The 144,179-nt window shown below is 45.0% G+C and overlaps 2 long non-coding RNA genes across 3 annotated transcripts; one reads left to right on the forward strand and one right to left on the reverse strand.

Moving 5' to 3' along the window:
* Positions 1-22,852: 22,852 nt before the first annotated feature.
* LOC310663936 lies at positions 22,853-26,625 on the reverse strand. The gene is made up of 2 exons (XR_014504694.1): positions 26,508-26,625; positions 22,853-23,215 (listed from the first exon to the last, which is right to left on the reverse strand). It is a non-coding gene; the product is annotated as an uncharacterized lncRNA (long non-coding RNA).
* LOC310663935 lies at positions 24,381-78,275 on the forward strand. Of its 2 annotated transcripts, none has more exons than XR_014504692.1 (3): positions 24,381-24,516; positions 63,563-63,679; positions 77,922-78,275. It is a non-coding gene; the product is annotated as an uncharacterized lncRNA (long non-coding RNA). The 2 variants fall into 2 exon arrangements; XR_014504693.1 differs by lacking the exon at positions 77,922-78,275 and adding an exon at positions 75,170-75,251.
* The last annotated feature ends 65,904 nt before the right edge of the window (positions 78,276-144,179 follow it).

The raw sequence follows: 144,179 nt of genomic DNA on the forward strand, positions 1-144,179 counted from the left end.
ATCTCCTGAGCTGCAGAGACTGAGGTCTGAGAGAGGGAGAGACCTGAGTACTTGCAGGAGGAGTGCTCGTCTTCGGGCGAGACAGGGAGGTGAGTCGCCAGGGGAATCAGGACCGGCCGTTACCCCAACAGAGATAAAAAGCTGCTGGACCCCGCCGCAGGTTGCGGGAGCAACGTTGCTGTTTGCCAGAACCTGCCTGTGATCCGGTGACTGACCTTGCCTGGTTTCCTGCCTAGGCCCTGTTGGACTGACTCCTCGCAGAACCCTTGGATTTGGGACCAGACCTGGACCATGTTACTCGGGTTACCCCCGGGCCCAGCACAAGAACAGAGGGTAGGATTTGGATCCTGTTCCCTGGTGGTGGGAAATTGGCCACACCCCAGAGGAGGGGAAGAACTGGGAAGTACTGGAGGCTGGGAGCTTGAGGGATAGTGGAGAGGAGGAAACAGGCAGGTGCCCCATCACAGAGCAGGGACAGGCACCAGGCTTGGCAGTTCTACCATTAAAGGTAAAGGTAAAGGGACCCCTGACCATTAGGTCCAGTCGTGGCCGACTCTGGGGTTGCGGTGCTCATCTCGCTTTATTGGCTGAGGGACCCGGCGTACAGCTTCCAGGTCATGTGGCCAGCATGACTGAGCTGCTTCTGGCGAACCAGAGCAGCGCACGGAAACGCCGTTTACCTTCCCGCCGGAGTGGTACCTATTTATCTACTTGCACTTTGGCGTGCTTTCGAACTGCTAGGTTGGCAGGGACCATTACAAAGAATTAAAATCCGAACATCCATAATTTAAATACAAGATAAAACAATACTGTTGAAATATAAACACCCATAATTTCAATATGCAAATAAAACAACCTCATTAAAACAACACAGCAGGGGAGTCAGGTCGAGAGAGCAAGAGAACGCCTGTGTAAACAGGTGAATCTTCAAACGTTGCGAATATTCAGCACCCTTTGGGGGGATGGAGGAATCTGTCCGTTCCATTTTCTCTCAGCTTTCATTTTTTTCAGTCTTGTTCAATTCGCCCCATTTCCCCACCAGTTTGTGAAGATAAAAAAAATCAAGCGCACATGAATATATATATATATTTACTAATTTCCATGTGTGTTGCTCCTAATGTTTTTGTACACAATTTTGCAACATATACTTTTTGGGAAGCACTTTTCCCTAATACAATGCATTTTTGGTACATTATTCTCACCAATGTATGCATTTTTATCAACTATTTCCTGTGATATATGCATTTTTGCACACATTTTGAGGTTGAAGAACCATATCACAAAATTCAGAAAAGTGCAAAATTCAAAAGGTAGCTGTTTTTCAGTTTGTGTATTGGTTTAGTCACTGGAAATTAGGTAGGTTCCCATAAAAAGGCAAACATAATGAATTCTGTTCCCTGGCCATTCCCAGCACCTTTACTGAACTCTAATTTTCATAACTAAGGACATAAGAACAGGACAGAAGATCTACAGAGGACTAAGTAGGTAGGGGGAGGTTTGCAGCCTCCTTGTGTTGCTTGGTCTGCTCTTCTGGTTAGCAAGAGTGTGTCTGTGTTTTGCTGCATCATTCTGTTTGACCTTTATGATATCTGCCTGCAGTTAAAAGAGTCTCTGCTGATAGCAGTGTGTGGGGTACTGCTTGACTGCTGGCTGAGTGAATTCATTCTAAGTTCTAAATCTTATATTAATAATCCAAAAATTGAGAGAGCTATGTACAAGATCTACTACAGAAGACACAAACATAAAACTCATTCAAATTGTGTCCAAAAGGAAGATACAGTCTTTAAATGTTCCTTTAGTCAGGCTCCTGTAGATATCAGCAAAGGTACGTTGGATCAAACAGTGTTGGTGATGTTACACTCAAGGGTTAAATATCAACGAGGACAAGTTTGTCGGTGATGTTGCGCACTTAGACAGGGTGCCAGCGTTTGTCACCTGTTTCGCCCATGAAGAGTCTCGGGCTTCTTCAGTAAATTCTCTTTCACAGTTTGGATTATTAATATAAGATTTAGAACGTAGAATGGTTTTTTAGTATGTTGTGTGCCCAGTGGCGTAGCGTGGGTTGTCAGCACCCGGGGCAAGGCAAGTAATTTGCGCCCCCCCCCGCTGCACTGTCCCTCCCCCAGATAGTCCCTCGCTCTCCATATCTTCGATATCCATACAGAGGCTGCTGTCAGGCCAGATTGAGACTTCATGGCCTCCATGACAACTAAGGGTCTCTCTCAAATGGTCATTGATCCAATACATCATGCAGGGCAGATCCTTGATGTAGTCTTTGTCCCAAGTGATATGAGGGATGGACCAAGAATGGCGAGGGAAATAGAATGCATTCTTTTGTCATGGTTGGACCATTATCAGGCTAAGTTTGGACTGATGGTGACAATTCCCCACTGTAAGGGTACTGGGCGTGTTTGGATGGCCTTCCCATGGAGACTAATGGAAACTGATGTGTTCCTGAATGCTCTGGAGTGGAGCTCTTTCTCCAGTGGAGAAAGCTGGCAATCCTGTTGAAGCCTCACTGTGGAACAGCAAGCAATAGTCAGTTGACACAATCGCTTCTGAGCATCCTCTCTGATGCTGTGGGGCCCAAGCAGCACCTTGATATTCTGGGCACCTCTGGGCTGTGAAGCAAGCTGGATGTCAGGGAGGTGGCTGAATCAAATGCCTGGGAAGAGTCTGACTCTGGCAATGAAGGAATGCCAGTACAGAGGGAGCCAGAGTCTGACTCTGGAGACGAGGGAATGCAATCACAGACAGAGCAGGAGTGGGTCAGTTCGGCCCCCCTTCATCAAGAGTTCCCAGATTCAGAGCAGCAAACTCGGAAAGCCTACAAGCAGAGGGAGAGGAGGAGATAGACAGCATTGAGGGAGTTGCTATGCAACCAGGAGGGAGGCAGCATTTAGAGGGCTCTTCTTTTGAGAGAGGGGTGGGGGGAGTCCACCCACCTTCTCCCTGAACCAGAAGAACTGAAAGGGTTAAAATGCAAGGGAAGTACAAGAGAGGAAGGACCGGACTTTGGCACCCTTCGTGCTGTGAAAGGGGCAGAGACTCAGAGTGACCAACTCATAGCTAAGAGCGTCAGGCTTGGAGCCGCTCTCTGGATGTTAATGGTAAATAAACGTACCATAAAACTGCCAGAGACTCATTAATTCTTATTGGAGCTTGCTTGCCTGCCTGAGATCATTACACTGGATGGAAACTAGAGTGCAAGTGGTAAAACTCTCTCTTTGAAGCCAACCAAATGTTGGTTAGAACACATAGTAGTAGTAGTAGTAGTAGTAGTAATAATAATAATAATATTTATACCCCGCTCATCTGGCTGGGCTTCCTCAGCCACTCTGGGTGGCTTCCAACCAAATATAAAATACAGTAATACATCAAACATTAAAAGCTTCCCTAAACAGGGCTGCCTTCAGATGTCTTCTAAAAGTCTGGTAGTTGTTGTTCTCTTTGGCATCTGGTGGGAGGGTGTTCCACAGGGCAGGCGCCACCACTGAGAAGGCCCTCTGCCTGGTTCCCTGTAACTTGGCTTCTTGCAGTGAGGGAACCGCCAGAAGGCCCTCAAAGCTGGACCGCAGTGTCTGGGGGTGAATGATGGGGGTGGAGATGCTCCTTCAGGTATACTGGACCAAGGCCATTTAGGGCTTTAAAGGTCAGCGGAAACGTACTGGGAGCCAATGCAGGTCTTTCAAGACTGGTGTTATGTGGTCTTGGCAGCCGCTGCCAGTGGAAGTATGTGCTGAAAAGGAGGCTTATTTTGCAGCTTGGATTGAATCCTCTAGTATCCACCTGGCAGAGTTATTTAAGAGATTCTGGTGCTTACTGGCTTCCATGGGGGGATGGGACGATGGACTCTGGAGCATCCGAAAACCCACTATAATCAACTGGCTACACACTTTGAGGATAAATTCACTCAATTTCAAAGTGATCTTGACACTGCACTTGCTGCAGCTCTGGTTAGATAAATATATTTTGGATGAATGGTCCTCTGTAAGAAAAATAAAACCATTGATTAGAACAATTATTGTGTAAATGCTTTGTAATTTATGCGATAAACACAGTGATTGTGTGGATGTTTTAAGGAGGCAAAGCTACATTTCTCATGCGAGGGGGCGGCAATGATAGATCTGTACTGGCAGTACTGAGATGTTTTCCAGAATGAGGTCTGTGTGCAGCTAACACAGGAATTTGTTCAGGCTTAGTTGGATGTTCTGGTTGGAAATGTCAACACCAACAAAGAGTAATGGTTGGATGTGGGGAGGGGGGCGGAGAAATGAACACATCAGCTACCATATGGCCAACCGGTTGCTCCGAGTTGTGAGTTGGGATTAATTCTTCCTGATCTACAATGCAAACACAGACAAGAGATGCTCTCAGAAGAAGAAGAAAAAGAGACAGAAGGAAAAAAAGGGCTTGATTACAGAGCCACAAATAGACAGGCTCAAAAGCTCAGCCAGCATTTTGGCTCTCGTAAGTGTGGCCTGGTGGCTTTCTCTGAGCTTGTGCTGCTGTCTTGTTTAATATTCTCATGCCAGCAATGCCAGATGCAATTAACCTGATATGTATCATTTAGGTGCCTTGCCAAGCTTTCCTCCATTAGCAAGTGTCAGACGTGGAAAGGTCACTACAGAATGCTATTCAAAAAAGAAAACAAGCAATGCTGAGGCAAATAGCGGGGAGCTGGAGGTGTAATAGGTGGAAGCAGGTAGGCAAAAGCTAGGTGGGAAGGACTATATCTCATCTATCTATCATCTATGTAATCTATCATCTATCTATATCTATCATATATCTATCATATATCTATCTATCTATCTATCTATCTATCTATCTATCTATCTATCTATCTATATCTATCTATCTATCTATCTATCTATCATCTATCTATCTATCTATCATCTATCTATCTATCATCTATCTGGAGCTGGAGGTGTAATAGGTGGAAGCAGGTAGGCAAAAGCTAGGTTGGAAGGACTCTATCTATCTATCTATCTATCTATCTATCTATCGATCTATCTATCTATCATCTATCTATCTATCATCTATCATCTATCTATCTATCATCTATCTATCTATCTATCTATCTATCTATCTATCTATCTATATCTATCTATCTATCGATATATCATCATCATCTATCTATCATCATCTATCTCTATCTATCTATCTATCTATCTATCTATCTATCTATCTATCTATCATCATCTATCTATCTATCTATCTATCATCTATCTATCTATCTATCTATCTATCTATCTATCTATCTATCTATCATCTATCTATCTATCTATCTATCTATCATCTATCTATATCTATCTATCCATCCAGTCTGATGCAGTGGTTAGAGTGGTGGACCAGCACTGGAGAGACCCAAGTTCAGATCCCTACCCATTCATGTAGCTTGGACCCATCACTATGGGCTCATCCACACTTCCCTTTTCCCTATGATTTCTAGTCATGGGTGAGGAGCGGGCAGTGCTGTGATCTAAACCATTGAGCCTCTTGGGCTTGCAGATCGGAAGGTCGGTGGTTCGAATCCCATGGCGGGGTGAGCTCTCGTTGCTCTGTCCCAGCTCCTGCCAACCTTGCAGTTCGAAAGCACACCAGTGCAAGTGGACAAATAGGTACCGCTGCGGTGGGAAGGTAAACAGCATTCTGTGCCCTCTGCTTTCCATCATGGTGTTCCATTGTGCCAGAAGCGGTTTAGTCATGCTGGCCACATGACCTGGAAAGCTGTCTGTGGACAAACACCAGCTCCCTCAGCCTGAAAGCAAGATGAGCGTTACAACCCCATAGTTGCTTTTGGGGTCCTTTACCTTTTACCTTTTCTAGTCATGGCTCTGAGAGGTTCTTTTGTCCCGCTGCTTCACCTGGGAAAACCTACTGTTTCTACCTGAATTGGAACAAATGTCCATCAGGCATATTGCAGATGGATGTTTGTTTTGATTCAGCAGTAAACTGCAGGTTTTCCTGGGGGACAGGACAGGACAAAATGAAAACCTCTTGGCCCCATGACTAGACATCATGGGCAAACAATAAATCATGGAACAAACAAAGAAATTGTGGGACAAACAGAAGTGTGGATGAGCACTATGCCTCAGTTTAATTTACCTCACAGTTTTGTTTGAAGGTAAAAATGGGGGAGAACCATCACTTAATGCTTAGGTGCTTGGAGGAACCGTGGGAGATGAAATAAATTCATATCTTTGCATTTCTATTCTGATTCTTAAGGTTTATTTGAAGCTTCACATGTCTGAGCCTTGAATGAACTATATTTCTCAGTGTTTAGAAAAAGTGTATTTGTGCTGACTTGTTTGCAGAAAGCTTGTGCGGAGGTTAGACTATATTCTGGTTTAACTGAGCATTCATCATGATTGGTTTATGGGGTAGTCATATGACAATGAACCTCCATCGTAATTTGCTTGCAGGGTGAATAGACATCTTCCTATTTCATCTCACACTTTTCAGCACATTTCCCAGTTACTTTCCTAACCACAAAAACTTACTTTAAAAAAATCAAAGAAGTTGATTTGTTGAGGGTAGGGTGACAGAGTGCTTTAACCCACTTTAGGTGTGCAAACCAAATTTCTTATATGAATGCCCCTCTTACAAAACAGTGACAGCCTGGAGACCCACTTCCTTCAAAATATGGCACACCAGACTTAGTCCTTTGAGAGGCGCTGTTGCTTATTCTGCTGCATGGGGCATTGGACACCAGTCCTAAGGTCCTTTCCTGATGGCTCCAGGGCTCTGCCTTTGAGAATCTATGACTCCTCCCCAGTGAATTAGCTTTGGTGGGATTATCAGGCCCCTTTGAACCCAAGAATTGCACATCTCCAGGCTGTTTTCCCGCTGGCAATTGGATCGACTTCAAACAGTTCTGCCACGCTGAGCTCCAAAAGCAGGACAAATCCTTCTGTTCACTCTCGTCTTCGTTTCTCCCCCTTTTATGCTTTGTACCTCATCTCAGAAGATTTCACAGCCACCAGGTTTTTGGCTTTCATGCCTGTGTGAAGGTGAGGGAACAGGCACGCTCGTCTCCAAGATGAATAAAGACTCGGAATGGAAATGGCGGCGGAGGGAGGAGAAAGGGAGAAAATGAGCAAAACAGGCGAGGAAAGAGGAGCAATGGGGGGAGACGTGATTGCTTAATTACACTCTGAACTTTTATCTGCAGAGCCTTGGATCACACCCTAATGAAAGCAAATGGCATGCAGAGAGGCATGGTGCAGATGGAGACCCAGTACAAACAGTTCTGGGCAAGCGATTGCTGGCAAGGATGTGTGTGTGTGTGTGTGCGGAAACTTTTCTAGGGTGTGCATGGGAAAAGGTAAGGATTTCCAGAGCTTCAGAAAGAACGTGTGAAATTCTGGTAGTAACAGCTTACAATAGTCATTGGAACGTGGGCTGCATTCCCATGACAGGGTCAGTGTGGCATCAGGATAAGAGTGTTAGGCAAGATGTGGCAGACCAGGGTTCAAATCCCCCACTCAGCCATGAAGCTTACTGGGTGACGTATGACCCGTCACTCACTTTCTGTCTAACACTGAGGGTTGTTTTGAGGATAAAATAGGAATGCAGAGAATTCTGTATGTCATCTTGAGCTCCTTGGGAGTAAAGGTGGGCTAGAGATGTAATAAGCGAATGAATATAAATAATAAACAATATATTCCATTTTCACAATGTTAATTCTCACATTATCTTTGGGGTTTCCATGCAATGGAAAAGCCATTTCCAGGACTTTAGTGACCATCTACATCGATTCTGAGAATTTGCTGTGTGAAAGGTATGATCTGAAAGATGCGGGAGGCTGAGGTTCAATAATGAAGGAATTGAGGGGATGCCTATCACATTTGCAGATGACACCAAAGGGTAACTAATGCCACAGAAGACAGAATCGGTAGTCAAGATGAATTTAACAGATTGAAGAATCGGGTCCAAACTAAGGAAATGAAGTTCAGTAGAGGCAAATGCAAGCTTCTACATTTGGACAGTAATAAACGGCTGCACAGATTTATGATGTCTTGCCAGTAGTACATGGGAAAAGGATTTAGGGGTCTTGGTGGACCACAAGCTTAACATGAGTCAACAGTGTGATGCAGCAGCAAAAACAGCTAATGCTATTCTGGACTGAATCAACAGAAGTTTAGTGTCCTGATCAAGGGAAGCAATAGCAACACTCTGTTCTGCCTTGGTTAGGCCACACCTGGAGGACTGTGTCCTTCTAAGATATTGACAAGAAAGATATTGACAAGCTGGAACATAATAATAATAATAATAATAATAATAATAATAATAATAATATTTTTTATTTATATCCCGCCCTCCCCAGCTGAAGCTGGGCTCAGGGCGGCTAACAACAATCAAAATAATCCAGCATTCTAAAAACATTCATTATAAAATTAATTAAAATCAATTTGATGGCAACCATTAAGCAAAATTCTGTGCAGATTGCCAGAAGAGGGGGTCAGGCTGTGCCCTGACCAAAGGCTTGGTGGAACAGCTCTGTCTTGCAGGCCCTGCGGAAAGATGTCAGGTCCCGCAGGGCCCTAGTCTCTTGTGACAGAGCATTCCACCAGATTGGAGCCGCGGCCGAGAAAGCCCTGGCTCTAGTTGAGGCCAGCCTAACCTCTCTGTGGCCTGGGATCTTCAGTATGTTTTTATTTGCAGACCGTAAATTTCTCTGTGGGACATACCAGGAGAGGCGGTCCCGTAGGTACGAGGGTCCTAGGCCGTATAGGGCTTTAAAGGTTAAAACCAGCACCTTAAACCTGATCCTGTACTCCACCGGGAGCCAGTGCAGCTGGTATAGCACCGGGTGAATATGATCTCGCAGCAAAGACCCCATAAGGAGTCTCGCCACAGCATTCTGCACCTGCTGGAGTATCTGGGTCAGTCTCAAGGGCAGCCCCACGTAGAGCGAGTTACAATAATCCAGTCTGGAGGTGACTGTCGCGTGGATCACAGTGGCTAGGTCAGCACGAGAGAGATAAGGAGCCAACTGCTTAGCTTGGAGGAGATGAAAAAATGCCGCCTTTGTTATAGCTGTAATCTGCGCCTCCATAGAGAGGGAGGTATCGAAGATTACACCCAAACTCTTAACGGACGGTGCTGGCACTAATTGCACCCCCGCAAGAGATGGGAGTTGCCCCCTCAATCCCATATCGAAGGATTTAACTTCAACCGGCTCCCACGTAACCATCCAGCCACAGCTTCCAGACATCTGGTCAGTGTGTCTGGGGCCGAGTCAGGATGGCCATCCATCAACAGATAGAGTTGGGTGTCATCGGCATACTGATGGCAACCCAGTCCAAAACTCCGGACAAGCTGGGCGAGGGGGCGCATAAAGATGTTAAAAAGCATCGGGGAGAGAATCGCACCCTGAGGCACTCCACACACCAAGGAGTGGCGCAATGACAATTCCCCCCCAAGCCCCACCCTCTGTCCCCGACCAGAGAGAAGCGAGCACTATTGAAGGGCTGTGCCCTGGATCCCCACATCGGCAAGGCGGTGGTCCAGGAGTTTGTGATCGACCATGTCGAAGGCTGCTGACAGGTCTAGAAGAATCAGCAGCCCCGACCCACCTTGATCCAGCTGCCTGCGGAGGTTAGGGCAACCAGAGCCGTCTCGGTCCCATGACCAGCGAGGAAGCCAGACTGGAATGGATCAAGAGCCGATGTTTCATTCAGAAACCTACCAAGCTGTTCAGCAACTGCTCTCTCAATCACCTTACCCAGGAATGGAAGATTCGAAACCGGGCGGTAACTGGATAGATCTAAGGGATCTAATGATGTTTTCTTTAAGAGTGGACGCACCACTGCCTCCTTCAGTTCCCCTGGGAATATCCTGGTGCCAAGGGACAAATTGATGATATCACCCAGGGGGGCCCGCACCTCGTCTGGACACGCTCAAATCAGCCAAGATGGGCATGGGTCAAGAGGACAGGTGGTGGGCTTTCCATCTCGGAGGAGTCTGTCCACATCGGCTGGGGATATCTGGTCAAAGTGGTCCAATACTGGACCCAAGGACAGTCGAGGGGCCTCCAGTTCCTTTATTGTATCCAAATTGGCAGGGAGGTCATGGCGGAGCCAACAGGACCTTCTAAGCAAAAAAGCTCGCAAATGCCTCACAGCTGTGTGTCAAATTGTTATTTAAATTTGGCTGTCCTTCAAGGGACGTTAAAGACCTAATTATACTAAATAATTGCGCCAGGCGAGAGCTAGTGGAGGCAATGGAGGCCGAGAAGTAGAGGAGGGTGACCAAGATGATCAAGGGTTTGGAAACCAAGCCTTGTGAGGAACAGTTGGAGGACCTGGGTATGTTTAGCCTAGAAAAGAGGAGACTGAGAGGAGATATGATAGCCATATTCAAATATCTGAAGGGCTGTCCCATGGAAGATGGAGCAAGCTTGTTTTCTTCTGCTCTAGGGGGCAGGACCCGAACCAATGGATTTGAGTTGCAAGAAAGGAGATTCTGATTAAACATCAGGAAGAACTTTCTGGCAGTAAGAGCTACTTATGCAACATCCCCCAAAAGAGCCCTGTTTGTATATAGTGAGCATGTGCTGACCTATAGTGGATATATGCAGATTTAGAAAGAACAATGATCTTTGAAGTCGAAATATGGGGGGTGGGAGACTTTGTCTGGATGACCTTTGTGCCCAGGTGTTAACTGTGGATGGGCTGCTTCCGTTAGAATTCCTGCTCCATGATTGCAGTCATGGGATTTTTGTCTATCATATGACAGTATATGTTTTGACTGCACAGAGTGGGTAGTGATGGAGACAGGATGTTTGTGTTACTGTGCTCCGTGAAGTGGGACTATTGTCCTTTATTTTCTCTCTCTTTGGTGTCTGATGCTAGAGAGAGAGGGAACCATGTTGCAGTGCTCCATGTGTGTTTATATGTAAATAAAGTAGATTAGCCAAAATGCTGAGTTGCTGAGGTCTGTTACACATGATGCACAAACTCTGCGGATCCCTAAGTTTGCCGATGTCTGTTGGCATCAGTCACTGTGATGTTCGGGCAGAAGAAAGCTTTTGAAGTCCTAATAGTCCTAATAGACCAGGAGGAAGGGAACATGCCAGTCTGGTATGTGTCTCTACCAGGGTCCTACTCGAGTGTAGGACGAGCTCCTGACAGCTTCACGGCCCCTACTGTGGGGCTGTTTAGAAGTGTCTTTGAGAAAGAAACGAGATGCTACACCAGTGCTTTGTCTCTAGAAAAAAAGGTGCTGGTACTCTGGGTGGTTGCCCTGGGCACAAAATTTCCTCGGGGCCAAGAAAAGAATTACATGTAAAACAATTACATGTTTTACTGGAACTTCATTAAGATCTTGGTTTACAGTTATTACACGATGCATGATAATTAAATGACTTGCTGCAACAGCAGACCTTTTTCTGTACTCTTAGTACCTGACTGTGCATGCTTATTTTCACCACAGGGTTACACCATCCAGCAATCTGCCGGGACACAGGCTCTTGCCTCCAGTGCTTTTCCTTTTTAAAGAAAAAAAAGTGCAGGTACTCATCATGAAGTTGTTACAGTAACTGCCACATTTTAAACTTTTTTTTTGGGGGGGGGGAGCTGCTGGTTCTGTGTACCCTTGCATACCCCCAGAAAAAAAACCGCTGTGCTACACCAGTTGGAATTTGATTGCTGGGGCCAACACAAGGAACTTTGGGGTCCATGTGGGGCTGCCCCAGATGCTGCCTATTGGGGATTGCAACTTGAAGCATCTCAGTATTCTTGCTCTGGACTGGGCTTGATGTTTACCTTCCCGCCAGACTGGTACCTATTTATCTACTTGCACTTTGATGTGCTTTCGAACTGCTAGGTTAGCAGGAGCTGGGACCGAGCAACGCGAGCTCACCCCATCACGGGGATTCGAACAGCCAACCTTCTGATCGGCAAGCCCTGGGCTCTGTGGTTTAACCCACAGCACCACCCGCATCCCTCCTGGACAGGTAGTGCTGCGTAAAAGCTTCCTGTTGAGGCTGGGGCTTGGCCTGAACAACGAAGCTGCATTGGCTCTTATGTGTTTCTGTTTGCTCCTTGGTGTGGACTCCCAGTGTCCTTGCCCCTGGCTCACCTCTGACAGCTGCTGAGGGCAGTTCTCTGTTTTTTCTCCATTGCCTTATATGATCTTTATGTGCAGCTGACAGATCTGATATTCAACTTGCCAGGAAAAAGGGGTCTAAGTTTTTAAAATGACAGCCAGCTAGCAAGGGAATAAATCAAGCGAACTAGTAACATGCAGGACCCTCTTCTGCATTCATCTCCACCTGCTGTAGAAATGTTTCTCCTCTTACTTAGCCAGATACAAATTAAAAGCAACAACAATCCAGCCTCCCTGTATCAGTTCACTCGGCTGAATTCTGCAGACTGTTGCGAGAGAATTACATTTTGTAGCCGTTGCGAGCGTGGCGTCTTCTAATTGAGATGTCTAAATCGCTTCGAGCATCCTCAGTTGAAAACCAATTAATACATATCGCACTCAAAACAGCCCTTTTTGTTAAGGCTCAATTAAGGGAGATATAATGAGGCCATCCCAGGTGAAACTCCTGGCACATGTTGCGTGTGCTCCATTTTGAATGATAGCTGTGACGTGCAGGCTGGCTTTGAACTAGTTTTTTGTCTGTCACTCACGCCCGCAAAAAACCCTATAGGCGCAGGCATAAATGAGAACTTGATTGACTTTTTAAAAGCTGCCTTAAATAAGAGATGAAGTTTAGTTAACTTCCTTATGGGCATGGGAAAGCGATGATTTACCTTTGCAATGCTCCTCGTGTCCGTAGTCCTAGCAGACTTTGCCGAGATATTAGCAGTCACTGCTTGGGAATCATTCTGACCCCTACACAGTGGTTTCCGGCAACCACAGATGTATTTAATTTTTAATTACTGGTGTGGCAATTTTTGTTTCTGGCTTAGGAGTGTACTGAGCTGAATTGAGGATCTTCTTCTTCTGATTTCTTTGGCGATCACTCGTAGCTGAGTAAGATTGTCTTCCATAAACACAGTTTTAACAATGAGTCCATAAGTGACACTGGAGGCCAATACTGGATCCACACGTCCTTCCACAGTGGGGACATAGGTTTCCGGGCAGGAGTTGATCATGGTCTGGATTTGCCAAGCATGCCTTCCTCCTAGCACGCTTCTCCCTTTCGTCCTGAGTTCGAGTGTCTTCAAAACCCATGACACCTTTGGCCAAGGCTGTTCTCCAACTGGAGCGCTTGCAGGCCAGTGGTTCCCAGTTGTCAGTGTTTATACTACATCTTTTTAGATTTGCCTTGAGACAGTCTTTAAAACTCTTTTGTTGACCACCTGCATTACGCTTTCCATTTTTAAGTTAGGAATAGGGTAGTTGCTTTGGAAGACGATAATCAGCATCCACACAACATGACCAGTCCAACGAAGTTGATGTTGAAGAATAATTGCTTCAACACTGGTGATCTTTGCTTCTTCCAGTACACTGGCATTAGTTTGCTTGTCTTCTCAAGTGATGTGTAAAATTTTTTGGAGTGTATTGAGCTGAATTGAGGATTATTCACGTGATCTGTCACTTAGTTCATTTAGGAAATCATTTCTGGCTTCGCATTTCCAGCTCATTTCTTCACAATATGTTATAGCAAAATACCTGTGGCAGAGGCACACAGTGCAAAGTGGTGCAGTGACACTGGGTGCGTAGCCAAGGAGGGCACCTTCTGAGTGCTTGCCTAGCTTCTGGAAGGATGTGTGAGGGCTCTGGCAGGGTCCTAGGTCCTCCTGCCTCCTTCCCAAAGCTGGCCAAGTGCTTACCAGACTTTGGGGACGAGTGAGGCTGAAAAAGGTTCCCTACCTATGAGCTAAAATCATGAAGCTGTCTTCAGCCTGACCAGCAAAAAAGCAACCACCCCGTGGTGAAATGCCACTTCAACTGCTATTTACTAGGCAATCACCTCCATCTCTCTGGTGATGTGCACAATAGACAGGACCAATTAAGTGATACTTCGCTGAAATGCTCCACAGACACTGGCTGCAGCTGCTGATAGCTCGTATGCAAAAGAATGGCGTTTTGAGCCACTTTCGAGAATGGTATTGCTTTACATCTTGCATTATGTATCATATTTGCGGCGCATAATTCTGTGGCAATAATGCCAGGCGCGCAGAGCCTTGAATTGAATGGCACTTTGCTTTTTTGGGGCGGGTGGGGAGAGGCATAGTCAAGATGGGAAGAATGCTCCATGCAGAAGATAATGGTCCTGATGATACCCTATCTTTCAACAAGCAGCTGCATCATCATGATGTTATTTAATGTCATATATATATATATATATATATATATATATATATGTAATGAGCAGTGTAGCATCTGGGACTCTCCTGACTGTAAAAATGTGACTTTTTTCCCTCTTCTGTGCTTGCTGAATTTCACAACTGTTGGGAGACATGCTTCTCTTTTGTGGCAAAGTCCTTGGGGTTGAATACAGCCCCCCAACCAAGCCTCTCTACCTGCCCTCCAGGACTCACCCCAGTGCATAGCCCCTCCTCAGCCAGTGTTAGGCTTCGGGGAATTCTATCCCTTCCTCCGGTGGCAGCAAGAAGCAAAAAACAAAAAGGAAGAAGAGTTCTTACTAATGAGTTTATTCAATCATCACAGCGAGAGACAAGGAATGCAGTCTGCCTTCTGTTAATGGTGTTGTTCCAGCTGAGCTCCTTGCCCCTCCCTGCCTAGCAACAGCACTTCCCCTCACGGTAGCCGCCAGGGGTTAATTGTCTCTGAGTCCTATGCTCTTGCTCTCTCAATGGACGCTGAGTTCTGGGAGAAGGGGGCTCAGAAATACTCTCCAGTGATAATGTGTCAGCTGGCTGCTCTGTCTCTGTCTCCCCCCTCCCAACACCTCCCAACTTTTCTTCGAGAGCCAGTGTGGTGTAGTGGTTAAGAGTGGTAGACTCGTAATCTGGGGAACTGGGTTCGCTTCCCCCCTTCTCCACCTGCAGCTGCTGGGTGACCTTGGGCTAGTCACACTTCTGTGAAGTCTCTCAGCCCCACTCACCTCAGAGGGTGTTTGTTGTGGGGGAGGAAGGGGAAGGAGAATGTTAGCCGCTTTGAGACTCCTTCGGGTAGTGATAAAGCGGGATATCAAATCCAACCTCATCTTCTTCTTCTTCTGTTCGCCTCTCTCTGAGCTGTGACCTTCCTCAGACCATTGCTGTAATTCAATATTGCCTTCCTCTTCTCTGGAAGCAACAGAAGAAGGGCGGGTGATCTCCCTCATTCCTCCTCAATCTCATCACCTTCAGACCAGTCCCTGACAACCAGTGATAAAGCCAGGGCAGTGTAGCAGTTAGTGCTGGTAGAGGGTTCAAGTCCCCACTCAGCCATGAAGCTCACTGGGTGACCAAGGGCCAGTCACTTACTCTCAGCCTTGTGAGGATAAAATGGGCAGGAGAACTATACATGCTACATTGAGTTCCTAGGGGGAAAGCTGGGATTTAGATATAGTGAATGAGCAAACAAATAAGCTACACATCCTCCTGGCTCTGCTTCATGTCCTACTTGAATGCTTTTGCCTGGCTAGAATGCAGCCTTGAATTCTGATCATGCTTCTTGCTTCCAGGGATGGAGGATAGAGAAAGGTTTCTGTGTCTGTGTCTGTGTGTGTGTGTGTGTGTGTGTGTATGTGTAGAAACCAGCCTATAGTATCAATGTAACATTTGCATTAATTGCTGCACCCACTATTGTCTCTAGCCCCACCCACCACTTGTGCAAGGTCACCCAGAGGAGTATACAACCTTCAGCCTGAAAAAAAAGAAGAAAAAGAAGAAAAGACCCGGTACCTACAATTCACAAGAAAAGGGATGCTGTAATTCAGAAAGGTCTGAGTCTGAAATCCTCTACCCTGATAGGCTCACTGCACACAATGGGCATGTCAGTAGCTAAGCAGTAGTCAAATCATGGGTGTGGCTCTTGCTGGATGACACCACTTTGCACCATGAAGAAAGAATCATCTGAGACATTATCCTATGTATTACTGTTATTAAATTTATATGCCCCCTAATATTTATCACATTTATATCCCACTTCACTTTTAGAGTTGCTACAGTGGAATCCCTGTTGTGGACATTGTGCAGAGTAAAAATGAATTTGCTCTTCACCTCAATAATGAGTTTCAAAGCTTTGCTGGAAACAGAATTTAAATAGTAACAAAATAAACACTGGCAAAAAATAAGAAGTAACACATTGCTCTTAAACAAACAAGCAATGTGTTCTTGTCATAGTTAAGTCCATAAAACAGTTGAATAAATTTCCTCTCTCTGGTCCCAGAAAGAGATCCTAAGCAACTTGCTTCTTTATCATCTCAGAGCTTAGCTTCTGCTTCTGGCTTCATTGCTGACAAAGACTTAGGTCTCAGGTTTCATCTTCTTGCTGTGAGAGATCTGTAGCTCAGGTAATGACTCATCATTTAAGCTAAAGATTGAAAGAGAAACATCCAACCTTTTCTGCCGCATTTGCCAGAATGAAACCTCCTGTGCCTAATGCAAACTTCTCTTTGCAAAATGTTTTCAAACACTATGTGTACAAACATTACATCTTTTGTGTATTAAACTTTTATCTTTAACACTTTCAAGGGGGTGTACATTTCCCCCTCCTCATTTTATCTTTACAAAAAACTTATAGGGTGTTAGGCAGAAAGACTTCAACTTTTCCAAGGTCAACCTGTGAGCTTCATGGCTGAATGGGGATTCAAACTCCCGATCTCCCATATCCTAGTTCAACAGGCTAATCACTACCCCCACACTGCCAAAGCAGGCTTCTAAGAAGTTCAGAAGCATAAAAGTCCATTGCATACACATTAAAATACACATAATTAAAATACACAGTAGAACAATCTCATCAAAACAAGAGTAGGGAACTTGATCTGTCAATCACATTGATGCCATAGTCATAGTTGTTTTGCCAGCATGCTCTCCTGTATAACTTATTCTTTGGGGCACAATATGAAGTAGCCTGCAGATTTTGAGTCATTATCCTTCAGATGTTTTGCTTCTTCGCATAAGGGGAAGGAGGTCTAGATTTTTGTAAACATGCCACAGTATTTAACTAGTGGTTGGTAGAGGTAAGGACACCTGCAAAATTTGAATTCTGGGAATTCCAATGGGAACTTACCTGAGCTACACCTGCTGGACCAAATTGCAGATTGGAATGCAATTTTCCTTTGGTTTTTACACGTCCCCAAATATTGCGATACAGTTATTAGCTTAAAAAACACTGTATAAAATGATAAAATATGTTTAGAAATGCATTGAGATTAAATATTATTTAAAGACATAATTGTGATGAAATATAGATTTGAAAATAAATTCTTCTGCAGATTTTTTTTTAACCAAAAAAAAATAATGCAGAATAATATAGAACCAGTCGCTGGAATGAAAAAGTGTAAAACAAACATAATCTGGAAACAAACTGCTCTGTGTATCCCTAAAACAGAAGTATTTTGAGGTGGTTTAGTTTCTCAACACATTTTTTGTTTCAAATATTTCGCTTTCCATTCCTTTGAATTGCACTATTATTTTCCAACTTGTTTTCTTCCTCACAATTGCTTTCAAACGTAGATCCAGGCGGCCGTCTGTTCTTGGCGCCGTCTGTGTTTTCCATCCAAATGTCATGACATTTTCAGGCGCTCTGCTACCTGCCCTACTCCTTGAGGGCATCAGATCTGAGAAATTTCAGATCAATAGAAGAAAGGGCCCTAGTTTTGGAGGTCCTGTTTTATACATGTCAATTTCACTGCACACACACACTCCCCTGCCTTTCTGTGACCTGTACAGGCTGTTCCAGAACTGCTTCAAATTTTCATCCCTATAAAAAAAAAGAAATAAAAAGAAATTGAGAAGCAGTGTGGTGCCATGAATAGGGTATTAGACCAGGACTGGGAAGAACCTTCTTCAAATCCATAATTGAACTCACTGGGTGACTTTGGAGCATCATTGTTCTTTCAGCCTAGCCTACCTACCTCATAAGGTTGTTGTGTGGACAAAAGGTGGAGGCTATGTGTGGAAAATTCTGTGCCCCACCTTGAGCTTCTTGGAGGAAAGATGGCCTACAAATGTAATCAATCAATCAATCAATCAATCAAAATGTGTTGGCATTCCCCAAAAGTGACACTGCATTTTCAGGACATGGGTCCACAATGGCCTTTGTGATTTTTGAAACTGTGGGATTTTCCAAATGGTCAGCTTGCAGACCAGCACAGAGGTGGGCAACCTTCAGCCCTAGGAAGATAGGTGACCCTTGGCTTGAATCCACAGATCATGAGATAAAATATAAGAGAATTGAAAGATGCTCCTCAGCAAAACTCCAGAAGCTGCCTTAAACTGAATCAGACCATTGGTTATCTAGCTTGGTATCATCTACACCAGGGTTTCCCAATGTTGGGTCGCCAGCTGTTTTTGGACTACAATTCCCATCATCTCTGACCACTTGTCCTGCTAGCGAGGGATGATGGGAGTTGCAGTCCAACAACAGCTAGAAACCCAACTTTGGGAAACCCTCATCTACACTGATTGGCAGTGGCTCCCCAGGATTTAAGAGAGGAGACTATCACAGCCCTACCTGGAGATCTGGAGAACCTGGGACCTTCTACATGCAAAGGAGATGCTCCATGCTTGGACATCTGCTTTGCCCAACCTCTTGCCCAACCAGCTGTTGGCTGAGTGATGATGCTGGACTCTTGCTCATATAATAATGGCATTTCTTTTTCTCTCTCCAGTCGGTGCAGTTCATATAATTCTGAAGACATCCTGCACACAACAAGTTGCCCCTCCTTTTCTTTCATTCCCTTCCCCACTCAGATCTGCGATCGCTGTTCAAAACAACCCTTGTTCCTTTATGTGGGACACTTATCTGTAGCTCCAAATATGTGATTTTTTAAACTTCAGAAACAGGAAACCACAGATATTCATTTCATCTCTCCGTCTCGGGGCCTTTAGAGACTTGCACAACCGGGAGCTGCATATCCAAATACATGTTAGTATTCTGCTCATGCCAGCATCTTCCCCAAGGATAAAACCACAAAAAATGAAATGTTGCAAATGGCCCATATTCTTGCTGAAGGAGCAATGGTATAAATCCTGTGTTTGTTGATTAGATCTCTCTCTCTCTCTCTCTCTCTCTCTCTCTCTCTCTCACACACACACACACACACACACAGTTTTTGAGACACAACCCAGTGGCCTTTTATTTAACTGGTTGATTCTACCTCTCGTAAGAAGAGTTATTTGTCAAATGCATGCAGCTTCTTTCCAAAGACCTTTCACTTAAAGCACATGAGAAAGCTTGACAGTATTATTCTCTTCTTCTTTAAATTCCATCTGCTACCTTCTTCATTTAAATATGGCGGCTGTTAATGTGATTTGCCATGTATATTGTAATTGGAACGTCCAAAGTGCATCATTAAAACCATAATTTTTATAACTTTTTAATGTAGCACTTAAAGACATAAGAAGCTTTTCACAAAATGATAAAATGAGCAAGTTCACTTCCCCGTATTACCGATGGGTTACTGAGATCCAATTTAAGCACTGCCCTTGCAGATTCCCTTTTCTCCTGTGACAGCACAGGGGTGGGGTTGTAGCTGACCTCACTTTAGAAGGAGGCAGGATAATGCACAATATCTGCAGGCACCCATCATGTCTATATCCAGGCCAGCAGTGGGCAAAGTCATGAGTGCATAAAGACAGAGTCTCAAACCTGCTTAGTTTGCACTCCCTGAAACAATACATGAAGAAGAAGAAGAAGAAGAAGAAGAAGAAGAAGAAGAAGAAGAGAAGAAGAGTTTGGATTTGATATCCCGCTTTATCACTCCCTTTAAGGAGTCTCAAAGCAGCTAAATTTCTCCTTTCCCTTTCTCCCCCACAACAAAAACTTTGTGAGGTGAGTGGGGCTGAGAGGCTTCAGAGAAGTGTGACTAGCCCAAGGTCACCCAGCAGCTGCATGTGGAGGAGCGGGGACGCGAACCCGGTTCACCAGATTACGAGTCCACCGCTCTTAACCACTACACCACAAGGCTCAGTTACACCTCAAAATTCACACTACTCCAAATGTTGCAACACAGTCTTCCAACCCTGCTGAGATATATCACGGGAAAGTGTGCATAAAAATGAAGAGATTAGTGAAAATGAAATACGAAAATGCATCATACCAGTGGAAACTGCTTGCATGGTCACCCTGGACTTGCCATGACCAAAGGGTACACCAGCTATCAGAAGGCTGGATGATACTAGCTCAGAGGCATTCAGAACACCAAACTGCCATGGAAATTCTGGAAACTGGTCAGCCGTATATGCTTTGCTGCTGGATGCCAAATGGGGGATTAGATGCGGGCAGGGAGTGAATAGCTGAGGAAATTCTATCCGCTGGGCTGTAAATAAGAAGAAATGACTGTGGAGTATTCCAGCAGCCACCTCCTGAGCTCTTTCCTCCATTCAGACTGCTGAGAGGCTTTTAAAAGCCCACCACCACCCTGAGAAGGCACTTGGTATTTCCCTTTTTGTCTGGCACGGGGAGCAGGCGGGGAAAAGCTTTTGAAACTTCTCAGCAGCCGGAAATATTTAAGTGGGCATCCTGGTGGCGAGAGTAATTTTAGCTCCCCTGATTATAATTGGCAGAAGGATGAAAAATGCTCTTTAAAAAACGAGGTTCAATGGCCCAAGCCTATTTGACTGATATTTAATGAGATGTCCACTGGATCTTACAATAAGTGACTAATTGTTAATTATAGACTTGCCAAAGGTGATCTTTTACTGCAGCTCTGCAAAACTGAGCTTGGAGAGTCCGGTTTAGCAGCCTTTCTAATGCCGCTGGGAAAAGAAAAGGCTGCGAGGAGGAAAGAAGCACAGAGGTTCTTATTTATTCTCAAAAATCCTCATGCCTCGGCACAAATGCAAAGGACCTTCCCCCCTCCTGGACTAGCTGGGTCCATTGAGTGACTCTGCAGTTCTGAAGCCACAAAGTGTTCAATTCCTAAAGCTGGTGGAAGGCTGGTTGAAGAGTCGAGGGAAGCAGGGTGTCACTTAGCTGTCACTCAGGTTAGGGACCTCCTGGTCTCTTATATCTCTGCCTAGCAGAGGGGGACGCAGGTGGTGCTGTGGTCTAAACCACAGAGCCTAGGGTTTGCCAATCGGAAGGTCGACGGTTCGAATCCCCACGATGGGGTGAGCGCCCGTTGCTCGGTCCCTGCTCCTGCCAGCCTAGCAGTTCGAAAGCACATCAAAGTGCAAGTAGATAAATAGGTACCGCTCCGGCAGGAAGGTAAACAGTGTTTCTGTGTGCTGCTCTGGTTCGCCAGAAGTGGCTTAGTCATCCTGGCCACATGACCTGGAAGCTGTCTGTGGACAAACGCTGTCTCCCTTGGCCTATAGAGCGAGATGAGCGCGCAACCCCAGAGTCGTCCACGACTGGACCTAATGGTCAGGGGTCCCTTTACCTTTTAGCAGGAATTTTAATGCTTTTATGATGGCTTTTTATTGTTTTCATTCTCTGTATGGTATATTTTTCTGCACACCGCTTAGAAATCATTGTTATTGATTAGATTGATTAGATTTATATACCGCCCTTCATCAAGAGATCTCAGGGCAGTTCACAAAATCAATCCAGACTAAATAATCTGGAGTCCCAGATCAGATTCCCAAGCACTGTTGTAAAACTGCGCCGCACTGCTGTACGAAAAGGCAACCCATTAAGGCTCCCCTTTTACAGATGACAGGCACTCCGAGGGGGGAGTTCTGAGGAGGGGGAGGAGGTCCGCCCCAGGTACCATTCCAAAGGGGTGTGTGTGTGACAAAATGCCGACCCCCGATCAGCTGCACCCCCGGGACATGCGCCATGCCCCGTTATGTACACCCTGCACCACACCCCCTGGGATGCATGCCATGCCCCCTGGGATGAACGCCGCTCCGGGTACCAGAGCAGGTTGCTTCACCTCTGCTGAGATCAATAGACCTAAGTAGTAAGGGACAACAAAACTGTTGCCTGAGCGATCACCTCAATTTATTGAGAGAGCACAGCAGCCGCATCAGAGCCCAGGAGGTCTCTGGCTGGAAGAGACAAACCATTGCCCTGACTCAAGGCAATGCAGACAAACAGATATATTGTGCTTGTCCATATAATCCTATTTTGTAACAGTTGCTGCTTACAACAGGTACAGTGGTACCTCGCAAGACGAATGCCTCCCAAGACAAAAAACTCGCAAGACGAAATAGTTTTTTTGTTTTTTGAGTTGCTTCGCAAGACAAATTTCCCTATGGGCTTGCTTCGCAAGACGAAAACGTCTTGCGCCTTTTTCTTAAAACCGTCAATGCATTCCTATGGGAAACCGTCAATGCATTTCCTATGGGAAACCGTGCTTCGCAAGACGAAAAATTCACAAGACGAAAAAACTCGCAGAACGAATTAATTTCGTCTTGCGAGGCACCACTGTACTACTATGCCATAAGATCCATTGTCTTGTAATATCACATATGGTATGTACAGTTATTTATTGTTTGATATTATTTTTTGCTGTAAAATGTGTGAGATCATGATATTGTATTTATTTGCATTACTTAGTGCTTTAACTACCAATGAAGCCCAGGACGGCGAAACAAGGCCAATATTCTGGAAATCCTTGTCTAGACTCTGTGAAAGGATTTTGTGGAACTGTAACAGCCTTTCATGTGGATTGTTTGGACTTTATGAACAGACAGGTGGAATAGACACCATTACACGGATGGACCTTATGCATGAAATTGACTAGAGAATGATCTGATCCACTGGGTCTTCTGCTTTGTTCATTTGTTGAACTTTATGAGTTACTTCTGTTGAAATTTACAATCAATGAATAGTATACCTTATTTATTTAAGAACACAGCCAGTTACATCTTGTGTGTTTATTGATGACGCTTTATGTGGCCATAGGTTGGTTTGCTGTTGTTCTCTTTCCCTGCAAGCGCAGAGTGAAATGGCACCAGCCTACACCCACCCCAGGCAGCACTCACTGTGAGAGCCAGAGAGCGTGAGAGGTTCAGCTGCATGGTCCAGTCCAGGGCCCCACATCGCATGAAACCAGCGAGCTGTGGGCACGTGCGCAATTTCAGTGAAAGAAACACATTGGCAACCTGGCACTGCTGTTTCCTTCTTGTGTATCATCAGGCGTTGGCCGTTCATCATTCATGCTAACGATTAAGCAGTATATAAATGCCTGAAATAAAGAAAATAAATAGCAATAAATTTGCAGAGGAGGCCAGCTGGCAAGGAAAGTACTCAGCACCACTGCAGCTGCCCCCCTGCCCCTTGGTATCCCAGACAAAAGCACCCCAGGGGCAGAAATCCACTAGTGCTGTTGTATCGGGGCATGGTAGGAATGGGAACCTGTTGTGCCGGGGGCAGCTGGAGAGCTGCACATATATATTGAATTTTGCAACGTAGGAACGCGGGTGGCGCTGTGGGATAAACCACAGAGCCTAGGATTTGCCAATCAGAAGGTTGGCGGTTCAAATCCCCTTGATGGAGGTAAGCTCCTATTGCTTGGTCCCTGCTCCTGCCCACCTAGCAGTTCAAAAGCACGTCAAAGTGCAAGTAGATAAATAGGTACTGCTCCAGTGGGGAGGTAAACGGCGTTTCTGTGCGCTGCTCTGGTTCGCCAGAAGTGGCTTAGTCATGCTGGCCACATGACCCAGAAGCTGTACGCCGGCTCCCTCGGCCAATAAAGAGAGATGAGCGCCACAACCCCAGAGTCGGCCACGCCTGGACCTAATGGTCCTTTACCTTTACCTTAACCTTATGCAATTAGTTTGTGTAGGGTCCCACTTTTTTTAATTATACAACTCTTTGGCTGGCAAGGGCCATTGGGTAAGCAATAAAGATTTTTTTATTCAGCCTTCATGGGATTTCAAACTGTTGCATTCTGCTAACACAGCCCTCCCCCAAGAGAATCCTCCACTATGCAATCCCTGGGGACAGAGCTATAATCTCCAGGGTTTAACATTCAATCCCTCTTTCCCAGGGAACTCTGGGAATTGTAGTCCTATCAGGGGAATAGGGTGTCTCCTAACTGTCAGCACCCTTAATGAACTAAAATCTCCAGTATTTTGGGCGGAAGCCACTGCTGATTATAGTGACAGGATACTGCTTGAAAAGTATAGTGCAGAAGGAGATCACAACTCTTCTCAGTATCTGAATACAGAGAGAGGAAATCTTTGTAGAGGACTCAAGTGTGCTTCAGTCTCTTTGGTTTAACCTTCCCTCTAATACTCAGCTTTCTTTTGTCTCCTGTAGCTTTATTTAATTCTCTTTCTCCCTCTTCCCAATTCCTCGCTTCCTTTATCACTGTTCCTGTTCCCTTCCTCTAGGCCTTCGCCCCTTCAGCTCCAAAGAAAACGATGAAAGAACGAACGAGACACCAGCAAGGCAGGCGTCAAACATTGGCGTGCGGTTTTCCCATCCAGAAGAGGACACAAAGAAGATGAACTTGACTTCTTGGGCTCCCGTCACTGTGGGCTTGTATGTATTTAGAATTTAATTTCTCATTACAGAAGCAAATGCTCAGTTAATTATTCATAGGGCCACCTGCCTCCCTCCCCTCTACATTTTGCATTTGAATGTCCTTTCGAAGGATTAAAGATGCATGGCTTCCTTTAGCATCTTAATCCAGTTAAATACAATAGTCAGCAATAATTCTTTTCCAGGATATTGTTCTTGGTTTGTTCATTGGCTGGTGGCACAGGCTTTCATGGAGGCTATATATATATATATATTTCCCCTGAAGTTTGAGAGCTTCTATTTAGGAATATAGGAAGCTCCAACTGGAGCGCTCTCAGGCCAGTGTTTCCCAGTTGTCGGTGTTTATACCACATATTTTTAGATTTGCCTTGAGAGAGTCTTTATATGCTTTCCATTTTTAAGTTCGGATTAGAGCAGTTGCTTTGGAAGATGATAATCAGGCATCCGCACAACATGACCAGTCCAACTAAGTTGAAGGTGCCATTGGCTTTGAAGACGCTCAAACTCAGGACGAAAGGGAGAAATGAGCTAAGAGGAAGGCATTCTTGGCAAACCCTCACCATGATCAACTCCCGTCTGGAAACCTATGTCCCCACTGTGGAAGGACGTGTGGATCCAGAACTGGCCTCCAGAGTCACTTACAGACTCACTGTAAAAACCGTGTTTATGGAAGACAATCTTACTTCGCTAGTAGTGATTGCCAAAGAAGAAGAATAGGAAGCTGCCTTATACTGAGAGTCAAACCACTGACCCATCTAACTCAGTACTGTCTACACAAGACTGGCAGTGGCTTTCCAGGGTTTAAGACCAAAGTCTCTCCCAGCCCTACCTAGAGATTGAACCTGAGACCTTCGGCATCCACCTCCATTCCTACCTAATGTGATATACTATTGGACTTACTCCTAGAGGGATGCTTCATTTAATTAAGGCTGCAACCTTATAGGGGGTGTGTGGGATGTTAGGGGAGGGGTAGTACCTCTGGTGAGGTACATGTCATTCTCTTTCTGGGGTTGTTTGTCCACCCTGCCCTCATCTCCTACCAGTGGCTCCTAGAAGCTGTCAGCATGTAACAACGGCCACCCCCCGCCCCCGCAAGAATTGGCTAAACCAGGTGAGGGTAACCGACAGGTTTGGTAAGTTTAAAATGGGTTTACTCACAAACTCTCCAAAGGTCAGATTTATGTGCTTTTCCATACAGCATTCAGAAGAAGTGCACAGGCAGTAAAACTTTACAGTGGTGAAAGTTACTGAATTGTTGGTATAGGAGCCCTAGAGGGCTTGTAAGAGCCATGTGGTCCTTCCCAAAGTGAGCTAAGCCTGGCAGGACTCTATGGTGTTAACCCCTTTAGACTTAAGTATGTTGCTTGTATGTGGCTGGTTATCCCACAATAACTACTCCATTATTACATAACAACAGTAAGCAGTCCATACAGTAGAACATTGGAAGCTGGCTTATACTAAGTCAGGCCCAAAGGCCCACCTAGATCAGTTTCCAACATTTGGCAGTGGTACTCCCGGGTTTCAGGTGGAAGATCATAGAATCATAGAATAGAATCATAGAATCATAGAGTTGGAAGAGACCACAAGGGCCATCGAGTCCAACCCCCTGCCAAGCAGGAAACACCATCAGAGCACTCCTGACATATGGTTGTCAAGCCTCTGCTTAAAGACCTCCAAAGAAGGAGACTCCACCACACTCCTTGGCAGCAAATTCCACTGTCGAACAGCTCTTACTGTCAGGAAGTTCTTCCTAATGTTTAGGTGGAATCTTCTTTCTTGTAGTTTGGAGAGATCGTCTCTGTCCAACCTGGAGATACCAGGGATTGGACCTGGGACCTTCTGCACACTTGCGGTATGGATGCTTGTCTGAAAACAATGCATCTTGCATAGTTGCAGATGAGACGCACAGTTGGTCAAACAGCTGCACCTCTTACAGGAGGTCATTCCAGAGACCTATATAAAAAAAGCAGCTCTTCCTGTGACTTCACTACCTTCACTGAAACAGTAAGAAGCAGGACTCTTGAAGATGATCCCGAGAGGAAGACGCGCCGCCTTGTAAGCATTTCACACACCAAGGAACCCCAGCAAACGAGCCATGTGTCTCTTCTGAAACAAAGAACATTCCCTTAAAAAAATAAGGGACATCTGGCAATTTCTACTTGGCAGTAAAAGTTACCACATTGTGACAGCAGAGCATCAATCAGCGGCGACTGACTAATGATGTGATTATTCACATTCAGTTATTGATAGGCGTGCTTAGTGCACAGAAGGAACGAGGCTCGAGGAGAATGATAAGCAGTGGCAGAGGGACATGGCACAGGAAAAGGTGCGCAGGATGAAAACTATGGAAGCTGTGGAAGATAAGGGGTGTGGAACATCAGACCACAAAGAGCAGGAGGAAGTACAAGAGTATGCCTTCCATCAGGAGTTGTGAACAGATGGCTAGGTCTAACCTGCCCTCTCCACCTCAAGCATTTTGAGGTGCTCTGCTAAGGGTTGCAAGGGAAGTGGAGAAAGCAAATAGGCCACACCAGGTGAGGCAAGCAGGTAAAATCCAGGCGAAGTCAATGCAGGCCTATTTAAGCCAAGGAGGGTGGAATCACATTCATTCATTTTTAAGCAATCTTCCAGGGACCACATACCAGTGGTGAGGAGGGAGGGGGGCAGAGGGAAACGTGGACAGAGCAACAAATGCAAATCTTACCTTTGTCTCTACATATAACCCTTACCCAGACAAGCAAGAGTTCAAGGACACATTCCATCCAGGCAAAACACTGAAGCAAGGCTGGTGAGGGGAGGATAAGGAAGCCTGGAGGGCCACATTTGGGTGCTAGGCCTGAGATTTCCCATCAATAATCCAGGCAGATCAGGTGTGGGCACTACTGGCTAGGGCTTGGAAGATGTAGTCTCAGTCGGGGCTAGGCATGTCTGAGGTCTTATGTAGGCAGGCAATTCCCTTCTGCAGTATGCCCATCTCCCCGAGGAGCTGGCTGTGTTCCCTTCACAGAGTTACAATTCCCAGAGTTCCCTGAGAAGAGGAATTTGTTGCTGAAGCACTCTGGAAAATGTAGCTCTGTGAGGGGAACAGGGGTCTCCTAAGAACTCTTGGTACTAGGGGTAGTGCATTCTGGTTTGAGGCCTGAGTGTTAGGATCGTCCTACTCACGTGTAGGCCCCTGGCAGAGACACATGCCCGGCTGGCATGTTCTCTCCCTCCTGCTCGATCATCCGGGAGCTTCAAAAGCTTTCTCCAGCCCAAACATCTCAGCGACTGATACCAAGAGGCATTAGCACACTTAGGATCCTGCAGAGTATTTGCAGTTTGCGTAACAGAACTCAGTAGCACAGCATTTTGGCTAATCTACTTTATTTTCATATAATACACTCAGAGCATTCTGCCTTAGCTCTTTCTTCTTTCTCACCAGACAGCAAAGAGAAATAAATAAATGACAAAAGTTCTACATTCCAGAACACAGTAACATAAACATCCTGTCTCCGTCACTTCCCACTATGTGGAATGAAAGCATACACCGTCATGTGATAGACAACAATCCCATGACTGCAAACACGGAGCAGGAATCCTAACACTGGGATGCTGTCCAACACTGCCACTACCACCCTTACCTGGGTTGTGCGGTAGCACCTGCAAAGCACAAAATTTGAATATGCTCATTTATGTCTCAATGCAAATTGACTTCAGCTGCATCAAAGGTGCTAATTCCAATAGATAATTAAAGGTAAAGGTAAAGGTACCCCTGCCCATACGGGGCAGTCTTGACAGACTCTAGGGTTGTGCACCCATCTCACTCAAAGAGGCCGGGGGCCAGCACTGTCTGGAGACACTTCCGGGTCACGTGGCCAGCGTGACATCGCTGCTCTGGCGAGCCAGAGCCGCACACGGAAACGCCGTTTACCTTCCCGCTAGTAAGCGGTCCCTATTTATCTACTTGCACCTGGGAGTGCTTTCAAACTGCTAGGTTGGCAGGCACTGGGACCGAACGACAGGAGCGCACCCCGCTGCGGGGATTCGAACCGCCGACCATACGATCGGCAAGCCCTAGGCACTGAGGCTTTTACCCACAGCGCCACCCGCGTCCCACTACAACTTGCCATCAGCCTCACAGGCCCAACTGGCTTGGGAGGCACTTGCTGCCAGATGGGAATACCGTGAACATCATCAGCTACCCATGGCACCATCAACGGCAAGGCTCTCTCTCTTCCTGTGAGACTGGTGTTCTTGGAGGTGCATTCTTCTCCAAATTGGGGTGTGGGACTTCTCCCAAAGATGGAGGTGGCACCCAGTGTCAGTTTGCATTTCTTAGTACAGAAAATATTGACCTGATGTGTAGAGATCTTTCCTGTTCTGCTTAGTTCAAGAGGGTTCTGGAAGGTTTCTTTCTATGTGAAAGAAACAGGCAGAAGGTTTCTGATGCTTGGGTTATTCCTTCTGGGAAGCTGGTTTAAACCGGTTCTGTTATCTTTCTGTCAAGGTCATGCTGACTGTAATAGTCAGACCAGGAGGAGCCTGGGTTTCACTGACTTTCTCTTTTTATCTCTTTCTTCTGGTGTGGTCTGTTCTGTATGCTTAATATTAAGGTTTAGTCCTATTATAAATATTATAAGTTAAGCTTAAGTCTGCTGCAACTGGATCTTTTATGGACTGTGCCAATCTTGAATGTATTTGATTTGTGGCCATTATGCTTATTTGCCTTCAGTAGCAGTAAAGCTCTGCTGGATGAAGAACAATTGCCTCTGGTCTATTTTTGGGAACTCTGCAACATATTTAAGTTTTTTTCCTCCTCTGGACAACACCTAGTTTTCAGGGATAAGACAGAGGACCCCTCCTTCTGCATTTCAGCCTCCCTTCCTGGTGTGGCGCTGACTCCCATTGCTAAGGAATCTGTTCTCTGTGTGGATGGGGAATGACAAAGACCTGGGAGGACCATCTCACACTTCCTGGCCTCTTTGCGCTATGGGGCAGGGTCCCCATCCTGCCTCTCAGGTCACCCCACCAACTGCATTCTCTGCATCCTCCTCCTTTTCATCACCTGCCAGCAACTACAATCTTAGCCCCGAGCCTGTGAGGCAGATTAGTGAGAATCCGGAAGCAGCTGCAGGAAAGAGTGCTTTGCTTTGACAGACCTAATTTATTTGTTGAAAATCTGAAAGTGGGAACCTGCTTTGCCAGGAAATTCCTCCAGGTGATATTTTTTAAATGCAGAACCTGCCTCTAAATGGTGCGATGACTGAATTGGTGTTAGAAACCCGAAGAACACGAACATGGTTCTCCCAGGACAACTGAAGCAAGCAAGCAAACAAATTAATTGTTTAAGTGCTTTACAAATCTCTCCATGCAAACTGTTGAGACAATGTAAACATCTACCTCCCTCTCCTTGAAGTTTTACAGGCAATTAATTTAATTGGTTATGGCTGGTCTCATAGCTTCTGTTATGAACAAGAGCTATTCATTGCAAAGGTCAAGGGTAGTCTTGCAGTATATTAGCTGTAATTCTCTGAGGCATAATTTAGTTATTTATGTTGTAAGTTGATGTGCTTTGAGGTTCCTTCGCTATTGCTCTTTGCTACTCTCACGCAGCATTATAGATATGTTACAACATTGCACACTGCAATGCATTGCTTATCTAAGGTTGGTTATTCTCATATTAACCAGACCTGCTATTGAAATCTTCATTAAGAAGATCTGCTCAGAGCTCACATCACCACCTTATGGACTAAGGTGGGTGGCAATGAGAGACAAGCATCTTCTTGAAGGAATGGGTTTCTGTGTAGTAAGTTTAAAAACTGACTCAACCCCCCCCTTTTGTTCTTTCAAAAGAGAGCACTTTTAAATGCGTAAAACTTGAACTGTTGAGCAAAACCATAATAAGGACACAACTGCATAAACAGTTCTGTCCTTTATCAGGACAGGCAAGGGATGGCCTTGGCTCTCCAGGGGAACAAAGAAAACATGTCAGAACTTTATCTTATGTGCTGACCACAAAATACGCGCAATACCAATGTCCGGGAAAAACGCCAAAAGCGTGTTCCCGGAGATTGTGACGTCTTCCCAGATAAGAGTAGGAAGAGGAAGATCCTTTTATGGTCAGAAGTACAGGAAGGAAGATCCTTTTATGGTTGAGAGTACCAGAGAGTACATATGTGATGTCAACCTGCGTACGTAGGCCGACGTGGTTGGGCTCCTAGGGGAGGAGTGAGAGGGTGCCTGGAGGATATATAAACTGCATGAAACCTGTCATTTCTTTGTACTTGCTGTGGACTCACCACGCAGGTGCCTTCTGCTATCCGGAGAGCAGAATAAACTCTTTCTTTGAACCAACCTCGGTGTCATTTTGACTTCCTTCCTCCTGTCCCGGAGCAACGCAGACGCAGGTGAACTCCAATAAGGCTACATTCTCAGTCGTGATTCATTGTTTGTGATAATTCTAATGTCCCTCTTGTTCACTTTTTGATGGCTTCCAGACACCACTTGAAAATAGGGATGAGTGGATCAGTCACTTTCTGGGCCTGGTAAAATCCACATTTATTTATACATAAATCAGTTCCATCCCATTCTCACTTTAAAGTGCTTTTAGGTGGGGTTTTTCCCCCCAGCCAAGAACTGTATTGCAAAATTCAGGGAAAGTGTGAAATCTGAAGGATAGTTATGTTTGGATCTGTGTATTTGTCCAGGAGGTGGCAAATCAGGCTGCTTTGCTTAAAACCATTGTTTTTGAATTTATTGTAAAAAATGATCCCTCCCCCAGGCCCCTAGAGTGGTTTAACCATCAATCTAACTTCCAGGGGGACCTTGGAAATTTTAGCATTTAGAGGGGAATGGGGTGTCTGAAAAACTCCATACTTTTGTTTCTTTATTATATTTTTGTTACATTTATATATCACCCTTTCTTCCAAATATGTGTATGTTATGCCACACTGGCTCTTAACAGATTAGAATTCCCAGGATCCTTTGGGAGAAACCATGACTGTTTAAAGTGGTATGGTGCTGTGCAGCAACCCCCTGCCCACCTATGACCCCTATAAATGTATTTTTAACCACCACCAAGGGACTAGGGCACTATGAACTGGCAGGATGAGGGGTATAGCCAGGACTGGGACACACTAGGGCTAGAGACACTAGGGCTTGAGACCGAGTGCCCAAACTGCAACCCAAAACCCACTTATTTATCGCAAAGTGCCAACACGGCAATTTAACCTGAATACTGAGGTTTTAGTTTAGAAAAAACAACCCATACATTAACATCTTTTGTCTTAAAAGAAAAACACAATAACAGAGCTTTCAATGATACAAACAATTTTTTTTTTGAAGGGTAAAAGTTTGCATTTGGCATGCTTTTGAAAAATTAGTGTGATTTTTGCTTTTGTACACATGCTGATAATTTGTCTAACCTTGCTGAACTCAAGGCAGCTTACTCCTGAGTAGGAACAACAAACTAGCGGGAGGCCCTGGCACATCAAAAGTTGAGGCCTGGACAGAGCGGCAGTTTCCCAGCACAAGCCCTCTTCTCCTTCTCCCCCCAGTGCGGCCTCGAGGGTGAAAATGGTGCCCTAGCAGTGCTGGGACCATGCTGGAAGCTGCCAGGAGCCTCCTGCAGTGCTGGAGTACCAGTTTCACCACCTAGCTATGGCCCTGCTGGGGCAATGGTGCGCATGCCCACAGAGAGGGCTCTGAGTGCCCCCTCTGGTAAGTGTGCCATAGGTTCGCCACCACTGTCCTGGCCTGATCCTTTTATTCTCCCTCCCAAAGTGCTGACTCCACCCCTCTCTGACTTGCTGTCATTTTAGCCAATCAGAGAGAGGCTCCAGCCCACTGGTGGAATTCTGAGGCACTGCATCACCAGACTCCAGTATCACATGCCACTGTAAACATATGGTATAGATGGGACAGGATGGTGCTGTGGTCTAAACCACTGAGCGTCTTAGGCTTGCCAATCAGAAGGTCGGCAGTTTGAATCTGCACAATGGGGTAAGCTTCTGCCAACCTAGCAGTTTGAAAGCACGCCAGTGTAAGTAGATAAATTGATACTGCTGCAATGGGAAGGCAAATGGCATTTCCATGATGTGGCGTTTGCCCATTCCTTTGGAAATGTCTGTACAGGGAGAGAGAAAGGGTTAATAGGTAGACCAATAGAAAAGCCCAGAGGTGGAGCCTACCTGTTTTTCAAAGGCTTAGCCAGAGGTTTAGACAGTTGGGAAAAAGCAGTTGGAAGACAGATGGAAATAGAGAGACAGTTTGTGCAGTTGGTTCTTGTGTGAGGGGAGGTAGAAGAGTGGGCGTGAGTTAGAGACAGGATAAAATAAGACTAAGAGGGTAAAGGGTAACAGTGTTTCGAATGCATTTAAAGTTTATTTGTGTTTGCAATAAACTACAATCTTCATTGTTAACTTGAGAACCCGACTGATTCTAAGTGTTTTACTGGCGAGAACCTGGTTGGTGGCAGCGGATTAGTGGTGTACGGGTCAATAGTCCGTGAAATGACCGGGGGCTCCTTACAAAAGCACACATGCGCTCCAGCTTCCATCATGGTGTCCTGTTCTGCCAGAAGCAGTTTAGTCCTGCTGGTCCCATGACCCGTAAAGCTGTCTGTGGACAAACGCCGGCTCCCTTGGCCTGAAAGCAAGATGAGCGCCACAACACCATAATCACCTTTGACTGGACTTAACCATCCAGGGGTCCTTTGCCTTTTTACCTTTTGTGGTATAGATGAGGCCTTAGTCCTCAAGCACCCCTAAAACATTAACATTGAACAAAGTGGGACTTATTTTTGAGTAGACATGAATAGGATTGCACTGAAAGGCTGGAATGCTAAACACAGTGGAGTGTAAACCCTATTGGATATAGTGAGGCTGCTGAGTAAATAAGCATAATATTGTAAGAGTTATATCCGGCCGTGAAGAAGCTGTTGGTGGCTAGTAGCTATGCTGGCTATCTTCTACCTGCACTGTCTGAGGCAATATGACTCTGGATACCACTTGGGTTCAAGAAGGACACTGACAAACTGGAACGTGTCCAGAGGAGGGCAACCAAAATGGTCAAAGGCCTGGAAACGATGCCTTATGAGGAACGGCTAAGGGAGCTGGGCATGTTTAGCCTGGAGAAGAGGAGGTTAAGGGGTGATATGATAGCCATGTTCAAATATATTAAAGGATGTCACATAGAGGAGGGAGAAAGGTTGTTTTCTGCTGCTCCAGAGAAGCGGACACGGAGCAATGGATCCAAACTACAAGAAAGAAGATTCCACCTCAACATTAGGAAGAACTTCCTGACAGTAAGAGCTGTTTGACAGTGGAATTTGCTGCCAAGGAGTGTGGTGGAGTCTCCTTCTTTGGAGGTCTTTAAGCAGAGGCTTGACAACCATATGTCAGGAGTGCTCTGATGGTGTTTCCTGCTTGGCAGGGGGTTGGACTTGATGGCCCTTGTGGTCTCTTCCAACTCTATGATTCTATGGGTAGGGTTCTGTTGCATTAAGGACCTGCTTTGGGGCTTCTCATAGGTCTCACCGCTGTGAGAAGAGGATGTTAGACTGCATGGGCCATTGTTTTGCCCAAGCAAGCTCTTCTTATGATCAGTACCCTGATTAATGCTCTCTGCAATGCACTTCCATTGAAACACTGGGTACAGGCTGCTATTAAGCTGTTCTGTTCAATGTCAGGTGCAGTTCTTTAATACTGCTTGATACTTCATTGAATAATATTAACAGCGTACAACTGTGAGGTTTTCAGAGTCTGCCAATATACTTCTCTTGTGCTGCAACCAGCTGTTGAGGCAGGATTTGAACAATTTAGATTTTTCCTTGTTGTTCACAGACTAAGGAAGTGCATAAACCATTTTAGCAGGAGTTCTGCTAACAAGCAACAGCTGCCAAGGTAATGAGTGTGTTTAAATAACCAGATTGATGTAGGAGGGGCTCTCTGTCGACAGAGAAAGGAAATGGGGAGGGGGAAGGTAAAAAACAACAACGCCACAGAGCTTGACAGAGTTGCTGGTATGTGGTATAATGCATAGGAAAGACCACCTTATCAGCATGAGGGCTAATTTAAGAAATGTTCAGTTTGGTGGAAAACAACTTGCTTCGTTTGCCTGTTTTTGGTGCGTGCTTTTAATTGAAATGGATATAATTTGGGGTTGTACCAGGAGTTATTGTGTGAAAGAACTGGATACTTATGAAAGGTATAAGGGGCTGAAAAGCTAAGGCTCTGCCTACCTAGGTTGAAGTTAAGAGTGGGGAAAATCTGCCAATTTCAGTTACTTGTTTTTCCAGGGCTCTACAATGATGCAGAGTGAGGCAGCTGCCTCAGCCAGCAGCTGCTGAAATATGGACAGAGCTGGGGGGGTCCCACGTGGCCCGCCCTGTACCCCCTGTGCTGCTCTGCTGCCCTCACATATAGTAGAAGATCCCTATTTGCCTCTTTCCATCGGAGAAATGTTGGACGGCATTGTGGTAATCACACAGGGCCTCCAGATGTTTCACTGTCTATTGATCCCTGTGCCACCACTTTATTTCTCGCTGCCACCACCCAGGCCCTACCTGGTACAATACTGAGTCCAGTCAGGGTTAAATTGGAACAGAAACTTCTGTTTATTTATTGCAGTTTAACAAGCATGTGGTTTCATTATCAATCAATTATAATCATGGGGTGCCTATCCAGACCTATAACTTCTGCTACCTGCTCTCACTCACTAAACCACCTCACAGATATTTACTTGTCTTTCTAGCTCCTAACTGTTCCTGACTCAGCTTATTTCTCTACACTAACTCAACCTCCCCACAGACTCTATCCCAATTCACTCCCACTCCAACCAACCTCCCAACAAACTCCTCCCTTTGCCCCTCCCAGAGCTGGTTTTATAGTCCCTCTGACTCCACCCCCTGGGTTCTGATTGGGTAACCTGTTTAACTATTTCACCTCCATCACTCTCATATGTTAACGTCACAGGCATGGAGTTATGCGACCCCCGAACCAAGGAGATAAGTAACTATACATCTTTTAAAAGATTTTCTTTTGGTAATTATAGGGACAGAACTATCCCAAACTGTACAGAAATTTATTCATGTATGCCACTACAGCAGCAGGAATGTTATTGGCCCCAAAATGGAAAGAAGCAGAAGAAGTCCCAGCAAAAGATGAATGGATACAAAAACTTGAGGAATATGCAGAAATGGCAAAACTTACCGGAAAAATAAGAAACCAAGAGAACAAACTTCTGATAAAAGAATGAAAATGGTTCATTGAATATTTGCAAATAAGCTGTAAACAGATAAGAAAATTGGCAGGATTATTGTAATGACCTGCAGTTTTATAAAAGTATATATTTAAAGTAGATGAATAAATGAGCAAATTAAGGTAATTTGGATATGCAGAAAATATTACAATAAATTTAAGGAACCATAGAAACAGGGGGAAGGAAGTCAAGTTTTGAAATGCTAAAGTGATTGTAAAATTATTGAAATGTATAAAATTGAAAAACATAAATAAAAAATAAATAAAAATAAAAGATTTCTGAAGGCAGCTCAGCCCTGTATAGGGAAGTTTTTTTTAATGTTTAATGTTTCATTATGTTTATATATATGTTGGAAGCTGCCCAGAGTGGCTGGGACAACCCACTCAAATGGGCAGGGTATAAATACCATTATTATTACTGAATAGGGTGTCAGAGAAATGTTGGAGGTTATGGAAAAGCTTCCCCCTGCTTTTAGTGGGGGTTATAGCTAACAATTTGTCACATAGAGGAGGGAGAAAGGTTGTTTTCTGCTGCTCCAGAGAAGCGGACACGGAGCAATGGATCCAAACTACAAGAAAGAAGACTCCACCTAAACATTAGGAAGAACTTCCTGACAGTAAGAGCTGTTTGACAGTGGAATTTGCTGCCAAGGAGTGTGGTGGAGTCTCCTTCTTTGGAGGTCTTTAAGCAGAGGCTTGACAACCATATGTCAGGAGTGCTCTGATGGTGTTTCCTGCTTGGCAGGGGGTTGGACTCGATGGCCCTTGTGGTCTCTTCCAACTCTATGATTCTATGATTCTATGAATTGGGACTAGTGGGGGGTAGTGCCCCAATGCTGCCACAGTGAGCTTTTATAGAGAAAAGAAAGGAGAAAGTTTTGTTGTTGCTGTTACTATTTTATTAGATTTATTACCTGCCCTTCATCAGCAAGTCCCAGGATGGGTTGCAACAATTTAAAATTCACATTTAAAAGCAGCTCAAACAAATGCATAAAAGGCAGTCTAATTTTATTATACAATTTGAAAATGAGTGACTATTTCGTGTCCCTTCTCCCAGTCCCTTTGCCATTACTGGCTACAACACGGGGAGGTGTGGGCTAGTTCGTTGCTTATGGGTTGAGCACATCGCCGGTAGGTCACCTACATGTCTCTGAAAGTGAAAGAGTGAGAGAATTGTTTCAAGAAAACCTGAAATTTTGAAACGTCCCTAACACAGTGTTTGAAACTCCCATTGTTTTAGGAGCATTTCGCGACAGGGAATTTCATTATACCAGTCCAGCATACCTGAAGGAGTGTCTCCACCTCCATCATCGTTCTGCCTGGACACTGAGGTCCAGCGCCGAGGGCCTTCTGGTGGTTCCCTCACTGCGAGAAGCCAAGTTACAGGGAACCAGGCAGAGGGCCTTCTCGGTAGTGGCACCTGCCCTGTGGAATGCCCTCCCACCAGATGTCAAAGAGAAAAATAACTACCAAACTTTTAGAAGACATCTGAAGGCAGCCCTGTTTAGGGAAGCTTTTAATGTTTAATAGCTATTGTATTTTAGTGTTTTGTTGGAAGCCACCCAGAGTGGCTGGGGAAACCCAGCCAGATGGGTGGGGTATTATTATTATTATTATTATTAATAATAATAATAATAATAATAATAATAATTAGTGTGGCCCGTTTCTGAGCTCTGGGCACAGAACTGCGCCTAAGATTTCAGATTAAAACTGCAGAGTGGAAGGAAAGGAAGACCTTTTTCTGCCTCCCCACTTCCAGCTACTCTCTGAAGACTGAAGAACAGACCCTCTTAAGAATATTAGGGGGTGGGCAGGGGAAGGGCTATACCACATGAAAAATGAACATGAATTTTGGCTGCAGTTCATTCATTTTCAGCTTTGTATTCTTGTTATAAAGAAGTGCACCTAGACATTCTGTTGTTGTGCCTATAACCTAGGTTTAAGGTGCCATTTAGCTCCTAGCTTTCATATCTCAGTTTCTACCTCTGCCCTAATGGGAGTAGATCCTTGCTCTGAGTCCCTGTGACTCAGGTCGTACAGTCATACCTCGGGATAAATACGCTTCAGGATAAGTATTTTCGGGTTGTGCTCCGCGGCGACCCGGAAGTAACGGAGTGCATTACTTTCGGGTTTCGCCACTCACACATGCGCAGACGGTCGAAATGACATCACACGCATGCGTGGAAGCGGCAAACGTGACCCACGCACAGATGCGCAGTCACGTCTTACGTTCTGTTCAGGATGCGAACGGGGCTCCAGAACGGATCCCGTTTGCATCCCGAGGTACCACTGTATTCCAAAGATGGGAAGCCTGAGGCCATCCAAGATGTTGGTGCACTACAAATCCCATCAGCCCCAACCAGTAGAGCAAATGCTCAGGAATGCTGGGAATTGTATTCTAACAACTTTTGGAGGCCTGCAGGTTCTCAACACCTCCCTGATTCCCATCTGATTTCAAATGCATGATGACTTGGGAAGGGAGCAGAAGATGATTGTGAAGAGAAACTCTGATATGGGATAGATTACTTTTCTTCTGCTAAGGCTACTGCTACATAACTAGATTTTTTTTTATATAAAAAAGGAGGGAGAGTTTCAGAATAATGTCTCTGTAAACTGTAATTTAGATAGTTGCAAGCTGTGTCCTGCAATCAGCAAAATTATAGGCACACAATTACTGTTTTCTTTATTAAAGTTTCAATTTTAATGTACTGTGGAAAAACTAATCATTTCCTGTGAATAGCATCACCCACTTTACCCAAAAACTATTTGTGTTGAGTCAAAATTAAAATGTGCGCTGTTCTTCAGGCTTCTGGTTTGACAGTGTTGAGGGGGGTGGGGGAAAGGGCTGATTTGTTTTATTTTTATCCAGCCTTTCCTCCAAGAGGTTGAGAGCACCCCTCCCTCATTTTATTCTCGCAGCAACTGTGTGAGGTAGGTTTGGCTGAAAGAGCATGATTGCTGAATAGAAATGTGAACCTTGGTCTCCAGAGTAATAGTATATCCACTACAACACACCGACTCTCAGAATGGCAGCCTCTTTTAAGGGGATCAGTATTTTGGGATCTCAGGGAGATGTAGAAGGAATGGAACAAACCAGCCAGTGTAATATTGTCCCCTGACTTTACTTGGCCTGGCACAGGTCATTTTCTTCCACTTTGGGATGGCCTGGGACTCGGGCTCGGGCTCGGGACTAGAGGAGTCTCAGTCCGCACTGGATCCTTTGCCTCAGGCGGCATCTGAACCAAGTCTGGGACCTGATTCTGAAGAGGCCCAGTCTGCACAGGTTCCCCTGCAACAAGCACCAGCAGGGCGGAGTCAGGGGCCTGAGCCTGCCCTGGCTCCAGATGTGGGGATTACCTCGTTGCCTTCAGCTGGGCAATCACTTACAGCTGCTCCACTACCAGTTGGGTCAGGAGAGGCTGAGGCAGCCTCTGGGTCTAGTAACGCACCAACATCTCCCGAGCTGCAAAGACTAAGGTCTGAGAGAAGGAGAGACCTGAGTACTTGCTGGAGGAGTGCTTGCCTTCAGGCAAGACAGGGAGGTGAGTCACCGGGGGATCAGGACCAGCCATTACCCCAACAAAGATAAAAGGCTGTCTGACCCCGTCCCAGGTTGCGGGAGCAACATTGCTGTTTGCTAGAACCTGCCTGAGACCCTGTGCCTGACCTTGGTTTCCTGCCTTGGCCCTGTCAGATTGACTCCTCGTGGAATCCTTGGATTTGGGACCGGAGCGGGACCGCATTGCTTGGGTTAACCCCTGGGCCCAGCACACACTTCTTCTTTCCATTGGTTTGGGTTCTACCCTCTGGAGCCGCAGAAAGCAAGCTTGCTCCATCTCCCATGTGATAGTCCTTCAAATATTTGAGGAGGCAGCCATCTTCAGATATTGGAATCTAAAAGCGTAAGAGCCTGTTGGATCAGGCTAGTGGCCCATCTAGTCCAGTATTGTGTTCTCCCAAGATTCGAGCACAAAAGCACTCTGGTTTCTAGTAGAGGCAGTTTTAAGGTGGCGCGGCCAGTAAGGTCGCACTGGATGCCACACTGCAGGGTTCCCCAGAACAATGCTGTAGAATGAAGGGTGAGAGGTGAATTTTAGCCTCACACAGGGCACCACTATTTGAAAGCCCAAAGTCCACTGCTGTTTCCAGCGACTGGTATTCAGAAGCATTAGTGCTTCCGACTGTGGAGGCAGAACAGACATCATGGCTAATAGTTACAGGTAGGTAGCCGTGTTGGTCTGCCATAGTTGAAACAAAATTTAAAAATTCCTTCCACTACTGGAAGGATTTTTTTTATTTTGTTTCGATCATGGCTAATAGGCACTACTAGCTCTTTCCTCCATGAATTTGTCTAGTCGTCTTTTGAGATTAGCCCCACCCAATGGACCAGAATGTGGTCTAAACCTCCCTTTAAATCCATATCAGTGAAAAGAAAAGAACTCACTCTGAAACTCACTTACAGATGGTACCTAACACCATGGAAACTGGCGCTAATACGTCCAGGAACCTCACCCAAATACTGGAGAGGATGCACCTCCACAGGCACATACCTCCACATGTGGTAGGAATGTCCCCAAATCCAACAATTCTGAACAGCAATCATACAAGAAATATGCAAAATAACTAAGCAAGTATTAGAAGTCGCCCCAGAACTGGCCCCACTAAACATCTTCCAATATAATAATGCCCACTCACATCATAAAGAGCTCACAACCCACCTGCTCTCAGCAGCCAGAAGCATCATAGCCAGACACTGGAGAGACCTGTCAGGAGTAAGCATGGACCAATGGTATCAAATAGTATGAGAAACAGCCTTATTAGGAAAACTAACCAATAAAGTGAAACTGACACGGGGACAAAGAGAAGAAGACGTCTTCACCCTGGTATGGTTCCCCTTCATCACATACACAGCCCAACAAGATAACAAGAATCCGCCGACAGCATATGAATCAATATGGCTAACTTGATCCAAACACCCCCCCCCCCACTCTCACACAAAAACAAACCTCACTACAGCCAACCAAATACAACCAACCACACACTAGGCTGCCCCTCTTTCACTACCAAGGAAATACAACAAGCGAATAGTAAGAGAACCCACACAAGTGATGCTGACACAAAACAACCACACATACACTAAGTAGAAGTATTGCCATCCCACCCTACCCCACCCCACCCCACTCACCATTCCACCTCCCCCTCTTTACCCCTCTTTTCTTCCTAACCTAATACTGTATGTAATGCTAATGTCTCACGACAAATGAAACTGATCTGTAGAAAATGCAACTTGAAAAAAGAGACAATGCACGTATTTTTGTAAACTAAGAAAACTTTAATAAAAAATAATTCCATCTAGATTGGTGGCCCTCACTACCTTCTGCGAGAGCGAGTTCTGCAGTTTAACTATGCCCTGCTTGGTGAAGCACTTCCTTTTATCTGGCCTGAATCTTTCAAAGTTCACCTTCATTGGTTGAAATGCAACTCCCTTGCTGGGTTTAAAGGTAAAGGGACCCCTGACCATTAGGTCCAGTCGTGACCAACTCTGGGGTTGCGGTGCTCATCTCGCTTTATTGGCCGAGGGAGCAGGCGTACAGCTTCCGGGTCATGTGGCCAGCATGACTAAGCCACTTCTGGCGAACCAGAGCAGCGCACGGAAATGCCGTTTACCTTCCCGCCGGAGCGGTACCTATTTATCTACTTGCACTGAGGTGCTTTCGAACTGCTAGGTTGGCAGGAGCAGGGACCAAACAATGGGAGCTCACCCCGTTGCGGGGATTCGAACCACTGACCTTCTGATCGGCAAGCCCTAGGCTCTGTGGTTTAACCCATAGTGCCACCCACGTCCCTCTTGCTGGGTTTGGTCACTATTAAAAACAACAGCTTCCTTGTTCATCTACTGCAACACCTCCTTCCAAAAAACCGGATTCATGTCTTAATGCATTTCATTTTCCAAGTGGATAGAGGGGCTTTCCACTAACTTGTTTGCTTTAAAGAGAACACAGTTGACAACATAATTGGTGGTAATTGTAGTACTGTGTCAGTTTTAATAAACTGCCCAACTGGAAAAAAAAATGTTTTACAGATACAGCCATTTCCTGCATGTCGTCAGTGAAGCCTTCTATATCCTTCAATACCAGCCTCTTAAGACCACTGCTTAAAAAAAGAAAACCCTACTGTGCTGCATATATGTGCGTGTTCCCTGCCCCCACCTTGTTAATAATAGAGCTGTCATATCTAATAAAATATGAAACAACCATCCAGGGAAATAACACAAGTGATAGATAGCACAGGGCTGATTTGCTGGGCTGAGCAAGCATAGAAGCTCAGTGGCTCAGAATGGGATCATAGAATTGTAAAACTGGAAGGGACCCCAAAGGCCATCTGTCCAACCACCTGCAATGCAGGAATCTCAGCTAAAGCACCCATGGCAGATGGCCATTCTACCTCTGCTTGAAAACCTCCAAGGAAGGAGAGTTCACATTCTCCCGAATGAACAGAGGAAGAAGGTTCTTCCTGATTGGAATCTCCTTTCTTGTAACTTCAAGCCATTGGTTCAAGTCCTACCCTCCAGAGCAGGAGAAAACAAGCTTGTTCCATCCTCCATGTGACACCCCTTGAGATATTTGAAGATGGCTATCATATCTCCTTTCAGTCTCTTTTCCAGGCTCAACATGCCCAGCTCCTTCAACCGTTCCTCATAAGGCTTGGCTTCTAGACCCTTGATTATCTTAGCTGCCCTCCTTTGCACGTGTTCTAGCTTATCATTTAACTTTGGGAAGGTTTAGGGGCTCGGTACAGAAGGGACGCGGGTGGTGCTGTGGGTTAAAGCCTCAGTGCCTAGGGCTTGCTGATCGAAAGGTTGGCGGTTCGAATCCCCGCTGCGGGGTGCGCTCCCGTTGCTCAGTCCCAGCGCCTGCCAACCTAGCAGTTCGAAAGCACTCCCGGGTGCAAGTAGATAAATAGGGACCGCTTACTAGCGGGAAGGTAAACGGCGTTTCCGTGTGCGGTTCTGGCTCGCCAGAGCAGCCATGTCACACTGGCCACGTGACCCGGAAGTGTCTCCGGACAGCGCTGGCCCCCGGCCTCTTGAGTGAGATGGGCGCACAACCCTAGAGTCTGTCAAGACTGGCCCGTACGGGCAGGGGTACCTTTACCTTTACCTAGGGGCTCGGTACACAGGCAGTGATGATGCCCGACCCCTTGGATAGCTGTTCAGCAGCCATCAGTCAAATGGAGATTAAGTTGTGCTCCAGCAGAAGTTGCCTTTGATTATTCAGTCAATGGGCTTTCCTTACACCTAAGACCTGATAGATCAGTAGCAGCAGCAGTTGTGTGTGTCTGTCTCTCTCTCTCTGTGTGTGTCACACAGGTCTAGCCAATGTGGTGCCCTTCAGATGTTGCTGGACTACCACTCCCACTAGCTACAGCCAACAGGCACAATGATCAGGGGTGATGGGAATTATAGTCCAACAACATCTGAAGGGCACCACATTGGCTGACATTTCCCATCATCCCTGACCACTGGTCCTGTTAGCTAGGGAAGATGGGAGTTGTAGTCCCAAAACAGCTGGAGGGCCAAGTTTGGCCACCACTGGTTTAAAGCTAGCGAATTAATGATTAAATGAAGAAATATCAGGATAAGCCGAGATATTCCAAAAACCCCAATGGTGCGCCATTTCAGATCACCTTTCAGACCTACACTGGCTCCCAGTATGTTTCTGAGCACAATTCAAAGTGTTGTTGCTGACCTTTAAAGCCCTAAACGGCCTCGGTACAGTATACCTGAAGGAGCGTCTCCACCTCTATCGTTCTGCCCGGGCACTGAGGTCCAGCACCGAGGGCCTTCGCTGCGAGAAGTGAGGTTACAGGGAACCAGGCAGAGGGCCTTCTCGGTAGTGGCGCCCGCCCTGTGGAACGCCCTCCCACCAGATGTCAAAGAGAAAAATAACTACCAAATGTTTAGAAGACATCTAAAGGCAGCCCTGTTTAGGGAAGCTTTTGATGTTTAATAGGTTATTGTATTTTAGTGTTTTGTTGGAAGCCGCCCAGAGTGGCTAGGGAAACCCAGCCAGATGGGCGGGGTATAAATAATAAATTATTATCATTATTATTATCACAGGATGGAGATGCAGTGGATGAGAACAGAGAGAAAAGGCCTGCTTGGTAGTGGCACCCAGACTGTGGAATGATTTCCAAGAGAGGCTAGCCTGGCACCTAGCTTGATGTATTGGGATGTCAGTAAAATACCTTATTTATTTCCCTCCTTTTTTATTTTTAAAAAAATGCTCTTATGCTGCTTTCTGCATTTTACGTGTGCATTTTATTTCTGCCGACTGCTTTGATGATGCTTTTTTATACTGTGGTGTTTTGCTGTTTTTCTTATCTTGTTTTATTGCAATTTTAACTTTCTGTAAGCAACCCTGGGCACCAGTTAAAGGGAGAGGCATAAATCCCTAAGTAAATCAAGAGCCAAGAATTCCCCTTTTCCCCCCCTCCTGTGCTGCTGCTTGTGGTTCATGTTTATGGTCGGTGGCAGCAGGGAAAGGGCTGTAGCTCAGTTGTATAGCATCAACCCTGTGTGCAGGAAATCCTGAGTTCAATTCCCGACATCTCCAGGTAAGCCTGGGAAAAGAATCCTGTCTGAAATTCTGGAGCGCTGCTGCTAATCAGTGTAGATGGCTCAATTGTCTGACCTCTATAAGACAGCTTTCTATGCTCCTTGAAAGGAAAAGGAGGACTCGGTGTTGCTAAGGACAGAAATGCTGTCAGAGCCTCTGGTGCAATGGAAGACCTTCTCTACAGTATTTGTGGCATAATTGTCCATCCTATTTCTTCTTCCTTTCCCAGCTCCTATCTTTATAATTAGACCCTTGAGGAAGGATCATTACTCAGTGGCACGAGGTGTTTCTGAATGACTTCCTTTTGACTAGAGGGACTGAACCAGGGAGGTGGGTCTTCTGCATGCCATGCATGAACTCTGCCGCTGAGCTTTGGTCCTGCTCAACCAGAATCAGAACATGCTTCTGAACCTACTGCCAATCAGTTTAACTGAGTGACTGAATTGCAGCATGATAAAATAAGGCGTAGTGATGTATGGAAGTGAAAGCTGGACCATAAAGAAGGCTGATCGCCGAAGAATTGATGTTTTTTAATTAAGGTGCTGGAGGAGACCATTGAGAGTCCCAGGGACTGCAAGAAGATCAAACCTATCCATTCTTAAGGAAATCAGCCCTGAGTGCTCACTGGAAGGACAGATCCTGAAGCTGAGGCTCCAGTACTTTGGCCACCTCATGAGAAGAGAAGACTCAGACCCAGAAATAGTACCTCGGATTAAGAACTTTGCTTCAGGATGAGAACAGAAATCGCACAGCGGCATTGCGGCAGCAGCAGGAGGCCCAATTAGCTAAAGTGGTGCTTCAGGTTAAGAACAGTTTCAGGTTAAGAACGGATCTCTGGAACGAATTAAGTACTTAACCCGAGGTACCATTGTAGCAGCGTCTTGTTCCTGCTTCATCCTGCCAGCTTGCAACCAACCGCTTCTGGACAGTCTGCATATGCTCTGCAATATTCAACAGCGCTTTCTATTCTGAGACTTTCTGAGCTCTTCGTGACTTTGGGGAGAATGCTGTCCAACGACTGCGAATCTGTTAACCCTCTCTCTTCCAGTGTTTCTTCTCCCAGCCGTTCCCCATCCAGTATTTCCTAGCTTCTGCCTTCTGAACTATGCCCCTCTGCAAAGCACTGTTCCAAATCTATACTGCCCTCCTGCTCCTGGGAAGATTCAGGAGCAGGAGCAGGGGGAGGGGTGGCCCCCACGATTTCTCCTCAGTGCAGCCCTCCTCAGCACAGTCCCTGACACCAATACAACAAAGAGTCTATCCTGGGAAGAGCTTTAAAATACATATTTTGTACCAAATTCTGCACCAACAAAACAGAAGTAATCCTTTATAAATAATGCCAGATTGCCCCTGAAATTGCATCAGTCTATTGAACAAATAAGTCCACTTGTAATAACTTTCACCTAATAGCTGATCTATCCTCTCCACCCAACAGTCTGGTTGGCCACTAGATGATGACTTTTTTTACTATTTACAATCTAGCAAAACTTGCCAGCTAAGAGTGCATATGGTACAAGATCGCAGGTTCCAAGTGCAGTTTTATCACAAATGCTAATGATCCAATTATCCAGCATATGAAAACGCCAAGATCCCATAAGCATAAAGTAAAAGGGTCCTATTGATTTGCAACTTCCCCCAAGATAATGGTCGACAGCATTTATTTACCCGCTGTGCATGGAAGTGCGAGGGGGGGAAATTAACAGGTTAACAGCCTGTTGGGTACAGTACGGTACACAATTATACAGAACATAATTGTTGCCATATATCATACAATATGCATTCGGTTCCTCTGGAGGGCATGTTTCTAAATCAGTGCTGGAATGATGCTTTCAAATCAAACTTTCAAGAGCATTGGATGAGCAGATGGCCTGTCAGATGTACGTTGGATGCAGAGCTGGGACAAATAATCTTTATTAAAACTGAGTACCTATAATAGACCGTCGGGCACTTTTTCATGTTGGGTTTTTCCTCTCTCATCCTGAAATGGTTTTTATGATTGTTAATGCACAGAACTTGCAGCGCTTGCCTGCTTGATAGCAGGAGCTAAGAGACTTGTGGGGGCTGCTGGGGTTGGATGTGGGAGTGCTCAACTGTGTAGGACATGGCGGGCTCTGCTGTGGTTTGGATTTGATATCCCGCTTTATCACTACCCTAAGGAGTCTCAAAGCGGCTAACATTCTCCTTTCCCTTCCTCCCCCACAACAAACACTCTGAGAGGTAAGTGGGGCTGAGAGACTTCAAAGAAGTGTGCCTAGCCCAAGGTCACCCAGCAGCTGCATGTGGAGGAGCGGAGACGTGAACCCGGTTCCCCAGATTACGAGTCTATTGCTCTTAACCACTACACCACACTGGCTCAGAGGCATCCAAGCAGAGGATGGATGGCTAGCAATCAGGGATGCTTTAGCTCAGGGACGGGGAACCTGCCACCCTGCAGATGCCTCTGGATTGTGACTCTTCTCATCCTTGATCATTGTCCATGTTGGCTGGTGCTGATGGCATAACCTCCAACATCATGCATCCCAAAACTAGGAAGCACATCTTTCTGTCCATGCTCCTGTGCGAGATCACAGAACCCAAATGTCAGGGAACTGCCATCGGAGCGGGAGGCGGAGAGGAGGCTCCAGGACGATGGTGGAGAGGGTCCCAGTAGGGAGAGAGGTAGCCCATCTGCTGGGGAAGGAAATCAGTGTAACACCAGTGGAGAAGGGGGGCAGATGGGGGAATTGGAGAGGTGGCTCCAGGACTCTTCGCAGGAGACCAGTGGAGAAGGCACGAGTACTCCGCTGCCCAAACCCTCTTTGCGCAGAAGACTTCCGCGCAGGCAAAGGGGGAGGCGACTGGGCGTCAAACAGCTTTTATGCTGGAAGAGGTTCAAGAAACGCCCACTGACGGATTCTGCCAGAGACTGAGGCAGCCACGGAACTTGAGGCTGTCCAGACAGAAAGGGTTCAACCAGGCAACCTAGCCAGGAGTAACAGCAACTTACGCACGAGCAACCCCTAGAACCATTACACCAAAAGATGTGTTTTTTCAGAGCTGTGTTCACATGGTGCCCAAAAGTGCATGCTTTGGGGCACCATGAGAGACTGAAGCCCTGAAAAAAGCTCTTTTTTTTAAGGGGGAAAATGTGCTTTTATCTGGGTGAGAACTTAGCATGCAATCATGTGAGATCACAGCGCCCAAAATGGCTGCCATGCTCTCATGTGAGAAAGCAGGATGTCCTATATTTTCCAGGATACTTGCAGGGCATGTGATGGGAGTTGGAGCCCAACAACATCTAAAGGGCCACAGCTTCCCCATCTTGGCTGTAGGTTTCTGCTCCTTCTCCTCAGTCACTAGATCAAACCAGTTGTCGCCACCCATAATAGTGGAGCAAATGTCAGTTCCCACTGGGACTGATGCCAGCATCCATTTGATTTAGATCTATCGCTTGGACATGTGTCTTGAGTATTCACCACCATTTTAATTTACCAGTAATGCCTCTGGGAGTGGCTGCTGGTGCAGCTGTTTCATTCAGTGCTTTTCTTATGCCATGTGCCATCCTGCAGCTATTCAGGAAGTACAATCAGATCCATTGTAAAATTGCAAATTATATTGAACATTCTCCAGTTATTTCTTTCTTTCTTAAGGTAACTGCTACGATCCACTTACTATCATAACTTTCTTCAGAAGCCAGTGCAAGGCACGTCATTCCAAAGGACAGGAATATAGTGTCCAACTGGAGGTAAAGAATGGGAGGCACCAGTGGCGATGCTCGGTGGAAGGGTAAGCATCACAGATTTGCAGGAGTTTCATCTGTTTTTATTGGTGAATTGCTGGGATATGGGACCTGTAGTATGAAGTGCCAAAGAATAGGGTTCCAGGGAGGCATGAGAGGGTAAAGAGAATTCAATTCCATCTGCACTTAAAGGTGGACATACCAAATTATAATAATTAATAGTAAATTTTTATTCATACGCCACCCTTCCCAGTCCAGAAAACTGGGCTCAGGGCAGCTAACAACAAATTTAAAACAATTCATGCAACAAAAAACAGCATAAAATACAGTATAAAACGTGAATAACAATAAATTCAGAATTCAAAAATCAATTCAGAGGGAAAATCCATCCAATAAACTTTAGATGATCAGCAGGGCTAGCTGGCTAAATTAGTCCTATTTGGGCCAGCGAGGAGACCAGGGGGGAATTAGCTGTGGGATCCCAGAGTGGGTAATCTTCATAAAAAGAAGAGGGGGAGGGAAGGAAGGGGAATAAAAGATCAGGCTAAGTTCAAATTGAAAGCCAGGTGGAATAGCTCTGTCTTACAGGCCCTGCAGAAGGAGGTTAAATCCTGAAGGGCCCTAGTCTCATGGGACAGCATGAGCATGAGCATGAGTCAGAGCCATCACTGAGAAGGCCATGACCCTGGTGGAGGATAATCTGACTTCCTTAGGGCCTGGGACCTCTAAACTGTGATTATTCATGAACCCTAAGGTCCTCTGCGGGGCATACCAGGAGAGGCGGTCCTGTAAATACAAGGGCCCTAAGCTTTCTGAAACAATACGTGAACTAGAACACAGCCACCCCTGCAAATTCTCCAAATTTCACAGTGCAATTCTCCAGCCAAGTACAAAAATGCATATAATAGGATAAACTATATATTAGTGAAAATAACATTGAAATGCATCCTGCTGGGGGAAATCACTTTGCAAAAATCTGTATATTATGCAAAATTTCCTACAAACTTCTGTGTACAGTGGTACCTTGGTTCTTGAACGTAATCCATTCTGGGAGTCTGTTTGGCTCCTGAAACAGTTCGAAAACCAAGGTGTGGCTTCTGATTGGCTGCAGGAGCTTCCTGCACCCAAGCGGAAGCTGCATCAGACGTTTGGCTTCTGAAAAACGTTTGCAAACTGGAATACTTACTTCTGGGTTTGCGGCGTCCGGGAGCCGATTTGTTCAACAGCTAAGCCTTTTGAGAACCAAGGTACCACTGTATTAGGATGGATCCGCTGATGAAATTGCAGGGGAACTTAAATGTGTGTGTGGTATGGGGAGCTAAGGAATGGGAAAATGTGGAGAACTAAATGTAAGATGAGAGGGAAGAGAGAGAAAATTGACCGTTTCACCCTCTCTTCTCTTAAGCAATAGGGTGCAAGCTTCCCAAGTTGCTGGATAGCCTGGACTATGGCAGGACTATGGCAGGAGAAAGGTGGTCTACCAATGAGGGGAAGCCTCTCCCCCTGAACTGTCATGCCAACACTGCCTTGAGTTCATATCTCAGTGGAGCCCTGGCTCCACCGAGTGGACTCTTTCAACCCCTGCTGCCCAAATTGAGCTGTCAAGAAAGCGAATGAGATAAAAAAGGATTATGGATGGCGAAGGTTTTGTGCATTTTCACACATAGCACTGAAAGCACCCTGAAGTGCCTCTCCCACTGTTTTCATAAATGCTGTTAATGTAGTGTGGAAAGGGGAAGGGGGAGCCATTTTGAAATGAGAAGCGCATTCTAGCCAACATAGCTTTTTAACATTCAGATTACAGAGTCAGGAAAAGCAAAGAAAGCACTCTGAGTTTTATGAGTGGAGCTTTATGAGCCCAAAGGGAATGGATTCTCACTGTGAAATGAGCTTTTACTGGGATCGATCGAGAAACCCCCCATCTTGACTTACATAATCCATGTAACAAGCTTGTGTGAAGCCATAATCAGCGACCGTTTCCTCCAGTGCCATTATTTTAATTCTAGCAAGCAGGTGGAGGTTAAGTTCATTCTATTGTTCTATGATTAATTCCTTTCAGATTATCTTTCTGGAGTAATGCATGGACCATGCAATTCAGCTCTACACATGACAATGAACGAAAAAGCTCTTTCTAACCCATCCATATTTTTCCAGAACAGAAGTCAGGACTTAGCTGAGGAGTCACCCATATTTGGGGGCACATTTTGGATTTTATTTATTTCATTTCATTTCATAAAATTTATATACCACTTGATTACATATATATATATATATATATATATATGCAGGTTTTGGTGTCCTCGGGTGTCTTCCCGTGTAAAAGTTGGGGTGTCTAGGCGACGTTTCGACGAGGTCTCACTCGTCATCTTCAGGCTGGTGCTTTCGGCTTCTTGTTACTGGAACAGAGCAGGATCTTAGTGTTTGAGTTCCTATAAATACTGTTGAGGAGGTGTGGTGTATAGCCTCCAATGTTCTGGGCAGAGAGGAGGTTCCCAGGCTAGTGTGCCTTTTCTTCTTTTGTTCCTTAATTACTTGAGGGATATCTTATACCCTATACACGAAGCCAAGCCAGAGCACAACCAAGTGCAGTACAGCCATCTTCTCAGAAAAACTCTTCACAAAGTTCAAGAGTTCAAGACACGAAGGCTTTAGCAACTAATCCACACCTAATGACCCACCTAAGTGGGATTCAGGAAATCACTCAAGAAATCACTCAAGATATCCCTCAAGTAATTAAGGAACAAAAGAAGAAAAGGCACACTAGCCTGGGAACCTCCTCTCTGCCCAGAACATTGGAGGCTATACACCACACCTCCTCAACAGTATTTATAGGAACTCAAACACTAAGATCCTGCTCTGTTCCAGTAACAAGAAGCCGAAAGCACCAGCCTGAAGATGACGAGTGAGACCTCGTCGAAACGTCGCCTAGACACCCCAACTTTTACACGGGAAGACACCCGAGGACACCAAAACCTGCATTCCTGTACCCGTGAAAATCTACGAAAGCAAATATATATATATATATATATTCCTCAAAGTGGTTTACAAAAGCAATAAAACTCTAACATTATCAGTAAAAAAAAGTTGAAAACAGCTATTTGAAAACAGCTATTTGAAATATTAAAATGCTCATTGAAATAAACGATAAGCTAAAAATTGATAAAAGGCAAAGGCAAAACCAGGGGGCAAGATCTAGAAGCCAGCAAAGAGTTAGGGGCAAGAACAAAGTTTTTGAACAAGTCAGGAGGCAGGACTGAAGAAGCTGAAGAAGCTCAGGGGTGGTTGTCCCAGGCGCAAAATTCTTAAGGGTGCAAAATTCCCACCTTTGGTGCTGCTTCAATACAATGGTGTGGTGTAGTGGTTAAGAGCAGTGGACTCGTAATCTGGTGAATCGGGTTCGCGTCTCCGCTCCTCCACATGCAGCTGCTGGGTTATCTTGGGCCAGTCACACTTCTCTGAAGTCTCTCAGCCTCACTCAGCTCACAGAGTGTTTGTTGTGGGGGAGGAAGGGAAAGGAGATTGTTAGCCACTTTGAGACTCCTTAAGGGGAGTGAAAGGTGGGATATCAAGTCCAAACTCCTCCTCCTCCTCCTCCTCCTCCTCCTCTTCTCTTCTGTTGCTGGGCTCCCCTGAAAATGGCTTCTCCATATGAACCAGAAAGTGACCTCTCCAGACCATGGAGCAGCTCTTCTTCTCCTCTTTGGCTGTGATCTCCTGAGCGGTGTGGACACCATTAGGCAATTGAATGTGCATGTGTACTCTGTCTGTTTCCCTCCCTCTGTGCAACCCTCATATAAACAAAGCCATAGCTAAGACGAAAGATGCAGGTAAACATGCAGGGAGGCCCTGAGTGAGGAAAAATGAATGGGGGTCATTACACATGCGCTACTGTGCCTGAGAGCAGCCATGAGGCCTGTTAGACAGAGCAGCCCTGCCTTGGAGGTCACTTCTCAGGTGGTGGAGAGGCACCCCTCTGGCCGCTCCTCTTAACACCTTCCAAGTCCACAAGCACACAGTCCACAATCCAATTCTTGCCTTGCCCTGGCCACTGGCAACCCATGATATGCCACTGGTTCGACTTCACAGGAAGTCCTGCTTGGGCACACTGAGCCATGCTCAAGGTATGTAGGCAGATGTGCTAGCAGTTTTACTGCAGCGCCATTGGTCTGGTTACTTTTTCTCTTCTGATAAGGTCGTTGCCTAGTTACCTAATTGTAGCCTCTGCTTGTTACACGGCTTAATTTCTATGCGTGTGTAAAGCTAAGACCTGTGGACTCTTATTGTTGTGGGTCCCCGGTGCCTGCTGTTGCTGTGACCAAGTACAAGCTGCCTAAAACATCTTGAGTGCTATGGCTAATTGAAGAAAATCCAGTGACAACCTGTCCCACATTCTTCCCTCGCTGAGTGAAAAAAAGCGGACTTCTGCAAAAGGCTACAGTTGTAAATCTCAGCTAGGGTTTGTAACCTAAAATCTCTCCCACCCTCTTTGCACCAGTCAGCTTCCGAAGTTGACAAGCATTCTGAATAAAAACTTAACAGGCAAACATCGACTCCTCCTGCAGCTGCAGTGTATGGTTTTCGGCTGCTGACAATTTTCTACGCTCCCTTTGTCAACAAACCCGGAAGAGATGAGTCATAAAGGAAAGGAAGCATTACATAGATAGTAACAAATGTCACATTTTCATGTAGGGCTGTTCTGCGCCCACCTACCTTCAAGTCTCCGCAGTGTTTTGCAGTTTAAAATCCATATTGTAATGCAAGATTTTTATTAAGGCTCTCAAGGAAGGCGAGAAGGGAAGCAAGAACAAAATCCCACACTGCGCCTTTAGAAACTGACTTGCCCCCTCCTCCAGGAAGTGTACAGAGACATGCAGAACTTACTTACATACAGTGGTGCCTCGCAAGACGAAAATAATCCGTTCCGCGAGTCTCTTCGTCTAGCGGTTTTTTTGTCTTGCGAAGCAACCCTATTAGCGTCTTAGCGGATTAGCGCTATTAGCGGTTTAGCGGTTTAGCGGCTATTAGCGGCTATTAAAGGCTTAAGGGATTAGCGGATTAGCTGCTAAAAGGCTATTAGCAGCTTAGTGCCTTAGAAAAAGGGGGTGGGGAGCGAAAAAGAATCGCAAGACATTTTCGTCTTGCGAAGCAAGCCCATAGAGAAATTCGTCCTGCGAAGCGCATTGAAAAACGGAAAACCCTTTCGTCTAGCGGGTTTTCCGTCTTGCGAGGCATTCGTCTTGCGGGGCACCACTGTAATTCCTAGCTCTCCCCATCCTGCATGCACAAAATATTTGTATTAATGATGACAAATCTGTCACTTTCTGCTCCTCTCTGGCCCCATCTGCCCTATATGTTTAAGGAATGTCCAACTTTCAAGAGACTAGATTTAGGTAGGTAGCTGTGTTGGTCTGATGCAGTCGAAATTAAAAAATTAAAAAATAGGCCAGTAGCACCTTAGAGACCAACTAAGTTTGTTCTAGGTATAAGGTTTCATGTCCATGCACACTTCTTCAGATACTGCAAGAGACTGCAATCTACTCCCACTATAAAACTGGCAGGGATTATGTTTCGTTAGGGGTGTGCGGAGCCTTTTTCACATTCTCTTCTGTGCAACCTTCTGAGCGCCATATGCCAGTGGTGGGAGTGGCCGGAGGCAAAAGTGGGTGGAGCAATAAATGTTACCTTTGTAGAGTTTGGTAATTTCTACCCAGGCAAGCAAGAGGCATGATTAGAGTTCAATGCTCCAGCACTGAAGGATGTAGGGCTGGGGAGGACTGTGGCCTGGCGAAAGGTTGTGTGGCCTGGGAAGACCTGGAGAAAGCCAGACAGAGAAGTCTTTCTTTTTTTTTTTTTGAAATAATATTTATTAAAGGTTTTATAGTTACAAAAGAAAAGAAAAAGACAGTAAAAAAATTAAAAGACAATACATCAAAAATAAAAGAAAAAAAACAATACATCAACACAACAAGAAAAAGCAAAAACATTTAAAAACACATCCATTTTCCATATCTTTATCTTTCAATGACTTATTTCCTTGACCTCCTCCCACCTCCCATTTTTGTATTCCAGTTAATAATTAAATCAGCAAATCCTTTCCATCTTTCACTGCTTTCTATCGTTTAGTTATCTTAATTTATTTTACCCTTATCTTTTACCATCAAAATCTTAAAATTTATCTATACTTAAATCCTTATCATATTTCTACTAAAGTCATAAAATTTCATTCCACCATTTCCCAACATTCCTTAATTATGCTATATTACTCTGAATAAAGTTTTAAAAATTTTCCCAGTCTTCTTCCACCGTCTCTTCTCCCTGGTCTCGGATTTTGTAAGTCTTTTCTATCAGTTCCATACAGTCCATCAACCTGGTGCTCTTCTATCCGAGGCTCTTAACTCTTCTCCCTGTCCTGTCTGCAGATTTCTTTTGATGCCAAAGATTAGGTCCCAAAGGGTTTCCATCTTAGCAACTCCTTGATTCCATCTCAACAAGTTTGCCCATACTCCATATTCGAAGCTGTAATCCAAAAGATGTTCTAGGACATACTCCAAAGACCCTTTGAGGCTAAAGGGCTCCGCATCTCCAATCTCTCCCTCAGTGCCTCCCTCCATAGGGAAATCTGCCCATCTTCCCTTCTTCAGTCCAAGCGGGGCACCGGCCAGACAGAGAAGTCTAGAGGCCCACATTTGGTGCCCACATGAGGTTCTCCACCCACTGATATAGATTTAAAAATGGACAACAGTGATGGTCATTATCGATGCATCTTTGCATCCGTGAGCCCCACTCCACGAATACGTAGGCTGCATTATGGTATATTTCATCTGAATTCATTTTGTTGTCTTTGCCTGGTTCCCTGGGCAAAATGGGCACTTAAATTCTCCGGAGTCCTCGGGGCAAGCGTTGACATAAATATGCAATGGTTTCCAATTGTTTAGCACTAATTAGCTTGATTAATTTTGGAGAGGTTCTGTTTCCCATTAAAAGGTGTCTCTCTTGGTTAATTACAGCGAGAATGGACCAAGGAGGGTAAATTAATGTGATCGGCATGGAAAATAAATAAGAAATGGTACACAGTGCATCCCTCAGCAAGGCCAGAGTTTTCTTAAGAGACCAGGAAGTTCAAGGGAGAATGGTCCACTTTGATTTGTTTATATGCAAATCTGTTTTCTTAATTGGCTCTGATTTTCAAAACACACTTTTTGCAGATTTTCGCTCTTTTTTATCACACCAGGACAAGATGCTTTAAACAAATCTGGATTATGCTATGCAGCATTGGGGCCAATAGGGCACTGCCCCACCAACCTCAGCCGGCCCACATTTGCTTGCCTTCTTACAACTATCCTAGCTGCTAGTTTCCTCCTCTTCAGCCTCTGTGTTGCCATTGTGGAACTCAGCTGGGAGGGAGATGGGGACAAGAGCAGAATGGGTTGCCTCTGCCTGTCATTGGATCTGGTACTGCCTGTCATTGGTTATAGCTCCCCCTGCTGTTGACCTCCCTGCCTTCTACCCTACTGATCCCAATGAATGCCCACAATTACTGTTTGAATTCCTCCTCCCCCTAAATTTGTTGCTTCTGTTTTAAATCAGGAAACGTCTGCTCAATATTGCGGCCAGTGATAACGCCGCAGTAAACATCAGAAATGCCTTTATAAATATGATCTAAGAATTTAATTGCCTCCTTTGTACTTTAATCTTATCTTCACACATTGAAGCCATGTGCATTGTATATTTCTGAACCCCAAAGGACAGCTTTTCATATGGCATTGTGGAGTAGGGCATTATCACTCGAAACCTGACAGGCCTGGAATGCTTTTCTGTCAGCCGATGGGCTAGGAAGTTTGTTATTAATTATGGAAAAGGCATACATACATAAAAAGGGAGGTGGTTTGCACAAGGCAGTTCTGAATCCTGAATTATAATTAAATTGGGGCTGTGTGGCAGGGGTGGGGAGAAAAAGCCTTATTTGCCATGAATCAAAACAAAGCGTAGTTACCTTGTAAGGTAGCAATACACAATCTGTACCACACACATTTTCAAAGCCTTAGTTCCCCAAAAGCAAAGCTGCAAATTAGTAAAGATGGACCATTTCTGGATTGAAGTAGATGCAATTTTAAATGTGTACATGCATTTAACATTTCCAGGTGATGGTGGGAATCAGGGCTGCAAAAGCAACACATGGGGAGGTGTGTGTGTGTGTTAAAATATTTTTTTATTTGATTTTCAAAAAACATAAACATGCAACAAAACACAAGTGTGTTTAAAACCTGCTAATGTTTTAACCTGCTTACAATAATTTTGTATATATATTGTAAATGTTTCCCATTCTTTTAAAAAATTCTTGTCTTCTTGGTTCCTGAGCCTTCCCAGTTAGTTTTGGCATTTCAGCATAGTCCATCAATTTGGTTTGCCATTCTTCTTTGGTCGGGATTGTCTCTTCTTTCCATCTCTGGGCTAGGAGTGTGTGTGTGTGTGTGTGTGTGAACCCTTCCTTCTTTTGCAGTGGTCCTGATGAATACCACCCATTAGGAAGGAAAATTTGGAGCTCCCATGTGTGATTGGGAACCCTGATATTGCAGGGCTTCTGATGATTTGCTGTTTGTTGTTGTTTAGTCATTTAGTCGTGTCTGACTCTTCGTGACCCCATGGTCCAGAGCACACCAGGCGCTCCAGTCTTCCACTGCCTCCCGCAGTTCAGTCAAACTCATGTTGGTAGCTTCGAGAACACTGTCCAACCATCTCGTCCTCTGTCGCCCCCTTCTCCTTATGCCCCCCATCTTTCCCAACATCAGGGTCTTTTCCAGGGAGTCTTCTCTTCTCATGAGGTGGCCAAAGTATTGGAGTCTCAGCTTCAGGATCTGTCCTTCCAGTGAGCACTCAGGGCTGATTTCCTTAAGAATGGAGAGGTTTGATCTTCTTGCAGTCCATGGGACTCTCAAGAGTCTCCTCCAGCATCAGAATTCAAAAGCATCAATTCTTCGGCGATTAGCCTTCTTTATGGTCCAGCTCTCACTTCCATACATCACTACTGGGAAAACCATGGCTTTAACTATATGGGTCTCCTGATGATAAGAACATACAAAGAGCCTGCTGGATCAGGCCAACAGCCCATCAAACTCAGCATCCTGTTTCCACAGTGGCCAACAAGATCCCTGTGAGAAACCTTCAAGCAGGACCAAAGCATGAGAGCGCTCCGCCCTCCTGCCGTTTCCAGCAACTTGTGTTCAGAAGCATCACTGTCACCAAGAGCATCGTCATATTTGGCTAGTAGCCACTGACAGCCTTATCTTCCATTAATTTGTCCAATCCATTTTTGAAGCCAGTTTCTAAAGCCTCTTTTAATGATGATGTGAAGAAGCCAATGCATACTCAGATGAGCACATCTAGGGTCCAACTTCAGATTTTCCATCCAGTGTGCAGAAGTTGAGACAACAGAGATAACTGGAACAGCAACACTGTGCATTGTGTCAAAAAGCAGGAGGGCTTCTGATGAGGCCTAATATCACCTTGGTACAAGAGGAGGAAGGTGCTAGCTGGATCTCGGTGGATTCAGGCATCATCCCTGAAAATGTCAGTATTGCAGCCACCAGAAAAATGAATGGTCAGATGATATCAGAGGCCAAAAGAGTTCTGCCTAGTACTGTGAAACTTCTGAGTATACCTGCATGCTTTCTGTTTCTTGACATTAGCAATGCTAGAAGGCACAAAGGTGGGTATCTTTCTTCCTGTGGAAGAATGACTGTCCTTTCAATCTCCTGGTATCTTTTGAAGAACCTTCTTTTAAGGAACAGGCTCAGTACAGCTCAAGATCAGGCTTGCCACTATCAATGCATGCCAGTGGCCTTTCTCGAAGATTGACAGTTGTTAACAAATCCTCCTGCTCTGAATGTCTGAGTCATGCAGCTAGAAGGCAAACAAGGCAGATATATTACTCTTTCCTAGGCAAAGGAGGTCAACTAAGGTTGATTTTGTGAGCTGAATATGGATGGGTTCAGTGAACCCTGAAACAAGCCTTTGAATTGATCCTTGATCGCTGTCGAAATTTGGACTGATTAAGCACGGACTTTTTCTGCCTGTATACATAAAAATGTAAGGTTGTTGTCACGCCACAGTTTGTGTGGCTACATCTTCCCACTCTGTTAAATGTAGCCGCAGTGAGGTTTAATGGAGGCGGGAGGTGCTTCACAGAGTGGTTTGGAAAACTGCTCTTTGAAGCACCTGTCTCCTCTGTGAAGCACCCCACCCCAGTTAACTGCAGCTGTGGGAATGTGGTGCTTCAGAAAACTGCTCTCTTAAGAGCCACCCCCCTCATTTAAAAGGGGGTGGGGATTGTGGCAAGCTGGGAGGAGGTTAGGGTGAGTTGGGAGGTGATAGGTGAAATCTAAAGGGAGGAGCATTTGGCAAAGCAGTTGGTGTATGGGGTGGGGTGTTGATTAATGGAGTAAGATGGGGCAGAAGACCCCAGTTTCCTATATGGATACAGGGAAGTGTAAGGTGAAGTGTAAGGTGCTTCTAGACTGTCACTATCTTGTAGAAGAAGTTCAAGTGCACACTGGAAGTTTAGCTTTGTGCAATTAAAGTAGATTAAAGTATTCTGTTACCCTAGGGCAACAGATCCAGTTGGGTTTGTTTGTTTGTTTGTTTGTTTAAATGACATTTTGCAGTTAGGAAAGTGATGGGGAATAAATGCAGAACCACTGCTGTGCTTTTTAAATTATACACAAGGGAACAAGAGTACAAAGGAAATGCCAAACACAGATCTAGCACATAGTGACAAATTGCAAAGATACTGTATGCTAAAACATGGGGAAAGAACAGAAGACAAAAGAAGCTGAAATTAATTGGGGAAACAATTAGAATATAGAAAGTTAACTGAGATGCTGCTTCCTTATACGATTGTTAGAGATGAAATAAAGAAATGGATTCCAACTCTCTCTCTCTCTCTCTCTCTCTCTCTCTCTCTCCTCACTCACCCACACAGTATCATAGAAAGAAGGATAGAAAGTTTGCTGCCATAAATGATATTTTTTATCTAAATTGTTTGGGGTTTAAATATCTATGGGTAGGTGGGTGTTTGCATGTGTATGTATAACTCTATAATAATTCTAAACAACTACAGAAATGACATCAATAATAATATTCTTTAAAATTTGGAAAGTGCTAAAAAAAGATGGGTGCAGGTGTTTATGTATATAATGAGTGTATGCGTCCATAACGGGGAAATGCCTTGAAAAGAGTGGGGTGAATGCAAGTTTCACAGCAAGATGTGTACATATTCTGTAAACAGATCAGAACTAATGCTCAGCAAAGATGTAATCTAACCTCCCCTTAAGCCTTGTGCAAGCAAATCAGGAAGTGTGCTCAATGATAAACTGGTTGCCTGGAGGAGCTCTAAAAATCATGGAAGCACATGCACATGTTCTACTGGTAGTCTGTTTTGACAAATGGGGCACTGCCCCATCAACCTCCATCTGCACTCAACCAACCCTTACCTGCCTGCCTTCTTCAGGATGTGGCACTGACTGTTGACTTCCTCCTCCTTAGTCTCAGTGTTTCCCTTGTAGTCCTTAGCAGGGAGGAGGATGGGGACAAAACTAGAATTAGTTGGCTCTGCCTATCATTGGCTCTAGCGCCACCTACTGTTGGACTCCCCATTTTCCACCCTACCAATCCCAGTGGGAACCAGCCACTACTGTACAGCCTCTAAGGAGGAAACAGTGACAAGGGTATTTAAAGGATTGGCAAGGAATGAACTCATATCTGCTGACTGCATATTTATTTGGGTGGGATTTTTTTTTTTTAAGGTTGATGGTTAAATTAATTTTGTTGCTGGTAACTATTCTGTTTTAGAATTAGGCTGTAAGCCAAGGGACAGATAATTCTGTGAGTTTCCCCTTCTCTTAATTTCTTATTTTTCCAAGTTTAGTTCTATACGTTTTCACATCAGTTTGCTTTTTTAAAAAAAAGTCCCTGTGAGAATTTGTTAGCTTTTAAGCATGCATTTCTCCGAATGGCCACACTTTTGCATGGGATTTTGCCTAATACGCACATTATAGCAAGCAATTCCCCCATATGCAATGCTTTTTTGTGTGTACAATTGTCATTAATGTATGCATTTTTGCCCAAATATATACCTCTTTATTCACACTAGACTGGAGAACTGCAGTCCTATTTTGAAGGCTAGCTAAGTTTTGGTTCCTGTATTCTTTCAGGAAGTGTGGATTGGGTGGGTTCCTATTGCAATGCTCTTAGAATCATAGAGTTGGAAGAGACCACAAGGGCCATCGAGTCCAACCCCCTGCCAAGCAGGAAACACCATCAGAGCACTCCTGACATATGGTTGTCAAGCCTCTGCTTAAAGACCTCCAAAGAAGGAGACTCCACCACACTCCTTGGCAGCAAATTCGAACAGCTCTTACTGTCAGGAAGTTCTTCCTAATGTTTAGGTGGAATCTTCTTTCTTGTAGTTTGGATCCATTGCTCCGTGTCCGCTTCTCTGTAGCAGCAGAAAACAACCTTTCTCCCTCCTCTATGTGGCATCCTTTTATATATTTGAACATGGCTATCATATCACCCCTTAACCTCCTCTTCTCCAGGCTAAACATGCCCAGCTCCCTTAGCCGTTCCTTAGCCGTTCTTCTGCCAAAAGGGACAGAGGTTCTATTTGCATTCAAACAAGGCAACAAAGCACACTGGGTCTGTTCTTTACTAAACAGGTTTTATTAATAGGCTGTGTTAATAACTGTCAAAGCAAAGGAGATTAAAGGCAGAGGACTTATATCTCTTCCTTTGGCTGCTGAGAACTCCTCTGAATGGACATGGATATGACTCTGTAGAGTGTGCAGCTCCATGCCAGCTGCATTAAAGTTCTGACTGACAGAGGTGTTCTTGGGATTTATAGGGTTACATGTACCACACCAGTGGCCTTGACAACATTCATATTAAGACTAGCAGGTGTGTCCTATCCAATGTGCCATTGTGCCATTGTGGGACTCTGTTAAGGCTTATCTGGAGATTAAAATTCCACACATCTCAGTGTTTAATTAACTGTGAGAGAATGATATTGCCTAGAAAAACAAGACAGAAACAGAATTAACTACTTAAAGGCTACACGACCCATAAGGAACTTGAAGCATGGTTGTGTACCTCCTAAACCCCTTCAAAAATCATGGTCTTCCACGATTTGCCAATACAAATGAGAACCCAGTCAAATTCCTCCCCCGTCTCCTGAAGAGTGAAGTGGGAAAGTGGGACACAAGTATTTCAAATACATAAAAAAATAACAACAGGAGCCATGACAGAAGGCACATTCTCATGATATGTCTAAATACTGTAGTTTTCGCCCCCATAAGACGCACCTGACCATAAGACGCACCTAGTTTTTAGAGGGAGAATGCAAGGAAAAAATATTTTTAAAATGGAGCGCTGAGCAGAGCCTGTATGCATCCCAGGCTCTGCTCAGCGCTCCCTTTCACAAGCCATGTGGAGCATGTGTGCGGCGCTTGCAGGCTTTTCCCTGAGGAGGGAGAAGGGCAGCCCATCACTGACGGGTTGCCCTTCTTCCTCCTCAGGGAAAAGGCCCCAAGAGCCACACACATGCTCTGCGTGGCTCTTTAAAGGGAGCGCGGCTCTTGCGGGCTTTTCCGGGAGGTGGGGAAAGGGACAGAGCTGCGCGCTCTGTCCCTTCCCCCACCTCCCGGAAAAGCCCCCAAGAGCTGCACAGCCTCTTCAGGGCAGCGGGATGAAGGCTCCCCACTGCCCTGAAGAGGTTGCGCCCAGCTAAGCCAGAAGCTAGAACAGCGAGAGGGAGCGCTGCACAGTGATCCCTCTCGCTGTTCTGGCTTCTGGGATAGCTGCGCAGCCTGCATTCCCTCCATAAGACGCACACACATTTCCCCTTACTTTTTAGGAGGGAAAAAGTGAGTCTTATAGAGCGAAAAATACGGTAAATGCACGTTGGGGCTGGGGTGGTTCAGTTGTATGGCAGCAGGGAATGCACCTATGTAGAGAATCCTATGCGCATAGAGTTATAAGCACATGGATTCCACAAAGATATACACCCTATTGTGTGTAGTTCAGCCTTACTTAATCTGTTGCCCTCCATAAATTTTGGATCAACTAACATCAACCTCAGCCAGCATGGCCCGATGGTTAGGGATTATGGGAATTGTAGCCCAAAATATATTGAGAGCAACAGGTTGGGGAAACCTGGTGCAATTGATGAAAATGCCTGAGTCGAAAGCACTGCATAGGAAACAGGTTATCCATATACAGTCTGAAACTAAGTGGCACATTCAAAGGGTGCAGGCCTATATTCCTGGACAAGTACTGTATTTTTTGCTCTATAAGACTCACTTTTTCCCTCCTAAAAAGTAAGAGGAAATGTGTGTGCATCTTATGGAGCGAATGCAGGCTGCACAGCTATCACAGAAGCCGGAACAGCAAGAGGGGTTGCTGGTTTCACTGTGCAGCGATCCCTTTTGCTGTTCTGGCTTCTGAGATTCAGAATATATTTTTTTTCTTGTTTTCCTCCTCCATAAACTAGGTGCGTCTTGTGGTCTGGTGCGTCTTATAGAGCGAAAAATACGGTAAGTCCCTTCACACAATGTTACACGGATACTGTTATCTTACTAGAGAGAAGTGAGTATTTTGTTGACTTTACAATAGTGGCTGAGGGCACTTGCTTATTGGGAATCAACACGCTTGTGCCTTCAGGTTCTAAGAATGTCAGAGCAGAACCTTGATCTGTTTAAAATTAATGAGAAGCTTATTATTGACTTTGGTAGAGTTGAGACGAACTCTATAGGACTGGAAAAGAAAGGCCTCATTTCTGCAAGTTTAAGACTAGCTTCCCTGGTGTCTGTTGTGGAATTACTCTTGATTGACATAGGGAACTCTAGGTGACCCTGTAAGAAAACCTTTTATTTTCTTTTGTTACATTTTCTGACTATGGCAGACTTCTCTCTGTCATTTCCCTGGGACTGTCCACTCAGTAAATTTGCTAGCTAATGCCAAAGGTGAGCAAATGGGGAAGCGGGCAGGTGGGAGTTGAAAATGATTATTTTCCCTTCCAATCTCCAGATAGATTTTCTAATCTTACTGCTCCACTGGGGAAATCTAAGAACTTTTATCAATTACCCCAATAATCAATTCATCAAGACACTCTTGCTTGCCACCCTGTTGTTCTCGGTTTCAACTGAATTATTTTGACATTCTTAAAGCAAACCTAGAAATGTCTCCCCATCAGGGAAAACAAAAGCAAGAAAGAGCAACGTAGTAAATAAGATATGGAGAGAGATTTGTGAAACGCCAAGTGGTTCAAGGGAAAGACAGGTGACACGTTTCTCATTTCCTCCTGTCCCATCTCAATATACTTTAGCAAGTGAACCATATTTTTGCCATCAGCAGTTTCCATCTAAAGGCAGCAGCATGGTCTGATCGGTGATCCTTTTTTTCTGCTTTTTATTGTGTAGAGCTCAAAGAAGAAAAACAAGAGAGAGAACCAAGGATTTCTTCTAAGGAGGCATCGTCTAGAATACACTCCTCTTGGAACTAGCTTATTGGTTAAAGAAATCAACACCTTTTATCAGGTTGGTATTCTGGGAGGGAGTAGTGATGTATGGAAGTGAGAGCTGGACCATAAAGAAGGCTGATCGCCGAAGAATTGATGCTTTTGAATTATGGTGCTGGAGGAGACACTTGAGAGTCCCATGGACTGCAAGAAGATCAAACCTCTGCATTCTGAAGGAAATTATCCCTGAGTGCTCACTGGAAGGACAGATCGTGAAGCTGAGGCTCCAATACTTTGGCCACCTCACGAGGAGACTCCCTGGAAAAGACCCTGATGTTGGGAAAGATGGAGGGCACAAGGAGAAGGGAACGACAGATGGTTGGATAGTGTTCTCGAAGCTACCAGCATGAGTTTGACCAAACTGCAGGAGGCAGGGGAAGACAGGAGTGCCTGGCTTGCTCTGGTTCATGGGGTCACGAAGAGTCGGACATGACTAAATGACTAAACAACAACAACAATTCTGGGAGGGATTCTATCAATGGATCTATTCACACATACACATGAACCCGTATTTTTATACCCGTGTTCACAAAAGTACAAATTTGGAAATCTTTAAACTGGAGATGGTTGCAGGTCACTGCGGTTATTGCACTGCTTTAGTGCCATTATAGAAACATCAGTGGTGACTTGCTCACTTGCTGATGTCTCTATAATTAAATATAAAGGTAAAGGTAAAGGTACCCCTGCCCGTACGGGCCAGTCTTGACAGACTCTAGGGTTGTGCACTCATCTCACTCTAGAGGCCGGGAGCCAGCGCTGTCCACAGACACTTCTGGGTCACGTGGCCAGCGTGACAAGCTGCATCTGGCGAGCCAGCGCAGCACACAGAACGCCGTTTACCTTCCCGCTAGTAAGCGGTCCCTATTTATCTACTTGCACCCAAGGGTGCTTTCGAACTGCTAGGTTGGCAGGCGCTGGGACCGAGCGACGGGAGCGCACCCCGCCACGGGGATTCGAACAGCCGACCTTTCGATCGACAAGTCCTAGGCGCTGAGGCTTTAAACCACAGCGCCACCCGCGTCCCATATAATTAAATATATGTTAACACAAAAGGATGGGCTTTGGGAAAATAATGGCTTGAAGCTTCAGTGCAGAAATATAGTAAGATGGTTAGTTCTTACATGTTGCATAGGCCGCTCAACTCCACACAAGGTGGACCATAAGCTGATTCTTAAACAGCACAGAGATAAAAATAAATGGAGGCAGAAAGATTGCCCAAAGGAACTAAGGAAGATTCAGTGGAAGCCTAAACACACAAGGAGGAAGGGGGGGAAAGCTCAAATGCAAATGAAGTCTGTTTGGACTACATGAGGGTTGAGAGACAGCAAGATTAGGGAGATAAGAGAGGCAAATATCAGATAAAGAAGAGAGGTGATAATAATTGCCAATCCCAAGGGGGAGGACAAAGAAAAGTGATTTCCTGAGTTTCCTCATGAGCTGTGGTGACCTGGTTGCATCTGTGTCTAAGGATTTCTGCTAGTGATTCAGTAGATTTGGGTGGAGATTCTTTACACTTTCTGAAAGAATACCTGCTAGGCTCAGGTAAGGATGAGATGATCGACTCCATTTTGTTTTCAGGAGTTGATAGGTAAATCCATTCAGGAGGACAAACCTTTCAGATGACTTATCTGCATTTGTTTACATACCCCCATCTACCTCTTGCCAGAACCTTCTGTATTATATTGCCTGGGTCTTTTCTCCTGAATCACCTCCCTTCCCCAATCACCTCCTTGGATTTTATCCAAGCCACTTTCCAAGTCCTTCATTTTAACCTCCTCTCATTGGTCAGCATGCCAGCTCATCTAAACACATTTTGAGATTCCCCACAAGCCTCTTTTAAGACTGAGTTTTAGCATCAGTTGCTTGCACATTACCCTGGCCCTCTGAACAACCTCTCCAAAAACATATTTAACACTCCACTGCGCTGCATACGCAAAGATTGGCCTGAGCTCAACACTTGAAACCCAACTCTTCTATCATCCCCACCCAAATGCACTGTTTCAGGGGTGCTTTGGCCAGCAGTAAGAGAGGTAAACTTTGCAACCTTGGTTCATTTTAGCTGTCCTTTTCTTATCCTTCTTTTCCTCAATGATGTGCATTCTGAGAAGGAGCCACAAAGACCAGCACACAATATTTGAAAAGTCAAGACACTGTGGGTTTATATAATAGCATGATGCTACTTGCTGTTTTATTATTTTCCTTCCTTATAATTCCTAGCATTGGCTTTGCCTTCTTTATGTTGAAAACACACCGAGTTGACATTTTAGAGGTTCTAGAATCAAAGGATGCAGAAGGCTAAATTTGGCAAGTTATTATTGCCTTACCTTTCCCCCCTGAGTTGAGGGCATGAAGATCTGTCCCTTTATAATACACCCAAATCATTATTCAACATCCATCTTCAGTGAGAGTGTCAGTGAGGGTGTCTGTCACAGAATGTGCAAAGGAGGGGGAGCGAGAGTTGTGGCTAGGCACGGGGTGTGGCATGGTGTGGAGAGAGTACCAGGGGCCAGAGAAAGCTAGAGAGAGTGGCGTAAAGGGCCACATTCAGGCTTTTAGCCTGAGGTTAAAAAGGACCCCTGACCATTAGGTCCAGTCACGGACGACTCTGGGGTTGCGGCGCTCATCTCGCTTTATTGGCCGAGGATGACTAAGCCAGCATGACTGGCCAGCATGACTAAGCCGCTTCTGGCGAACCAGAGCAGCGTACAGAAATGCTGTTTACCTTCCTGCCGGAGCGGTACCTATTTATCTATTTGCCCTTGGACGTGCTTTCGAACTGCTAGGCTGGCAGGAGCAGGGACCGAACAATGGGAGCTCACCCCGTCATGGGGATTCGAACCGCCGACCTTCTGATCGGCAAGTCCTAGGCTCTGTGGTTTAACCCACAGCGCCACCCGCGTCCCCCTCTGAAAATGTGAAAGTAGGAAGATGATTTCACATCCTCTTTCACCCCTGACCCCCCCTCACAATGATCAGTTGAAAGTTTGACTTTTTTCTTTAACTTTCCCACTTGTCGCTACTGTGCTATCAGTACACCATATGTGTACTGTTTTGCTCTCATAATGTCGGCTGGTTAATGCAGGGTGTTTTAAAATCAGCCGTCTCTTTCAGCTGGCAGCCTGATTGCAATCACAAAGGAGTCAAGAGTTCTCCATCCCTTCCCTCCCCACTGGCGCCCCTGCTCCCCACATCCCGCATTAACAGTTTAAGGCAGCAATCCTCTGCTCACTTACCCCGGTGTAAGCCCCGATCAACTTAGTGGAACTGACTTCTGAGTAGACGATTGTGCTGGAAAATTTCTGGTTGAGATCTTGACCTGAAGAGCTTCGATTCACCATACACTTGTCTAAAGCGAGGTGGGTCCTGCCTCTTATCAGGGCTAGCAGTGTTTGAATGGACATTAGCTCTCCCTTTTGAAGCAGTTCAATCTGTATTGTAACACATCCTCATCTCATGTTGAATGCAGTTGTAACGTAGCTAAAGCGACTAGCCATGATACCTGTATTCTGCCTCCGTGGCCGGAGGCAATAATGTGTCTGAATACCAGCTGCTGACAACCACAGGAGAGGAGAATACTCTGGTGCTTGGGTCCTAATTTGGGGTGGTCCACAGTCATCTGCTTGGCCACTGTGATAACAGGTTGCTGGACTAGATGGGCCACTTGCCTGATCCTGAATACTCTCTTTATGTTTTTCAGGCTTAAGTTTATGTGAACTTACCTGGAAGGGACGTGGGTGGTGCTGTGGGTTAAACCACAGAGCCTAGGACTTGCCGATCAGAAGGTCAGCGGTTCGAATCCCCGCGACAGGGTGAGCTCCCGTTGCTCGGTCCCTGCTCCTGCCAACCTAGGAGTTCGAAAGCACATCAAAGTGCAAGTAGATAAATAGGTACCGCTCTGGCGGGAAGGTAAATGGTGTTTTCGTGTGTTGCTCTGGTTTGCCAGAAGCGGCTTAGTCATGCTGGCCACATGACCCGGAAGCTGTACGCCGGCTCCCTCGGCCAATAAAGCGAGATGAGCGCCGCAACACCAGAGTATGTCATGACTGGACCTAATGGTCAGGGGTACCTTTACCTTTACCTGGAAGTAGGGATGGGGTGGAATGGGATTTGGTTTGAATTTCAATGAGAAACTACTTAATTTGCACTTTTTGAATAATTGTGTGAACCAAAACACAGCCACCCTTTGAAAGTCGTATTTCACCAAATTTTGTGACGCAGTTCTCTGGCCAAACAATGTGTACAGAAAAGTGTATATTATGGGAAACGTGTGTATAAAAAATGCATTCTTTAGTGAACATAACATACAAACATTCACTATGTTAGGGCAAATTGCTTGCAAAAATCACACTGAAATGCCGATGAATTTTTGAAAAATGCAAATTGCTGCAGAAATGTGGAGAGCTGAACTTCAGATGGGGAAAAATGGGAAACCAAAAGAAATAAAAAGTGACAGATCACACGGAGTTGCACTAGATGACTTTCTGGGTCCCTTCCAACTCTGCAATTTTATGTTTCTATGATTCATCCTTAAAGGTAAAGGTAAAGGGACCCCTGACCATTAGGTCCAGTCGTGACCGACTCTAGGGTTGCGGTGCTCATCTCGCTTTGTTGGCCGAGGGAGCTGGCGTACAGCTTCCGGGTCATGTGGCCAGCATGACTAAGCCACTTCTGGCGAATCAGAGCAGTGCACGGAAATGCCGTTTACCTTCCCACTGGAGCGGTACCTATTTATCTACTTGCACTTTGATGTGCTTTCGAACTGCTAGGTTGGCAGGAGCAGGGACCGAGCAACGGGAGCTCACCCCGTCGTGTTGATTCGAACCGCCGACCTTCTGATTGGCAAGTCCTAGGCTCTGTAGTTTAACCCACAGCACCACCCGCATCTCTACAATTTTATGTTTCTATGATTCATCCTTACCTCCCAGTAAACTCCATTGAATTAAGCAGGATAACTTTTCTCATAAAACATGCATGGGATTGGGCTGCATATGAGCATAGGGGTATTTTTGTTTGTTTCGCTTCCCAGTGGGGAATCCTGCCCATCAGAAAAACTGCCCGCAATGCTGATGGCAATATCAATTTGGCTTTGTCATCCTCTGTTTGTAAAAACAAAAGGCTAAGATGTGAGCTGCTAAGGGAGTACTATTGGATCTCGTCTTCAGACAGGTTGTCTTGATATCAGCTGGATATCAAAAGACAGCTCAAGGGAGCTTGCATTGGGATTCTGGGTATGCCACAACTGACCTATTGATAAGCAGGAAACTACAGCTATTTCTGTTTGTTTTGCTTGCTTCATAGCATGCAGACAAAAGTACAAATATTGACTCAAAAGTGAAAGGGGGGAGAAAGCCATCTGTGGCCAGGCCTTTTCTCTCTTTTCTTTTGGGAGACTGTGCGCAATCATGAAGAGAAAAATTGAGTAAGCGCCTTTCTCCCCCTGGTAAAAGATAGAGACATTGGACAGTAACCAGGGGACCATCTGCTTCATTTCTTCATTCATCATTAGGCATGACTGTGAATCCAACACCAGTAGACAATGAGGCATGGAGAAGCCATTTGCAGTAGCCAGTTGATGGAAAGTATTTCAAGGGCAAGGTTCTAGGAGAATACATTGGAGTCGAGTCAGACCAAAATTCTTGCGTAGCTTGCAAAGCTTGTACTATTTTATTGTTGTTAGCCGCCCAGAGCCCGGCTTCGGCTGGGGAGGGCGGGATATAAATAATATTTATTATTATTATTATTTCTGGATCCATAGAACCGCATTGCAGAAAAGTAAACAGGGAAGCTGAAACAAGGAAAATATTGATAGGAAGACAACTTTATTGGTTTATTTAAACATCATCATCAGCAGTGCTTTTTCTAAAAAAATGTTTGGGGTACTCTCATTTTGACTCAAGAAAATCAGCATTTTATAGTTTAAATCAGGAAAAATAGACACAGTAAATGGACAAAAGTTCAAAGATTCACAGAATGTTTAGAGGTATGTGTACCCCTGCATCCCCCCAGAAAAAAAGCATTGATGATAATAATAATATAATTTATTATTTATACCCTGCCCATCTGGCTGGGTTTCCCCAGCCACTCTGGGCAGCTCCCACAGAACATTAAAACCACTATGAAATGTTAAAAACTTCCCTAAACAAGACTGCCTTCAGATGCCTTCTAAAAGTCAGATAGTTGTTCATTTCCTTGACATCTGATGGGAGGGTGTTCCACAGGGCAGGCATCACCACTGAGAAGGCCCTCTGCCTGGTTCCCTTTAACCTCACTTCTCGCAGTGAAGGAATGGCCAGAAGGTCCTCAGAGCTGGACCTCAGTGTCTGGGCTGCTCGATGGGGGTGAAGACGCTCCTTCAGGTATACTGGGCCAAGGCAATTAAGGGCTTTCAAGGTCAGCACCAACACTTTGAATTGTGCTCAGAAACATACTGTAGGTCTTCCAGGACCAGTGTTATATGGCCTTGGCAGCCACTCTAAGCTGCCACATTCTGGATTAATTGTAATTAAATTTATATACTGCCTGAAGATCATAGGGTGTTTTACAGTAGACAGGGGTCAGCAAACTTTTTCAGCTGGGGGCCAGACTATATTTTGAGCAGGGGGAAATGAATGAATCCCTATGCCCCACAAATAATCCAGAAATGCATTTTAAATAAAAGGACACATTCTACTTTAGAAGGCGATTGGGCCGGATCTGGCCCCCAGGCCTTAAATTGCCTAGCCATGCAGTAAAAAGGTAAAGGGGCCCCTGACCATTAGGTCTAGCCGTGACCGACTCTGGGGTTGCGGTGCTCATCTCGCTTTATTGGCCGAGGGTACAGCTTCCGGGTCATGTGGTCAGCATGACTAAGCTGCTTCTGGTGAACCAGAGGAAACACCGTTTACCTTCCCGCCGGAGCGGTACCTATTTATCTACTTGCACTTTGACGTGCTTTCGAACTGCTAGGTTGGCAGGAGCAGGGACCGAGCAACGGGAGCTCACCCTGTCGCGGGGATTTGAACCACCGACCTCCTGATCGGCAAGCCCTAGGCTCTGTGGTTTAACCCACAGCGCCACCCGCATCCCATTAGCCATGCAGTAGAACAATGCAAAATGCATAACATAATGGCGCCAACAACAACAACAACAACAACAACAACAACAAGAACACCTCCTCACCACGGATACAATGAAAAGGTAATAGATTGTTTAATCAACCAAAGGTTTGGCTGAAGAAGAATGTCTTCACATGGTGCCTAAATATATGCAGAGGTGTTTGAGAGTTTGTTGGAAATGTGTGTGAAGGGGCTAGGGGAGGGAAGGTTTCAGCTCAGCTCCTAGTACCGGGAATTTGAGTCTATCAGCTGCAGTTTTGCAGCTGAATCTCACTCTGAGTCCTGGCGTCTTGCAGATGACCCTGCTAAGGAGTCATTTCTGAGTCTGCATTCCCCATTTATCAAACAATGGAAAGACGGGCCTACCTCACTGGTCTGTTGTGAAGATTAATGAGATAACAAAACTTTCCCTTGAGCCTCAGGGATAGGCTTGCCCCATACATCTAAATAACAGACGCACTCTGTGTGGGAAAGTGACTTTCACCGTGCTTTCTCTCCCCCCCTCCCTCTCTTTTACCCCAAATACCAGAGAGAGAAAGTGAGCTGAAAAATCTGCTGCTTAAATCAAACAGCCCTCACACCTTTGGGTGTTTCTAATATGCATGTCATGTTTGAAAAATGTCAGCGGTGGGGTGGGGAGGAAGGGGGGAGATGGAATAATTCTTCGCTGCACATTTGTCTGAAGTGCATAATTGCTGCATTTGACATGTATGAATGCACTTTCATTATGGTGTCAAGAGGACACTTTGTACCTGGGAAAGGAGCAAGTGATTTGAGAATGGCAAATAAAATAGTAAGCATTTTGCTTAAATAAAGTTTATTACAGCTTTGGGGAAAGAGATAATTATAAAGCATTCACTGGCTTGTTTTTCCTCTGATTGAGGCTTTAAAATGTCATTTAAGAAGATTAAGGTATTCAAGACTCGCAGTCTTGCTGAGGTGGATAACCTGGAGCAAAGTTGCCCCAGGACAGCCCTGCCTCTTCCACTCACTGGCATTCATTCTTCTTCCAGGCATGTCCAAAGTCTGTTTCGGGGGCCTAATCCGGCCCGTCGGTCGGTTTAATCCAGCCCCTGTGGCAGTTTATTTCCTTGGATAAAATCCTAAAAAAAAAAAAAAACCCTCAAAAAAGCTAAACAACTTCAATCCTAAGTAAAAAGTTCAACAACTTTGGTTGGCCCTTTGGTCAGCCCTCACGGCCCTTCACTTCATCAAATGTGGCCCTCTTTGAAAAAGGTTTGGACACCATCCATGCCAGTTCTGGGGATGTTGGCTTTTTGGGAGGGCAGGGGCTTTGAACAAGATGGTCTAAAAATGCCACCCCTCTCTCTGTGTGTGCCCACCTCTTCCTAACCGCTTCCTCGCTTTTCTTGCTTCTACTTCTGCGCCCAATCCCAGAACTAAAGAGCTCTTGCTACTTCTCACTTCTTTACTGCACCACTTGGTCCATCAGTTGTTGTTGTTGTTGTTGTTAAATGAGTTTATATACCGCCCTATACCTGGAGGTCTCAGGGCAGGTCACAGAAAAGATCACAACATGTATAATCAAAATAAAAACAACAACCCAATAACACTCCCCCAGAAAAGAGCCATATTTTAAAAGGGTATTGGATGTCAAACAGATCAACCAAAGGCCTGGTTCAAAAGGAACGTTTTTGCCTGGCTCCTAAAGGTGTGTGATGAAGGCACCAGGCAAACTTCCCTGGGGAGAGCATTCCACAGATGGGGAGCCACTGCAGAGAAGGCCCCATTCTTGTGTTGACACCCTCCAGACCTCTCAAGGAAGGGCACACAAAGGAGGGCCTCAGAAGATGAACTCAGGGTCTGGGGTAGGTTCATATGGAAAGAGGCGGTCCTTGAGGTATTGCAGTCCTGAGCCATTTAAGGCTTTATAAGTCAAAACCGGCACTCTGAATTGGGCCCAGAAACTAATTGGTAGTCAGTGCAGTTGGACCAGGATCGGTGTAACATGCTCAAACTGTCTTGTTCAGGTGAATTCTGCACTAGCTGAAGTTTCTGAACCATCTTCAGAGACAGCCCTACATATAACGCATTGCAGTAATCTAACCTTGAAGTTACAAGAGCATAGACAACAGTAGTTATGCTATCCCTGGACCACCAGCCGAAGCTGATACAAGGCACCCTGGGCCACTGAGGCCACCTGAGCCTCAAGTGACAGCAAAGGATCCAGGAGTACACCCAAGCTACGAACCTGCTCCTTCAGGTCAGGAGCTTGTCCTATTCTCGAGTGGGGCACTGGTAGAGACACATGCCTGACAGGCATGTTCTCTCCCTCCTGGTTGATCGTTCGGGAGCTTCAAAAGCTTTCTTCAGCCCAAACATCACAGTGACCAATGCCAACAAACATCGGCACACTTAGGGATCCGTAGAGTCTTTGCAGCTTGCGTAACAGACCTCAGCAACTCAGCATTTTGGCTAATCTACTTTATTTACATATAAACACACACGGAGCACTGCAACATGGCTCCCTCTCTCCCTAGCATCAGACAGCAAAGAGAAAGAACAAAGGACAATACTCCCACTTCACGGAACACAGTAACACAAACATCCTGTCTCCATCACTTCCCACTCTGTAGAGTCAAAACATACACCGTCATGTGATAAACAACAATCCCATGACTGTAATCACGGAGCAGGAATTCTGACAGTGTAACCCCATCAAGAGCAGGCGACCTCTCAGCCATCTGATCTAGGAACCAGAGAACAAAGGAAGAGCCCTGCTGGATCAGGGCAAAGGCCCACCCTGCCCAGTATCCTCTTCTCACAGGGCCCAGCCAGTTGCCCATGACAAGCCTGAAGTCTGAACGCGACATCCCTCTTCTTGTCTGTGATTCCCCGCAGCTGATATTCAGAGGCACAACACCTCTGAAAGTGGAGATAGAACATAGTCACGAGGGCTAGTAGCCGATAATAGCCCTTTCCTCCATGAATTTGCCTTAGTTGATAGTTTAACTATGTGCTGTGTTGTGGAGTATTTCCTTTTGTCTGTCCTGCACCTTCCAACATTCAGCTTCATTGAATGCTCACCTGTTCTCCTATTATCAGAGAAGGAGAATAGCACCTCTCTCCCCACTTTATACACACCTAGTTTTATACACCCCCCTTTACTTGTCTTAAAAGCTCCAAATGTGGTCATCTTTCCTCGGAGGAAAGCTGCTCCATTCCCTTGATCATTTTGGTCGCCCTGCTCCAAACAGAACAGGAGCAGAGATGGCATTGCATTTAGTTATTCCTTGATGCAGAATGCAGATCTTGGCAAGTTGTCACGCTCCCTGTAAGCTCCAAATGAGCCTTTCTTTACCGGCCATTGTATGCCCCTTTCCTTTCCCCTGCGCAGGGGACTTTTGATTCCGTCTTTTTTGTTGTTGTTGCTAGTATGAGGTTTTTCAGCACTTTTCGTCCTGCTGCTCTGCTTGAAAGAACGACTGCTCTCAGCCTACTTTACTGCCAGGACAAAAGGAACCTGGAAGGGACATCCTGCTTAAAAAAGTAGGCTGGCTATTGTCAACAGTAATTCATAATGTAATTCCAGTCATTTTGCCAGAGCTTAAAAAGTAGGGCAAACCCACATTGTCCCAGTAGGGATGCAATTTGGGGTAGGGGGATGGGGTTATCTGTGCAAAAAAGAAAGGAGGGGGGGATAAAAGAGTAAAGAAAACAAGAAGCAGAGATGGGAAAGGAGCTTCTAGAAACCTGAAAATGAATCCCACTCTCCTCTGGCATGGGAACTTTCCAAAACAAGTCGTGTTGCACCACTTGTTGTTGTTTAGTCATTCAGTCGTGTCCGACTCTTCGTGACCCCATGGACCAGAGCACGCCAGGCACTCCTGTCTTCCACTGCCTCCCGCAGTTTGGTCAAACTCATACTAGTAGCTTCAAGAACACTGTCCAACCATCTCATCCTCTGTCATCCCCTTCTCCTTGTGCCCTCCATCTTTCCCAACATCAGGGTCTTTCCCAGGGAGTCTTCTCTTCTCATGAGGTGGCCAAAGCATTGGAGCTTCAGCTTCAGGATCTGTCCTTCCAGTGAGCACTCCGGGCTGATTTCCTTCAGAATGGATAGGTTTGATCTTCTTGCAGTCCATGGGACTCTCAAGAGTCTCCTCCAGCACCAGAATTCAAAAGCATCAATTCTTCGGCGATCAGCCTTCTTTATGGTCCAGCTCTCACTTCCATACATCACTACTGGGAAAACCAGAGCTTTAACTATACGGACCTTTGTTGGCAAGGTGATGTCTCTGTTTTTTAAGATGCTGTCTAGGTTTATCATCACTTTTCTCCCAAGAAGCAGGCGTCTTTTAATTTCATGACTGCTGTCACCATCTGCAGTGATCATGGAGCCCAAGAAAGTAAAATCTCTCACTGCCTCCATTTCTTCCCCTTCTATTTGCCAGGAGGTGATGGGACCAGTGGCCATGATCTTAGTTTTTTTGATGTTGCACCACTAGGAATGTGAAATTTTGGGCATGCAGCAGGATCTTTAACAACAACAACAACAACCGCCCCCAGCTGGCTGGGTTTCCCCAGCCACTGTTGGCACAGGTTGACCAGGCAAGCTAAAGTACAATCAAATTTGATTAAGCTAGCACAGCTTAGTGGCTAAAGAGACTGAACTATGAATCATAAGAACAAAGAAATCTGCCTTATATTGAGTCAGCCCAAAGGGTCCACCTGGCTCATTATTGAATGGTGGTTGCTCTCCAGAGATTCAGACAAGAGGACATTCCCAGTTCTACCTGGAGATGCCAGGGATTGCGCCAGGAACTGTCTGCGTGCAAAGCCGATGCTCTGCCAGTTTACCACTGAACTGTGGTCCTTCTTCACAAGACTCAAGTTATACCAAATGGTCTCCCTTATCTTAAAAGCAGAAATGCCATTTAAGTGAGACAGTGACTGGGGAGCAGGTGGAGAGTCACCTATTTCAGATAACAAATGATTGTTTCCCCAAAGCACTTGTCTCTTCAGATAATTCATTTCTTCCATCCAGTGTGACTATTGTTATCCTTCTGACAATTGTTTGTTTGTCTGTTTGTTTAATTTATTTTAAGGAGGCTCTCAAGGTGGCTTGCGGAAAAGGGATAAAACAGAATTCCTATACAAGATACAAAGAAAGACAAAACGGCAGGTGTAACATTTTAAAATGCAGCGCCACACTTTTATTTATTTAAACAGCGAACAGGAGCCATTTAATACCAGCAGTGATATAAAAACTGTACAAAGCTCTGCATGCGAATTTAACGCAGCATGGAATATATGAGTTTTCAAAGCCTATTTAAAATCCACTCTGGAGAGACGAAACATGTGAGGAAGTTCCACAGACGGGGACAGCTCTGAAAAGGCCTTGTCTCCTGTGCTGTCAATCTTATAAATTTGTATGGTGGACCCACAAGCATAGCTTCTGGGACTGATCTCAAGGACTAAGAAAATTTGTATTGGATCACCTGCCCCCAGACCATTAAGATTTTCAGCCTCAGGGGCACAGTGGTGGAATTTCTCTCCCATGAGTTAAAATGGGAGGTGTGGTTATACTCCCAAAGACATATTTTTAGGTTCTGTAAAGTAAATCATGGCCCATTCTCTGTTTTTGGATCAAATATGGATGCCTCAGCTGATCAGATAACATATATGCTTCCTCAACCTTCCCAGCAAACTATAATACTGCATTATTTGAGATTTGTGGCATCACATGCTCTCATTGTGTGGGCTTTTAGTTATATGCTTCTGCCAACTGTCTTCATGGAAATTCTGACATAAGTGATATTCCTAGAAGTAAAGGTTGGTAAATGAATTCTTGAACAGTGTAGCTGCCACAGACATCTATTCATCTGAGCTACTTCAGAAGAGATGCCTCCCATTGACTGAGCCACTTGGAGTCAAGGGCTCTCCTCGCCCTCCTTGCTTGCTTGCCAGAGTAGTATTATAACATTTCGCCTCCATACTTTAGTACTGGCGCTTGTTGGTGCCTCCCTCCCCTTCCTCTTGCCTTCCCCAAAGATCACTGTGGGGAATCTTTGCGGATTTGGGGGCTCCAACATAATGCTCATATTTCTCTCTCCCAACTCCCTCTTTAACATTCAGAGTCTCTTCAGATGTCCTTCTTGTTATGTATTCCTGGTGATTTGTGCTCTTTATGCTAGCAGGGTGGTTAGATGCAATCTCGCTTTCAATACTCTATGTGCCTGAAAATATTTTGGGGTGGACGTGCTGCTTTGTTTCTGATCAGTGCATTTCCCATAGCTTCCTGATTGTCAGGCATCCCGGTTCCCATCTTGATAACGCAGCAAGCGTAGTTAATTGAAAAGGAAGATTTATTGCAAAAAAACAAACAGAGTTCGCCGGACGGCTCTAACAAGCCGCCAGCCTCATCAGTCATGATGACCCTTCTGAAGACTGCTTCCTGCAAGACCAGAAGCAGCTGAACTTTCGCTTCTGACGTCTCTTGTTTTGCTTCCTGTCTTGGAGCCCTCCCATTCGCCGAGACCTTGGACTGAGAGGGTCAGCTCCCACCTCTTCCTCATTCTCTGAGGGGCTGTCTCTTAGTGCTTTCCCGCCTGATGAACTGCTTCCTTCTCTGTTTGCGGCATTTTGCACTTCTCAAGAGCATTGGCAGGGTTCTGGCTCGCTCTCAGTCACTCCCTTATCAATCTGCATTCCAAAGGGCCGGGGAGTTGGCACTTGCCGGTGCTCATCCTGCCTGGCAGTTAAACTGCTCTGTTCCTGGCTGCTTCCTTCAACTGGCTGCAAACCTTCTCTGGGGGCAGGCTCATTCATGACACTGATGAAATCCTGCAACTTTTTATACCACATAGGAACATCAGAAGAGCCTGCTGGATCAGACCAACCCCCTCCTCCAGATAATTCAGCATCAGGTTCTCACAGTGGTCATGCAACTGCCTGTGGAAAACCAAGCAGGGGCCTGAGCACATGAATATTCTCCTCTCCTGTTTCCAGCTAATGGCATTCAGAAGCAGCTAGTAGCTACTGAGAGCCTTATCCTCCCATGAATTTGTCCAATACACTTTTAAAGCCATCTTTGGTGGTGGCCATCACTGCCTCCTGTTGGATTGAATTATATAGTTTAATTATGCAGCACCATAAATGTTCCAGGTTATTTATTTATTTTTGTCCCTTTCTGTTGTGTTGTAGTGCAAAAGTGTCCCTCCATATGGCAACAATGTGTTACCATGGGGAAAGCGGAAAGATTTGTGGATGTTCCAGTAACACACTAACTGTGCTGATGATGTGCTGCCGAATACATCTGCCAAAAAAAGGAAAGAGAAAAAGAAGGCATGATGGAGAACAGCAACAACCGGGAAAAGCTAGACATAACATTTTACAACGACAGGAAGAAACACCACAGGCAGAATAATTGCAACACACAGGAAGCACAAGGATATAGTTTGAGTGCCTCACTTGTAGTTCTATAAATCACTTCATGTGTCAACACACGAACGTAAGTTATTAATATTGCAGTTGTTGTATAAGGGATTATTATTTTGATTGGAATGTAATTGAAATTAATAGGATTTTGGAATGCAGAAATAAAGAAAATAATCAAACCAGCAAATCTAGCACGGGGTGTCTGTGTGTGTAAATTATATCATTTGGTATTTGAATGATTGATGACCCGGAAAGCTGTCTGTGGACAAACGCTGGCTCCCTCGGCCTGAAAGCGAGATGAGCACCACAACCCCACAGTCACCTTTGACTGGACTTAACCGTCCAGGGATCCTTTACCTTTTACCTTACTGTCCAGCAGTATCCCTTCCCAAGTGAGAGAAAGCAGGTAGAGCAGGTAGCTTTGGGGAGAGAGGAGCCAGAGAGGTAGCGAGTGAAGAATGAAAACAAGGACAGAGGCAGGGATGGGAATGGGGATAGGGACAGAGACAGGAATATAGAGATGGAGACTGGAGGGAAAGGAAGCAGAAGACCAAAGACAGAGACGAAGAGGGAGACTGGGAGGAAGAGAGATTTTTAAAAAGTGCATAGTGTGAGACAGAAAATGGTGGTACAGGGAAGCTTTACTCCAGAACTGGAGGAAAAGAAATAGAAGGAATTGGTAAGGAAGGTCTGGGGTGAGGGAAACTCCCAGTAATGGGCTTAAAGAAGTTGAGGGTGGATTCCATAATGCAGGGAACCTACACTGAATTAGGGCTGCAAGAGTGTAGCAAGGAATACTTAACTGAGGAAATAAAACACACTGACAGATGTGCTTGGCAGGGGGTTGGACTCGATAACCCTTGTGGTCTCTTCCAACTCTATGATTCTATTCTATGATTCTATGTGGTCAATGGTGATCAGAGTAGCCAGGCTTGTGAGAGCAAAGGGGACCACCAGATGGTCTCTGAAAGCAAGGGACACTGAGGTTCTGACAATCCTTGGCACCCATAGAGAGAGTAGGGCATGACAGAGGCTTATTCCCAAGAAACTGGCTATTGGGTTGCGGCCTAATTGCAGTATTTTAAATTTAGAATTAATTCATATTTTGAATTCTAAAGCTTTCTGATTGTATTGAAAGGGACTACTTCAGACTTCCATTCTCCTTCTGGAGCTACACATTAGAGAATGATCAGCGCCGCAATCATCTTTTTTTGGGTGTGTGTGTGACCATCATTATTAAACATAGAACATTCTGATATGGTAATACATTAAGGGTCTTTCTTGAGGAGGCTGAGCCAAGGTAATGTGAGCACTTGAACATTAACTTCCTTTGTATGCATCCTGTACATCTTACAAGGATCCTTGCGCATTATATTGCAGTATAAATTTCATTCCTGGTATAAAACACTGAAGATGGAGCGCTGGTGTTCGCCCCAACTTTCCCTGGCATTGTGAGGATTAAATTAAGCAAGCGCTGCAATGGCATTGCATTTATTGTCTGTTTACTCAGGAGGTTGCAGAGGGAGGGCAATGAAATAAAATAGCAAATGCAATGGAAGCTCATTGATATTCTAATGCTGCTGGTGGTATTGTAAATGCAGGGAAGGATATGAAAGGATTCCATTGACATCGTAATAGTGCCCATAGTTAAGAATAAAGGCTCATTTCAAGTTTCCATCTATCGACATGATAATGTGCTTTGTGGGGAAACATTTTACTGAGAGGGAACTGTAGGGCTCATTACAAATGGGAACCGCAGGCACGCAGAGCTCCTATCCAGTGTTCCAGCCAGCCAGTCATCCATGCCCTTCTTCATGACGCTCCATTCCATTCCTCTTACCCTGAATTTCTGACCTGATTCCCCCATCACCATTACCAGGAAATACTTAGCATCAGTGCTTTTTTTCGGGGGGGGGGGGGAAGGTGGGGGAACTCAGCACAAAGTTTGTTTATTGCGGGCGCAGTCACAATGCCACCCCACACCCCGGGCAGTGGCTAAATGCAAAATGTGATTAATAAACTCAAGCAGATAATCATCTGGATTAGAAATGGCCACAACTTTTTTGATTACAGATATAGATGGATTTTTAGCTCAGGCATTGTGTGCATAGCTGTTCCAGCCCCCCTAGACAAAAAAACAACATTATTATTTAATTTTTAGAAGTTCCCCCAAGTTCCTGCTAAAAAATATGCCTGCTGTTAGACCTTCATCTGGGCCCTAGTTGGGTGTTTGGGTAGGCCATCCATCCACCTGGCATATGACAGGACTAGCTGGTCACAGGTACAGTGTTGCTGTTGTTTTCTTTTGATTTCTTGTCTTCTTAATTGGACAAAGGTAGGAATCCATTTTTACCTGTTGTGCTCTGTCCTATACAGTGGAACGTTAGTTTTCGAACTTAATCCATTCTGGAAGACTGTTCAGCTTCTGAAAAATTTGAAAACTCAGGGTCAACGGGCTGGCTGCAAAGTCAATGGAAAAAAAGAAAGAAAAACATGGTTCGGAAGCTGTCTGGCTTCCGAAAAATCATCCCTAAACCAGAGAAGTTATTTCTGGGTTTTCGGTGCTCAGGGGCCAAAACATTCCAAAACAGAGGAATTCGGGAACTGAGGTTTGACTGTAGATGGCTGTATTAGGAATGCAAGAATAAAGTGTTTGCCACAAGCATTCTTAGGGTGAATAAGATGAAAGGAACACACAGGACACTGGAAACCTAACAAGTGTGTTACACCGAGTCAGACCATCCAGCTCAGCATTGTCTACACCGACTGTTAGAGGCTTTCCAGTATTTCAGGCAGGGTACATTTCTCACCTGGGGATTAAAACCTGGACCTTCTGCTTGCAAAACACATACTCTTCCACTTAGCTATGATGCTTCCATAATATCAAGGGGACCAGAGGCTTCCCAAAGAACATGGTCTCAACACAACAGCTCAAAAGGAGGGAGGCGGGAAGCCTACCCTGGGTTCATAAACTTTTGAAAATGGATATAGTCTACCACAGAGGGATGGAGAGCATGTTCAGATGTTCTTGGACTCCAGCTTCCATCAGCCCCAGCCAGATGGGTCAGGGATGATGGGAATTGAAGTCCAGCAACACCTGGAGGGCTACAGGTTCCTTCCTACGGCTGTAGATACTCTTCATCTGGGGACCAGACGGTGCTAAGGCTGCTTTATTAGAAATGAAATAGTCATGATGGAGGGGAAATGACTGTAACATGAGCTATTAGTTTGATGACGGCACGTGTGCCTGTCTGTGGACTGACTTAATTGTCTGTCTCCTTATTAGCCTCTACTCCATGTTATGAATGTATGAGGAAATTGAATGCGGCAGAGTTCTACCAGTTGCTTTCTAGCTAATGAGAAAAGATGGCATCATTGCCCTTCTCTCTCCCCCCCCCCCACCAGACATCAAGAATAGCTGCATATGAAAGAAAAGAAAAGATGGAATTCTTTGATGGTGAAAAGAGAATAAACTAGCATTATGCTGTTTGCCGGCAGGAGAGGCTGGTGGATTTTCCCGGATGACATGACTCTTATTTGTTTGCTTCCTCTCAAAATAAGGAGTCGCTAAGACGCGTAGCAAAATTCAGACCGATGTGACCACAATCTGATCAGGGGTTATGGAGATGGAAGCGTGCTGTTTTGTTTTGTTTTCACTTTTGAAATGTTAATGTTGGTTCCACACACAAAGAAGAAGTCTCTTTCACGATCAAGGAAGTACGGGAATATCAGGCCAGGCTCGATCTGTGCGCCTGCGAACACAGTCAGGAGATTGAAACAGGAGCACAGAGTCCATTGCTGTTATTAATTCCTGAAGCGGGGGAGCAATGTGTCAATTAAATGCAGGGAGGCTCAAAGATGATGTGGAGCGGTTTAAAGCTTAGGTGGTGTACAAACAAGCACCACTCTCCGGAACAATATTAACACTTCAGACGGCAGCCAGAGGGTTTGTGCCATCTCTTTTGTCCAAAGGTTCCAGTAGATTGAAAGGAAGACTGATGAAATTATTCATCTGTGGACAGAGGAGGGGGTAAAGAAGCAAAGCACATGTATGCTTAGTAATTACAAATATATATTCTACAGAGAGTGGTGACAGTGTGGCGAGCTGTTCTGGTGTGAACAAGCTCACTTTTCCAAGGTGAGCTTGCCCCTCCTCTCCCATTGAGCTCCACCCATTCAGAGAAGAAGAAGAAGAGTTTGGATTTGATATCCCGCTTTATCACTACCCGAAGGAGTCTCAAAGTGGCTAACATTCTCCTTTCCCTTCCTCCCCCACAACAAACACTCTGTGAGGTGAGTGGGGCTGAGAGACTTCAAAGAGGTGTGACTGGCCCAAGGTCACCCAGCAGCTGCATGTGGAGGAGCGGAGATGCGAACCCGGTTCCCCAGATTACGAATCTACTGCTCTTAACCACTACACCACACTGGAGTAGGGAAGTCAAAGCCAGATGAAGCAGAAGGTAACTCTAGACAAGCAAGGTCAAGCGAAGCAGAGGCCACAGGCCAAAAGAAGAATGGTAAGGTGAGTTAGATTTTGAGAGGAGTCTAAGCTGCAAGACCAGGCAGGCTTGACACTTGGCCCAACAGCCAACAAACCCAGACTGAGCCTTTAGCAGGGTTGGAGTAGAAATTCAATTCAATTCACATTTAAAAAGTGAACCTATCAAATCCACACTTTCTGAAACAATATGGAAATAGAAACACAGCGAGCCGCCACAACCAGCACTTCACTGAATTTTGCTGTGCAGTTTCCCAACCAAGTAATGTGTACAAGAAATGCATCTATTAGGATAAAGTTTTTGTGTCCATTCCATATATTTTTTTAGCAGTTTAGTGAATCATTCCTTGAACGATTCCTTCCTTGAATCATTGTTGGCATCTGTCTGTCTAGGGAGACAATGGAGGAGTGTGCCTTCAGGGTTAAAGTTACAGTGCCTGCTGCGGCTGTAGAGATTGATACAGGAGAGACATGTTTTGTTGCAGATGGGGCACATGAAGGCATCTAGTTTTACTGCTAGAGGTGCACAATGTCATTTCTTCTCTCTGCTCCCCTCCCAGCAGGCATTCCTCCTCTGGTCACTGCTGTGGATACCAGATCTGACTATGTGCACACACTGTGGTCACCTGCAAGGGATTCCCACATGGCGAGGTTAATGTTGCCAGACTTCATGTCATGTTTGCAGACATGCAGAGTTGGTCTGCCAACAGGCCAGAGAACACATCCTTGGGGATTCTGCCATCCTCCATTCTCTCTACATGAAGAAGAACAAGAGGAGTTTGGATTTGATATCCCGCTTTATCACTACCCGAAGGAGTCTCAAAGCGGCTAACATTCTCCTTTCCCTTCCTCCCCCACAACAAATACTCTGTGAGGTGAGTGAGGCTGAGAGACTTCAGAGAAGTGTGACTAGCCCAAGGTCACCCAGCAGCTGCATGTGGAGGAGCGGGGAAGCAAACCCGGTTCACCAGATTACGAGTCCACCACTCTTAACCACTACACCACACTGGCTCTCATGACCAAGTCAGCACAGACATTGCTGAGAAAGAAGTGCAAATATGCTGGGCAGCACATATGGAAGGCATTGAGGCCCCTTTCCTGGCGGGTGTATGTTGCCCATGATTCATTTCCATAAAGCAGCATGTAAGCCTGGTAGACCTTCACCTTGCTATTGGTCATGAGTATCATATTCTCCCATACACCTTTGACGAGACAAGTCATTGCCTTAGCTGCCTTGCCAACACATTTGTCCAGCTCAGCATTGATGGCTATGGTGGAGCCCAAAATCGTCAACCACCTCAAGTGAGTGGTCACCAGTGCTGATGTGTGGAGTGCTGATGGTGAGGCTGAGCGCCACATCGGCTTGGGCAAAATGGTTGATGAGTCTCTGTTGAGCTTCCTCAGAGTGCACTGCCAAGGCTGCATCATCTGCAAGCAACATATCTTGGATAAGAATCCGTCACGCTTTTGTCTTGGTGTGAAGAGGTTGCACAGACCCTCACCACATGTTGAATGGAAGTACACACTGTCTTCAGTCGAGCTGAAGGCAAAGGATCATAGCATTATAGAGCTGGGAAGGGACCGTGAAAGTCTTCAACACCCCGCAATGCAGCAATTTCTTGTCCAATGTAGGGCTCAAACTCCCGACCCTGAGATTAAGCATCTCATGCTCCACCAACTGAGCTATCAACGTCATTCAAGACCTGCCTGCTGCTGTCTTTGGAATTTCCCCCTCTCCTTTCAGAATCTCCAAGCACCGTTGCAAAAATAATTGTTATTGAAGAGCATCCATGTCACAAAAGGGACTGAAATGGCAACCTGTACTTCAAAGCCAGAGGAGCTGATGTTTATATATTCTCATTGTGTTGTGGACAGCAAGATGTGTTCATTTGAATATTACTAGCGCTGTAAAGGGATTTGGGGGCTACCTTGAGCTACAATTGTCTCCTGGTTGTCAGCATCGGAAATGAATGACAGTGCTTATCTGGCTCCCTGTTAACTCCCCCCCCCCCCCCGTGGTTTATGGAAGTAGAATTACACAGAGGTAGCCTAAGCTAATGCTAAGAATTCTTCAATGGGATTTATATCCGCTAATTGGATGTTGAAAGTTGCTTCCATAGCAACCAAATTAAGATCCACAGGAGAGTAAAAGGGAAGATAAGGGAGAAAACAAAGATCCGTGTGTAAAGGCCCCCTTATGAGCAGCAAAGCTTTTGTTGTAAGCAATTGTAGATTGCCACGATAGAACTTCCAAGTTGGTGGAAAGAATTAAGAATTATACTGATATCAAGTGGCCTCTTTTGTGAGAGCGTCCTTGCCTAAGTTTAAGAGCACATCTTGTCATGTCAAGCATTAAGTCATTCTGATTTTTTTTTTCTATAGAAAAAGGTATTTCAATATTGAATCTATTATAATGTACTGTTGAATAGTCACAGATATTGAAGTTCATAAATAGGAAGGCGCTGAGGGGCTTTCACGTTGGTTGTTAATTAGTGGAATGCCAGTCAGTAAATTATTCTTCCCCACAAAGGATACAAAGCAATTATATTATTCTGAAAAAGAATCTATTAGCTTTGCGTTAAACTGACCACGTTGGAAAACCATTCAGAGGAAATGCTTACTAATATTTATGTGGAGACTGAGAGCAGCAACTCAGCGTGGGTTACGGCAACTGTCCACATGATGTATGTGCAGCAGTTGCAAAATATGCTCCTATCCTTTGTAAGTGACTTGAATCAAAGAATCATAGAGTTGGAAGGGACCCTGAAGATCTAATCCAACCCACTGCAGTGCAGGAATATGCAGCTGTCCCTTACGGGGATCGAACCTGCAACTTTGGCATTGTCAGCATCATGCTCTAATCAACTGTGCTATCTAGCTGACTCAACCTGTTAGTTCCTTCTCACTTTTATTCCCAAAGTGGACATAAAGCAAGAGTGAGGAGCCTCAGGTCCGGGGGCTAAATGTGGCCCTCCAGGCCTCTCTGCCTGGCCCTTGGGATCCTACCCAGGACACACACCTCAATGGCTTTGCTCTGAACCCTCCTCTAGTGCTTTTGTCTGGCAGAACTTCTCCTAGAACTGGGATAACACCTCTTGCTTGCTGGAATGGAGGGTGGTGGACATAGCAAGATCCCTGATGGGAATCTAGTGCAACATCCTCGTCTCAGTGTTCTCAGGTCAGTGTTGGTGCTGACCTTTAATGCCCTAAATGGCCTCGGCCCAGTATACCTGAAGGAACATCTCCACCCCCATCGTCCAGCCTGGACACTGAGGTCCAGCTCTGAGTCCAGCTCTGAGGGCTTTCTGGTGGTTCCCTCACTGTGAGAAGTGAGGTTACAGAGAACCAGGCGTCTCTGTAGTGGCGCTGCCCTGTGGAACATCTTCCCAGCAGATGTCAAGGAAATAAGCAGCTATCCTATTTTTAAAAGACATCTGAAGGCAGCCCTGTTTAGGGAACTTTTTAATGTTTGATGTTTTATCATGTTTTTAATATTCTGTTGGGAGCAGCCCAGAGTGACGGGGGTAACTCAGCCAGATGGCGGGGTATAAATAATAAACTGTTGTTGTTGTTGTTGTCATTGTTTCCCTGAAGGCTTCTGATTGCACAGATGTTTTTGTGGCAGGACCTTAACCAGACCCTGCACTATCCTATAAAGCAGCATTTCCCAAGCTTGGGCCTCCAGCTGTTTTTGGACTACAACTCCCATAATCCTCAGCTAGCAAGACCAGTGGTCAGGGATGATGGGAATTGTAGTTCGAAAACAGCTGGAGGCCCAAGGTTGGGAAACACTGCTATAAAGAACTGAGGACACAATGGGAGCAGCAAAGTAAGATGCATTTTGCTGCCTCACCTCCCTCTAAGACTTGTACTACCAGCACTCCAGTCATTGTCCAATATGCCTCCTCATCCCAAGTGCCACTGAAAAACAATGGACATTCCAGGTTCCACAGTACTGGAGAAGATGCATGGGAGCAAATTGTTGATGGACCTCTGCATCTTGCTGTTCCAAAGCAAGCCTTGACAGGACCTCCAGCTATGCCAACAAGAAAATCCCCCAGAGCATCAAATACCATTTACCAGTAACAAAAAAATCAGATTGAGATTTCTGACCTGCAGCATGAACTAAGCTCATGATGTACTGTGACAGCCCCAGGGTGAACATGGTGGCCATGAAATCCTCATTTAGACCAGACAAGGAATGTTAGTCTGCCAGGACAATCATCCTTGAGTTTTCCAACACAACCACTGAGGCAACCTTTGCCAGCTCAGGCACGGGAGTTGGGCGGCGGGGTGAGTGGTACATCAATAAGATCCCTTTTCTGTCTCTTGTGATCTAGTACCAGGCATGGATCCTTGAATCTGGCTCCTGGCTGGATTGGTTTCCTGGTGAGATAAATAAAACCAAGACCTAATTCATCTAAATGCAAATCACTCTTTGCAGTATCGGTTCAAATTGCTCCGCCGTCCTTTCCCTGAGAAAATGCCCAATTAATATATATCCCTATCAAAGCATGAAGGAGGAACATCCAGAGTTTTGATTCCTTATCCCACTTAAAATTCTCCAGATAATATCCGCTTATTTAATTTTAAAAGAGCTGTCGATGCAGCTTCACAGATCTCTCCCCACCCTTCAGATCTGTAAGTATCTGTGAAAGAAGACTTACGTTAATCATGCTGTTAGTGAAAAAAAAGGATTTAAATTTTAATCCTTTGCTATTACATAAGTCAAGGAACAGCCTTGAAACTCAAATCTGCTAAGTAGATTACAGAACAGACTAAGTACAGAATGTACATGGGGGTGGAGGTGGAAACACCCTATTTGTGTGTGTATGTGTGAGAGAGAAAGAGAAAGAGAAAGAGAGAGAGAGAGAGAGAGAGAGAGAGAGAGATCCCATTCTTTCTTTATTATTCATTCATTTTATTAATCTGAGACTTCACTATTTTGGGAATGAATCTGGTGCTCAGTCACCCAAATATACCTCTGCTTCATTTTAATAACACTTTAAGAAGCCTGTTTAAGGCTATAAGCTGCTGATTTCATGTTGTGGTGTCGTATTATGTCATGTTGTGGTGTTGTGCAACAGTGCAGTAGCAAGTTCAGAAGTGTGGGTCCTTTCATGATAGTCACACATTTGACCTGAACCAGCTGAACTATTCTTATGTTCTTAGGCCTTTCCCTGAAGCGTAACTTTGGAGACCTCCACACCATACATTAAAAGTGCATTCAATGCACATTTAAAGCAAATAGAATCGTAGAGGAGGAAGAGACAATGAGGGTCATTTACTTCCCTCAAGGATTCCCTCAAGGAATCCTAGGAACTGGGGTTCCCCACCTCACCCCACCTCAGAATTTCAATTCCCAGTACCCCCAAGATACTTTGGGGGAGGTCACATGCTATAAATGCACACTGAATGTGCCTTTAATGTATGGTGTGGACCTGCCTCCAATCATTTTATGGAATATTAACTATACAGTCCTAGTAGACAGGATTTGGTTGCTAGGACTCTGAATCTTTTGTATTGTATCTCATTTTAATATTATTGTGCACCACTCAAAGGGGATTAGACGAACACATGGAAGATATCAGTGGCTATATAATAATAATGATAATAATTTATTATTTGTACCCCGCCCATCTGGCTGGGTTTCCCCAGCCACTCTGGGCGGCTTCCAACCGAATATTAAAAACATTACAGTGTCAGACATTACTTCCCTAAACAGGGCTGCCTTCAGTTGTCTTTTAAAAGTAAAATAGTTGTTCATTGCCTTGACATCTGCTGGGAGGGTGTTCCACAGGGCAGGCGCCACCACCAAGAAGGCCCTCTGCCTGGTTCCCTGTAACTTGGCTTCTCGCAGCGATGGAACCGCCAGAAGGCCCTTAGTGCTGGACCTCAGTGCCTGGGCTGGATGATGGGGGTGGAGACACTCCTTCAGGTATATAGGAGCGAGACTGTTTAGGGCTTTCAAAGTCAGCACCAACACTTTGAATTGTGCTTGGAAACATACTGGGAGCCAATAAAGATCTTTCAGGACCAGTGTCATATAGTCTCGACGGCCACTCCCAGTCACCAGTCTAGCTGCTGCATTCTGGATTAATTGCAGTTTCTGAGTCACATTCAAAGGTAGCCCCACGTAGAGTGCATTGCAGTAGTCCAAGCGGGAGATAACTAGAGCATGCACCACTCTGGTGAGACAGTCTGCGGGCAGGTAGAGTCTCAGCCTGCGTACCAGATGGAACTGATAAACAGCTGCCCTGGACACTGAATTGACCTGCGCCTTCATGGACAGCTGTGAGTCCAAAAGGACTGTTCTTCAGGGGCACAGTTACCCCATTCAGGATCAGTCATGATGGCCATAACATCCAGTATTATGCCTCTGCATGTCATTTGCCAGGGATCAGGGTGGGAAAGGATGCCTGTCTTGCTTGTCAGCTTCCTTTGGGCATCTGGCTTGCAACTTTGAGGACAGACTGCTGGACTAGATGGGCTTCTGGACTGAGCCATCAGGCCCCTTCTTATTTTTGGAGAATTCTTGAAAACTGCCATTGAGGGCAGTGCCTCTTGAAGCGTGAGTTACAATTTTTCAAAACAACAGAGGAACTCAAATGTGTTTAACTGAAAGGAAAGAATGAAGGGCTTCTGGTGCAGAATGTTATGGAAAAGTTCTGATGTTCTCCTTGACTTGTTTCTTTGACACACGGTGAACTCTGTGGCTCCCATCACACAGCCCTGTCATGTAGTCTGAGCCGATGCTTTGGGGAAATGCTTGAAATGTTTGACAGGGTCTGTCTCCCATTAGCTCCTGCACCTCTGGCGATGGAAATATTTTAGCTATTTGCAAAATTTACTTGGAAACCTGGGCTGCATCACTCTCCAAGCAGTTCCTTAGGAAGCCAGTGCCACAATCAGGATAGGGAAGACCAGCACAGTCATGGAGCTTCTTTTCGGCAAAGCTAAGGATAGAAAATGCTACCTGAATCACCCTAGAAACAATAGATACCCTATGGGTTGTACCCAACAAAGTCACACAATAACTTCCACATATGCAACAGAACTTCCTCTTCCTCTACCCTACTGCACTCTCCAAATCTGCTGCAAAGGGTCAGAGGAACCCACACAGTGGATTTGAGGGAGGGGCAGGCTCCAGGGGGCCCATGGGTGGAGAGGGGGTGAATATATATTCTGTTGTGTGAGCAGAAGTCCAGTTGATACCCAAAGTGAACATGATTTTTAAAGCTGCTTTGAGTGTCTTTTTGGGTTATGAATCGGAATATAAGTATTCACCACATATAAACAAAACAGAGGGGCGCAGGTTAAGTAAGCAGCGACAGAGTCATTGTGTGCTGTTGTGTCCATCATATGTTATGATACCAGTATACCTGAAGGAGCGTTTCCACCCCAATCGTTCAGCCTGGACACTGAGGTCCAGCACTGAGGGCCTTCTGGCAGTTCCCTCACAGTGAGAAGTGAGGTTGCAGGGAACCAGGCAGAGGGCCTTCTTGGTGGCGGTGCCTGCCCTGTGTAACGCCCTCTCATCAGATGTGAAAGAAATCAACAACTATCTGACTTTTAGAAGACATCTGAAGGCAGCCCTGTTTAGGGAAGTTTTTAATGTTTGATTCTATTTTTAATATTCTGTTGGGAGCCGCCCAGAGTGGCTAGGGAGACCCATCTAGATGGGCAGGGTATAATCAATCAATCAATTATTTAAAATAAATAAATAAATAACAATGTATAACCAATTCTTCACACAATTGCAGAGGAACAACATTAAAATACAAAAGAAACTTTTCATTTAAATGCAACTAAATACATATCTATTTATATCTATATAATTCAATCCATAAAATTTATATACTGCTTGATTGTAAAAAGAAAAGCCTCCAGGTGGTTTACAAAAAGAATAAAGCAACAGCATCATTAGTAAAAAGAATTAAAGCATTCAGAAAATTGAAACCACTAAATTTTAGTGGTGCAAATTTTCCTGTTTCCCTGAACAGAAAGAGAAGGGAAGCCCACTGCAATTTTTTCTCTCTGAATATTCTCCATCATTTTTGGGTGGGGACCACTATTCCTTTGCATCAGTGCTCCTCAGTTTGGGGTGCACTGCAGGAATGCAAGATTGCAGCCAGGCTGCTAACACAGTTGCTGCCACTTTCAGCAGTAGCCACCCCACACAAAAAATAAATAAACAAAGGGGTGGGACAGAACCTGTTGAGACATTGAGTACGTGCAGCTTTTGCAATTAGTGTGTTGGCTACAAGCCAAGTTAGCAACATCAAAAGCAACACGATGGCCAGAAACAATACAATTTGAAAAACTTTATAGGAATAATTCAAAACATCAAAACTAACAAACTGAAGTCTCTGAAAGTCCTTAAATGAACCACAGTGCCAGACTTTACCCAGTGGAGAACAAGCTGTGAAGCTTTGTATAATCAGCAAATGTCCAATTCTGATGTCCAACTCTGAACTCTGCTGAACAGTGTTTCCGGATAACAACTACTGTTTTGTTGAATTCTTCATCAGCCAATTAGTTCAACACTCGTAAGTAGAAAGATATGTGATTTCTTCATTAACTGAAAATAAAATATTCAAACGATGACCTGCACATGCGTAAGAACTTCAAATAGCGTAGAAGTTATAACTGTAACATAAAAAAGTTACATACCCAATCTTTTTTTTGAATAGATATAATATACATGAGAATGAAAAATACTCTGGAACAGTGCTCATGCGATTATGTAGTCACATTTACTAACAACATTTTTTGAAAAATATATATAGCCAACCCCAGGTGATACTAATGACAAGGAGACCGAGTTTAAAGACACAATACAAAGTAATGGAAATGGCGGAAATGACTGGCAGAATCCGAGACCAGGGAGAAGAGTCGATGGAAGAAGATTGGAAAAAAATTAAAGTATATCTACAAAAATATTGCAAAATTAATGAATGTTAGAAGAATACTGGAATGAAGTTATATGGTTTTAGCAGAAATGTTGTTAAGAATTATGGAAAAATTGACTGTCAAAGGGCCAAAGTGGAAAATTTAAAGTTAGATTGTGTTGAGATAAATTATAGAACAAAAAATTGAGAAAGAGGGAAAGGATTTGCTGAACCAGCTAATTTGAACTAAAAAGGGAGGTGTGAGGAAGTCGAGGAAACAAGCAAATGAAAGATAAAGATATGAAAATTTGGATGTGTTTTTAAATGTTTTTGCTTTTTCTTGTTGTTTTGTTTTGTTGTACTGTTTTTCTCTTTTTATTTTTGATGTATTGTTTGTTAAATTTTTATTATTTCTTCATTTTTTTTTCTTTCTGTAACTGTTAAACATTTAATAAATATTATTAAAAAAATAAATAAAGACACAATACAAAGTAACAGCAAAGATACAGATAATCAAATAAAAAAACTGAGGTCCAATTCAGAGTTAAGTCCCCCTGAATGAATAGTTTTAAACATAAAAATAAAACGGGTTTCTTGCTGATGTAACTGTCACTCATAATGTTTTCTGATATCAATTGTCTTCTGATTCACCCATAAAACTGTACAGTAGTTGTTGCTTTTGATATTGCTGACTCATATTTTGCAACACAGGGGTTTGTTTGTTTACTCATTACAAGCCAAGTTAAACAGAGTATGTGAGAAATTCTGCTTGGAGACAGGAAAGTCTAGCAACAGGTGGTGATTGGCTAAGTTCTTCCTTATAAGCAGTATGACACGGCAGTTTGGTTGTTGGAGTGTTGAGTTTGGAATAGGAGTTTGACTCTTGTCTGTGTATATAGTAACTTGTACAAAGCTGTGCTTTATTCTGCTGTATATAATATAACTAAACAAGAAACAAGTTACTAGTCAGCAAGTTCTGTTCCTGTTCGTCGTCCTGGAATTCACTGATTTGGCATCTGGTAGCAAGAGTTATTTCCTGGCCACCTAGCAGTACGAAAGCACGTCAAAGTGCAAGTAGATGAATAGGTACCTCTCTGGTGGGAAGGTAAACAGCGTTTTCGTGCGCTGCTCTGGTTCGCCAGAAGCGGCTTAGTCATGCTGGCCACATGACCCGGAAGCTGTACGCTGGCTCCCTCGGCCGATAAAGCGAGATGAGCGCCGCAACCCCAGAGTCGGCCACGAGTGGACCTAATGGTCAGGGGTCCCTTTACCTTTACCTAGCAAGAGTTATGGTTATGATCCATCAACAGAAACTAGCTTACTATCACAGCGAATGTTGAACCACATCCCTGAGAAAACATTGGAGGATTTTGATGAAACAGTTCCCACAATTTCTCTGCCCACAACTAGGGTGGAGAATTTCTAGAGGACCTTTTGCACACAGATCCAATTCCCCCTGATCTCTGGAGCTTTCTAATGAATGAAAGCTCGGATCCAGAGTTGGCAGCTATAGCCTAAGTGTATGTGTGCATAAAATATGAATCATGTCTGTGAAAGGGTTGTTTGCAGATGCTTATGTCGCCCAGATGCCATTTCCAAAATGTTTGGCCACAGGGGATGCATCTCCTTCTCCAGAAGGATAATTAATTCCCAGGCAGCCTGATGGAAGGTGCTCTGAATCGGGGGCTGATTCCTCTTTAAATGTATATTAGGATAGATTTACGAGATGGAATCGGGTGTGGTGAGAATGACCCACACTCTGACTAAATGGAAAGCCTGAAGCGTCTGTCTGCCATGGATATACTAAATCAACAGACTCATCATGAACTCGCATTAGTGGCCTTAATTGCATCTTCAACTTGCATTCCAGAAAACAAAATAGAGAAGACTCCCTGACATATATAAAAAGATATACGATGTGATGCATGGGAAAAAAGCACATTATCTTAATTCTCGGCTTTAGTGCATGAATCAAGTTGCCAGAAAGAGTTCTCATTGAGCTACCACACTGGGGTGAGATTGCATCTCCATCCAGCTCCCTCTTCAAACAGGGGGTGTTTAGCTGTTGTCCTTGTTGACTGGCTACACAGAAAGGGGCAATCTGGATCAGGACTGTAGCTTTTGCAGAGAATTGACTGAAGCTGTTGGCCCTACCTGGGTCCTGACTCCTGACCAAGACTGGCTCTCTTGCCACTGATATTTCCCCTTGGTGCCTTTGGTTCTATAGGCAGATTTCCTCCCAGGGCAAACAGCAGCTACACCTGGATTGAGTCTCTGGCATGGACAAAGAGTTCACATGCAAAAATCAGATTTTAAAGATCAGGTGTGGGTCTTCTTCACATTAGGAACACGAAGCTGTAGCCCTCCAGAGGTTGTAAGGCTACAACTCCTGTCCTCCCCAAATCATTGGGCATGCTAGCTGGGAGTCCAGTGATATTTGGACCCCACTGGTTCCCCAGTCCTCCTTAAGATCTTCCACTGTGAAAAATCCAAGCAAACATTTCATGCTTCAGGCTTCTTTATTATCCTTATCTTCCTTCAGTAACACTTCAGCATCTCATGGTCCAATGACCATCCCTGGTTGATTTCCCTCTGGCAACATATTTACATATTTTTTATTGTTAATAAAAAAATCCCCTTTGCCAAAATATTGCTATTTTTTTTTTTGGTAGCAATATTCCGAAAGATTATTATTTTTTGCCTACTTGCTTGTCTTCTTGTTAACTTTAAATTTGTTTAGCCAGTGTTTGTGCTCCTTTTTATTTCCCTCATTTGAACAAAGCCTTCTTGCCTTTTAGCACTTCCTTGGTGCTGCTCATTAACCATGTTGGCGTCCTCCTGGAATGATTTGTATCTTTCCTAATCTGTGGTGTGCATTTTAAGTCCATTTGCTTTGTCAGGTTGTTTATGCCAGTCTCGGAGATATTTAAAAGCTGACAGCCTAGTCTACCCATTAATCTTTTCTCAAAGCCAAGTGATATAGTCTGTAATTTTATGGATAAATGTACAACGAGTGGGAGGCAAACTTGGACGGACATTTTCCCCCTCTCTTTCCCGCTATATACAGTCCTGGCCTATCTCTCCCTCCAGCTACCTGCACTGATTTTCTGCTTCCGGGCAAATGGTTGCCATTAGAAAATATTCTGGCCTGTGGAACTTGACAGAGGGGGTATGAAGATTTATCTTTAAATAAAATTACCCGGACCTTAATGCCAGCATCTTATTTATGGGATGCTTTTTTTTTTGGCTCTTGAATGGCTTATTTGAAATGGGTTTTTCAGTCATTTGGTCACCGAAAAGTAATTGTGCATTGCTGTAGACAGCAAGCTGTTTGCCTTAATGAGCAATCAAACCATATCGCTGAATGGGGAATAGCATGACTTTGACATCCATGCAATGCACACTGGCAGCGGGTGTAGTGCAAATGCACAGATTTCGCTCTGCTGTGCATTCGCCGGCTGAACTCCCCATCCATCTCGCCATCTGCGGAAATATCGGGCACCTGTTTGTAACGATAAAATCGGAAGCAGTAGCATGCGGATGGAACAAACAGGTCAGGCAAAGCCACCAGCCACCAAATCCAAACATAAGCTCTGTCGTGCCCTTGTGCAGTTCCCTAGGATGGTGATTTCCTGGGCAACTCTGCTCTATTCCCATAGTGCGTAACTGTGTGACCAGACAGTAGGTTAGGGATGGCTCTCACTGCTATTTTACAGCATCAAAGCTGGTTTGGCAGGGAAATCTGTGGCCTTCCAGATGTTGTGGGACTCCAATGCCCATCAGGACAATCCAGCAAGCGATGGTGAGGGTTGGAGTCCAACAGCCCTACCATATATATATATATATATATGTTTTACAATTTTGAATACTCATTTAAACATCCTTAAATTATCAATGACTTCCCTTCTTCTCTTTGTTGTTGTTTAGTCATGTCCGACTCTTCATGACCCCATGGACCAGAGCACACCAGGCACTCCTGTCTTCCACTGCCTCCCGCACTTTGGTCAAACTCATGCTGGTAGCTTTGAAAACACTATCCAACCATCTCATCCTCTGTCGTCCCCTTCTCCTTGTGCCCTCCATCTTTCTCAACATCAGGGTCTTTTCCAGGGAGTCTTCTCTTCTCATGAGGTGGCCAAAGTATTGGAGCCTCAGCTTCAGGATCTGTCCTTCCACTGAGCACTCAGGGCTGATTTCCTTCAGAATGGATAGGTTTGATCATCTTGCAGTCCATGGACTCTCAAGAGTCTCCTCCAGCACTGTAGTTCAAAACCATCTATTCTTTGGCGATCAGCCTTCTTTATGGTCCAGCTCTCACTTCCATACATCCCTACTGATGATGTATTTATTTATTTATTTATTTATTTATTCACATTGCTGAATTTATCTTAATGCTTCCAACATTTTCAAGTGCACACAATTCCACCTCCCTATATATTCAATAAACATTTTCCAGTCATCTTTAAACGAACATTCTTCTTGTTCGCTTATTCTATATGTAAGGAACACAAGCTGCACATTTTCCATCAGTTGAAGTTGCCAATCTTCTTTGGTTGGGATCTCGCTCGTTTTCTATTTTTGGGCTAACAAAACACGGGCCGCTGTGGTGTCATACATAAATAACCTTTTTTGACACCATGGGGAATTTCAATCTGAAGTATCCCCAACAAAAAAGGGCTCTAGTTTTTTTTTTGAAAAAGTACTTTTAAACTCGTGGGGACGCGGGTGGCGCTGTGGGTTAAAGCCTCAGCGCCTAGGGCTTGCCGATCGAAAGGTCGGCGGTTCGAATCCCCGCGGCGGGGTGCGCTCCCGTTGTTTGGTCCCAGCGCCTGCCAACCTAGCAGTTCGAAAGCACTCTCGGGTGCAAGTAGATAAATAGGGACCGCTTACTAGCGGGAAGGTAAACGGCGTTTCCGTGTGCGGCTCTGGCTTGCCAGAGCAGCGATCTCACACTGGCCACGTGACCCGGAAGTGTCTCCGGACAGCGCTGGCCCCCGGCCTCTTAAGTGAGATGGGCGCACAACCCTAGAGTCTGTCAAGACTGGCCCGTACGGGCAGGGGTACCTTTACCTTTTACTTTTAAACTCTCTTTCCCCCCAATTCATTATGGTTTATTTCCCAATACTCTTTTACCCTTTTACAGGTCCTACCAACAGCCCTACTTTAATGGCACAGGAACTGGGGCAGAACATTGGAAGCTGCCTGAAACCAGGTCAGAGTGTGGGTTGCATCCAATGCAATGCTAAGTTATGTAGCATTATATTTGTTCTACTGGTGAAGTGTGTTGCACAAGTGGAACAACACACTGTGCCTGAGAATGCACGAGGAGGTTGCTGGTGACTTTGTGGTGTGGTAGATTGCACAGTCTGTGTGGGAATGTTCAGGGAGGCAGAAGAGGACATATTGTTTATTAATATCCTTCCTAACTTGCACTAGCAAGTTCTATAACTTAGCAGAGTTTTAACATTCCCCTTTTTAAACTCACAGCAGATAGCTGGTTGCAGGCTTGTTTAAGCTTCTCAGATTCCTGGTAAGATCCCTTTATTTTCCTCTTAAAAGAATAAACATGCCACAATCTTATTTAAGATATATAAAAGTAGTTTACTCACATCACCAGTTCACAGTTGGATCCCTGAAGGCAGACTTAGTTACAAATATGGAGACATGTGAGCCTACCCCATATGGAGATAGTCCCTTTGTCTTTGTTGGCTGAAAGCTGAAAGCCAGCAGAGCATCTCTAGCTAAAAAGCTGCTCCAACAAAGAGAGGAAGTCAAAGAAAGAGATGGCTGCATGCCTTGTGCTTTTGTTACCTGCACAGGTAAGGTCACGCCCACCTCTAGTCACTTGCAAGAGGAAGTATGTCCCAGCCCAGGAGGAAACAGGAACTTTTCGACTGGCTGGTCCAAACATCCCCTTGCATGTCTACTCTAGGAAAACAAGGATTGTTGTACTTGACTGCTACTTATGTATCACATCCCACAGTTTGTTGGCCAACGGGTTTGGGCTAGAGCAACTGTTGTATTGAATTCCTCTGCAGTGTGAAATTAAAACTCACCCATTCCCTAGCACTAACGGACAGAGTACATTCAATACAGCGCTACGTATGCATCTAGCTCAGGGCTGCTTACTGTGACTGGCAGTGATTCCTCAGCATTTCAGAGGCTGCATATGCACTATACATTTAAAGCAGTATCATACCATTTTAAGCAGTCCAGACTTCCCACTAAGAATCCTGAGAACTGTCAGGAGACCCATATTCCTGGTACAATTTCCAGAGCTCTCTAAAAACAGGAATCAATTGTTTAACTACTCCAAGGAAGTGTAGCTCTGTAAGAGGAATGGGGCTTTCCTAACAACTCTCAGCACCCTTAACAAACTACAGTTCCCAGAATTTGTGGGGGGGGAGGGAGGAAGCTTTGTCTGTTAAAGTGGTGTCACGGTGCTTTAAATACACAGCACAGATGGGACCTTTGGCTTCCTTGTGCCTTGCTTCTGCCTTGTGATTCCGGGCTTCGTATACGAGACGTTGCGTGCAGCCTCTGTCCTTGATGCAAATTCTCTAGTCAATTATTGGGGGGAAAAAAGTGTCAGTTTAGTTTATGAAATTTTAAACCACTCTTTGATTTATGCACTCTCAGTGGTGATCATCCCTGCGGAATTTCAATAGTAAGTTTGTCGACAAATTTCTGTCTTGATGCTCAAAGGGAAGTACTGAAAATGACAACTTGATTTTCACTTCTTGGGCTGGCCTGCTCCTTCGAGGGGACCAAATGAATTGCTTCCACTGCAGCTAAGCAAAAGTGACAAGGAGAGGGGTGTGTGTCAATGGGATCATTCCTAGCTGTATTACTAGGCATCCCTTTTATGAAATTAGATTGGGGGGGGGGGGAATCTCCAGAGGACAATGGCAATGTAACATCCATTTATGTTTGAGCAAGGCAATGGTGCCGTAAGAGAAGGGAAGGTCTGCAGGCGAGTAGGGAGCAACTATCAGAATCATAGAACTGTAGAGTTAGAAGGGATCCAAAAGATGATCTAGCCCACAACCTGCAATGCACGAATCACAAATGATGATGATGATGATGATGATGATTTTATATATATGCTGCCCATCTGACTGGGTTGCCCCAACCACTCTGGGCAGCTCCCAACAGGATATTAAAAACATAATAAAACATCAAACATTAAAACCTTTCCAATACAGGGCTGTCTTCTAAAAGTCTTCTAAAAGTCAGATAGTTGTTCATGACATCTAATGGGAGGGCGTTCCACAGGCTGGGTGCCACTACTGAGAAGGCCCTTTGCCTGGGTCCCTGAAACGTCGCTTCTTGAAGTGAAGGAATCACCAGAAGGCCCTTGGAGCTGGACCTCAGTATCTGGGCTGAACAATGGGGGCACTCCTTTAGGTATATAGGCCTGAGGTTGTTTACGGCTTTAATGGTCAGCACCAACACTTTGAATTGTGATTGGAAATGTACTCAGTGTAGATTCTTTAGAACCGGTGCTACTGCTGTTAGAACCCAGCAGCTATTCCCAGTAACAGGTATAGCTGCTGCATTCTGAATTAGGTGTAGTTTTCCAATCACCTTCCAAGGTAGCCCCATGTAGAGCCCCATGCATTGTGGTGGTCCAAGCAGAATTACTACGAAGTACACATAGAAAATGAAGGCTCCTTAAGCAAGGGAGATGTAGAAAGTTACCTTTTGCCAAAATCAAAACATTCACCCATCTATTTCAATATCGCCTACACTAGGTGTTTTCATCCTTTTCAGACCCAAGGCAACTTCAAGGTTCCTGCTCTCCCTACTTAGGGTTTTTGAACTTTAGCAACTGTCCTTCAGGTGGGCAGCCCTTCAGGTAGAGCACAACTTCAAACAGTGGGCTGTTCTCTGAAAAATTCACTCACCCCCCTTGGTGGGCACCATTGCAGGTGAGCTCTCCCTCTGCCCTCCACAGTACATTGAGGGAGGACCCTTGGGCTGCTTCCAGGGCAGCAAAGGAGGTCCTTGGGCTAAGCTTGCTGCCTGGAAAGCAGATCCCACAACTAATCCAGAATGTGGCAGCTTGGCTGGTGACTGGGAATGGCTGCTGAGACCATATAACACTGGTCCTGAAAGACCTACATTGCCTCCCAGTACATTTCCAAGCACAATTCAAAGTTTTGGTGCTGACCTTTAAAGCCCTCAACGGCCTCAGCCCAGTATACCTGAAGGAGCGCCTCCACCCCCATCATTCAGCCCAGCCACTGAAGTCCAGCTCCAAGGGCCTTCTGGTGGTTCCCTCACTGCGAGAAGTGATGTTACAGGGAACCAGGCAGAGGGCCTTCTCGGTGGTGGCGCCCGCCCTGTGGAACGCCCTCCTGTCAGATATCAAGGAAATAAACAACTCTCTGACTTTTAGAAGACATCTGAAGGCAGCCCTGTTTAGGGAAGTTTTTAATGTTTGATGTTTTATTGTGTTTTTAATATTCTGTTGGGAGCTGCCCAGAGTGGCTGGGGAAACTCAGACAGATGGGCGGAGTATAAATAATAAATTATATTATTATTATATTATTATCCTGCCCACTCACTCAATTGGACAATCATGACTGGGCAAGAGGGCTGGCCATTCTTTTAAGGTCTTGGGCTGGTTACAACAATTTAAACACACACACACACACACACACTATTACACAATATTAAAAAACAGTTTAAAACAACATAAAACCACAAAGGTAAGACGGGTAATATACATCTCTTCTGCCTTTGACAGAAGTTTCATGCTTTCGATACTACCCGCTGCTCCAGAATGGAGGATCATGGGACAAAACACCCTTAGCTTACCTCATGCGATAGTTAGGATGACTAGTTAGGAGAACAGTTTACAGCAAAGCACTACAGAAACGATTTGACAGTTCGGTGGTTTGTTTATTTGCTTTTTGCTGCGTGTGAGCCAATTCACTAGGCATACCCTCCACTCCCCTGGAGATTTTGAAGAAGTAGGAGTTCTCTGGTGAGGCGATGGTTCTCAGTTTAAAGCCAAAAGGTAACCACTTAGTTCCCACTATTGATTTTTATTTAAAGGGAAGGCTGGCGGGTAATGCAAGGTTAAGAAGGTAAAGACATGGGCAGCTGGCCTTGTATATTTCCTACTGCCCAAGGTTATCTTTCCTGACCGACGTGGGGTTTTTTTCACTTGCCCACCCAGTCCATTAGGGGAAGATCCACTGGGGGAGCAGGTGAGTTTGCGTATGGACCTTGCTATGGTTTACACACTCACCGTAATTGGGGCCAGGGATGAATTTTCTCTAGCAAGCAAATTGGCTGGCTTGCAGGTTTTCGCCTACCTCATAGCAACTGTCACAACTTCAGCAGATAAGGCATTGGGTTGGATCCTTAGTCACAGCAGTACCCTATTAGAGGCATCTAGGAGGCGTGGCTCTGTCTACATGCAGACCGATGGGCCAATACACTTCTCCCAATGGCAGCCTGTGCAGAAAGGGGTCGGCCCCACTGGGTTTCTATCAAACAGCATGTGGGTTGCCTGATGCTGGATACTTTGTTGTTGTTGTTTAGTCGTGTCCGACTCTTCATGGCCCATGGACCAGAGAACGCCAGGCACTCCTGTCTTCCACTGCCTCCCACAGTATGGTCAAACTCATGCTGGTAGCTTTGACAACACTGTCCAACCATCTCGTCCTCTGTCGTCCGCTTCTCCTTGTGCCCTCCATCTTTCTCAACATCAGGGGCTTTTCCAGGGAGTCTTCTCTTCTCATGAGGTGGCCAAAGTATTGGAGCCTCAGCTTCACGATCTGTCCTTCTAGTGAGCACTCAGGGCTGATTTCCTTCAGAATGTAGAGGTTTGATCTTCTTGCAGTCCATGGGACTCTCAAGAGTCTCCTCCAGCACCATAATTCAAAAGCATCAATTCTTCAGCGATCAGCCTTCTTGATGGTCCAGCTCTCACTTCCATATATCACTACTGGGAAAACCATAGCTTTAACTATATGGACCTTTGTTGGCAAGGTGATGTCTCTGCTTTTTAGGATGCTGTCTAGGTTTTATAATTGCTTTTCTCCCAAGAAGCAGGCGGGTTTTAATTTCGTGACTGCTGTCACCATCTGCAGTGATCATGCTGGATACTGTACATGCCCAATTCCTTAACCAAATCTATACTTACCTGTAATCAATAAAGTTGTGGCCTAATTCATCCCAATATCAGTGTCCTGTGTCCATCATTTCAGCCCTCCCTGCAGCACCCACCAATGTCATGTGCCTCTGGTGGCAAATAAAATTTCCTCCCTTCCTCTTAAAGAGCAGCATGTAGAACTGAAACAAAGTCTCCCAGTGTCCTTCCTTTGACCGGTGTTTAGAGCTATCCATCTAGATAGACTTTTCCTGTCTCCTGTTGATGGCTTTCTCTCCAGCTATCTCTTGATCAGACTATACAGCAGTTTCCTCACTTTGGTTGGGGGGGGGGGGGACCCTGTAGTACCAAGCCAGGATCCTATTTCGAAATTATACATTATTGGCAGGAAGCCTGTTCCTTACTAGACGACCTTCTGTATGAGACGGTGCATCTTCCTACAATTCCTTTTAGTGAGCAGGAGGGTGAAAAGTCAACAAAAGGTTTAAAAGAGGTGATGCTTCTGTTGATCAAGGAACTCCTTTTTGTGTCACTTGGTTCACATGTAAATGTGAATCTACCCAATCCACACTTTCTGAAACAATACACAAGCAGAAATACAGCCATTCTTCAAAATTCACATACCAATTACACCCCCCCCCCCCGCTTTGGAAGGTAAGGTGAAGGTAAAGGACCCCTGGATGGTTAAGTCCAGTCAAAGGCAACTACAGGGTTGGGGCACACATCTCACTTTCAGTCCCAGGGAGCCAGCGTTTGTCCACAGACAGCTTTCCCGATCATGTGGCCAGCATGACTGAACCGCTTCTGGTGCAACTGAACACATGACGGAAACCAGAGTGCACGGAAACGCCGTTTACCTTCCCACCGCAGCGGTACCTATTTATCTACTTGTACTGGCGTGCTTTTCAACTGCTAGGGCAGCAGGAACTGGGACAGAGCAATGGGAGCTCACTCCATCGCGGGAATTCAAACCTCTGACCTTCTGATCGGCAAGCCCAAGAGACTCCTTGGTTTAGACCACAGCGCCACCCACGTCCCTTAAACTGTAGTACACACAGGTGTGTGTCTGTGTCGTGAGCAAGCTGTTCTGCCGACCACTGACCTGAGCTGCTGTGAGGAACTACTATGGCTCAAACTTGGAGCCTTTAGGTTTGGGCATGCCTGCCCCATGTGGTGAACCATGGAACTGCACATTGCAGCCTTTGTCTTCAGGCCCTAGACTGACCCTGCCTACCCCAGTTGACCACGGGGATCTTTTGGCCTTGCACAGGGCTCCGTGGTACCCATGTCCACCACTGTGTCTTGAAGCTCTGGTAGCTGCATCCATCTGGTTTGCCATGACCAGAGTGTCCAATCAGAAAGAGGGTTTCCTGTTGCACTTTAGCCTTGATTTGAGAGACAAGACCTTCCAGATCTCTGGAAGGGTGGGGTGGGACTACGATGTCACACACTGCATCTGCACATGAAATAATCCCACAGTTGCTGTGATGATTTACATGCATCAAGTTGACTACCCAATTTGCAATCTGTTCTCTACTGATGTAATTTGGGTCATTAAAAAACACAAACACACACACACCAAGCCGAATTCTAAGATGCTGAGGGGGCAGAGTCTTGTATAATGTAATAATTGTCATTCTGCTCCCATAAAGAAACACCAGATATTTGGGGAGGATTGCTTAATAAAACCAATGCAATTATAAGTTATTGTCTACTGGAACTAAGACTGTTTTGCATTACATTAATTTATTGTATTTGCTAATGTATTTCTTTCTTTGCTGCCTCTGCAGGCATAGATCACATTCTGGTTATTTTATGCAAGGGGTTCATTATCCTCTGCTTAATAACTCAAGGAGCCTGGGCATATTAGTAGCAAATATTTGTAATTCTCCAGCATAGCAAATGAAAATGTTTTCTTCCTAATAAACACGTTGCATTGTAAAAGTCGAAATGGAGAACATTGACAGACCCAGGAACTCACAGCCAGAATTTATTAGTGCCTTCTTCCTTATTCCATTGGAAAATCACTGAGTAGCTTGCGGTTGATCTGATGACTGAAAAGGGGGGAAATTGCACCCTTCTCTTTGCTCACTCTGGCATTCTTTCTTGGTGGGGTCTGGGGAGGGGAAGAAAAGTTTGCCTCGAGGGACAGATGAGACGTCTGGGCCAAGAGCAGTTGCTTCTGTTATAAAGAAGTCACTTGGGTTGATTCCAAATTGATTTTGGTGTTATCCTGATCATTACAAATTTGTAGTGGGCAGTAGTAGCTGCTGTCCTTAGGGAATGATAGGTCGTAAGCCCTTAAGAGCAATGCCTTAATGGACCAGCTGGCGGTGGTCTCGAGGCTTGAGTCATTTAAAGTAAGAGAATCACAGAATCACAGAATCAGAGTTGGAAGGGGCCCTGAGGATCATCTAGTCCAACCCCTTGCAATGCAGGAATATGGAGCTGTCCCATATGGGGCTCGAACCTGCGACCTTGGCATTATCAGCACCATGCCCTAACCAGCTGAGCTGAGAATGGGTGAGTGGATTTCTGACATAGCTAGTTCTCCTGTTGAGATCCTGATCTCCCTATGAAATGAGTAGATAAAAATGGCTGATAAGACAATTGCTTCTAAGTGCCCTTTCTGGCAGGGTGGGGCCTGCTTTCCAGGGGGCTGTAGACCATGAAATAGACTGAATGATAGCCAAAGCGTGAGTGGCACAAGTCTCATGAGAAGCACAAGGAACAGCGCATTATTACATCTGCTTTGTAGCAGTGATAGAGGCACAGAAGACTCACTTTTCCACCCTCAAGACAGCCTTGAGTCACCATCTAATGTAGTTGTCCAGGATGGTGAATGGGCTTTTAAAATAGGATGTTTAATGGAATGTCTGTTGTGACTAGGTAGTTTGCTAGGCACTTTGTGGGTCAATTGTATTTGTGCTGGGCTTGACGCTGCTACTGGCACAGGTATTGATAAGGTGCCCAGAGCACCATCTTGTCAGGTTGTGTGGGATAGTAATGGGCTGCTGGGGCTTGCCAACCTTGCCCTATAAGTAAACCCCAATCTGCAACTTCAAGTAGTCTTAAGGTATCTCGGACTCAAGTTGTTAAGGGCTTTGTAAATTAATACAAGTACTTTGAACTTGACAGCCAGTGTAAGTTTTAAAGCTACTGTTCAGGCAATGGGGAAGATTAGATGTCTATTGCCTGCCACAGAAAAAAAAATTCAGCGAATCATTTCTGCAAGGCATGTGTAAAGAAGTTTTTGCTGAAATCAGTGAGCTACTGGCAAGCCGGCCATATGGTGCAACAGTGTACCAGAATATAAACTTAATTTATATTCATAATGTATGTTCCATTCTATCCACAGATCTCCACCATAAGCATTAAAACCATTCAAATGCAGTGCACTGCTCTTTGAAATTGGATGGTGGGTGACAAATTAATATAGATATCAAAAGTCAAAGTCTTTTCCTTACTTTTGAAACTTGCCAGCCGCATTTTGATGGCTCCCCAAAATTTGTGGCTATAGCCACCAGAGCATGAGGGTCATGCACAAAACAAATTAAAATAAATATTGCAAAATGGACTTGGCTTTAATTTTTGCATGCACGTGCAGGGTATGTTATTAGCTGAATATTAAATGTTATTTGGAAACATTATTCAGAATTGTCACCTTCCTTTCTTTCCTTTTCAGTAAAGGAAATGATGAAAACTATTCATGACACGATGAAGGAAGCTGCAGACCTCGCCAGGAACACGGCAACTGGCATCAGAGTCTAGTCACACACCCGCGGCACAAGATTTATGAATCCGGGGCTCGTCAACTGAGCGATGAAACAGGAAGCATCGTGGCGACATGACAGCTAGGGTCCTGTTGCATTCACAACGATGACTGGAACTTGTTTAAATGCAGCTAGCAAATGAGGTGTGAACGTGAGTGCTTCGGTCTGCTGTTTAGATGATGGAGATACCGGTAGGAGATTGTGTGTCTTTAAGGTTCCAAGGAGCCCCTCTGCCAGCCCTTTCTGATAATACTGCTTAGGAAGGTAGACACGATTTGAATAGATGTAAGAACCAGTGTTGTGCAGTGGTCCAAGTGATGGACTAGGGATAGGGCAAGGGTGGAAAAACCTTCCTAGCCCAAGTGCTGGGGGCCACATGCCCATTTGGGGGCCACATGTCTGGCAGGGCCAGAGGGGCAAAAGTGGGTGGAGCAAAGAACGTGTTGGTTTGCTTATTAAATTCATATACTGCCCTATACCTTCAGGTCTCAAGGCAGTTACAACATAAAATCACAGTATAAAAACATAGGGTTGTGGGTTCGAGGACCCGAGCCCCGCGATGTGGAATGAATACACACGGACACATGATATAAGGTTTATGGGCAAGGAAAGGCCACAACTTTTATTGGTTACAGCAGTGAAAAGGTATTGGCTTAGGCATTGGATGTCCACAACAAAGGGGCTGAATCACCAGTAGGTGGAGCCTGTTGATGCCAATCCAACTATAGGCTCTCCCCTGATGTCACCGAGGGTCGTGCCATGGCCTCCCGCCAAGCAGGAATCGGACAGAATACATGACCGCCAGATTCCTTTAACGGAATACCCAAAAATTGAAGGCATAGGCGATGGCCACACCTAGCGCTTCGACACACCACAACACATTATTCCAATGCCTAACCACCACCCGAGCCGAAAAGGCTCGCCGCGCCAGCCTGGTAAGTGGGATGGCAGGGGGCTATCGCCCACAACCACTCCCCTCTCTTCCAAGGAGGAGAGTCTTTGCCAATACATCTGGAATTTCTTGGACAAACCCAGGATTCGGCCGTCAGGAACAGCATCCAATTGGAAATCACCGGAATGTTTGGGAAAATCCAGCCATATGGCAATCCATGTCGGAAGTGACGACTTTGGCGAATTCCAGAGAAAATGGCACGAATGAGATTTTGAAACAACAACATCAGCAGCAAGAACAACTTTTGTGTCCAGACTTTCACTTTCTGAAATGGCATCCCTAAAAAAACATGAAATAAATAATAATAATAATAATAATAATAATAATAATAATAATAATTGTAGGGATATCGCGGGGTGGGCAGTGGGGTCCGGAGGGAGCACACTTCCCCACCAGCAGGCAGCCACAGTCTGCCTGCACGCGTGATTCTGGGGTGCGTAGCATACTCCCCCTCACAGACAAAGTCACGGCTGTCTGGAACATTGTTCCCTCTGTCTAACCTTTTGCGGTCTCAGTAGTCTGCGGTGTCCTGTCTGTAACCTTTGTCCCTGAGACCTTTTGTCTCCTTCGTCATACACTGTGCAAGGGGGAAATGACGCTGTGGAAACAGGTGCCAAAATAACTTTGTACCACCCCACGATCTCGGGACCGAAGGTGTGTAAAGGTCACAGCCCAAAATGTATCTGCCTGGTTTGCACATTTGACTCAATAAAAGGATGCTCCACAGGACTAGCTAGCAGCTTGCTTCAGCTCACCTGTGCGCAGCTCACCTGATGACCGACCCCCAGTCTTGTGCCTTCACTTCAAATAATAATAATAATAATAATAATAATAATAATAATAATTTTTATTTATATCCTACCCTCCCCAGCCGAAGCTGGGCTCAGAGTAGCTAACAACAATAAAAGTAACGCAGTTACATAAAATCACAATCAATTAATTAATAGATACAAAAACAACCAATTATCCCCCTCCCCAACACATTTTAAAGGGGCATGGGATGTCAATTAGCCACAGGCCTGGTGAAAGAGGAACATTTCTGCCTGGCACCTAAAGCTGTATAATGAAGGCGCCAGCTGGACCTCCTTGGGGAGAGCATTCCACAAATGGGGAGCCACTGCAGAAAAGGCCTGTTCTCATGTTGCCACCCTCCGGACCTTTTGAGGAGGAGGCACACAAAGAAGGGCCTCAGAAGATGATTATAGGGTCTGGGTAGGTTCATATGGAAAGAGGCAGTCCTTGAGGTATGGTGGTCCTGCAGTTCTTACCTTTGTACAGTAGGCGAGTTTCTTTGCACTCACGGATCCCTCTCTGTTGTCCACCCAGGCAAGCAAGAAACATGAGCAGAGCTTAAGGACATATTCCAGCGGCCAGGATAAAAAAGAGTCAAGAAAGGCACAAAGCAGGGCTGGTGAAGGCTGTATCTCATGGCAGGGTGTAGACAAGTTCTGACAGAGATGCCTGAAGGGTATATTTGGTCCCTTGGCATGAGGCTCCCCATCCCTGGGAATTTTGCTGCAACTGCAAAATTCAGAGAAGTGCGAATTCTACAAGATGCCTGAGTTCACGTATTGATTTGGAAACTGAGAATCAGGTAGATTCACCTTTAAATGCAAACTGAATCAAATTTCTCTCCCATATGTAACGACAACGACCCTTTCTGGGGACCTGTCAGTTAGAAAGTCAAATAAAATTCACTGGTGCTGTCTTGACAACAGGTTTTGACATTATTGGCTGGTCTTGTTAGCGTTCCTACTACAGTGGCACCTTAAGTTAAGAACTTAATTCATTTTGGAGATCTGTTCTTAACCTGAAACTGTTCTTAACCTGAGGTACCACTTTAGCTAATGGGGCCTCCCACTGCTGCCGTGCTGCCGGAGCACGATTTCTGTTCTTATCCTGAAGCAAAGTTCTTAACCTGAGGTACTATTTCTGGTATAGTGGAGTCTGTAACCTGAAGCATCTGTAACCCAAGGTACCACTGTGCATGGTCAGTTTAATTTCCCCTGAACCTCAATGGTGTTTAGTGTGCTTATTTGATGTGTAGGTTTAAATAAAGATGCACCTGTGAATTGTAGCATGTTTTGGCAGAAGAAACGACTGCTGCGTCCAGGAGTAGAAGACAACTGTCAGGGAAAGATGCCCACCCAGCCCTCATTTATTAGCTTTGATGGAGACTTACCTTGGGATAAAGTCGGAAGAGCAGATGATAACAGCAGGGAAGACAGTTAAGTCCATAACAGTAAAAGGTAGCAATTTCAAAGTTTCCCTTTGGCCGTGTAACAGAAACATTTATAACCCTGGCATTGTTTAAATGCGAAAACGGAATCATTAAGCTTTTGTTTATTGTTCACTCTCTTTTAATAGGGTGCACCTGAAGGGCAATGGATGCATTTAAAAGCATAATGCTGAGACCCACCAAGACAGCTTGTCTCCTCTTTTTGCATTCCCTGTGAATCATTGTTCCACAGTGTTCCATTCCTGTGTGTTGTTGCACTTAGGGGGCAAAAAAAACAGAGAGGTTAATATAGGGGCTTTATCCACTTCAATATGTGGGACTGGTGCTGTTATAGGTACCACATAATATGCATCCCACCCTTGTAAGCAATTTGGTCGTTGGAACTCCCTGCCTATTGACAACTTCCATCCATCCCATGCAACATGGCCAATGACCAGGAATGAGGAAGGCCACTGGCTCCCCAGCCCTGCTCTAGAGGGAGCCTAGGCTGTCTAACCACGAACGAATAAACAAAGCTGGGTTTTTCATTGACTTTCTGGTGCCATTCTTGGTAAGAATTTGAACTCTGGCCTGGCTTGCTTGCAGCAAATTAATTAATTAATTAATTAATTAATTGTTGTCTATTATTATTAATTAATACTAATTTAGTCATACCACACCCATACCCAGCCACTCTGGGCAGCTCCCAACATTGAAAACATGGTAAAAGATCAAACATAAAAAACTTCCCTAAACAGGGCTGCCTTCAGATGTCTTCTAAAAGTCAGATAGTTGTTTATTTCCTTGACATCTGATGGGAGGGCGTTCCACAGGGCGGGCCCCACTACTGAGAAGGCCCTCTGCCTGGTTTCCTGTAACCTAAGGTTACCAGATTTTTTTTCAGTGAATCCGGGGACATTTTCCAACTTCCTACTAAATAGATGGATTTTGTCAGAGGACTGATTTGTAAATCTGGGGACTCTCCCCTGGAAACGGGGACGCCTGGTAGCCTTACTGTAACCTCACTTTTCGCAGGGAAGGAACCACCAGAAGGCCCTTGGAGCTGGACCTTAGTGCCTGGACTGAATAATGGGGGTGGAGACGCTCCTTCAGGTATACTGGGCCGAGGTCGTTTAGGGCTTTAAAGGTTAGCACCAGCACTTTGAATTGTGCCCGGAAATGTACTGGGAACCAGTGTAGGTCTTTGTCAAACAAGTTCTTAGCTTTCTGGGTCAGCATTGTGTCATGGATCCTGGATAGGTGGGTTTTTGGCCAAACTCCAAATGCAATTGGGGTTACTTTAACCCCCACACCCCAGAACTCAGTGGGAGCAATTCTTTTAAAAGAAGAAAGAAATCACTCCCCAAACTGCTGCCTTTGGGATAAAAATTATATTGCGGGGAGTGTGGTGTTTCCATGAGACATCTAATTGCTTAATTATATTACAACATTTCTGGAAAATATATCCTTTCACAGACAGTAATTAACATGGACAGCCAAGTCACTGCAGTCATTGGCAAACTGTGAGCTTCCTATATTCATTTTATCTAATTTTAATGGATCTGTGCTAGCTAAAATTCCATGGAGAGGGCTTAAGTATCTTCTTCTTAAATCTTTCCTTTGCAGTATCGCCTCGTGCAACACAATCCTGATTATTTTCCGAAATTCAGACACCACTTGAATCAATCAAATAATTCAGGTGTCAGTTCAGAAAATGAATGCTGTATAAACATCTGGTGCCTGAAGTCAGTGCGCTTATGGAATGAAACAGGTGCAGTCGTGCGGCAGATCACTAATACTGCCTCTGATGTAGACGCTACAGAGAGTGTGTAGATGTGATGCTAAAGGGTTAGGATATCAGCACGTGAAGACTGTAGTTCCATACATATGGACATCACCCCTATTATTGTTGTTGTTTAGTCGTTTAGTCGTGTCCGACTCTTCGTGACCCCATGGACCAGAGCACACCAGGCACTCCTGTCTTCCACTGCCTCCCGCAGTTTGGTCAAACTCATGCTGGTAGCTTTGAGAACACTATCCAACCATCTCATCCTCTGTCGTCCCCTTCTCCTTGTGCCCTCCATCTTTCCCAGCACCAGGGTCTTTTCCAGGGAGTCTTCTCTTCTCATGAGGTGGCCAAAGTATTGGAGCCTCACCTTCACGATCTGTCCTTCCAGTGAGCACTCAGGGCTGATTTCCTTAAGAATGGATAGGTTTGATCTTCTTGCAGTCCATGGGACTCTCTTAAGCTTGGTGCAAATTAGCTCTGAGTTACAAAGGAGGATTTGGTCCCCAGTTCACTCTGCATTGAGGAGCAAGCGTCCCTATTCTCCCTCTCCATGCTAGGACCCATACCAAATGCAGCTGCCAGATGACTGGCTTGGGTTCCATTTAGAACCCCTATTTCCATCACATAACTGCTATTTTGAAACAGCTGCATTGGTTGCTGGTTCATTTCTGGACCCAATTCAAGGTGATAACAGTGATGGAAGCATGGCCCAGAGATGGAAAGAAGATGAAGTTCTTACCAGAGAAGAATGGCAGATGAAGTTAATGGACTCTACTGAAATGGCTAAAATGACCGGAAGAGTTAGAAATCAGGAAGATGAATTTTTTTATAAGGAATGGGGAAAATTTATAACAGTTAAAATCCTTAGTAGGATTGGAATATCACTTGTAGTTTAAGGTTGATTCTGGACATAATGGAAGAGGTAAAGAGTATGAACTATCATAAAAGATGCGGGAGGAAATGATTAATAATAGGACCCACAAAGGGGAGGATGGAAGTCCAGGAGATTCCTTAGAATCTTGTTTTTATGATTTATGTAAAATTGTAAGTAAATTTTAAATAAATATTTTTTTTTGGGGGGGGGAGGGTTTAAAAGCCCTAAATGATTGCGGCGCTAAGTATCTTTCAGACCCCTTCCTTCCCTACAGGTCCTCTCAGGTGTTAAGATCAGTAGAAGGTAGTACCTCTGTCTTCAAAAGCTCTCTCTCTCTCTCTCTCTCTGGTTCTAAATAGAACCCAATTAAATCAATAGAAAGTAGATCCAAGAGGGGGCGGGGAAGAAGCATTTCTTAGGGACATAAGAAATTCCTTATACTGAGTCAGACCATTGGGCCATCTTGCTCAGGGTTGTCTACACTGACTGGCAGTGGCTTTCCAAGGTTTCAGACAAGGGTTTCACCCTGTCCTACCTGAAGATACTGGGTACTGAACATCAGACCACCTGCCTTCAGAGCAAGTACTCTGCCACTACACCATGGTCCCTTCTTCAGTTGTTTTGTGGAATTCACTGCTGGATGCTGTGGTGTTGGGCAGTAGCTTAGATGGCTTTTTAGGAGGGGATTAGATAAATTCATCTACCAGTGCCTATTACCGGTGGCTATATGAAACCGCCAGATTCTGAGGAGCAATTCTCCAGTTTCTGGAGAACACCTGAGGAAGAGGTCTATTTCTTTCATACATTGCTTGCGAGTTTCCTGGCATCATCTGGTTGGCCACTGCACAAACCAAAATGCTGTGTTTATGGCTTTGTGGTATTTTAGTTGATTCTAAAATAAAGACATTGCCAAACTCTGTGTTTCGTTCTGTTGCGGTGGTGATCGCAGGTGGTGTGAGCTTAAGTGGGTTTTTCAGCAGGTGTTGAGGCTCAAACAGGACCCTGGACAGCTCCAAGTAGAGATCTGCCTGGAGACTATCAGACAATCAGGAAAGGCTCAAATACTGCCAAACAGCACCCTGGAACTCACCACTGATGCTTTAAATCTGGGGGGGCTAGCCGTGCCTCTCAAATGAAGGTCTTCTGGATTGAATGAGGCCTTGCTCAATTTAGTATGTATAGGTTCTGGGTGCTGGTGGTGAGAAGGGGGAGAGAGAAACTGTGGCTCTATTTCAGTTTTCATTCTGCATTCCTTTGGCTCCAAGGATGAGTGTAATACAGGCATAGGCAAACTCAACCCTCCAGATGTTTTGAGACTACAAGTCCCATCATCCCTGACCTACTGGTCCTCTTAGCTGGCAGCCCTCTTCAGGGAAGCTTTTAATGTTTGATGTATTAGAGTATTTTAATATTTTTTGGGGAAGCCGCCCAGAGTGGCTGGGGAAGCCCAGCCAGATGGGTGGGGTACAAATAATAAATTATTATTATTATTATTTTATGATGGGAGTTGTAGTCCCAAAACATCTGGAGGGTGTAGTTTGCCTATGCCTGGTGTAATATGACCACCTCAGAGGTGATGAGTCAGAATGGTTGCTTATGGTTCTATATGGTCTAGAGGTGTCTGAGGAATTGTCTGGGCCTGTGCTGAAACCTTCTCCGACTTTGTCTTCTCCTTAGAGATCATTTCCTGAAAGCATGGAATCCAACCTATGGTTCACCTCATAATTTTGGAAAGAGTTCATCATTACTTTCCAATGGAAAATTCTTTGACGCAGTTCAAAACTCGAAGAGTAGCTATGGCACGCTTCCCATAAATGTATTCGGCAATTTCTGAATTCTAGAAATTCTCCAGGGAAAGTGGACTGGGGATTGAATAATATGATTTCCTCCTCTGGCTGACTGCACAACACTTTCAAGGTTTCTGACACGCTGCTTACATGAGGATCACATTAGAAGTTTATCTACTTGCATAAAAGTTTAATTACTTAGCATTTGAATGAATTATCATTGGTGAGTGTCAAGCATGCCCAGCTTAAAGAAATGTAATCAATCACATCAGCATGTTATTTTCTCAGCCACATGTGCAACAATACTTTGTTCTTAATTACACCCAGAACTGTAGCATGGAAAATTAATGACTAAGGGATTAGAATGGCTATAAATACACAGAAAATCTGATTGGCATACAGGGTTGATGATCTTCCTACTTGAACATAATTTAAGATTTATTATAGCGATGTCGTGATAATGTGTTTAACATTAATTCACATAGTTGGTAATGCTAATTGTAAATACAGAGTTACAAACGCCTCAGGTTACAAACGCCTCAGGATACAAACTCCGCTAACCTGGAAGTGTTACCTCGAGTTGAGAACTTTGCCCCAAGATGAGAATGGAAATCAAACCAACTCTCACCTTCTTTCCAGGGGAGGAGGGTGTTGTAAATTCGCCCCCACCCTCGAGGGAGAGGGAACGGCATTCTGTGAAAATGAGACCATGACTGTAGAAACACACACACACACACACACACACACACAAACACACACACACTGGCCAATATATGGAGCAACTGTTCCCATGCCAAAAACGTAAAATGATTATCTTGGTCTTTGTGAGCAGATTGTGATTGATATGACAGCTGAACAACCTTACAACTCGTACTCCTGCTTATTTTAGAAATGCACAAAATAACAGAGTGGTTGGAAATTAATTCTTGCTGGCTTAAGGCAATCATTGGTAAGTGTGGTGGCAGGAGTGGGAAAGGTTACAAGTGGAGAAGATGAGATGAGAATATATGTGTAATTCTAGGTGGATTTCATTCCCAAACAAAACAGAGTGCTTAGCATTTACAGATCTTTGCTTGTACATTTTATTTCTGAACATGTATTTTGTAGCAAAGGCTATGCATATTCCCTGTGTTGCTTGAAGCATGTTGCAATGATGAGAGTGTTGGGAAGAATAGGAATCAGGTTGGAGGCTTTTTGGGTTCAGACTGTGACATAATTGCACTGAAAAAGAACCTTACTTACAAAGGAACATAGGCAGAAGCCTTATATGGAGTCAGGCCATTGGTCCATCCAACTCAGTATTACCTACACGGACTGGCAGAGATTCTCTGGGGTTTCACGCAAGGAGCATTCCCATATGTACTGGGAAATGTCAGAAATTGAACCTGGGACCTTCTGCGTGCAAGGTAGATGCTATATCATGGAGCTATGGCCATTCCTTTAAGATCCTCTAAGGTTCAGACACTGATCCTGAGTCCATGCAGTCTAGCATTTGAGAATCTAGAAGAGATTCTGGAACATGGTTCTGGAGACTGGCAGAATCAGGACAGGTAGCCTGGTTCCACACCCAGCGTCTCTACCTCTTGCCTCATTTGCATGCAGCATCCTACAAGGTCAACAGCTTCTGGCCACATTATAGACCCTTCCATGGTTTTTCTCAGTGGCTGCCTTAGATTCTTATTTCAACTGTGAGTAACCTGCTTCCATCCAAGCAGGGCTAAGCTTGTAACATCAAGCAAGTTGTGCTTGAGTTTGTTTGCTTTCATATCCCTCTACCCCTGCCATCTCAGTTTCCTTTTGTGTCATGACTTTTTAGATTTGTAAGCCTATAACCAGGGACTAGTTTTTGTTGTTTTTTTAAGCCATTCTGGGAGCCTCTCCAACTGAAAAGCAAAGCATAAATGCTTTGAATGAATGCTAATATGCCAGCTATTACTTGTTAAATTTGCCTCAAATTGAGTTGCCTGTTCCTCATGTAGCATAGAAAGTTGTGTAAAACCCTGAGTAGTAGCATTCCTACTAGGAGGGGAACATATTTTCGCAGGTCTCCCTTGCTCTTCTATAAATGTCAAGCATTATTATTCTCACCCATAACTACTACACACGGCAGATCAATACGTGATCAGACCATGTCTGTGTGTGTTGTATCGAACTGCTCAGGACTTGCACATATGGAAAAAATACATATTTTTCAAACTGAGCTTATTGATGTCACCCATGGCTATGAAAAGAGTGAGACAGAAATTTCCATTACTGTAGAAATTCATAAGGGAACATGGCCTGTGCTCAGTGATTGCAACTTCATGTCTGTCTGCCTGCCTGCCTGCCTCCCTCCCTGCTTGTTTTTAGATTGATAAACTAGATCAGTTGAACTAGCTAAACTATGGCACTTAGTACCACAGTAGTGTGGTTCACCTTAATGGCTTTAAAAGGGGATTAGACAAATTCATGCAGGAGAGGGCTATCAATGGCTATTCATATTCCCCTTAGAGAGCTACAACTGGCTGAGGGAATCCCTATGAAGAAGGACAGGTTGTTAAACCACTTTGGTATCAGATTTCTTCAAAAGTATGGTGCGAATGTGGCCTTATACTGATCTAGTTGTACATATTTAAGCTCCATACCTTATTATTGTATTACATGTATAGGTAAGGTAAAGGTAAAGGATCCCTGGACAGTTAAGCCCAGTCAAAGGTGACGATGGGGTTTTGGTGCTCATCTCACTTTCAGGCTGAAGGAGCGGGCGTTTGTCCACAGACAGCTTTTCAGGTCATGTGGGCAGCATGACTAAACCACTTCTGGCACAATGGAACACTGTGATGGAAGCCAGAGTGCATGGAAATGCCGTTTTCCTCCCCGCCCCAGTGGTATCTATTTATTTACTTGCACTGGCATGCTTTCGAACTGCTAGGTTGGCAGGAGCTGGGACAGAGCAACAGTTCACTCCATCACAGGGATTCGAAGTGCTGACCTTCTGATCGGCAAGTCCAAGAGGCCCAGTGATTTAGACCACAATGCCAATCAAGTCCCTTCCCTTTACCTTACTACATGTATTTCCTGTGTTCAACATGCATGGGGGGCAGAGATGGGAATGGGGGATGAGGTTACATGTGTGAGCATCACACCTCCTTCCATAAGCCAGGCAGAAGCTCACTGGGTTCCAGGAAGGAGGCACCAGGCTTTAATACTTGAATACTCTAGTTTACCAGGAACAATTAGGAGATTAGTCTGGTCTCCCTAGTCTACTGACCACACACCACTGCCCACAGAATTCTCCATTTGGCCCTCAAGACTCTAATCAGGCTGTACGGCCTCTCCAGCTGAACCCCTCACCAGCCCTGCCTCATACCTTCCGTGTGTGTTTTTGTCTTACCTTTTGTGCTGGCCCTCTTAACAGTGCAATCCTATTACAGATAGCGCTAACCAGATTAAGACCTGCTTAGGTCTAGCAAGGGGACACGGGTGGCGCTGTGGGTAAAAGCCTCAGCGCCTAGGGCTTGCCGATTGAAAGGTCGGCGGTTCAAATCCCCTCGGCGGGGTGCGCTCCCGTTGTTCGGTCCCAGCGCCTGCCAACCTAGCAGTTCGAAAGCACTCTCAGGTGCAAGTAGATAAATAGGGACCGCTTACTAGCGGGAAGGTAAACGGCGTTCCGTGTGCGGCTCTGGCTCGCCAGAGCAGCGATGTCACGCTAGCCACGTGACCCGGAAGTGTCTTCGGACAGCGCTGGCCCCTGGCCTCTTTGAGTGAGATGGGCGCACAACCCTAGAGTCTGTCAAGACTGGCCCGTATGGGCAGGGGTACCTTTACCTTTTTAGGTCTAGCAAGATGAGTTCTCTTCCCTGACTAGCAACTTCTGGATTCCCTGACTATACTCTAAGTATATTGCATTTTTTTATACCAGGGTGGCTCACTACTGGAGTATTCCTGTATCTTGAAATGGTGGGGTGGTGGACCTCCACCTTGGGGGCTGAATACAGCCACACAGGCAGTGGCGTGTGGTGAAATTATCCATAGGGGAACAATTATGGCCAGAGGAACCAGTGTCCAACAGGAATGGGGGATGAGGTCACATGTGTGAGCATCGCACCTCCTTCCCTAAGCCAGGCAGAAGCTCACTGGGTTTCAGGAAGAAGGCACCAGGCTTTAATACTTTAATACTCTAATTTATCAGGAACATTTAGGAGATTAGTCTGGTCTCCCTAATCCACTGACCACACACCACTGCCCACAGAACTCTTCATTTGGCCCTCAAGACTCTAATCATACGGCCTCACCAGCCCTGCCTCATACCTTCCTCGTGTGTTTTTGCCTGGCTGCAATGGGTCCTTGAACTCTGCTTATGCTTAGGTTATCTTGGTTGCATTGATGTTCATGCCTGGATGGAGGCTGGAGAGGGGTGTGTGATAAAACTAGCCTAATATTCGGGGGGGGGGGCAGGGTGGAGGAATGCTGCATTAATTGCTCAAGCCATTTTTGCCCCAGGCTCCACCCTGAGTATGCAGCCCATGAAAGGTTTCCCTCAAAACTGCAAAAGCTTTCCAACTCTGGCTGAGTGTTTTCGTAATTGATCCCTTCATTATGGACTACTTCATATTACTAAGTAGGTTTCCTCCAGTTGCCCTGTGCTGGCCAACTGGGAAACTACAGAACACCAGCCCAACAGCAATTTTCCATTGTCTGAGCTCCAAGTCTGTAGAACTCTGCATGACATATTGGAAGACCGTGTGATTTTTCCATCCCTCAGGGAGGCTTGACCACGATGGATTATTATTTCCTTCTCTGCAGCACAGCGCAGTGATAGACCTTGCCTCGAATGATGAAACGCTGGGGGCTTGCCAAAATTTTTAAAGCGACATATGTGCATTTTCCACCAGGAAAGTTGATATTAGCTCATTAGCATCCTTCACAGCTGAAATAACACTGTGAGCCTCCATGAAGCGAACCATCCCAGGGGGCTAATTTTCTCCCACTGATTGGAGAGTGATGAAAATAAACAAGAAGAGGGTCAGCCCATTTTTAATTATAAATACAGCCCCACTGGTAGGAAGAAAGCTATCGTGGAGCAAATAACCATCATCCGAGTGCAATACATAAGGCTTTGATGCATGATGATAAACAGTCATTGCCAGGGATGATCAGGCTATGCCAGTCCTTCCAGAGTCCTTGATGGAGCAATCTGCATGGATACCCATCCTAGGAATCATTCATTTTTTTTTGCCTTTCCAAACACTGATGAGGCATGTTCAGCTTGCCTTCGGGTAAAAGCTAATCATTGTTGCTCATCCTCTTTCCCCCCATTGTTGGAGAATATGTCTTAATTGAACATTGTGAATGGTCCTGGTGGCCACATCTCAAGATGTTTTATTATTACTTCGTAGCCAGGACTGTTTTACATCAAAAAAGCTTGCATAGCAGAAACGAAGATACAGTACTAGAGTTTCCCTGTTTAAGGAAGTTTTTAATGTGTGACATATTAATGCATTTTAAACTTTGTTGGAAGCCACCCAGAGTGGCTGGGGAAACCCAGTCAGATGGGCGAGGTACAAATAATAAATTATTATTATTATTACTAATACTATTACTATTATTATGTATATTATAGAAAAACGATCTGGGGTCTGGAGCAACTCAGAGTATTAAGGAGTATTAAGGGGGGGAGCAACTGGTGGATAACATGGTAAAGGTAAAGGTAAAGGTACCCCTGCCCGTACGGGCCAGTCTTGCCAGAGTCTAGGGTTGTGCGCTCATCTCACTCTAAAGGCCGGGAGCCAGCGCTGTCCGAAGACACTTCCGGGTCACGTGGCCAGCGTGACGAAGCTGCATCTGGTGAGCCAGCGCAGCACACGGAACGCTGTTTACCTTCCCGCTGGTAAGCGGTCCCTATTTATCTACTTGCACCCGGGGGTGCTTTCGAACTGCTTGGTTGGCAGGCGCTGGGACCGAACGGCGGGAGCGCACCCCACCGCGGGGATTCGAACCGCTGACCTTTCGATCGGCAAGTCCTAGGTGCTGAGGCTTTAACCCACAGCGCCACCCGCGTCCCGGATAACATGGTAGAGGTGCATAAAATAGGGGCATACAATGGATTTGAACAGATCCTAGACCCCCAACTAAAGTTGGGTTCACCTACCACTCAGATGGATTGGGTTGATACAGCCCCAGATTGCCCTGAATCAGGCTGGGTCCACCTTGAATGGGGCTCTCACAATGGGTGGCAGGTGGTTTGGCAACAAGCAGAGGATGGAGGCAGGCAGACTGCATGGACCGCTGCCTGCTTTCTCCCATAACTGCATGTTTAATTAGGGTTTAAAACTCTGATTAAGCATATGGCCAGGAAGAGAAGGAGAGGCACATCTTCTTTTCCCCATCGCCAGCTGTAAGACTGTGCAAGTTCCCCAAATAAGTTTGGAGCCTGGATCACGGTCTGGTCAGCCTCAAGTCATCCTACATTAGTTTGGAGTCTCTCTGAAGCACTCAGTCAGGCCCCAAATCAGACCAGGGGTCCATGCACAGCCCTGGTATAAAATGACTCATAATGTAGAGCAGGCATGCAGAATCTTTTTCAGTCCGGGGCCACTTTACCTTCAAGATCCCTTTCTGAGGGCCACTTGCCAGTGGCGGGATCAGAGGCAAAAGCGGACAGAGCGACAGGTGTAAAATCTACCTTTGTACAGAGGGGTCTTTGCCCCCCAATAAAAATATTTGAGGGGGCTGCTCTCCCAGAGTTGGTGGGCATTGCCATTCAAATGGTGTCCATGCTTCGTGTCTTGTGATCAGTTTGGAGGGCAGATGTCTCTCAGCCTCACTCACCTCACAGAGTGTTTGTTGTGGGGGAGGAAGGGAAAGGAGAATGCTAGCCGCTTTGAGACTCCTTAAAGGAGTGAAAGATGAGATATCAAAGCCAACTCTTCTTCTTCTTCTTCTTCTTCTTGCTGGGAACTTCCGTTGTGTATTGCTTTTGCTTTTAGCTGTTCTCTCTGAGATGACATGAGAGAGAGACGACATGTTTCTTTGTCCTGATTTATGATTAATAAATCTGTAGTTGTAGTATGCTTCCACAAGCCTTATGCCTATTCTGTGTGCGCAGTTCAATCTGCTGATAGTGTGCCCTGGCTGAGTAAGCCCTGGTAGCTGATTTAGGTCAGAGCAGAGGTGATAGTCTTTGTCATGGGCTGGTGGATGGAAATAGCCTAGCTGGGGCTTTCCAGCTGGCCTCCCGGCCCTCTGCATGTCGACAGAAGAATGGTGGGAGCCACCCCCTCCCCCTGAATCTTCCCAGGAGCAGGATGACAGCATATATTTGGAACAGTGGTTTGCAGAGGGGCATAGTTCAGAAGGCAAAAGCTGGGAAATACTGGATGGAGAGCAGCTTGGACAAGAAACACCGGGAGAGAGAGGATTAACAGATTCACAGTCTCTGGATAGCATCTACCGCCCTTCTCCAAAGTCACAAAGAGCTCAGAAAGTGTCAGAACAGAAAGCACAGAGGGTATAAACTCAGATTACAAGAAGTAAGAGAGACGTAGATTAATAGGAATGGTGGCAGGAGTGAACCTTAAGTGGGAGCACCGCCATTCCAGGGAGATGCTTTCTTTTGTCTCTTGCTGTGTTTATTAAAGAAACTAACTGGTAACACTTTCCTTTCATTTGATCTGCTTATTTACTGCCATGGGGGAAGCTGATTCACCGAAGCCTGACAGCAGGGCTTACTTGCCCCCCATATTTTATTTAAGTTGTCACCCCTGCAGTCATATATACCTCTCTTTCCTCCATCCAGACTTATTCCAGTCAGGCAAAAACATTGGAGGGGCAACACTCGGCTAGTGAGGGGGTATGGCCTGGAGACAGAGCCACACATTGAGGTCCAGAAAGCTGCCTTTGGCTTCCAGGCCTGTAGATGAATTGGAGATAGAGTGGTTTCACTCTCTCACAATCCAATAATCCATTCTCACCCTGATAGGAAGTTCAGGGCAGACAAAGGAAGCACTGCTTCACACGGCCCAGAGCTGAAGTATGCCATTTGCTACCAAACGATGCAGTGATAGCGACCAAGGAAGACTGCTTTAAAAGGGACAAATTCATAGAGAATAAGGCAAAATGGCTGCAGCCAGACCTGATGGTCTGCTTCGCAGCGTGTATTCTATGCCCCCCCTTTTAAAAAAAAACATTTTAATTCCCAGTCTATAAGTGATGTATTTGCTGGGTGCTGTATAACTATCAGTGGATATATTTGTTTTTTAGGAGGCACAAAATAAATAAGCTTGCAGTTGGAGTTGTGGAGGAAAGCTCACCTGAACTAAACAGGTGCATGGAAGAGTGTTGAGATGAAGATCACACAGGCTCTGAAATAGATTGCCATTATTGCTCCCTGCTGTCTTTTTCATCTGGGCTCTTTTTTTAATGATCTGCACCTGTGGCCTGTAGACAATGGGTTTGATGGCATTGTGGAGGAAATGGCTTTCCAAGATCAAAGCTGTTGCTGATAGGAGTGGTTTGCCTTTGTTCTCTCCTGTGAACCCACATTTCATGTTGCTGTTGTTGTTGTTTTTGCTTCAGAACATCACCTCTCTGTGTTTGTTGGGCTGGATTATTGGTGATCTTTCAACGTCCCTTTGATGCGCCTTTCCGAGTTGTGTTCAGCAAGGGAGAGAAACATATAAAAGCTCAGCTAGATAATGTTTGCAACTGCTAGACAGGAGATAAGGAGGAAAAGCCAAGTTTTGTGCTGGGGCTGTGATGGTGATGTTCACCAGCATCTGGTCTCTTATGCAAAATTTCCCTCTCTCCAAGATATACCCCAAGATATATCCTGAAGGAAATGATGGTTAGACTGACCTAAGAACAAACTGAGAGGTGGGAGAAACAGGGGAAAGGTACCACAATAAAATGAGATACTTAATGTGTCTGTTTCCACTCACTAGGGATGATCTGTAATTTTCAGTTCTTTCCATTTCTCATTTTTCCATTTTTTCCATTCAGTTCTCCACATTTTTGCAGCAATTTGTGGACAGCAGGGGAGGCTGCAGAGCACTGGAGAAATGCTTAATGTAAAGAAAAACATAGGGTTGCATCAAATGTAGCGCTAAGTTAAAGTTGAGATACTTGGTGTGCCGGCAGAACGTTGTTGCACAAGGGTAAACACAGATACGTTGGCAAAGATTGTTGTGCAACAGCTTGCCCAACAATAATCAGCTGTTGTGCAAGAAATTCTGCTACTGCAATTAGTTTTTCTAATTTGCTTTTGCATGCAAAGCAGCTAGCACACTCTGCTACCCACTGTTGCAAGGACCAGTGTGCAAGTGGACAGAGAAAGGATGTGGGCTGCAAACCTTAACTGTAGTTGCATTGCAATGGTAAGGTAAACTCAAAATCCCAAACCCACAGGAATTCTAAATTGCCCTGAGATTGAGGTGTTTTTTAAAAAATGCAATCAATTTTTGCAGGGCAAGAAAAATGTCTGAGAACTTGGAGTACAGATTTTGGCACAGCACTACATCAGTTTCTAAGGAAATATATCTGTAAAAAACAACAACAACTGAGTGTGATTTCTGACTTCTTCATAACTGCTTGCCATAAATATTGCAACAAACAACAAAAACCAGGTGAACACAGTGAGATTCCACATCTATTTCCATTATGATGTGAAAACCTACCCCTAGCAGAGCAAGGCTTCAAAATGCCTGAAGCGCAAGGGATGGAGGGGAGAGTGAAGCTGCCTATAATGGCAAGGAGGAACAACACAAGGAAAAAAAACAGAAGAGGAAAAGGAGAGAGATGTTGGTAGAGCAACCGCTATGTGTACAGAAAGTGCCATGTTCCATCTCTGGTGTCTCCAGGCAGGACGGAAAGAGGTCTCTTCCTGAAAATTTAGAGAGTCACTGTTAGTCACTGTAGGCAATACTATAGGGACGTGGGTGGCGCTGTGGTCTGAACCACTGACCCTCTTTGACTTGCTGATCGGAAGGTCGGCTGTTTGAATCTGCACAATGGGCTGAGCTCCCATTGCTCTGTCCCAGCTCCTGCCAACCGAGTAGTTCGAAAGCACACCAGTGCAAGTAGATAAATAGGTACCACTGCGGGGGGAAGGTATACGGTGTTTCCATGTGCTCTGGTTTCTGTCATGGTGTCCCATTGCGCCAGAAGCTGGCCACATGACCCGGAAAGCTGTCTATGGACAATCACTAGCTCCCTCAGCCTGAAGCAAGATGAGCGCTGCACCCCATAGTCATCTTTGACTGGACTTCACCATCCCGGGGGGTCCTTTACTTTACCTTACCTAGACAATACTGAGTTCAGGTATTATTTGTTTATTTGTGGAGCCATTACAAAGCAAGATACATGAAAACAAAACAAAATGCATTGCATGCTTAAAATAATTATTAAAAAGAGTTATTCTGTTAAGTTAAATTCTTCATTATAGCGATCTTCTATTTATCACCCCCACTAACTGTTCTCATTAAAATTGCTGTCCTAAAATTGACACTGGTCACCTTTTCAGAAATGTAAGGGGAACTGTCCCCTAATAAAGATAATCAAACACCCAATCATTATAGTTGAGAGATTTAAATCTTAGAACAAGACTCCATAAATTAGGCAAACAAGTAAGTAGTGGAGTAAATCTTCTGGCCCATAACTGCGACATGGATAGACTCCCTCTTCATATGGGATCTGGTGATATTCAGCAGAGCACATAGACTAGAATCTCAGAGTTGTAAAACCTTTTCTCTATTTAACATTTGTACTGCTGGTTACATCATGAGGGTGAAGAGCTTGACTGAGTAAGTTGACATACAAGAGAGAGTGCATTTGAACAGGTGAACACGAGTGCAATCAGTACAGAAATCACTTTTTAAGATGCACACCCTCCAACATTTCTCCAATGAAAATAGGGACATCCTATTCCATTATTATTATTATTATTATTATTATACCTCATTCATCTGCCCCAGCCACTTTGGATGGTTTCCAACATATATAAAAACAGAATTAAACATTAAAAAAACTTCCCTATACAGGGCTGCCTTCAGATGTCTTCTAAAGGTTGTATAGTTACTTATCTCCTTGACTTGGGAGTTGCATAACTCCATACCCTCCAACATTTCTCCAAGGAAAATAAGGATTCCAAAGGAAAAGTGGGACATTTTGGGATCAAATCAGAAACCACAATGGCTTCTGTAAATTTCTGGAAAATAGGGACACTTGGAGGGTCTGAAGATGTGAGATTCCACGTGGCAAGATGTCATCTCAAAGTCTGATGAACTCAGAATGTCCAAAGAGAAATACATAACAATAACTTGTAGTATTTCCTGATGGACCAATGGCCTGGCAGAGAATAAGGCCACTTCCTATGTTCCAATAGTTATAGTTATATTTTCTGTTTCCCAATGGTAGGGGTATCTGCTGCCAAACATGCTGGCTAGGCCGGGACCTGCTCTGGGAGTGTGGTAAGTAGACTTGGAGAGATTAACCTCTGACTTAATCCACCCACTCTCAAAATTCTGTTGCTTCTATAGGACCAACTCAATATATCTTGTGGTGGAAAAGTCAAACAGTCCTTCTCCCAAGTATATAGCATTTAATTAAATCACAGGCAGCTGGGTGTTCTGCAATGGTACCTAACATATGGGTTTCTGATTCAGCTTGCCCAAGGCTAGGGCTGGCCTTGTGCTCCTGCTTGTTTTCTGTCCATTCTGTCCCTATAAACTCTGGGCCAAGGGCATCTGCATGTTGATTCCCCTTGCCAGCTCTGGCTGAAGGTATCTGTACAGAATCCAAAAAGAGGGAAACTCGCCGAAGCTTTCCGATCTAAGCATCTGTCAGCTCTCTCCATAAGGTGGGAGAAGATAAGATTTAAATGATTTCTCGTGGCTTTGAGGTGTCTCCTTGCTGAGCGTGGAGAAGAGAGAACAGGACTGAAGCGTTGTGCACTGCATTCTGCAGCTGAGTCGGTTTTAATTTCTGGACAAATCATATGTGTGTTTGTTTTTAATTGGAAGCATTTGTCCGTCCTTAATTATGAATGATGCAATTTCCCAGGCTTTAATGGGCACATTCTCCAGCTGTGTGTGGGTTTGTTTTGCGGCACCGAGCGTTCCGTACAGCGCTAGCTCAGGCGAGAAATTCTGCACGATGGACCTGCTCCTCTCTGGCGCGTTGAGGAAATTGCGGTCTCTCTCAAAAGGAACAATATGAGGTTTGCAGACCTTGCGCGACACCTTGGGAGGACTGTGTTAATTTGTGTGCACTTTTATTTGTGTCAGCTTTAGAGGTCAACCATACAGCTTGAAGACATTTTGCATGAATGATGTCGCATTATTTTTCAGGGATGTTAGAAGACCCTGTTTCTCATTCTGCTTTCTATATATTCATCACATACAACTGTCATCCTGGGGCAGCCACTCCAGCAGTAGGAGAGCTGAGAAGCAGAGCTCACCCCATTGGCTCTGCTGCGACAGGCCTGCCCCATCAGACCTCCTCTCCCCTCAACTGGCAAGGGGGCAGCCATTGCATCTGACTGGGTCAGTGGGAGCAGTGGTGTAGCGTGGGGGGTGCAGGGGGGGGGGAGGCGGCCGCACCGGGTGCAACATCTGGGGGGGGCACGCTCGCACTCGCAGCTCTCTGCCCCTACCTGGCTCACTCACTCACACTGCAGTGCTGGCTGTGCGAATCTGATCCGAGCCGCCAGGTCACCGCCCACTGTGGAGGGGAGGGTGCCAGGCGTGCGGTGCGGTGCCGAGAGAGAGCGAGGGACTATCTGGGGGAGGGACAGTGCAGCGGGGAGGGGGCGCAAATTACTTGCCTTGCCCCGGGTGCTGACAACCCACGCTACGCCACTGAGTGGGAGAGAGTAGGCAGGGCTGGATTTAGGTCTGATGAGGCCTTCAACTACTGAAGGTAATGGGGCCCTTTATATGTCCAGCTGTCCTTTGTCAACAACAAATTGTTGCTGTTTTTGTGTTGAATATATGCTGTATGGTCATTTATGGAACTAATAGGCATCTAAAGCCATTTGCACATGCAGAATGTAGGCACCTTATATATAGAAATGAGCAAACCAGTGATATTTTAGGGAGCAGGCTAGCAGGAGGGGAACATTACTTATATCATAGGAGCCTACACAACACAAAGCACTGTTGCTGTATGTAGCTTTTATTTTATTTGTTTTCTATCTTATACAGTCATACCTTGGGATGAATACGCTTCAGGTTAAGCATTTTTGGGTTGTGCTCCATGGCGACCCAGAAATAACGGAACACGTTACTTCCGGGTTTCGCCACTCGTGTATGCGCAGACGCTCAAAATGATGTCATGGGCTGGCATGGAAGTGGTGAAACGCGACCCGTGCACATGCAGTCGTGTGTTATGTTCACTTCAGGATGTGAATGGGGCTCCGGAACGGATCCTGTTTGCATCCAGAGGTACAACTGTATTTTGGAAATGAACATCCAGATTTTTTCCCCCTTTAAAGTTTTTGGGGGCCCCCAAGAGAGTGGGGCCCTAAGCTATAGCTTGTTAAGCTTATATGTAAATCCAGCACTGGAAGTAGTGCTCATCACAACTGGAGAGAGACCTGTTGGAATGTAATGTAAAAGTGTTGTCTAAAATGTCTAAAATATTATTGGAATGGGAGACAAAGGCTGAGCAAGTAAAATCCTCAATGATACAGTGGGCAATAGACATTGGTTGTAATATAGACATGGAAGCATGGGAACGATTGTGGAATATAAAATTTACAGCATGTTATGGTCTAAGAGAAAATTATATGAAAATGATATATCATTGGTATCTAACACTGAGTAAACTGGTAAAAATGTATAAATCTAAATCAATCAAGTGTTGGAAATGTAAAGAGAAACAAGGGTCTTTTTATCATATGTGGTGGTCTTGTTAAAGCTTACTGGACTGGGAAATGATATATAATGAATTGAAAAGGATGTTCAAAATAACCTTTGTAAACAAACCAGAAGCTTTTTTGGGGAGAATAATAGGGGCAGAACTACCTAAATTGTGTAGAAATTTATTTATGTATGCTACTACAGTGGCAAGAATGTTACTCACCCCAAAAATGAAAAGAAGCAGAAGTCCCAGCAAAAGAAAAATGGATACAAAAACTTATAGAATAAGTTTTTTTAAATCAAGCGCTACATGTTCAAGGCATGTTTATTTATTTGAAGTTGTTTTGATGACCAGGTATTATAGTGATATGGAATAGAAGAGGAAAATGTTGGAGCTGGCCAACGTGTGGGAATGTTAAGGATAATAGGAAAGAATATATTTTGAATAAGTATTATCCTTCCTTCACTCATGCTAGTAAGTGATGTAGCAGAGCAGATTCCCCTCAATATAGCTGGAAGTTAGTTTGCGAATTCGTTTGAATGTCTTAGTTAAGATTATTCCTGGTGTCCCCTTTGAACCCTCTTAACAGACTAAAGACACAAGAGTATTTCTGAGTAAAGTAACAAAAAGTTTACTCACATTTCAGTTCACTATATGATTCCCTGAAAGGCAGACTTTACTTAGTAGTTACACAAAGAAACTGTGAGTTCATCTCATATGGAGACTGAACTCCTGTGCTGCTGGCTGAGAGCCAGCAGACAGCAAAATTACATTAAGACAAATGGCTGCAGGAGAGCAGCATAGCAGCAAGAGATAGAACAAGACAACAGAAAACAGCAAGTGGCTGTGTGACTTGGTTCTTTTGTGGAGTCAGCCAGGGCCATGCCCATCGCCCAGGTCACATGCAGGGGGAGGAAGTTCCTGACCAGTGGAACTGGAAGTTACACTAACTGGATGTCCCCTTGCTTGTAGCCACTCTAGGGAAATAAGGAATGTTGCATTTGACTGTCCCAATGGATTACATCTCACACTATGGCGGCAAATCACTGTCCCAAGTATGTCCCACTATCCTTTAAAATGGGGTGGGAGAGGGGATATGTGAGGTGTAAATGAAGGGGACCGTCAGGTGTGAGAAAAGGAGGGTTGGCAAATGCATCAGTGAGTTGGTGAGGTTTTGTTATTTAGTCGTGTCCGACTCTTTGTGACCCCATGGACCAGAGCACGCCAGGCACTCCTGTCTTCCACTGCCTCCCACAGTTTGGTCAAACTCATGCTGGTAGCTTCGAGAACACTGTCCAACCACCTCATCCTCTGTCATCCCCTTCTCCTTGTGCCCTCCATCTTTCCCAACATCAGGGTCTTTTCCAGGGAGTCTGCTCTTCTCATGAGGTGGCCAAATAATTGGAGTCTCAGCTTCAGGATCTGTCCTTCCAGTGAGCACTCAGGGCTGACTTCCTTCAGAATGGATAGGTTTGATCTTCTTGCAGTCCATGGGACTCTCAAGAGTCTCCGCCAGCACCATAATTCAAAAGCATCAATTCTTCAGCGATCAGCCTTCTTTATGGTCCAGCTCTCACTACCATACATCACTACTGGGAAAACCAGAGCTTTAACTATACGGACCTTTGTCGGCAAGGTGATGTCTCTGCTTTTTTGGTGACGTTAGTGAGTGGAATAACCAGGGGCAGCAGTCCCTAGGTTGTTGTTTTTTAAAAAAATCTTTTAATTTCAACATTACGTTGCTTTTCAAATGCTATTTTTGAAATGTTCCTCATCTAACAGAAGGCTTGCATGCCTTTAGAATCTCATCTTTCAACGGGAAATTGATGTATTTTAAGTTACTCAAAATCACACATTACTTTGGAAAACTGAATTTCAGGCGTATCTTAAAAATAAATATTCCCTGACTAGAGAAAAGGGGTAAGCAAGGGATCTTAAAATGTTTCTTTCCTTATATTTTTTTGTATGCTGGTGGTCCCAGGTTTGAACCCCAGTGGCATCTCCAGGTAGGGCTCAGAATGCCTCCTGGCTGAATCCTGGAGAGCTGCTGCCAATCTGTGTAGGCAACACTGAACTAGAGGCACCAATGGACTGACATAATATAAGGAGCTTCCTATACTCCTACGTGAAAGGACGTGGGTGGTGCTGTGGGTTAAACCACAGAGCCTAGGACTTGCCAATCAGAAGGTCGGCGGATCGAATCCCCGTGACGGGGTGAGCTCCCGTTGCTCTGTCCCTGCCCTGCCAACCCAGCAGTTTGAAAGCACGTCAAAGTGCAAGTAGATAAATAGGTGCCACTCCAGCGGGAAGGTAAACGGCATTTCCGTGCACTGCTCTGGTTCTCCAGAAATGGCTTTGTCATACTGGCCACATGACCCGGAAGCTGTACGCCGGTTCCCTCAGCCAATAAAGCGAGATGAGCGCCGCAACCCCAGAGTCGGTCATGACTGGACCTAATGGTCAGGGGTCCCTTTACCTATACTCCTACGTAGTCTAGCTATGGACTCACTTGAAAAGAAGCAGACACCTAATATCACACGCCAAGAAGACTTTTAGGCTTTCTTTACATATTTTCATTTCGAATTCAGTACCTGAGGTTTGAATTCTTGAAAACTTAAAGAGTGAGAGACAGTGGTTGGGGTAACAGAGAATAAACTTTGATGGCCCATCTTGAGGTTGATTTCAATCCCTGGGGGTCTATCTAGCCTTTGTATCTGAGTCCAACTCTATAACACCATGACCTTGTTCTTCTTACTCTGAATCTGAATTCCACAGTGGCCAAACATGACCTGAGTCCTGATTGGCTAGCGTGCTTATTTCTAGGCTTTGCCAGTCCAATAAATCACCAGCTGATCTTGATAGTTGGAGCCCTGGGTATATCAGAGCCTTCGCTTCCTGCTTTGCCACTGCCTTCCCAGACCCAGATAAATGCCATTTTTATTTCCTGGCTCCTGTATTACCAACATTCAAACTGTACATTATTGATTTTTGCTGTGCTTAGGGTGGCCATATCCAGAAATTAAGAACCCTTTAGGGGCATATCCTGCCAACGCAATTACTGCTTGCTTCAGCTGGGATTAGGGATGCTGGCCAATTTTCTTATTTTATTGCATTTTAATTTTTTGCTGGTCCACTCTGCTCTGCATGCAAACACTTTATGGACTCCAGTTTAAAAGCAGAATTTTTGGAATAAAAAGTTCTGCTTTTAGCATTGGAACGTGCCCATTTTTGTGGCACATCTCTTGAAATCCTGCTCATTATAGCAGGTGATGGAGGTGACAAATCACAGCTGAGGAACCTGCAAGAGAAGTCACGGTGATGGTCTTTCCTTCTGCGGCACTGGGAAATTTAAATCTTTATGCAGGTTGTTCTTCAGACAATGACCCCAGTGATCTTGTGATGGCTGATGGAGTGACTTGCCATTTCCCTCCTAATTCAGATTCGGTTTCATGGTACAGGTAAGTGATGATTAGGTAATTGAAACGATTACACAGGAGCCTATTAAGTTAGAACAATTTTATCTCAGATGGCTTTTTTTAAAAAACCGCACCAGTGTTCCCTTTTCTCTGGGGGTTCTGTTTTTTGCTGTTTTTTTAAGGCTGTAAATTAATATCTCTGCATTTTTTTTGATACATACAGCTAGAAGGAGCACTGGTGAAAAGGTTCTATTTTATGGGCAAAATTGTGTTTCTGTATGCATTTTATTAGGGACACAGGTGTATATACAGTGGTACCTCAGGTTAAGTACTTAATTCGTTCCGGAGGTCTGCTCTTAACCTGAAACTGTTCTTAACCTGAAGCACCACTTTAGCTAATGGGGCCTCCTGCTGCTGCCGCACCGCTGGAGCATGATTTCTGTTCTTATCCTGAAGCAAAGTTCTTAACCTGAAGCACTATTTCTGGGTTAGCGCAGTGTGTAACCTGAACTGTATGTAACCTGAAGCATATGTAACCTGAAATGTATGTAACCTGAGGTACCACTGTATTTTAATAGAACTACCGTATTTTTCGCCCCATAGGACGCACTTTTTCCCCTCCAAAAATGAAGGGGAAATCTGTGTGCGTCCTATGGGGCGAATGCAGGCTTTCGCTGAAGCTTGGAGAGCGAGTGGGGTCGGTGCACACTGACCCCTCTCGCTCTCCAGGCTTCAGGAAGACATCCGCAGCCTAGGCAGCCCTGCGGGAGGTCCCGCAGGGATGTCTAGGCTGCGGATAGCAGCCTGCTTCCCGGAGTGTCGGGTGCCCTGAAAGCAGAGCGCCCGGCACTTCGGAACACATCCACACTCTAGACAGCCCTGCGGGAGGTCCCGCAGGGATGTCTAGGCTGCGGATAGCAGCGTGCTTCCTGGAGCGCCGGGCGCCCTCCAGGAGTTCCCCGCAGGGCTCCCCACACTGCGGATAGCAGCCTGCCGCCTGGCGCGCAAGACACCCTGAAGCAGAGCGCCATGCGTGCCAGACAGACATCCGCAGTGTGGGGAGCCCTCCAGGAGTTCCCCACAGGGCTCCCCACACTGTGGATAGAAGCCTGCCACCTGGTGGGCGGGGCACCCTGAAGCAGAGCGCCCCTCGCACTGGGCAGACATCGGCCAGCCCCACAAGCTCGGGGGACAGCAGGGAGGCGCAGCGCCGCCATCCCACTGTACCTTGACCTGGTTCGGTTTCCCCGACCTGCTTTTTTTTGGGGGGGATAAAGGAAATCCCCCCCCCTTTATTTCCCCCCCAAAAAACTAGGTGCGTCCTATGGGACGAAAAATGCGGTATGTATTTATTATATATTGCATTTATATCCCACCTTTGCTCCAAGGAGCTCAAGGTGGTGTACCTGGTTCTCCCCTCCTCCCCATTTTATCCTTACAACAGCCCATGAAGTAGGTCAAGCTGAGAGTGAGTGACTAGCCCAAGGTCAGGCAACGAGCTTCATGGCTGAGTGGGGATTTGAACTCTGGTCTCCCAAGTCCTAGCCCAGTGCTATAACCATTACTACTCTATTCCAAACTTTAAAATGGAAAGCGTAATGCTGGTGGTCAACAAAAGAAGTTCAAAGACTTTCTCAAGGGACGTGGGTGGCGCTGTGGATTAAACCACAGAGCCTAGGACTTGCCGATCAGAAGGTTGGCTGTTCGAATCCCCACGACGGGGTGAGCTCCCGTTGCTTGGTCCCAGCTCCTGCCAACCTACCAGTTCGAAAGCATGCCAGTGCAAGTAGATAAATAGGTACCGCTCTGGCAGGAAGGTAAACAGCGTTTCCGTGTACTGCTCTGGTTTGCTAGAAGCGGCTTATTCATGCTAGCCACATGACCCAGAAGCTGTACGCCAGCTCCCTCGGCCTGTAAAGAGAGATGAGCGCAGCAACCCCAGAGTCGGCCACGACTGGACCTAATGGTCAGGGGTCCCTTTACCTTTTACAAGGCAAAAAGAAGAAGAAAAAAAAGTACTATAAACACCGACAACTGGGAAACACTGTCCTGCGAGTGCTCCAATTGGAGAACAGCCTTTACCAAAGGTATCATGGGCTAAGAGACATGTAAGTTTTAATGTTGCAGAACAGAGGAATCGAATGCAACAGTTGCCCTAGTGGAAGCCTATTGCACAGCATAACAGGTTGTGTAAAAATTCAGGACCAATTCAGCCAGCTAGCCCTGGGGATTGTCTAATGCTTATTTCCCCTAAATTGATTTTTGATTTTTATTGTTATTCATGTTTTTATACTGTATTTTATGCTACTTTTTATAATTAAGTGTTTTAAATTTGTTGTTAGCCGCCCTGAGCCTGGTTTTTGAACCGGGAAGGGCAGGGTATAAATAAATTATTATTATTATTATTACTATTATTATTATTACAACATATCCACTGGCCCCAAACACTTCACCAGCGGAACAAGTAAGCTGCAAAGTGGATTTAGATTGGATACAACCCTTTGACAGTGGAACAGAATGCATTGGGGGGCGGGGCTTTCCTAGACTGGAGTGTTTTAGCAGAGATGGGATGACCAGCTATCAAGGTTGCTATTGTGGAAGAGAGCTGGTCTGGATTGACCTCTGAGGTCGCTTCCAATTTTATGCTATGATTCCCCAACTCGAACGGCAATGTGCAACATGACCTCACCTTCTCTTGTGCTGTAAACAGCAGTCTGAGCTCCAGAAATGAAGGCGAAACTGAAATGCTCCCTCTCATTTTACCACACTATTTAGATATGTTAAAAGTGAAGAGTCACTATTTTATATTTTTTATTGCTTTTCTTCTTAAAGATTAGAAAGCACATATACAAGAAAAGAAACCCTTCCCCCCTTAAGAACTATGATGCAGCACATAATAGAACCATATTTGTGGCTTAGGGCCCTCGTATTTACCGAACCGCCTCTCCTGGTATGCCCTGCAGAGGACCTTAAGGTCCATGAATAATCACAGTTTAGAGGTCCCGGGCCCTAAGGAAGTCAGACTATCCTCCACCAGGGCCAGGGCCTTCTCAGTGATGGCTCCGACCTGGTGGAATGCTTTGTCCCATGAGACCAGGGCCCTGCGGGATTTAACTTCCTTCCGCAGGGCCTGTAAGATAGAGCTATTCCGCCTGGCTTTCAATTTGAACTTAGCCTGATCTTTTATTCCCCTTCTTTCTCCCCCTTTCCTTTTTATGAAGATTACCCGCCCTGGGATCCCACAGCTAATTCTCCCCTGGTCTCCTCGCTGGCCCAAATAGGACTAATTTAGCCAGCTAGCCTGGTGATCATCTAATGTTTACTGGATGGATTTCCCCCCCTAAATTGATTTTTGAATTCTGAATGTATTGTTATTCACATTTTATACTGTATTTTATGATGTTTTTTGTTGCATCAATTAAGGGTTTTAAATTTGTTGCTAGCCGCCCTGAGCCCGGTTTTCTGAACTGGGAAGGGCGGGGTATAAATAAAAAAATATTTATTATTATTATTATTATTATTATTATTATTATTATTATTATTATGTAATACATCGAAGAGAAGAGAGAATCCAGATCATCAGCGGTGGAGGAAGCCGCTTGGGTGCCTGGGGTGGCACTCCCATAGGGGCTGGGCGCACTGCGGGGCCTCCGGAGTCTGCCTGCCTCCTCCCACTCAGCCATCCTAGAGTTGGGGGGGGGGGAGGCAGTGGGTGGACCGTTTCGGCAGTGTGGAACCTGTGCGTGCGCAAGCCACCGTGTCTCTCCCAGGAGAGACGCGTGGCTCGGGCGTGCTGCAGGCGCCGCGGTGAGTGCCACCTGGCATTTTGTCACCCCCCTGAGTGGTGACACCCGGGGCAGCCCGCACCCACCACCACCACCTTCCTCCGCCCCTGCAGATCATACACTACAATGCAATATACAGTGGTACCTCGGGTTAAGTACTTAATTTGTTCCGGAGGTCCGTACTTAACCTGAAACTGTTCTTAACCTGAAGCACCACTTTAGCTAATGGGGCCTCCTGCTACTGCTGTGCCACCAGAGCACGATTTTTGTTCTCATCCTGAAGCAAAGTTCTTAACCTGAAGAACTATTTCTGGGTTAGCAGAGTCTGTAACCTGAAGCGTATGTAACCTGAAGCGTATGTTACCTGAGGTACCACTGTAAATAGTTCAATATCAGAAATCAAACCAGCCAAAAAGTTCTATACGCTGTAGGAAGACAAGAGTCACTCATTTTGGACAGGGTGGGCAAGGAGAATCTTGAGTTGTCTGATCAGGAGAAATGAACAAACTTCCAACGAATCTAGAAAAAAAAAATGTGGTCCTTGAGATGTTTGCGAAATAGAATGGATCAAAACGCAACTTTGCCATCAAAGGAGGCTGCCATGAGAGAGTAATGAACTGTATGCTTCTGCAGTCTTCAAAAAAAAAAAAAAAAAAAAGTTTGCTCAATACTTTCCACAACATTGCTGACAGTTTCATCTGTCATTGGGCCTTCCTTCCTTCACTATATTGTTTGTAGAGCCAATGTGGAAAGAGGTGGCTGTCTGCCTTTGAAATTTACAGAGTAAAGGCAAGTACCTTGTAACAGTTCCCCCCAATTCCTCACTCTTATGTTCAAAAGTTTTCCTCCCCCCTCCCCCAGACTGTTCAATTCAATTTCAACGTCTTATTTCAGAATGCACAGATGGTTTAGGAATATTGCAGGCTCACCTGTTTACCTAATGCTAAACAAACACGTTTGAAAAATTCATTTGCCCAAACTAATAGAATATAATCCCAAGAATATAAATATTGTTCTAGTTACCAAGCTGGGCATGCTTTGTTTTTAAAATAGTTTAAAGGCGCAGAATACAGCAACCTTTGCCACGAAGCCTGCTTTCTAAAAATTGGAACTGCCAAACCAAATGGAAATCTGCATATTTACGCACATTGTGTTTTACTTAATCATGTAAGTTTCAAATATGCATTGATGAGAGAGAGAGAAACTCAAGCCAGGAGTAATGTTTATTTTTCAATTTCTTCATTACTATCAGATTCTGATAGCATTAGACAATTATTTGCAGCGCTACTGGCAGATATTTCTTTTTTGGGGGGAAGTCATTATACTTGCCAATTACAGAATAGATTGCATTGCAGATCGAAGCGGCTTCTGTTTTGCATCATTTAGAAGAAAGGGAGGGAGGGGGAGCTTTTAATCAATCCACACAACCATCTCTTGTAAAATAATGCGAAATTAACAGCCATTTTATTCATTAGTTACACTAACTTTAAGAAACACTGCGTGAGCCACCAAGCCCATCTATTGTGACAACGAGCAGCTGCTAATTATAAACAAGGTTATTTGTTCTCATGAATCATAGCTAAGTACAAAAGAAAGGTGTGCGGAATTTTCTAAGCATATGGAGAACACTTGCGGACTGAAAATTGCATCAATATGCGTGAAGAAACCAGGGCAGTTCAGGGATCTATCCAGTAGCAGTTGGTGGGGTTGCCCCAACATTGCTCACCTGGCTTCCCAAGGTCAAGGTAGATGCTGGCAGCCAAGAAGCAGGAGGTGGCGGGAACATCTGGAAGCTGAAGGCTGAGTGATGGAGCCAATCAGATTCTGCTGCTGCACCAGCACTGCACTGACCTCCCCGGAACCTCTCCCTCTCAGTTACTGGCAAGGACCTTTATTTTGGGCAGACAGTTGAGCAAGGCCATCCCACTCCATACACTGCTCCTTGATCCATATATCTCACTCTTAATGGGTCAGGGGGAGCAATTGACAGCCTAGAGCAGCGGTTCTCAACCTGTGGGTGCCCAGATGTTGTTGGACTAAAACTCCCATCATCCCTGAGCTCTGGCCTTGCTAGCTAGGGGTGATGGGAGTTGTAGTCCAACAACATCTGGGGATCCACAGTTGAGAAAGGCTGGCCTAGAGGAACGAGGAAGTCCATCCCATGACAGCCCAATCACTAATGATAAAGGTAGCTACCTCAAAGCTACGCCAATCTAATTTATAGGTATGAATGTACATTTAGAAATAACAACTACCCTCCTAATGTTGTGGGGAGGACTATGACCAGGTGACCTGCTCCGTCTGCTGCAAAGTAGGTCAGAGGAGAGTTCTCCATTTGAAAGGCTGTTGGGGGAGAGAACTGTCCTTGAAAGTGTATTTGACTGTCTCGTCCAGGTGTTGTTGAAGAAGGAAGAACTATAAGAAGAACAGAGGCACTTGCAGTGCTGACCAGCAGTTAGCAAACTAGCCTGGACAGCAGACTGAGAAAGCACACAAATCTTAGTAATGATTTGTAAGTTTGCACTGATAAACCAAAGTTAGCTATTGGATATCCAGCTTTCAGATTGGGAAAGGTTATGGAAAACTGACTTGAAATTTTTGGTGTGCCATACTATATGAAAATGATGTGTCGATGGTATCTGACTCCTAGTAAATTAGCAAAATGTATAAGACAGGCACAAATATCTGCTGGAAATGTAAAGAAAAAGAAGGCACCTTTTGTCATATGTGGTGGTCTTGTAATGTAACAGAAGCATTCTGGGAAATCATATTCTTATACTTGTAAAATCAAATTAAAAATTATTTCAAAAAAGAAAGATAAACCTAAGTGAGCATATGCAAATTTTATGCAGATCTGTGCCCTCTTTCCTTCTCTCTCTCTCTCTCTCTCTCTCTCTCTGTCTTGAGTTTTCACCTTTTTGACCATGCATGTGCCCACTGAAAGCTTAAGCCTTTCTAAGGGCTGTCACTGTATGCACCAGTCTTTAAAACATCACTTTCATCTGGGGAAGGGCCATAGCTCCATGGCAGAACATCTTCTTGGCATAAGGTCCTAGGCTCAACATCCAGCATCTGCAGGGCTGGGGGTGTTCCCTGGCTGATACTCTGGAGAGCCTCTGCCGGTTGCTAGTTGGATCAGCTGTCTGACTCAGAATAAGTTGGCTTCCTATGTACCCAAATGGATGGAAGTTGGAGCGTGGAAGTGCTTAAGTGCCGGAGTGTCTACTTTAGGGAATTGTGGATCTCAGCCTCCCTTCCATATTGAAGGAAAACAGCCAACATGACAGGTGAAATGTGAAAAGCACCCCAGAATAATTGCTGTAGATGACATGAGCTACAAGTCTTTGAACCATGGATTCGCTAAAGGGCCCTTATGTGTTCAGGTGCACGCTACCAAGCATCAAGCCCAACCTGTGGTTTTTCAGCTTTATAGCCTTGGGAACAAGGATCCTATAATGTTTCTCTTAGTGCTGCATTAGAACAAAGTGTAATAACGTGGCGGCTCACTTGTGACGAGGATGGCAAGGCATCAGTGCCCGCAGCCTTAGTCATCTCACAAACTCATTCTGTCTCCCTTTATGATCTTATCGGTCTTAGAGCGGTGGGCACTCTATCAAGAGCCTGGCAGTGCACTTTCCTTGACAGAATTGATCTGAAGCAATTGCTGAAGCAGAAAGTCCCACAAATTTGAGTTCAAGAGACAAAAAGGGCCTTGCGAGGGGTTGGGGGCAGGCTTCAGGTGGTATAAATCTGGCTCCTGGGGGCTGTGGCCAAGAGTTTTGTGTTGTTTTGACATCTTTATAAGTGACTTGGACAGAGGAATAGCAGGGAACCCCTAGAAAATATTTAGGGGACATGGGGGAAAATGAGTAGAGAAGTCCCATTGCACAAGCAGAAATCCTTGCATTGATGGGACACCTTACTTAGGGCTACTTTGCATAGAACCCTGTGGATATTTGGGCTTCCTCCTGTGATGCCAAGAACCCAATTCAGAGCCAAGTTGGGTCTCCCCTCGATAGCAGCCAGAATCAATCTAGCCTATTTCAGATACTGGCACAGACTAAATGCCTTTGAGGACCATATTCTAATCAAGCTCTGCTGGTTAGAGGAACAAAGAACGGGTGGCTGGGTGCAAAAGTGTCACAATAAGCTTAGGGCTTAAAAGCTCCAAATGGATAACTATTTATTTCTTAGTTCACTCAAAGTCAGAAATTTGGTTCTCCGACCAGGACACCATCAAGAAAGAGCATTCATTATCACTGCCCATTACAGTGGTACCTCGGGTTACATACGCTTCAGGCTACATACGCTTCAGGTTACAGACTCCGCTAACCCAGAAATAGTACCTCGGGTTAAGAACTTTGCTTCAGGATGAGAACAGAAATTGTCTTCCAGCGGTGCGGCGGCAGCGGGAGGCCCCATTAGCTAAAGTGGTGCTTCAGGTTAAGAACAGTTTCAGGTTAAGAACGGACCTCTGGAACGAATTAAGTATGTAACCAGAGGTACCACTGTGTTCTATTTGGTACCCTCAAATTAAGGTCAACCATTCAAGGCCCCCTTATCTTGAGACACTGAGTTTCCTGTAGGACCTTTGTTGAACTAAAGTTACATCAGATGCCCTTGGCATACTTAAGAGGGGAGACACCTGGGAATTCCCCATAAGGAATGCAAATGCATTTATGGATGCAACAAGGTCGATGATATCATGCACTACCTGTTGATTTGCCCCTAATATACAATGCTCAGAGAAAATTTCCCTCCTCCATCTATTCTTAACTGGTTCTAAGGCTGATCCCCCCCCCCCCCGGAAGTGACAGTCAAACTCTTATCTGATAATGATCGACAGATTACACCCCCGGTAGCCAAATTTGCTCTGTCAGCTAAGAAACTCCGTTCCAGCTATGTTAATGCTTTCTAATGTTAAAACTTTATGCTGTACATTTTTATGCTGTAATCTTTTATAGGTTATGTTGTGCGATTTCATAGGAAGCCTTGCTCTTGTCCTCTGCTGTTCATTGTAACAGTAAGGGTAAAGGACTCCTGGACGGTTAAGTCCAGTCAAAGGCGACTATGGGGTTGCGGCGCTCATCTCGCTTTCAGGCCGAGGGAGCCAGTGTTTGTCCATGGACAGCTTTCCGGGTCATGTGGCCAGCATGACTAAACTGCTTCTGGCGCAATGGAACACCGTGACAGAAACCAGAGCTCACGGAAACGCCGTTTACATTCCTGCTACAGCGGTACCTATTTATCTACTTTCACTGGCATGCTTTCGAACTGCTAGGTTGGCAAGAGCTGGGACAGAGCAACAGGAGCTCACTCTGTCATGGGGATTTGAACCGCTAACCTTCTGATCAGCAAGTCCAAGAGGCTCAGTGGTTTAGACCACAACACCACCTGTGTCCCTCTTGTTCATTGTAAAGGCCTTTGGCTATGCACCATAAATTGATTGATTGATTGATATAACCCTGTGCCTTTCCACCTTGCCCACTGGAGGCTGCTGAGTTAGGGTCATAGCTCAGGGGCAGAGAACCTGCTTTAAATTTAAAAAGTCCCAGATTCAATCTCTCCTGGCAGGGTTGGGAGAGACTCCTGCCTGACATCCTGGAAAGTCTCTGACAGTGTATACAACACTGAGATGGACCAATCATCTGATTCAGTATAGGGCATTTCCCTATATCGCTATGTACCTAACCTGCTTACATTTTATCTAACTTCTGCCCCAGTCCCACAAATGTCGAGGCTCGTGTGAGGTATAGCTGCCAGTGGTCGCAGAAATCTTCCATAAAATGATGAAAGTACATATCCCAAAGGATACGATTTCTAATTTTGTTCAGTGGAGTTCCCTAAGGTGCAATTGCCTCTATGTTGGCATCTTTGAAGTCCCAAGCTCTCCATCAATGGCCAGCTGATTTATTTTTGAGTGAAAGCCACCACATTAGAGGCAAAGACTAGCAGAGGTATAGTAAACCACCTTCAAAGCACGCTTCATGTGCCTGGACTACAAAGTATGGGAAGCAAGGCTCAAAACTGGAGAGAAACCATATTTCTCTGTAGACACTTCCCAATGGATTCTGCCTGACTTCTTCCAGGTCTTTACTTTGCAGCAATGTCTTATTTGCACAGACTGCCCTAACAACAATAATTTCAGATCAGATCTCATATGTTTAACAAGATCTAAGAATTGCAATTGGAATAATTTAATTGTAGGACTCATGGAGAATGTGTCACACATTTTCCCTTCCTTTGGGAAGGAATGTACAAAGTTTAGTGCAGATTCTAGGGCAATCTGAAACGTTATGAGGCCCCACAGTGCCATTGATTCAAAAGCCAACGTTCCCACTGAGCCCAGAGGTCTGAAATCAATGGCACAATAGGAGAAACCCCTTGGGTGAAATTGACAAGTCAGAGGAATTTGGCCTGATGGATACTTGTGTTTTGGTGTGTGTCAATTTTGTAGGTTTCCGCCTGCAACAAGAATGCCGGGGCTGCTTTAAAATATTGCGCGGAATTTTCAGGAAGATGCTCACTTGAGGCAGTAGTGAGGAGCATGAATCATAGTATCATAGAACTGTAGAGTTGGGACTTGGGAGGTACCTAAAGTCCAACCTCCTGCAATGAAGCAGTGAGATATTGGCTATGAGTTTTAAATGTAACAGGGAAAATAAGAAATATATATTAAGAGATTAGATTGGAAAATTTTCAGACAGGACTGATGGAAGTAAAAACCCCCGAATAAGATGTAAAAAATATGTTTAATTACTGTTGAAAATGGTATGTTAAAAAAAAACACTAATAAAAAATTATTTTTTTTAAAAAAAGGAAGAGGAGAAGAAGATTGGCAGAAGACTGTGACTAGGTGGCATGCGTGCCTTATGAACCTGCCATCCAGGTACAGTGGTAACTCGGGTTAAGTATTTAATTTGTTCCGGAGGTCCGTTCTTAACCTGAAACTGTTCTTAACCTGAAGCACCACTTTAGCTAATGGGGCCTCCTGATGCCACTGTGCCACAGGAGCACAATTTTTGTTCTCATCCTGAAGCAAAGTTCTTAACCTGAAGCACTATTTCTGAGTTAGTGGAGTCTGTAACCTGAAGCGTATGTAACCTGAAGCGTATGTAACCCAAGGTATCACTGTACAGCTAACCGATGGCAGGCAACGTCAAGGCCTCTGCTATCCCTTCTTAGAGTTTTCCATTATGGAAGTAAAGGTAAAGGGACCCCTGACCATTAGGTCCAGTTGTGACCGACTCTGGGGTTGCTCATCTCGCTTTATTGGCTGAGGGAGCCGGCGCACAGCTGGTCATGTGGCCAGCATGACTAAGCCGCTTCTGGCGAACCAGAGCAGAGCACGAAAACGGCATTTACCTTCCCGCCGGAGCGGTACCTATTTATCTACTTGCACTTTGACATGCTTTCGAACTGCTAGGTGGGCAGGAGCAGGGACCAAGCAATGGGAGCTCACCCCATCGCAGGGATTCGAACCGCTGACCTTCTGATTGGCAAGTCCTAGGTTCTGTGGTTTAACCCACAGCGCCACCTGCATCCCTCCATTATGGAAACTTCTCCTCAAAAGAAGGACTCCTTCAAAATGAGGGCTGTCCTCTGGAAAACACGAAGCACAACTACTCTACTGACGCATCTGGCCCAAGGGTCCCTCCAAGCCCAAAGCCAGTGCTGCCATCAGGCATTTTGACAAGATACCTGCAAAGCTACCTACCTGTCGGTTTTATACACCATGCAGTGTGTAAGCAAAACAGTTGAGCACGTGCAGTAGACAAGCCGATTTCAACCCTGCGCATTAAATGTTGGCTCCAGTTGATCCCGCCTTCCCCTAAGTGAAGCAGCTAGCATTCGGCCTGTTTTGCAGATGACTCAGCAGCCGCTGCTACAGCTGTGCCAGTTTGGCATGCAGGTTTTTAATTTCGTCCTTGGTCGTAGGCCAACAGAAACCAGATTTGTAGCTTTTCCTGGGGTCAGGTGGAAATGACCAACTGTTGTTGTACAGACTGTAAACAGGTAAAGAACAATCAATAACCTTTGTAAATTAAAGCCCTTTGGACAATAACTGCTGATCCAAACACATCCAGCACACACAGCCTTCTGAATCCCCTATCTCTCACTAATGTTCAGCTTCCCGAACAAAGTGGGAAAATATATTATGGGAGGAAAAAGGGAGCAGAAGGAATAGAAGTATCACTCAACTTGATTCTTATTTTATTTTTTTATAATAATATTTATTACAATTTTCACAAATGCAAAAAAAATTTGAAAAAGACAAAATACAGTAAAATAAGGGGAAAAAACAAAGATAAAAATTAAAAATACATAAAAAACCCCACCTCCACCCCACCAACAAGAGAAAAAACAAAAAATGTTTAAAAAAGAAACACTTCCATTTTTCAGAATTCCATCCTTCAATAACTTATTTCCTCAACCTCCTTCCACCTCCCTTTTTGTATTCCAATTACTAATTAAGTCAGCAAATTCTTTCCATCTTTCACTGCTTACTCACTTATTTATCTTAATCCATTTAAACCTTATCCTCCTATCAACATCTAGAAAATTATCTATACTCCAATCTAATAAAAAGAGAAAAGAGAAAAAGCCTTAAATCTTAAACCCTTAAATCCTAAAATCTCAAATCCTTGTTATATTTCCACTAAAGTCATATAAATTCATTACACCATCTCCCAACATTCCTTAATTGTACAATATTTTACTAAATGCTGTTTTAAAATATTCTCAATTTTCCCCCACCATCTCTTCCCCCTGGTTTCGGATTTTTTTTTTTTTTTAAAAAGATTCTTATTTTAAATGCAGCTGATCTTGGTCTTTTACCAGCTGGTTCTCTCTCTGTACAATGGTGGAAAGTCAGTGTAGACCTGAAGGAATGGGTTTCTGTGCAGTCAGTTTAAAACTGATTCAACACCCCCCCCCTTTTCTTAGCATTTCTAAAATGCTTTAACTTGAGCTGTTGAGCAAATGCATAACAAGAACACAGCTGCATAAGCAAAGCTCTCTCCTTTATCAATCATGGCAAGGGATGACTCTGTACTTTACCAGTAGAACAGAGAAGACACGTCTGTGCCTTATCTTATGTCCTGACCACAAAAGACGCACAGACCCATTCCGGGAACAGCGCCAGAGTGTGTTCTCGGAGATGATGACTTCTTCCTCCAAGATAAGAGTAGGAAGAGGAAGATCCTTTTATGGTCAGAAGTACAGGAAGGAATACCCTTTTATGGTTAAGAATACCAGAGCAAGAACATATGTGATGTCAACCTAGGCTGCCGTGGTTAGATTCCTGGGGAAGGAGGGAGAGGGTGCCTGGAGGATATATATACTGCATGAAACTTCTCATTTCTTTGGACTTGCTGTGGACTCACCACGCAAGTGCCTTCTGCTATCCGGAGAGCAGAATAAACTCTTTCTTGGAACCAACCTCGGTGTCATTTGACTTTCTTCCTCCTGTCCTGGAGCAACGCAGACCCAATCGGTGAACTCCAATAAGGCTACAGACCAAGGTTTCCCAAACTTGGGTCTCCAACTGTTCTTGAACTACAACTCCCACCATCCCTAGCTAGAAGGACCAGTGGTCAGGGATGATGGGAACTGTAGTCTAAAAACAGCAGGATACCCGCTTTTGGGAAACACTGGTGTAGACAATACCAAGCAAGAGGACCTCACACTCTGATGTGGTGTAAGGCAGCTTCTCCTCTTCCTATGATTACCCCAATTCCATCCATTTCTTGGTTCATGGGTTTCTTCCCCATTATGTCCTACTGCTCCTGAATGCTTGGAGAATTTCTAAGATTAATTTTGGAATTGGAATGTGTGCAGTTTGCTGTAGTATCACTTATTCTCTGGTCATGGGCATCTCCCTCCACCAGGCTGAGGGCCAAAGGAGATGTTCTGTTGGAGATTAATGATGATTTCTTGATTTCTGCTTCTTTTCTTTAAAAAGCTGTGTGGGATCCTGATTTGTTCCAGAACCGCAGCACCAAAGGACAGGGGTCTAATCCTTACCTCCCACATCATGTTCTTGCTATGAATCATCCCTACCAGAGCAATTAGCTATG

The sequence above is a fragment of the Podarcis tiliguerta genome, assembly GCF_965153285.1.
Source record: "Podarcis tiliguerta genome assembly, chromosome: 14".
Lineage (NCBI taxonomy): Eukaryota > Metazoa > Chordata > Lepidosauria > Squamata > Lacertidae > Podarcis > Podarcis tiliguerta.